Source organism: Dromiciops gliroides, chromosome 5, assembly GCF_019393635.1.
Source record: "Dromiciops gliroides isolate mDroGli1 chromosome 5, mDroGli1.pri, whole genome shotgun sequence".
NCBI classification, from domain to species: Eukaryota; Metazoa; Chordata; class Mammalia; order Microbiotheria; family Microbiotheriidae; genus Dromiciops; species Dromiciops gliroides.
Window position 1 is genome coordinate 1495215 of NC_057865.1, and position 142722 is coordinate 1637936.

The 142722-nt window shown below is 49.7% G+C and overlaps 1 protein-coding gene across 1 annotated transcript; it reads left to right on the forward strand.

Moving 5' to 3' along the window:
* The first annotated feature begins 14232 nt into the window (after window positions 1–14232).
* On the forward strand, window positions 14233–60694 carry SDHAF3 (succinate dehydrogenase complex assembly factor 3). The gene is made up of 2 exons (XM_043967338.1): window positions 14233–14486; window positions 60136–60694. Exons 1-2 carry the CDS (start codon window positions 14313–14315, stop codon window positions 60322–60324), a joined length of 363 nt encoding a protein of 120 aa, XP_043823273.1. The 5' UTR covers window positions 14233–14312; the 3' UTR covers window positions 60325–60694.
* The last annotated feature ends 82028 nt before the right edge of the window (window positions 60695–142722 follow it).

Consider the following 142722-nt stretch of genomic DNA (forward strand, 5'->3'; position numbering starts at 1 on the left):
GTATTTTTAGAAAATGGATCTGGTTTAATTCAGGGAGGTAGCAAGCTCCTGGCTCCCCAGTCAACTTCCATCCTTCTAAAATCTGGGTAAATAGGAAGAAGTGAAAGGTGGTTATGTACTCTCCCCCCCCCGAATAATTGAATATTTCTCTAAGGACCCACCTAGACTGAGAGCCCTACCTCTTGGGCAGCTTCTCCCATGGTGGGCAGACCACCCAAGTGAAGCAGCCACACAAGCTGGTTTCGATCTTGGAGCCAGAGAGCAAGCGCTGTCCCCCTGATCCTGTGCCTGCCCCAGCCTCCCTTTCCCAAGGCTGCCCTCCAGCTTCTCCTCCCTGCCTGCCTGGCTGGGTGATTGTAACAGGACATGAAGCAGATGCAGCCATGGGGGCCAGGCCCCACCAGGCCGCTCACAAGCTTTTGCCAAGCATCTGCTTCACACACCCTTGTCCTGTCCCAATAACCTCAGATCTCCCTGAGGAAGTCAAGGAGAAGCCTGAGGCTTGATGCAATGAAGAGGAAACCCACCATCATGACCTGGGGCTGTTTTCAGGGGGCAGAGATTCCAGGAATAGGGACAGGCTGGTTCTGCTGCCCTCTGCCTTCCTCTGGAGCCTGGTGTGTCATGTTCTGGGTGCCTTGGTTTAAGAAGGAGGCACCCCCCGAGAAAGGAGTGAGGGGCCGGGGTGCTGAACAGGGCATACATTCTTAACATAGCCTCTGTATTCTGTTACTTTGGCTCTCCTTCCTTGTTATGAAAATCATGTTTTACCATATTTGTGTAGCAGTAGTGTTAAAAGACAAGAAGAAAATAATTGTCCATAAAGGGCCATGGGAACACCTTCCAAGTGGAACCGAGGGAAGTTCTGAGGGAAACACAGAGAAGTCGAGTAACTTGGACAGTGACCTGCTGGCTGTATGTTTCCTATATCTACATGTATAGACACACCTATGGATGGATGGATGGAGGATGGAGGATGGAGGGATGGAGGATGGAGGGATGGAGGGATGGAGGGATGGAGGGATGGAGGGAGGGATGGATGGAGGGAGGGAGGATGGAGGGATGGAGGGATGGAGGATGGAGGGAGGGATGGATGGATGGAGGGATGGAGGGAGGGATGGATGGATGGATGGAGGGATGGAGGGAGGGATGGAGGGATGGAGGGATGGAGGGAGGGATGGATGGAGGATGGATGGATGGATAGATGGATGGATGGAGGATGGAGGGATGGATGGAGGGAGGGATGGATGGATGGAGGGATGGAGGGATGGATGGATGGAGGGATGGATGGATGGAGGGATGGATGGAGGATGGAGGGATGGAGGGATGGAGGGATGGAGGATAGAGGGATGGAGGGATGGAGGGAGGGATGGATAGATGGATGGATGGAGGATGGAGGGATGGAGGGAGGGAGGGATGGATGGATGGATAGATGGATGGATGGAGGATGGAGGGATGGAGGGATGGATGGAGAGACGGATGGATGTGGGCACAGGAATGTGAACATCATGTTGTGGGTGACAGACATTTGCAGTTTAACATCAAACCCCCCTTTCCTCTTCAACTTTGTCTAGCAAATGTTCTCTTTCTTAGTCAGTATTGGGCAGCTGGAGGTTATCTGGGGGAGTGCAATCAGCATGGAGAAGGCACTAGAGTCCCCCTCCTGTTGTAACAGAGAGTGTTTAGAGCTGCCCCCATGTGTGGCCAGCTCTGCCATTGGACTCTCTGGAGAAACTGAGGCCCCGGCCACGTGGGCACAACTGTGTGTGACTCAGCACAGAAGGACTTGGGGCATGAAGACGTTCCCTCCCTAACCATAGTCTCAGGAGAGCTAAAATCTCCCTTGGCTCAGCTGCGAATGTTTGCACCCTTTGGCCTCTGGATGGGCGGCACAGAAATGACTGGTGCCTCCACCCCCCACAAGCATCATGTGGGCTATTCCACAGTCACCAAGGTCAGAGACCGGGAAGGTCCTCACCTCCACACTCAGACCCTGACCCGCCCTTCATCACAAGCTCCCAGAACTAATCCCTTTGGGCTTCCGTCTCTTTGAAGTCTGTCCTTCCTAAGAAGGGGTTGATGGGTGGGCGCAGGCCCTAACAGCTTCTTTTTTTTTTTTTTTTTTAGTGAGGCAATTGGGGTCAAGTGACTTGCCCAGGGTCACACAGCTAGTAAGTGTTAAGTGTCTGAGGCTGGATTTGAACCCAGGTACTCCTGACTCCAGGGCTGGTGCTTTATCCACTGCGCCACCTAGCTGCCCCCCCTAACAGCTTCTTAATGGCTTCTTCTGTGAAAGTACTAGCTGCCCGTGGCATTTTCCATTCTTTTGAGTCTTCCGCACTAGGCTCCATTGGGAAGACAGCTCCTTGGGTGCCACCTCCAGTATGGAGTGGCGTACCTCCAGCATGGTGGGTGCCAACTTGCTTTTCCCAGCTCCACTTTCTTGGGCTTGAACTAACTAATGCCCTTAGACCACCATAGAAATGTGAGCTGAGCTGAAGAGGAGGGAGCGCTGTTCCCACTTCCTCGGCGGGGAAGTCACCAGTTTTCTGTCTGGCTGGAGAGCGCAGGAGGTGTGTTCACCACAGCCGACTCTGCCCTGCACACAACACTTAGACCACGAAGAATCCCCACTCAACTCCACTGAGATTTACACAAGTGGGAGGATCTAATTAGGACGGTTTCCTAGGGAACTGAAGGACTATTAAAAAGGGTGACTTTTGAGATCTATATTTAACGGTGGAGCTTTCACAAACTTTGATCTTGCTCTGTTACATTGCTTTGGGTGAGTCTGCTTGGGGACAACTACTTCTTTGGGAGTGAACTGAACCTTTGCCACAGGCAAGTCTAGGGACTACTTGGCCGTGGTGCATCCTTGGGGCATCCCCCACTAGGCTGGGCCAGCAGCTGCTGATCTTGCTTTGGTTGTTCCAGGGCTCTGTCTGCGGACCCCCACTATGTGTGATGTTCAGATGAGGAACTGGGTTTGCTCATGACAGCTGAATCCACCATCACCAACAAAACCTGAGCTTCATCGGGTAGCCGCTACAGGAAGGAGGATCAGCCGATATTATCGCCTTGGTATCTGTGATGATTCTCGGAGTTAATCGCTTAAGGAAGAGCTTCTGCCTTTGGGTTCATGAGCCTTGTTTTCTGGCTGGAAATAGAGAATATCAAGTTTGAAGGCATTGTGTTTAAAACAGACGGGGAAGCAGTGGGATCAAAGGGCCCGCATGTGCCTGAACAAGGCAGGCAGCCCCCCGGGCCTCAGGTTTCTCATCTGGGCGGCTTTGGGGGTCCTCTCCTGCTCTCAGGGTTTGGTCTGATGAAGCACATCACTTTCTCAGGAACACTGATCTCAGATCCACACCCAGACAGAGAGCCCTTGTTAATGTGGGCGTGAGCACATGCACGCAGGCATCCTCCATCACGCGGGAAGTGTCTCTGCGTCTAATATTTGAGTCCAAAACAAAAGCAAACCCAAGATGAACATCAAGGGACAACGAACAAAAACCTGAGTGTCTGGGACCCTTAGGCTCTTTGGGTCACACCATCAGCCTGGGCTGCAGCCCTGGCGTGGTACCTGTGATCACAATGACAAGGTAGCAGCTGACAAGGACCCTTTGCTGGCCTCTGAAGAGTCGGTGCAGTGAGGGGAGGGAGCCCCAACACTGACATTTCCTGGAGGACGAGGGATGGAGTCACACTCTTGGACTAAGCCAGAGAAAAGGTGGCGTGACTGAGCCGGAGAATTGAAGACCTAGGTGAGCAGAGATGGCAGGAGCCAAAGATCCCAAGAGTCCCTTTGAGAGAGCAGGGGCTTTTCTGGACCTGAGCTCTGGAGCTGCTCCCTCATGCCTTCTGGACAGAAGAGGAGCAGCAGAAGGGCCTGAAGCACCATGTGGATAGAAGTAGGTGGCAGGTATGGTGGTGTCCGCAGTGTGGCCGTGGAGGTTACGTGTCTCCACGCAGGGCTGCCTAGGTGTGGCTGACCCAGAGGCAAGAGCAAGCAATCCTTCTCCCAGGGACACTGATTCTTGCCAGGAAGGACAGCAGGAAGGTCAGCCCAGAGGTAGCCACTCCACTGTTCTTAGAGAGAAGGTATATGGGCCAGAATTACATCCAGCTACTCCCTTAAAGACTGTTCATCGAGGGGAAATAAGTCTCAGGTTCAAACCATTTTCTTGATTTCTATCCATTAATGGGAAATAGCCAAGGTGTGATCCCCTTCCCATAAGTACTGGCTTTGTAATGAACACACATAGCAAACAAACTCATTTATCTAGGTTGATATAGCAAAAGAGAAATGAGAAAAACCCTATGTATGTATGTATGCATAGGTACACACACACACACACACACACACACATATTAGTGGTGCATGGACCTGGAGCCAGGAAGACCTGAGTTCAAATCTGGATCAGCCATGCACTTGCTGTATGACCCACGGCAAGTCACATCATTCCATTTGCCTCAGTTTCCTCATCTACAACATGGGCTGGAGAAGAAAATGGCAAAGGATTCCAGTATCTCTCCCAAGAAAACCCCAGACAGGGCTATGAAGAGTTGGACGTAGGACTAGACAACAAAAATAAGCAGGAGAATATCTACCAGACAGCACACGGAGTAAAGGAGTCTCCCATTGGGAGCCTGAGACAGTCTCCGATCTCACCAGGGGAGGCATCCCTCAATGTCTCCAGTGTGGCCGGCTGGGCCTAGCAACAGGATAGGAGTCTCAGCTCTTCTACACATTAGCTTCTTCTTGGAGTCTTTCTCTCCCTCCGGGAACCTGAAGAGAATCTGGAACTAGGCATCGAAGCTGGAAAGCCACCAGACAGACTCTCTCCTCCCTCACTCTCACACCTGTAGCCCTCACACAGCACTGAGCCGGAGCCATCCATCTCCACTGATGAGGACAGTCTTGTGCAAATGGACAGGGAGCTGCCAACCACCTCCATGCCCTCGCCAACCCTTGCAGCGGCCACCAGTGCATTGAGAAGAGATGTGGACACTCTAAGGAGTCCAAGCTCATCCCTTCCCTTCCAGGGGATGCCTCCACCCCACACAATGGCACTTGTGATTAGAGGGAACAGTGAACCTAAGTAGGGGGTGAGACTTGGGGGATAAGGGCTTGATCTTAGCAAACCTTTGTTGGGGGTCTGCTGGGTGTATGTAGGAAGCACCTTCAAGCTTAGCATGAGCTACTCACAATGTTCCTTCACTCTGATTCGCAGTGTATGCTGACATCATCGGGGGTGCCCCAATGGGTCTGGAGGGACCCAGTGGAAAGGAAGAAGGGTTCTGACTGTGTATGGGCCCCAGGGAGGGCAGAGTCTAATGGGGCGGGGGCAAAAGGAGAGCTTGACTATATCGCTAGCCCAGTAGCTGAGGCAGCTCTTGTTCACAGGGAGGTGCAGGTGCAGTCTGACGTTCCCTGGAGCCAAAGTGCGAGGCTCCAAAGGGAAATGCTGGGTAGGGGTTCAGGTTGAGGAGGGACTTGTGGACACCCCCCCCCACCATGAAATATAAACTGCATGAGTCTAGAGCTTGATTGCATGGCTCACTCAGAAGGTTGTCCTCTCTGCTGCTTTGTGCTGACTTTAACGAAAACATATTTGTGGCCTGCGAAAGGGTGCGGGGAGGGAGCTTCTGGTTCGGAGATGGAGGGAGAAGAGAGCTTCATGGCTCAGCTTGCGGCTCCTCTTTGTCAAGGGCCCATCAGAGGGCTGGCGGTGAAGTTTTCTGAGAAGTTCCTATTCTTGACATAGCATCTCAATCTCCTTAGTAGGTGATGTCCTTTTCTTGGTGAAAGGCTCATGGGATTCACCCCCTAACGCTCTCAACACCGGTGTGTGTGTGTGTGTGTGTGAGAGAGAGAGAGAGAGACAGAGAGACAGAGAGACAGAGAGAGACAGAGAGACAGAGAGACAGAGAGACAGAGAGACAGAGAGAGACAGAGAGAGAGAGAGATAGAGAGACAGAGAGAGAGAGAGAGAGAGAGGGGCTGGGCTGGGATGCATTCTTCCTCTTCCTCTTCCTCCTCCTCTTCCTCCACTTCCTCCGGCCTGCTGCTCTAGTGCCAAGCTCTGAGCCCAGAGACAGACACCCTGGGACAAACAAGTCCACTTGGGTTCTCTTCACCCCCACCCCCACCCCAGGCATTGCTCTAGAGCTGAGGCTGCCACACAGAGTAGCAAGGAAACTTTAAAAACTTAATTAAGGGATAAAAGCAAACACAATAACACGACAGCGGCCGCAGGGAAACCACAGGGCCCGCGTTTATGTGATCCTTCCATAAGACACATCTCATTAAATCTGGAGACAGGACAACAAGCTTTCTTCTCAGTTCATTTCAATACATCTTTATGTGGTGTTTAAATTCCCTTTGGGTTCATGTAAAGGCATAAAAGCCATTTTGATTAGGCAGCTCCAGGCTGAGCTGAATCCTTGTGACCTGAAGCACTTAGGGTGGAGCTTTTAAAAGTTCCATAAGAAGCCCCTTCCCCTGATCTGGGCCACCCTGTAAATGAACAACAAAAGGATGGTGGATTTTAACCACTGTATTTCCCCCTGCCCCCATTAACACCAAATGGTTCATGGGAATTTTTTTTTCTTCATTCGCTTCTCAGTCTACAATGCCCTTTTTTGTGTTCACTGAATCAGACCCCAAAGTCGTCATTAATAGCGCAAGGTTGAGTTTCAGGTCTCAGGAGAATCCCGGGGATCCAAGCTTGGCCTTTCATGCCCATACCAAGGACTTGGGGAAAGGCATGGACAGCACACTTATCAAGTTTGCTGGGAGCTGGGAGGACACCTTTTTGATTGTCCAGCTTTCAGCTTGTGTTGGCTGGGCTGGGCCCCTTGCCCTCCACCCTTGTCTGCTGGACTCCTGCTCCTGACAGCCTGGCTCTGGTTCATGAGCTCCCACCCTCTCTCACCTAAAAACAGGGCAGCATAGCAAGATTTCCCATTTGATACAACCCCGTCCGCTCTCCAACTCCAGCTCCTCTGCCGTCTTTGCCTATCAGACAACAGGCTTCTTAAGGGTGAGATCGGTCTCCCTTTTGTATCTGTATCCCCATTGCTTGTCACCTTGATTTATACACAGTAAGTGCTTAATAAATACTCTTTCTCCATGTACTCTCTGATAGACCAAAATGTTGGACTGATCCAAACATCAAATTTAATAGTGATGAAAGCGAAATGCTTTAAATATTCAGCAGTCGGCTTCATTGGCCCACGATCAGGGGTGAGGAGGGGTTCAGGATGTGACCAGAAAGCAGTCACTGAAAAAGAACTGGGGAGCTTAGGCTCTCCCAGCTCAATATGAAACAGCAGGGTGACATTAGAGCCAAGAAATAAAATAGAATCTTAGTGAGTCCAGGAGTAGGGAGGTGATGGACCTCCCCTCCAACTCTGCCCAGGTCAGAACACAGCTGCAGGGTTGAGTTTAATCCCAGGGACTCCAGCAGGGTGAAGAGCCCCAAGATCTTGCTCTAGTAACAATAGCAATAACTATTTATGTGGCTCTTTAAGGTATGTGAAGTGCTTTACAAATGTCATCTCATCTGGTCCTCACAAACATGAAAGGTAGATGCTATTATTATTCCCACTTTTACAGATGAATAAACTGGGGCACAGAGTGGTTAAATGCCTGGGGGTGGGGGTATCATACAGCTAGTAAGTATCTGAGGATGGGTTTGAACTCAGGTCTTCCTGATTCTGGGCCCGGTGCTCTGTGTACTGTGGCACCCCCAGAGGCCTGACATGGAATTAAGTCTTCCTGACTCGATGCTGAATGCACTGAGCCCAGTAACTTCCTAGGGAAGTTTAGCTTGGCAAAGAAAGATTTGGGGAAGATATGATGTCTGACTCCAAGTGTTTGAACGGCTGTCACATGGAAGAGGCATGAAATTTGTTCTGCCTGGGCCCACAGGCCAAAATGGCAGACAGATGTGAACTCAATGAAAGAATTTTCCCAACAATTAGAGCCATCCCCAAGGGAAATGTTCTAATCCCCCCTTAGCTGGGTGTAATCGGCAAGCTTGGTGAGCCACTGACAAACACTTCAAACAGCTTATGGTCAAACCCAGAGATATCTGAGGCTCGACTCCTTCTGGAGTCATTAAGTGAGTTCTCTTCAAGTTTGCTCATTCAGCCAGCACCAAACCCTTCAACTGGACTGTCCTCTCATCCACATTGGTTTGTCTTTTCCACAAGAATAGTGGGAGATCCTTTCTCCAGTGGTTCGCCCAAATCCAGGTGACATGATGAGAGCAGTTAGTATTGGAGGGACTGTGGGGAGAGAGGCAAACTACATTATTGGTGGAGCTGTGAAGCACTGCATCATTCTGCATTTCAGTTTGGAGTTGTCCAAGAAAAGCGATTAACTTTCCAAGCCTTTGGACCTGCAGCCCCACCACCGCCTTATATGTAACACAATATTCATAGTATAGTGTTTTGTGATAGAGAAAAATAAGCAAAGTGGATGCTCGTGGATTGGACCAGAAGCAGTGGGGGTTGGCAAAGACAGGGCTGTAATATTCTTGTATGGTGTAAGGGTAGCGTCTGTTTTAGCTCTCATAACATAACTGGATGAGAACATGTCAATCAATCAAACAGCCAATCAAAAGACCCTTAGACTAAATGTAAAATCCGAAAGCCATTGCATGAAGTGCAATGATGACAGTCACAGATGTGTCATCAGGCTTCCAGGGATTATTGATAAATTATCAAGCTAGGTAAGAAAAGATCATCAAACTAGAACAGCTCAAACTAAAATCAGTGACTCCATGAGAGCAAACATTGAAAGATTAAAACGTATCTATCTAGCATTTTTTTTGGTGAGGCTATTGGGGTTAAGTGACTTGCCCAGGGTCACACAGATAGTATCAAGTATCTGAGGTTGGATTTGAACTCAGGTCCTCCTGACTCCAGGGCCAATGCTCTATCCCCTGCGCCATCTAGCTGCCCCTTATCCAGCATTTCTATGGTGCTGTAAGGTTTGCAAAGAGTCTTAGAAATGTTTCATTTGGTCCACACAATACCCTGGGAAGTAGGTGCTGTTATTATCCCTGTTCTACAGATGAGAAAACAGGTAGGCAGGGGTGAAGCACCTCACTTGGCATCACATAGCAAGTATCTGCGATTGGGTTTTGAACTGGTCTTCCAGACTCCAGATCTCCTCTTCTATCCATCGTGTTCCCTAGCTGCTTCAAATGTCAGATGTTTACTATGGAAAATAATTGACGTGGAAAACATGGAGAGAATTTGAGAATCTCTAGAGTCCCTGGAGCCATGAGAGAAAAGCCTGTGTCTTATATTGTGGAGAAGGTGCAGTCCTGCCTTCCTCTCCCAGAGTCCCCCCATTGATGAAGTGACCCTTCCTCCTTCCATGGCTGTCATCATCGTGCATGGTGCTATCACGAGAGGCTTCCCACGCCTCGCACTCACTTCTCCTTGGCTATGCCCTTGAGCAGCTCTGCTCTGAAGCCTCGCTCTCCTGATTAGTGACCCCCTTATCTCCTTTCTAACTTCCCTGTAGGTGTTGTCTTTCCCTACGAGGAGTTGATGGAGTAGAGAGGGCCATGAGCAGATCTGTGTTTTAGGAACCATCTCTTTAGTGTCTGCATGGCAGAAGCAGCAGACCCCCAGCAGCTGTTGCCACAGTGGAGGTGTGAGGAGAAAGGGGCAATGGACCAGCGTTGGCCCCACATTGGGTATGGAGGCAGAAGGACCCTTGAGCGTGAGCCTGAGGACCTATAGTGACAGGGAAGTTGGAGAGGGAAATCCATTTTGGACATGTTGAGTTGAAGGTGTCTGCTGGACACCCAGTTCAGATGGTCCCAGAGGCAGCTAGGGAGGTGAGAGCAAAGAGGCTGGGGTAGACAGTCAGCAGGTGCGTGGGAGGTACTGAGATCTGAAGGGAAGAAGAGTAGAGGGCCCAGGATATCCTGGTCAGTACGCAAGAAGGGGCCTTAGAGAGACTCCTCCCTCCCACCCACCAGGGCTCTTCCTAGGAGCCCAAGGGAATGTGTAGCCGTTGCTCCTTCGAGTGGGGTTGGAGCTCCCCAGCAGGGCTACCCAGGTATAATAAAGCCCAGCCCCACCACCTCCCTCCTGGCGGGCTCCCACCTCCTTCTGCACTTGGCTTTTGTTCACAAGATCAGAATCAACACAGTTCAGCTCCTTGAGGGGGCTCCACTTGCCAGTGACTACACAGGGGCCTCCCAGTTCTTAACTATGGCCTCTCGACTGTGACTCTCTGCCCCTCGGCCTCCACGATCACTCATTGAGGACCCTTTTGGATTGCTTGCTTGGCTGTCTATTACCTAGGAGCCAGCCAGCCTGCTTAGCAGCCTGGTCTTAGGAGAGCAGATGTGGCTGCCCTTGGGCTCTGTAAGCATGGTAGATAGACCATGCCTGAGCAGGTGCTCCCTGGTCCACTGCCCTGCTTCAGAAAAACCCCGAGGGCTGAGGTTCTCCATGGGTCAGCATCATCTCCAAAGCACTGCCCATGAGCCACCACTGAGGGGTAAGACCCCATTAGTTCAAAACAAAGGCACTGAATGAGACTGATGAGCAACAAGCCCCTTCCCGTGTCCATTCCCACCTTAAACGTGGAGCAGAGCAGCTAGATGGTGCAGTAGCTCTAGATAGGGCGCTGGCCCTGGAGTCAAGAGGACCTGAATTCAGGGGCAGCTAGGTGGTGCAGTAGATAAAGCACCAGCCCTGGATTCAGGAGGACCTGAGTTCAAATCTGGCCTCAGACACTTGACACTTACTAGTTGTGTGACCCTGGGCAAGTCACTTAACCCTCATTTCCCCACAAAAATATTAAAAAATAAATTTAAAAAAAAAGAGGACCTGAGTTTAAATCTCACATCAGGCACTTACTAGCTGTGAGACCCTGGGCAAGTCACTTCACCCCAATTGCCTTAAAACATCCAGTCGTCCTGATGATATCTTGCCACTGGACCCAGATGGCTCTGGAGGAGAGAGTGAGGCTGGTGACCTCCAAGTCACTGCAAGTCATGACATCTCCCTGGTGTCATGGTCCTTTTTGAGAATGAAGGCTGGACGACAACAAACGAGGGGCTCTCACCAACGTCCTGGGGAATCTTTGTTCTGGAGGGCTTTTCTCACTAAGCAGAGATGCTTCAGATGAGAATCAGAAGAAACTGTCTCTGGCAGTCTGCCCCGAGCATTGAGTCAAGGTGGGTTCTGAGTTAGCAGACAGTGTAGAAAGAGGGGGCAGGTCTTCTCCTTGCTCAAGGCTACCCTCTGCTGGCACTGCCTGGTGCTTCCTCAGGCTGAATACACAAGGCCTTTTTTATTAATTCGTTGGGAAAATATATTTCTCTATTTTCTTATAAGAACTTCAGCTCACAAAATAATATTTATAATACGTGTTCTCCAACTCAAAGGGGAAACCAGCAAAAAGCAAAATGGAACAAGAAATTAATTTCCAATTTACAAGAATATTAACAGATGATGCATGGTTAGAAAGAATTTCCTGAAATAAAATAGCCACAGTACATGCTAAACCTCGTCAGAATTTTCCTTAATGTGGTCTGACGGAATAGCAAGTAAAGCCCATTACAACAATGCCGGGTTTCCTAAGCCAATGTTTTCCCTCTATTAAAGCAAACAAAAGCAGTCCAAGGCTCCCTTCCCCTCATCCCAGAGATCAGGGGAGCAGTGCTGACTTGCGTTGGACACCGGGCTTTCCTCACTTTCTCTAGGTTGAGAAGGTGCCTGAAAGAAAGGTTAGCCCAGAGGACAGTGGCCGGTCCTTTTGTCCTTGTCACCCCAACCAGGCCACCACAGCCTTCTCACCCTAGAAGAGCACTCTGGGCTCAGACCAGTCAGAAAAGCCCCCGGAGCCTCGGGGGCAGTCAGTCATTCCACTCCTGGCTCTCCGCTCTATCTCCCTGTGCCCCGGGCTAGGAGGATTCCGCCCCCCCCCCCCCCCCCCCCCCCCCCCCCCCGCCTGCCTTTCAGTTTCCTTGTCTCCCTGCATTGGACTGCAAGCTCCCCGAGCTACATGGTGAGCCTTAGCTATTAGTATTGTTGTGAGATTGTCAGTGAGCTTGCTGGCCTGTGAATGGGCTGGGCCCCAAATCCTGATTTCAGCCTGGCCTTTCTCAACCTCTTGTGGAATCTAACAATCAAAGGTGAAGTGCTTAGTTTATTCTAACCCCAGCTGGCTCAGGGATGTCCAGAAAGCCTCCCTGCTCTGTCCTCCTCCCCTCACCCCTCCCGGAGTGCTCTCCTCACCCCGTCTGGTCTCACCCTCACTTATTCTCTGTGCACTTATTATGATGCCCATTTTTCAGATGAGGAAACAGGGGCTAAAATTTTAGTAACACTACTAAGCTAGAGTCAAGAAGCTAGGTGGCACACACAGTCGGTAGAGTGCCTGGTTTGGAATCAGGAAGTCCTGAGTTCAAATCCAGTCTTGGGCATTTGTTAGCTGCGTGCCCCAGGTCACTTAAAAAGCTGCCTGCCTCAGTATCTGCATCTGGAAAATTGGAACAATAGCACCTATTTTCTCAAGGCCCACACTGGCAACTATATAAATGACAGCTGTTATTATTAAGTGCCCACCCCCATGCCAGACCCTGGGCTAAGCATTAGCTCCTGCTCTCGAGGTGCCCACAGCCTGCTGGCAGAGACCACGGTGGAAACAATCAGTGGGAGCCGGGATTCCAGAGGGCTGCTTTGGCCAGCCCACCAATAGGCTCATACGCTGACGCTGGGATTGGGGAGCCTGGCTATGGTCTTAGCTTCCCCACTTCCCAGTGTCCGCTGGGCAGGGAGGCAGAGGAGAGAGCGACCCTCACACTGTCCAAGGAGAATGAGGGCTGAGAAAAGGCCATCAGCAGCCTATGGAGGCCCAACGGAAGACAAAGCCGTCTGGGCTGGTGCTGAGGGCAGCTTCACCTTTTCAGGGCCCGGATGGTTTTTGGTTTGTCGCTAACTTTTTGGGCTTGAGCAGCGGGCCCAGCAGGCGCAATGGATGACCAGAGAAGACCACTCCCCCATGAGGGATGCAGCCCAATACTTTCATTCTTGTGAAAGGGCTTACCGTCCCACCCAGGGCCAGTCCACGCAGTGCCGAGAGAGGAAGCCGCCACCCATTCATTGGACCCGAACTTGCCTAGGTGGTTGGGGGATAAAGGTGCTTCTTATTCCTCCACTTGCCCCTCCCCCAGGGTCTTTGGTCACTCTGGAAAGAACAGTTTCTATTGAATGAGCCACAAGGCCAGTGAGAGGACAGCTACTGTAGCCGGCCCCCAGCGTGACGGGATGGAGGTGGGCATGTTTGGGGGTAGCAGGGCAGCAGCGAGGAGAGGGTCAGCCTGGCCAAGGAGACACAAGAAAGTGGGGGGGGGCAGAGTGGAGGAGGAGAGGCCGGGAGGGAGCCTTTCGGAGAGTTAGGTGGCAGGTTCTCTGGGGATCGCGAGCCTCAGTGACGGGCCCAGTGCAGAGGCGCTCGCTATAATGTAACAACGCAGGGAATCAGTTGCATGGCTTTCTCCTTCTTCATCGAGAAGCCTGAACAAGTGTGGAGGGGGTGCTCCTCGTTCTCCCTCCAGACACCCCTAAAGGGGGTGGGGCCTCCTGAGCCCCCCTCTCCCACTTGACCACTCCTGGGCAGTTCCACCGGGATGTGCTGGACACAGCTCAATCCCACCGCCCCCACCTGGGGGGTGCACCCCGAGGAAGAATCCCTCCTCCTCGGCCTGTTTCCCTCTCTATATGATGACGGGGTGCACCCCACTCCAACTAGGCTCTTTCCATGTGCTGGGTCGAGAATAAAGGAGGGCTGCCCGGAGGAGGCGGGCTGGGAAACGCAATGCTGGCTTCCCGTAGGGGCTGGATGGGGTGCCCCAGTTTCCCGGGGTGTCACGGGGACGCTAAGCCCTGGGGCGTCTGGAAACAGAGCCCAGGTTTCCTGCACGTGCCTCCCTGACGCTGACCAAGCCTGCTTCAACTCCACCGCCAAAGTGCGAGCCTGTCTCTGCGCAAGCGCACTGCAAGCGACGGGCGACCCGACGCAGGAGGACAGTGCGCAGGCGCGCTGGGAGCCAGCTCCATAGGCCCCTCCCCCGGGGTGGGGGGGGGGGGAAACGCAGGAGGACAGTGCGCCGGCGCATTGGAAACTGCCCCGGAAGAAAGGCCATTGAGAGTCAGGGGGTGGAGCTTCCAAAGGCGAAGGCGGAAGCGGGCTTCGAACTAGGAGGTTCCCGAGGGAGGCGTAGCCAAGCGGAGCCGCGCGCAGGCGCAGTGGAGCCGGCGGCACCATCATGCCGGGGTCACACGTGTCCCGCGTTCGGCTCCTGTACCGGCGGCTCCTGGCGCTGCACCGCGCGCTGCCGCCCGACCTGCGCGCCCTCGGCGATCAGTACGTGAAGGACGAGTTCCGGCGGCACAAAGGCGTCGGCCGCGAGGAGGCGCTGCGCTTCCTGCGCGAGTGGGAGGCAAGTTAGTGCGCGTGCGTGCGCTCTGTGGGCCCTGGACCCCTCCCCCCTCCCCCCAGATGGAAGGCTTTGGTCCGCCAACGTCCAACGTCGATTAAGCGCCTGCTGGGTGCTAGCGCCATCATCAGCCAACCGATAACACCAGCCAGCATTTATGGAGCGCCTACTGTGTGCTAAGCGTTGTGCCAAGCTCTTTGTAACTATCATCGTCGTGGCATTTATAGAGCGCCTACTGTGTGCTAGGCATTGTGCCAAACACTTAGCAATGATCTCACCAGAACTGCAACTAGCATTTCTGTGGCACCTACTACGTGCCACGGGCTCTGCAGTTATCTCCCTCATCATCATTATAGTAATAGTAGTAATAGTTTAATATTTATATTGCACCTACTGTGTGCCAGGCACTTTATCTCATTTGATCCCCCTGGGCAGTGGGTGCTGCTGTCCCCGGTTCGCAGGTGAGGACACTGCAGTACACAGATGTTCCGAGACTTGCCTGGGTTCCAGCAGCTAGCAAATGGCTCAGGCTGATTAATCCCCCAGTGTGTACCAGGTTAGTCAGTCAGCTGGCACTGATTAAGTGCCCACTGTGTGCCAGGCCCTGGGGCTACAAAAAGAGGCAAGAGACAGAGCCTGCCCTCAAGGAGATCACAGTCTAACGGGAGAGATGGCATGCAAACAAACCTAGTATAAGAAGAAAGCTGTATTCGGGATAACTAGGAGGGAGGAGCAGGAAGACACTAGACTCAGGAGGGGCTGGGGAAGGCTTCCCGGAGGCGGTGGGATTTCAGCTAGAACTCCAAAGGAAGCCAGGAAGGTCCGGGGTTGAAAATGAGGAGAAAGACCCTTCCAGGCTTGGGGGGTGGGGAACAGCCGGGAGGCTGGGGGCACTGGATCAAAGAGTACATGGCGGGACTAAGGTATGAGAAGGCTGGGAGGGGGCAGGATTTGTATTTGATATTGGAGGTGATAGGGAGCCAGCCGCTGGGGGTTATCGGGTGGGGCGTTTATGGCTGGACCTGGGCATTAGGAGAATTACTTGGGCCAATGAGTGAAGGACAGACTGGAGCCCAGGCAGACCCCCCAGCCCCGATTGCAGTGGTCCAAGTTTGAGGGGATGAGGTCTGCAGCAGGGTGGAGGCAGTGTGTGTGTGTGTGGGGGGGCGGGAAATGGACAGCACCGTATGGGATGTGGGGCTGAGAGACAGTAAGAAGCCCAGGATGACTCCCAGTGAGGGACTGGCAGAGGGGGGGTGCTAGGGTGGGCACGGCACTTCAGATCACCTTAGTCTGCAGTTTAGTTCGGGGATACTTGCTCCTTTAGTCTGCAACACAGAAGAGCTGCTTAAACGAAAAATGATACAGTCTCTTCGAGGACGCCACTGGTGGCCTAGGAGTCAGGAAGGCATATGTTCAAATTCAGCCTCACACACTGACTAGCCATGTGACCCTGGGCAAGTCACTCTACCTCTGCCCACCTCAGTTTCCTCGACTGTAAGATGGGGGGGGGCATAATGAGGATCAGATGAGAGGTGAAGCATTGGTTTGGAGAAAGGAAGACCTGGGTTCCAATCCTCCTCTGACATAGCTCAGTCACCCTGGTTAAGACCTTCAGCCACTGTTGCCATCAGCCTGTGGTGATTCTCTCTCTTGGTGTGAGCAGCTCCTATACCAGGACCCACCATGGGACCCACGTCGAAGATGGCTTCACATTTTAATGGATTAGGAGCTGCTTAGCATCTGACTCCTGTCAGCTTCATGCGTTGCTCGGTTTTTATTTGAGCTGATGCTTGGGACTTTGGAGGGATGCTTGGCCTCTCTTTGCAGTAGGTGACTTGGTGTGTGTATGTGTAGGGGGGCATTCTTTTCTATTAGGCGGTTAGCATTTCCAGGTTTCCTCTTGTATGTTGATGTAGTACCAGGTTTAATTAATGGGTCTTGTTTAGCTTCATATTAATCCATTCCCATAATGCTGTGGTCCTCAGCTAATGGAAAAAGTGACCTAAGGGGAATGTAAAACAAGTGTGTCTTTGTTACAGGGTTTCAGAAAAATAACGTCCAGTATATTTGATCTCTTTAAGGGAAACTTGAAAGCCATTGTTTTTATCATGGGAGTATTAATTTTTAAAAAATTTCCTGTGATGGTCTATGAGCTTTATTTCTCAGAGTATCTAATGGCATTTTATAAGTTCATATTTTCATTAAAATGGGACATTATGTGCATATGACTAGATGAAATACACACATTACAAGTGGTTAGACACGCCCAGGCTTGGGGGGAATCTCCCTCAATTTGAACCTTGCAGCAGACATCTAAAAGAAGTCAATCAAGCACCATTGGGAAGAATGTCTGCCTCCCCCCCCCATTTGTGCTTTGCTTAAGGTCATCCAATAACTCGCCCCCCCTCATGCATTTCAGGGAGGAAAGCCTTTTATGGAATCATGTTCCTTAACTGGATTAAATGCTGTTTCCTCTTAGATAGGTTTTGACATTTCCAGGTAAGTGGTTATGTGTCTACTGTAAAATACCATTTGCACATTATCAAGGATGCCCTTTATTTTTTTCATGGAGATCATTTTCATAAAGATTTTGTAGAATTGTCAGACTGGATCAGGGCATTCTCTTGGTTGTATTTTGGGTAATAATAAGCTTTCTGGTTTTTTGTAGCGGAGGGTTTGCTGTCCTTCTTTCCTTTTCAACATCCTGAGAACTGCTCCCTTTGCAGCGTCAGAAACGTGCCGCCTCGTGGGTGGGATCAATCTCTCTTTCTCTCCTTTGTTCTTGGCGGACCGTGGAGCCCTTGGAGAAAATCTGGTCCAAACCATGCCTCATACGGATGAGGAACCTAAATCTCAGAGGCCAGACTTGTCACCAGTCAAGTGACAGGCAGCGGTGTACGGCAGATGGGAGACTGAATCCCTGTCCACATTTAGAATTCTTTCTCTGGCATCTTTTCTCCAAATCCTACCATTTGGGGTGAGGCAGAATGAGGCAAATCTCTGGCTGATTCCTTAACATCCTTCCTAAACATGGTGCCCAGGCCTGAGCATCAGGCTCCCAGGGTCATCTGGCCTGTACAGAGGACAATGGCACTGTTGTCCTGGCACACCGGCCCTCTCCCTGTAAAGCCATAGGCCTGCTGGTGCACCCCTGAGGGCCATGATGCTGGTGGGGGAGCCCAAGAGTTGGGTGTTGTGAGATTTAAAATTGGATATTAGATCATAAATCTCCCCTACTTAACCTTTCCCTTAATTTATCTCCCAAACTAGTAAATGGAAGCAGGTTTTGGTTTTCTAGATAGACCTTTTTATTTATAGTTATGATAGTCACAAGGTGATGTTGGTTAGAAGGATAGGAAAGTAGAAACACAATACAAATCGTCTTAAGTCTAAGCTTAGTCTATATTCCTTATAACAACTCACCAAACCGACAAGGCCACCAACCGACAAGGCCACCAACCGACAAGGCCACCTTTGGAGAGAGAGAGTCCGTGCCGCGCCGTCAGGAGTCCCGCCAAGCAGGCAAAAAGGCCTCTCTCCTTTTTTCCACCCCGGAAGTCAAAAAAAAACCCCGGCAGGCAGTCTGACATGCGCAGCAGGCGCACTGTACCTGGCAGGCAGTCTGACATGCGCAGCAGGCGGACTGTACCCGGCAGGCAGTCTGACATGCGCAGCAGGCGGACTGTTCATCTCCTCCCCAAAAGGGTGGTCCTTGAAAAACTGGCGTCTTTCAGTTATCCTAACCGACTGTTAAAAACTTTCATATTTTACCACATTTCCCCCCTTTGCTTCCTCAAGAAACGGAATGTTTCCTTGATGGAACAGTAAAAAGAATATAATAACTTTTGCTGACTAATAATATGCGAACAACAATACAGAAAAGGAAGAGAGGAAAGTTTTGTCCAGAGGGGCGATTTTTTTTTTTCCTCATGAACCGACGCTTTGACATTAGTCTTGCAAAGGGAGAGCCTCTGCAGAGAGTACATGTTACAGATAGTATATAACAGAAAGGAGATAGTAAAAGCTAATAAAGCAAAACAGTTCATATAAAGTCTCTGAGTTCTCTTGTCTTCTTGAAGTGGTAAGATGTCATCAGGAGGAAACTGGATTCTGGTCTGGAAAACTGGATTCTGGACTCTGGTCTGGAAAGCTGGATTATCTTCTTTAACTGTTTGAATTGCTGTATTTTTAAAACCTTAGCATAGCATTGTCAATGATCAAATTAATAAATTCCATTACATTCCCTCCTTTATATGGTTAGACTTGTAATAGAGGGTTGAGGTAGTTATGCAATGTGTAACACTTTTTACCACCATGTGTCTGGATCAAAGCCAAATTTAGTATGTGTTCATGACACCTGAAAATGTTATGGAAAGGTTATCATACCATATCTCATGGTTCTGAGACAGCCAGTGATTGTGCTAGGCCACAGGTGAATTCAACTGAGTGAGATAAAAAGATAAATAAGTTCAGTTAAATTAGGTTAAATTAGGAGGGAGAGAGGATGAATACTGGACTGTGCCTAGTAATTGTGCTCTACATAGTCACCATCATAAGCAAACCATGGACTTACGTATACCTGTCTCTCCTTTTGTTGCACATATATTCTCTCCAGGGCCTGCGTCAGAGTTCACAGCAAGTTAGTCTCTGAAATGATAAGTTTCCATATTTCTGAAATCTCATTAATTTCACCAAAGACAATATGATGGTAAAAATGTGTGCTATGCTGCATAACTGAGAATATATTAGTGATATATACAATAATTCCAAACCATACCCAGAGTATAATGACATATAAATAATAAACGAATGTAAATAGCTGATTATATTAGACATTGTTACATAATCTTCTTTTAGACATTATTACATAATCTTCTTTTAGCAAGTAGACCACATCATCTTATACATGAATTCTCTGGTATAACAGTAGCAGATACTTAAAGTGGTGATTAATTCATCAAAAAGAAATAAGACTTCAATTAGCAAGATTCAATATTCAATGTTTTCAGTGAGGTATCAAGCAATTTCTGGTACTTTTTAGTTAAACAGAACAACATACAAGAGAAAGGAGAAAAATAAATAAATAAAACAAAACTCATTAGAACTCATGGTTCTCTCAAAAAGAAAGAGTAAATAAAAAAAAAAGAAGAATTCTGGTAGCTTCTGAGGCCCGATAGCCTCACCCACAGCATATACTTAAAATGTCTTTGAATAATCACTTAGTTTACAAAATTTAGTTTTAAAGAAAAGCAAAAGAAACAAAAGTAAAAAAAAAAACCAAAGCAAAACCAAAAATAAAAAATAAAAAGCAAAAGATTCGCTAAGCACCCTTTTGTGCTCTTAAAGAACTTAAAGGTGCAGTCAATTCCAGGTCTTTTCAGTGCCTTTCAAAAGTCAAAACAAAAACAAAAAAACCCAAAAATTAATAAAAAAAAAAAATAGTTGAGGTAGGCCAGAAAACTAGGCCATGTACTTCAGTGCTTTTGCCTGTAGAAGGAAATGCTTGTTAAATTATAAGGTATTTAAGCTGCTAGAGTTTGGGGTATGCCACATTGTTTTAACTGGTTCCCCAATTCTCTGCATGCCAAAGTGGCAGGGGTTTCTGAATTGTCATTGATCTTTCTAATGCTGTCATAATGTTCTTTATGGTAGAAAATGTGGAGTTCTGTAGCATCAGTTTTGTCTGTGCCACTGATTTTCAATAAAGGCTGATTTAATTGATGAACCACAACATTCAGCTGATGCTGCTTAGCAAATGCTACAATTGTATCATTTCCTCCCCACTTTCCAAATTTCTTTAATTCATCAACATATTCTTCAAAAGGGGAGTCATTTACTATAAAAGACTCAAACTCTTGTCTATGGTTAATCATATAAGAAGCAGCTTCTTGTCTGTGTCTGAGATGATTTCTACAGTGACCTTCTAGCTGGTCTGCTAAAGCCCTAAAAAGGCAATTTCCGTCTCCTGATACTTTACGAAGACTGAGTCCCAAAGCATTTAACTGATCAGTGGGATTCTTAAATGGAAACTTCCTGTTTCCTCTGAACTTTCTTTGCTCTTTAACAGTTGCTATCGTTAGGGTTTTTACCTCTTTAGCGTCTACCTCAGGTCTATCTGAAATCTCTTCACCTATGAATGGTGCAGGCTTTATATGAGAGCAATGAATCCATGAGTCTTTTTCACCAATTTTAATGGCGGTAGGAGTTGTCAATAATACCTGAAAAGGTCCTTCCCAGGCAGGTTGAGTTCCACTGGTTCTCTGAAAATTCTTTACATATATTTTATCTCCTGGGTTGAAGTTATGCAATGAAAAGTCTAATGGTCCTGCCTGGACCACAGCTCCTGCCTCATGGAGTTCACGTAGCCTGGTCTGTAATTCCTGTATATAGGAAGCAACAGAAGTATCACCTCCCACCAGTGATGTATAAACTGGGGAAAAAGTTTTAGCTTGGATAGGAGGGTGACCAAAAAGCATTTCATAAGGAGATATATGAAGTTCTCCTCTTGGTCTACTTCGTAGATAGAATAATGCCAATGGTAGAACATCAGGCCATTTCAAATGGGTTTCAGTACATAATTTGCCAATCATACTCTTAAGCTCTTTATTCATACGTTCGACTTGGCCTGAACTTTGTGGATGGTAGGGCGTGTGGAATTTTGGAGTCACTCCCAAGAAAGAGTAGATTTGGGATAAAATCGAATCAGTGAAATGTGTGCCTTTGTCAGAATCGATGCGGGCTGGTGGGCCAAAACGAGGTACTATCTCTTTAAGAAGAATTTTGGCAACAAAGGCAGCTGTGGCTCGGGGGCTGGGAAAGGCCTCCACCCACCGAGTGAGCTGATCAACTATAACAAGGCAAAATTTATAATGTCCTGCTTTTGGCATAGTAATATAATCAATTTGTAAGTGCTCAAAAGGTGTATATGCTAGAGGACGCCCTCCATAAGCTTTGGCCTTAAAAGCATACTGATTATAAGACTGACATGTGGAGCAGCCCGAGCAGATTCGAGATGCTGTATTAGTCACACCTGGTGCTATCCAGGTTCTCTTAATAGAGTCTACAATGCCTTGTGTACCAAAATGGCCTTTTCTGTGAACAGAGAGGCATACCTGGTGGTAGAATTTCCGGGGAAGAAATGGCTTACCTTCCGGAGACACCCAGATGCCATTGATCTGTTTCGCCTTAAATTTCTTTTTCCACTTTTCTACTTCAGAATCGTCATAGGTTAGGTTGGAAGGAATATCCTCAGAAGGTGAAAGGTTAAATACATGTTCAGGAGCTTCTAATGCAGCAAGCTTGGCTGCAGAATCGGCTCGTGCATTTCCCTTTGAAACAGGGTCACTATTCCCTGTGTGGGCAGGGCAATGTACAACGGCTAGGGAAGAAGGCAGTTTTAGGGCATCTAAGAGGTCCTTGATAAGGTCCCCATTGGCAATAGCCTTGCCCGAGGATGTTAGAAAGCCTCGTTGACGCCAAATCATACCAATAAAGTGGCATATGCCAAAGCCATATTTCGAGTCAGTAAAAATGGTGGCACTCTTATCTTTAGCTATATTACAGGCCTGTGTAAGAGCCACAAGTTCAGCAGCCTGTGCACTAAAATGGGAAGGCAGAGAAGCTGCCCAGAGGGTGTCATAATCAGAAACTACAGCAGCTCCAGTAAAACGGGTTCCCTCTCTCATAAATGAGGAACCATCTGTATAGAGGACAAGATCAGGATTTTCTAAAGGTGTATCAAAAAGATCATCACGGGGTTTTTCAGCCATATCAACTAAAGAAGCACAGTCATGCAACGGTTCCCCCGAGAATGGTAAATTAGGGAGTAGTGTTGCTGGATTAAGAACTGTGCAGCGTTTTAAAGTGATATTCTCATTACCTAACAGGGTTATTTCATACTTAGCCAGCCTTTGATCTGAAAAGGCTTGTGTCCTGTGACGTAGTAAGAGAGCCTCCACTTCGTGAGGGCATTGCACAGTTAGAGGGTTACCTAGGACCAAATCAGAGGCTTTTTCTACCAAAACTGCTGTGGCCGCCACTGCTCTAAGGCAAGGTGGCACTCCAGCCGCTACAGGGTCCAGCTGAATTGAATAGTAGGCTATAGGACGCTGGTTAGGCCCCAGTGACTGAGTCAGGACTCCAGAAGCCACCCCCCTTTGTTCATGCACAAAGAGAGTGAAAGGCTTACTATAATCTGGCAGTCCTAGGGCAGGTGCTGATAACAAGGCCCGTTTTAATTCTTTTATGGCTGAGAGATGCTGGGGATCCAACTGTAAAATGTCTGGAACAGAACTTTTTGTAAGAGCTATGAGGGGTTTAGTAATTTCACCAAAAGAGGGTATCCATTGTCTACAGTACCCAGCTGCTCCCAGAATGGCTCTCAACTGCCTCTTAGTAGTGGGGGCAGAGAGTTGTTGAATGGCCTGGACTCGCTTAGAAGAGACAGAGCGAGTTCCAGCAGCCAAAATAAATCCTAAATATTCTACCTGGGGCAAACACCATTGTACCTTTGTCTTAGAAACCTTGTGTCCTCTCTTGTGCAGCTCCAGCAGTAAGTGACGGCTATCTTCCTGACAAATTTCAGCATTAGGAGAGGCCAAAAGTAAGTCATCAACATATTGTACTAGTGTGGAGGCTTTAAAGGTAATAGAGGCCAGATCCTGCTGTAAAATTTGGGAAAATAATGTGGGACTGTCTACAAATCCCTGTGGGAGTCTAGTCCAGGTCCACTGTCTATTTTTCCAGGTAAAAGCAAATAAATATTGGAAGTCCTCATGTACTGGTATGGAGAAAAAGGCAGAGCAAAGGTCTACCACTGTGAAACATGTAGATTCATAGGGAATTGAGGAAATTATCATAGCCGGATTTGCGACTATAGAATGTCTAGGAATAACATAATTATTAATTGCTCTAAGATCTTGCACAAAGCGATAAACAGGTTTACCATCTGGCCCAGGCTTGGGTTTTTTAACTGGCAAAATGGGAGTATTGCATGGAGAGTGATGACATGGAATAATAATACCCTGGCTTTTCAAAGCCTCAATTATAGGGGTGATCCCTTCTATTGCTTCCCTAGACAATGGATACTGTGGAATGGAGGGGGGTGGTCCCCCCTTAACTTTAAAGGTAACAGGCATGGCAGACTTAAGGAGCCCCACCTCATTAGGGGATGAGGCCCATAAAGACTCAGGAATGTCAGAGGGGATTTTGGATACCTCCCCTGCTGTTCCTTGAGCTTCTGTAAGTAAAATTGGTAATAAATGAACAGTATCCTCTGGCAATTGTAAGGAGACAGCCCCATCTGGAGCACAAGATATGGTTGCTCTAAGCTTGCAAAGGAGATCACGACCTAATAAATTTACAGGGGCATCAGGCATGAGTAAAAATGAATGTTCTACTGTTAAGGGCCCCATAGATACCATGCGAGGATTCAATTTTGCCACTCTCTGGCTCTTTCCTGAGACTCCCACTACATTCAAATATCCTACAGGTCTACACCCAGCATCTGGTTTGCTTACTAATACTGATTTAGAGGCTCCTGTGTCTAGCAGACAATCATAATAAGTCTCCCCCACTTTTAAGGTGACATGTGGTTCATTACTCTGGGGAGGTGAATGGACTGGCACAAGTGCATTCAAAAAATCCGGATCTGGGAATATATGGCTTTCATTATCTATGTTCCATTCCTCCCCAAGACACCATCATTCCTGTGTCCTCTTCTGAGGGGGGTCTTGGTTACCATTATTCTGGTACTGCCTTTCTGTATTCCTCCAAAAAGATCTATTTCTATTTTGATTTCGCCTGTAATTAGAATTAGAATTTCTTCTCCAAGTCCTACATTCTCTCAATTCATGCCCCTCCTTACGACAGTAACAACACACCTTAGTGTCCTTGCTCCGGTATCCACATGGCTGACTAGTAATCGCTGGTGCCAGAATGCTCTGTTTAGGGTGATCTGGATCTTCCTCACGTGAGTCAAAGACATAATTTGCAAGTTCCTTAATTCTATCTACTGAGAGATTTCTCCAGTCTGGACATTGTTTCAGAAAGTATCTGCGTATTTCTGGCAGTGAATTATAAACAAATGTGTTGAGAATGATACAGGAATCTCTTAAATCTACTGGATCCAATCTGGTGTACTGTCTAGCGGCCTCACAAAGTCTATCATAAAATCTGTTTGGTCTTTCATTAGCCTCCTGAGGTAGGCTTAAAAATTTCTGCCAGTTTTCTGGTTTTCTAGAGCAAGATTCCATTCCCTTCAGAAGTGTTTCTCTAGCATCTTTTAATCTTTGGAAATCCCTATCATCATTATAATTCCACTCTGGATCCTTTAGAGGCCATTCCACATCGGCCTTACCTTTCGCAACAAGGGCATTTCCTGCTGAGATAACATCTGTAATCTCAGTTGGGGACAGTAAAGTTTCCAAAAGGCAAGTAACATCAGCCCAACTGGGTTGATATGCATTAAATATAGTCCTTAACTGTGAAATTACAGTGTTAGGATTTTTCTCAAAACTAGGGATGATTGATTTCCATGCGCTCAAGTCACTTGGTCTAAAGGGGCTATATTTTCTGACTTGAATTGGCACTCCCTTCTTACTATGTTCTATAGCTTCCTGCAGAGGGAGTAGTTTCTGCTGATCTGATTCTGAACTTGGATCATCTCTAGTAGAAACAGCCATTTTGAGGTCTCTCTCCATATGTGAGAATTTCATTTCGAGGTCTCTCTCCATATGTGAGAATTTCCCCCATATCATAACAATGATAATAACAAAAACAATGATAATAACAAAAACAAAAAAAAACCAAAAAAAAAATAAAATCCTTAGTCGTATGAACTATGGATGTTGTATTAAAAGGTATTTCAATTGCAGGCATAAAATTTCTACTTATATTAAACGTATTTTCCCAAAGATTCTCACGTATACTATTATACAAAAAACTTTTTGCTGCCTGAATGAGGAAAAAACCAATAATGTTATGAAGGACCATTGAGTAAACTATTCCTCTAAGTCGGGATGTTATGCTGTCCCAATACATTCCGATGAGAAAAATCAAAGGGATAGTAGAATATTCGAGCATCTTGCCCTTTAAACTGGGCTGGCTTTTCTGTTTAAAGCAAGACTCTTAGAGGCTTAAAGTCTTTAAGGGAGATTAGACAAAGGGAAAGTCCGTGGGGGGGGGGGGGTAATTTGGAAAATCCACCGAATTGGCCGGCTTATGGCCAAACTAGGGAGGGTGGGAGGGTCCTTAAGGTCCCTTCGTGGTCGCCAAAACTGTGAGATTTAAAATTGGATATTAGATCATAAATCTCCCCTACTTAACCTTTCCCTTAATTTATCTCCCAAACTAGTAAATGGAAGCAGGTTTTGGTTTTCTAGATAGACCTTTTTATTTATAGTTATGATAGTCACAAGGTGATGTTGGTTAGAAGGATAGGAAAGTAGAAACACAATACAAATCGTCTTAAGTCTAAGCTTAGTCTATATTCCTTATAACAACTCACCAAACCGACAAGGCCACCAACCGACAAGGCCACCAACCGACAAGGCCACCTTTGGAGAGAGAGAGTCCGTGCCGCGCCGTCAGGAGTCCCGCCAAGCAGGCAAAAAGGCCTCTCTCCTTTTTTCCACCCCGGAAGTCAAAAAAAAACCCCGGCAGGCAGTCTGACATGCGCAGCAGGCGCACTGTACCTGGCAGGCAGTCTGACATGCGCAGCAGGCGGACTGTACCCGGCAGGCAGTCTGACATGCGCAGCAGGCGGACTGTTCATCTCCTCCCCAAAAGGGTGGTCCTTGAAAAACTGGCGTCTTTCAGTTATCCTAACCGACTGTTAAAAACTTTCATATTTTACCACAGTGTCTACACGAAACCTAGTACCAATAGGTAGAGCTCTGGGAGTTGTTGTTTGTCCTTCATTTTTGAAGAGAACCAGTCACCTTCTGGGCGATGGTGTGACTTGCTCATGAATTGGATCGAGGTCAGGCCGAGTTGTGCGAGTCACTGGCCTCACTCCCCTTCAGAGTCAGCAGAGGTCAGGGTGATGGTCAGTGGCCTGGATGCAGAGGATGACTGCGACTCCTGAGGTGGGGCCAGTCAGTCTGGGTCGCAGCTGCCGATCAGGAGACCCAGGTCCCCCTGGGCCTGTGCTTCAGCAGTGGCAAGGCAGCTAGCAAGGACTTCCTTCTCTTCGTGCATTGTATTTTTTTTTACATTAACTTTTACTTTATTCAATTAACAAGAATCTGAATTCTTTTGCTAGCACCCACTGCCCCCTACATGCATGTGTGCACACACACACGAGTACACACATTCATGCACACACACGTACATGCACATACACATGCGCACACACACGTACCCCTCTTTTTCTTTCTCCCCTTCCCCATCATTCTTTTCCTTCCTTTTTCCTTCTCCAGTAGACCCTTTTCCCCATGGCCTCTTTTCTTTGTTTTTGTTTTTTTGTTTTTTGCAAGGCAATGAGGGTTAAGTGACTTCCCCAGGGTCACACAGCTAGTAAGTGTCAAATGTCTGAGGCTGGATTTGAACTCAGGTCCTCCTGAATCCAAGGCCAGTGCTTTATCCACGGTGCCACCTAGCTGCCCGTGGCCTCTTTTCTTTTTTTAGTGAGGCAATTGGGGTTAAGTAACTTGCCCAGGGTCACACAGCTAGTAAGTGTTAAGTGTCTGAGGCCAGATTTGAACTCAGGTCCTCCTGACTCCAGGGCCGGTGCTCTACCCACTGTGCCACCTAGCTGCCCCTGGCCTCTTTTCTTTTGAGGTCATTGAACCATAACAAAACTCCTGTTACGACCCTGACTGACAGCACTTTGCTCTGAGGGGGCTTGTATCATTCTCCCCTTTACAATTAGAGGCCATATACTTCATCCATTTAAAATCTCTTTTGACTTCTGGCATGTACTTACTTTTGTCACCCATTTTCTGGTCCTTTCTTCCGGAATGCTTGGATGTCTTCTCATTATTTGTCGTCCATTTTTTCCTTCTAGGGTCATACTAAGATTTTCTAGTAAGGTGTCCCTAGGTAGAAGCCTATTCCTTTGGCCTCTTTCTCTTCCTTGAGTCAATGCCTCCTGAATTGTGTGTGATCCTGACTGGGTCCTCTTTTCGTCTGATCCAGAGCTTTGGACATTCCTGGATCTGGGAGTCTGTGGCCACCAGAGTTTCCATTGGAGAGTTTCTTTCAGGAGGGGATTGGTGGATTCTTTCTATTTTCACTTGGCCTTCTGACCTAAGAGGCCTGGTAAGTTTTCCCCCGGACTTCCTTCAAACATGACATCCAGATTCTTTTGTGGGGGGTCCACCGATTCTGAAATCCCCTCTTCTTCATCTGTTTTCCAGGTTGTTTGTTTTGTACACAAGCTTTTCCCCTTAGTTTTCTAAGACCTTGTCTTAGTATTTCTTGTCATCTCATAAAGTCACTGATTTCTGTTTAGTTTATTCTAATTTCCAGGGAGTCTCTTCCTTGGGTTAAGTTTTGAACCTCTTGTTCCCAGATATTAATTTTCTCTGCCCCCTTTCTCCCTCGTTCTCATTCTTTTCCAATTCTTTATTCTTTCACCCTCGTTTTCTTTTAAATGTAATTTGTTTTTATTTTTTGCGGGGCAATGAGGGTTAAGTGACTTCCCCAGGGTCACACAGCTAGTAAGTATCAAATGTCTGAGGCTGGATTTGAACTTAGGTCCTCCTGAATCCAGGACCAGTACTCTATCTACTGCGCCACCTAGCTGCCCCCTCAAATGTAATTGAATAATTTATTTTCAAACTCTTGCTTCCCTTCTAATTGACCTTTTTAGCAAGCTGTGTTTTTCTTTGAGGAGCTGCTTGGAGGTGTTTTGGGATATTCTCCTCTCCTGGGCTTTTGAGTTTCCTCATATCTCATTATCTATTTCTGTTTGATCATTCCACCAGCAGTCTTCTCTGTGCACCCCAGTGTAACTGGCTTAGCTGGGAGTTTTGGGGGTTTCTGCAATCCCTCCCCTCTGGGAGAACCCACAGTTAGCCTCAGTTCTCTCCAGGTATCCTGATGCTGCCTGCTGGTCTCGCTCAGAGCTCTGGGCTCCCAAGCTGCTGAACTTGGCTGGAGGCTGAGTCCAGGGACCCTGAACCATTGACCTGGGGAAGATGGGAATGTCAGTTCTGATCCATGAAGCTGCTGGCCTAGTGCAGCGCTCCAGGCTCTGGGCCCTCACTCCTAGAGGGAGGACCCCCCTCCCTCCCCAGCTGCTGGACTGGGCGGAAGGTGGAAGCTGCTAGCAGCTCTGAGTGGGGGGGTCACCTCTGGGAGGGCTGGGGTCCCCGGGATGCTTGATGAACTCAGTGCTCACTCGCCTGTGACCCTGGCTAGGAAAGCTGACCACTGGTATTCCTCCTTTGGGTCCCTGATCACGACCTGGGGGGCTGGTGAATTGTTGGAGTGGCCGTCTTGGCTGCTTATGTCTGGCGCTCCGTCCTCTTTTCTTGTGACTTCACTGTCCCTACCCCTCGTCTCACTCCCCCCTCACTGCGCTTTCCAGCCTCTCTGACGATTTTAAGTAGTCAGTGGCCCTCTGTGGTAGGTTGTCTACACTGGTCTGAGAGTTTTTCCAGCTCTCTTTGATGTCATCCTTGGAGGTGTGAAGAGACCTAAGTATCTGGAGTAGCCCATGATGTGGGGGGATGGAGTCCGGCCTCCACCATGGGGGCGTCAGGGCAAATGACTTCCTTCCCTCAGCCTCTAGTTTAAAAAATGGGAGGAGTGGCGCTCATGCAGGGTTGTTGGAGGAATCAGACCCATTCCTGTGCATGACATACTTGACAGAGCAAAATCATCAGCTCTCATTAATTGGGAGGGGTATTTATTAGCGGTCTTAGAGTGATGATGTCTTAGCCAATTAGTACCAGTCAGCTTGCCCCTGGGGCCTTTCTGGGGACATCGTTATTCCGGGCTGGGCCTTAGTTCTTCATTCTATAAAATGGGAATCAATTTAATTCCTGCTTGAGAGCACTGGGCTGGATTAGACAGGGTCCTTCTTGGTTTTGTTGTTTGTGCTTCTGTGAGGGGTGGATTAGAACCAGTCAGGTTTGAGGGTCCTGTGTTAGTAGGCAGTGTTCAATACAAAGTGTTCCGTGTGGCCTCGGAAGGCAGGCAGAGACCCTCAGTCAGAGCTGTGACTCTCGTCTCCAATGGCCAGGTGCTTGGCCCCATTCATCAGCTCCCGTTGGTTTAACCAACACTCCAGCCTCTTCCAGCATCAGCCCAGCTTTACCCATTGCCTGCTGGCCACCTCAGAGTGGAAGTCCCAGAGATACCTCAAACTCACCATCCTGATCGCCACCCCCTTTGACGAATTGCCGTTCCATTCAGAGACACCACCGTCCTTCTGGCATTGTCCTCAATGCCTCAGTTTTCCTTACTTCCCATATCCAATCAGTCATCAAGTCTTGCCCTTTGGACTTCCATAGCATGCCTCATGGTTGGCCACTTCTCTCCACTCCCACGGCTGTTCCTTGAGCTCAGGCCCATGTTGCCTCCCGCCCAGATCATGCTGGCCGCTTCCTCCTTGGGCGGCCTCCTCATTGGTCTCTCCTAGTCCTGCAGTTCATTCTGACTCACCTTTTCTCTCTTCTCCACACTCAGGGACTCGGGACCTTTGCTTTGGTCATCTCCCATGCCAGGAGTGTCTCCCTTCCTTCCCTCCACATCACTGAATCTTTCTCTTCCTGTAAGATACAGGCCAAGTGCCATCTAATAAGTTGTTCACTCTACATGGATGCTATAGATACTATACGGAAACATGCATGGGTACGTATAGAATATATGCAAACGAGTACATACAAAGTGCATGCGTACCTATGTGGATGTGCACTTCTGTAAGCCTCTCACAAGTGGGGCTTGCAGCCTTCTTTGTGCTGCTACAATTGAATTGAATTGGTACCAGTTTAACTCCAAAATAAAACTAGCATGATTTGTGGCTTGGTCTTTTCCTGTTTGTGGTTGTTGTCGATGCCTAGAAAGACTGTGCTGTTCATGAGAAGGTGGTCTAAATGTTGAGTTCTCATTTTATGGGAACATGCACTTTTGGGGCTTGAACGTGTACTTGATCTGGCAGCGTGTTAGGGTATGTGGATTCTGGGCAAGCATGGGGGTGTGCCTGAATTTTAGAAGGCACTAACGATATCTCGGGCCACACAACAGGTGGACAAGAGGGCCGTTGACCTCACTTGGATGTGGGATCCAGGATTTCACCAGACTGGCGCCGTGTCTGCTGACAGATCTCCACCCCTCCAGAGTGCTTTGGACATTTCCAATGAGAACCTTGCCTTTGGGGATCCCTTTCTCTTTCGTAATCAGTCAGTGAGCATTTATTAAGCGGTTGCTGTGTGCCAGGGGCCACCCTGGCCTGACGTCTGCTCATCTCTCAGAAGGGATCCAGACTCTGTGGACATCTCTGCCCACCATTCGCTGGGATGTTACGTCAGCAGGGCTGAGAGCAGTCTGGGCACACGCAACGTGAATGCTTCGTACGCCAGAGCTGGGGAGGACCACCAAGGTTGTTTTGTTTTATGCTCCCGTTTTAGGATGTTATGGGTGGGGGGGGCCCAGTAGCCTCCAGCTCCCTCTGCTCTTGGAGCAGACAGAGCCTGCCCCTGGTAGCAGACAGGACTAGGCTGAGCACCTTTGCCGAGGAGGCTTCTCTAGCGGCAGTTTCTGAAGTGGCCACATGGGGGCAGAAGAGCCTCACATCTCGAAAGACTGCCAAAGTTTGGCCCTTTTTACATTTGAATCCTATCAGTGTGTCTTAAACATGGCGGCCTTCAGTCTTCACTTGTTCCTTTTCTATGAAATACTCAAGGACATTTAGCTTATTTTGAATTTTAAAATGGCTTCTTATTTGTGATTGAAGAAAAGAGAGCGAAAGGGTGTGAGGTGGAGAAAAGGGGAGAGGGAGAGGAAGGGGGAAGGAAAGGGGAGGGGGAAAGGGGAGGGGAGAGGAGAAGAAAGAAGAGAAGAGAGAGATGGGGGAAAGGGAGGGGGAGAGAGAGGAGAGAGAGAAATGCGAGACAGAAAGAAATGAAAGAGACAGAGAAATAGAGAGACAGAAATGAGAGAAATAGATCTCTAAGAGAGAGAGGGAAAGGGAGGAAGAGAGAGAGGAGAGAAATGAGAGACAGAAAGAAATGAGAGAAAGAGACAGAGAAATAGAGAGACAGAAATGAGAGAAATAGGTCTCTAAGAGAGAGAGGGAAAGGGAGGAAGAGAGAGAGGAGAGAAATGAGAGACAGAAAGAAATGAGAGAAAGAGACAGAGAAATAGAGAGACAGAAATGAGAGAAATAGGTCTCTAAGAGAGAGAGAGGAAAGGGGAGGAAGAGAGAGAGAGAGGAGAGAAATGAGAGACAGAGAAATAGAAATTAGAGAAATGGAGATAAAAGACAAAGGAGAGAAGAGGAGAAGGAACAGGAGGGAGGGAGGGAGAGAATACAGACAGCCTTCTCCTTGGGCTGTGGCTGGCTGGGGCAGCTGGTAGGAATAATCTCCCATGTCAGCATCATGAGGGGCTGTGAATGGACTTGAGCTTGACCCCAGGGTAGTGTGCTAGGGCATGTGAAGGGACTTAGCAGGGTCACTCAGGTTGCTTACTTGGCAGAGGCAGGAGGAGCCAAGCTCGGGCCCTCTGTCTTAGCATAATGTCGTAGAAAAGTGCTTGACTCAGGCGGGGAGCAGCTGGGCAGGAGCTCCCCGCCTTCCCCGGGGAGACATTCTCAATGGAATGGGTCGCACCGAATGGGGTGCGTCAGTTGTGACTGCCAAAAGATGTCAGTGTTGTCCTGAGCTTCATTAAGAAAGGAGGCCAGCGTTCCACCTCTGGCCTTTGCATCGGTCAGGGCACGGCAGGACTATCGAGTTCAGTTCTGGGCAGCACAGGTGGGGAAGCCATAAAGTGGAGGGTGTCCGGAGGGGGACTGCTCCAAAAGGCTTTGTTTGCTTTCCAACAGGCAGTGGTTGAAAGAACTAGGGATATTCAGCTTGGAAAAGAGAAGATGGCAGGTGCGAGAGATGAGAGCTGCCTCCAAGCATTTGGAGGAAGGCAAATGTTCCTAATGAGTAGAATTGTCCAAAGGGGATCCGGGCCTTACCAGTCCATTTCCACGTAGTTCCTCACCACATATTAAGAGCTGACAGGGATTTTAGAGGTTGTCCCATCCAAACCACCAATTGTGTGGCTTTTAAAGAAAATGTAGGCCCTGGGAGATGGAGACTAACCCCACATCCCAGGCGGGGAATGGGTCAGAGTCAGGGTTTGAAGAGAGATCCGGGGGTCCAGAGCCAAGGCACTTTGCATTGCATCAAAAGGCACAGGTTGGACCATATCCCTGCCAAAATGGACACCTGTTTGGTGTAAAACCCTTCACAGTTTGACATCCATCTGGGGGCTCACCTCAAGGCAAATTACCTTCTTTTGCACATCTTTCTGATAAAGAGCCTCCATCAGTCCAAGGGAGCTTGTGTTGTTTCTTTGGTTGCTTTTTAAACAAAGAAATGAAACAGATGCAGGTCCAGTTTGATGCATTTCACAAGGACCAATGAGGCACTTTCACCTGTTTTCCATTCAACACCCCATGCTGGAAGGGACGCTTTGTTAGAGTCGCTATTCATTAACTTGAGTCAGGTCAAACATCCCTGGCTCACAGATTTGGGGTGACCAGGTTGCTCTTGGTTTCCAGCTTGAAACGAGTCTCAAGTTATTCTTGCCACAAACATCACCTGAGCATCACATCCATCAGGCACATACTGGGCCAGGCTAGGCCTTGTGCTGGTGCCACATGCAAGAAGTGAACCCCTCCCCCCCAAGGAGTTTTCCCTGATAGAAGGAGAGTTTGGGGCCCAATTAGTATTCCTAAGAAATGAGGCTATGACAAGAGGTAAGGCAAGTGATAATGAGGTGGCCCATCTGGGAAGATGGGGGAGGAGGGTGAAGAGTTAGTACCACCAGGACTTTGCAGCTGATGGGATGTGGTGGCAGAAGGAGAAGGAGCATGGGAGATGACGCTAAGGTTGTGAGCCTGGGCAGCCACAGGCAGTCGGTAACTGGACAAAAGCTCAGGGGAGAGTCTGGCCGCATGTAAAAACCCCAGAGAAGGTCATGAAGAGTAGGGCATGGACATGGAGGAGCTGAACAACAACGACATTTACATAAAGATGTGGCAACTGAGGTTACTAAGAGAGAGAGTATAGAGAGAAGAGTGAAATCAGGTCAACTCATGTTTTCTGAAGAGCTCCCTGTGTGTGAGGGAAGGATTCTACCCTCCAGCTCGTATTTTCATGGGGTGGGGACAGCACGCAGGCACCTATATAAGCCGCAGTGCAAGCAGGAGGTCATCTCAGAGAGCTTGGAGTGAGAGGACCCAGGAAAGGTCTACAGCCCTCGGTAGGATTTAGCCGAGTCTGGGAGGGTGTAGACATGGGCAAAGACAGTGCAGATGTCCAGAGGTCCCACGCCTTGGAGGAATAGCGAGACCCCCACATTGCGGGATCAGAGCGTGTGTGGAAAGGGGGGAGCACAGGCAGGCGCTGGCCTGGGAGTGAAGGCCGTAAAAGCCATACGGTGCTTTCCATTTGATCCCTGAGGCCCCAGGGAGCCACTGGGGTTTGTTCAGATCTGCACTTTAGGGGAAGCTCTTTATTGGCTGCATGGAGGGTGGCCTGCCAAGAGGGACACTGGGGGCAGGCCGAGCCCACGGCAACTCTGGCCATGGTGTGGCTGGGAGGGGATTAGGGTCTACCCCAGGGTGGGGCCAGCCTCAGGGGAGAGAAGGGGGCATAATCTAGATGAAATTTAGAGGCTTTGGCCATAGCTTGGATTTGGGGGGCCAGGGTCAGAGGCAGGTCCTTGACAGCAGTAGGGAAGGTTGGAAGAGGGGAGGATTTTGGGGAAAGGATAATGAAATCAATTTTGGACATGTTGAGTTAAAGATAACTATGTTTCTACTCTGCTTGGATTACAAAGAAATCAAGGAAAAGGGGAAAGGACTTGTTTGTACCAAAGTATTTATAGCTGCTCTCTTTGTAGTGGCAAAGAATTGGAAACTGAGGGGATGCCCATCTATTGGGGAATGGCTGAACAAGTTGTGGTGTGTGGTGGTGATGGAATACTATTGTGCTGTAAGAAATGCTGAGCAAGCCGATTTCAGAAAAACCTGGAAAGACTTAAGTGGCCTGATGCTGAGTGAAGGGAGCAGACCCAGGAGAACATTGAACACAGTAACAGAGACATTGTGTGATGATCCACTGGGATAGACTTGATTCTGCTCAGCAGTGCAGTGACCCAAGACAGTTCCAAAGGACTCATGATGGGAAATGCTCTCAACATCCAGAAAAAAGACTGTGGGGTCTGAATGCAGATTGAAGCATACTTTTTTTTTAAACTGTCTTTATTTTCCTGGTTATTTATCTTTGTTTTCTTTTGCAGCATAGTTAATGTGTGTAAGGGGATAAAATTCTAGCTATGATGTCTAAAATCTAATGAGTGGTTGCCTTAAATTAGAAAACATATAGCACCCATCTTTGGGCATTAAGTATTTATTAAAGTATATTAGGGGTTAGTAAAGAGAAACATGTGGATAAAGTATCCCTATTCTGCCTGTCCCTCCCACCTCTGCCACCAAGCCAAGGTCCCCCAAACGCTCCTCCCAGAACCTCTTGTGAAACGGGAAATAGGGCCGTCCACACATACACATCTCCAAGCTGATTGGCTGGTAACCTTGATTGACACAACTAACAGGTAGTAACTTCAGATGCTAGAGTCACATGCTTTCCAAGTCACATGCTTTCCCCTCATGGCGGAGCTTCCCTGCAATATCTTTCTCAACAGCTTGGTAGCCCTCTACATCTCATGTGTGGAAATATGTTCTACACAGCTTGTATAATCAATAGCAAACTGCTTGCCTTCTCAAGGACAAGGGTGGGGAAGGAGTGAAAGAATTTGAAAGTCAGAAATTAAAAAATGTTTACATGTAATTGGGAAATATTTGACTAAATAAATAAAATATATTAGAAAAATAATTTTGAAAAGAGAGCTTGATGTGAGATGCCCAGTAGGCACTGGGAATGTGAGACTGAAGATCAGGAGAGATTAGGGCTGTCTCAGGAGCAGGCTCTGCTCTGAGCACTCGAGAAGGGTTAGGGTTAGCAGAATTGGAGAAAACCAGGCTCCTTTGAATGCGGAGCACACAGCCTTGTCCAGCCAGGGGGAGTTGGAGGTGTAGACAGGGAGTGCCGTCTGGTCCGCCAGCTTAGCAAATGCCTGGCACTTATATTCCCCACACCAACATGAGTCCTCCCTCGATATCAGCCCTGTTGCCCCATCCCCAGAGGGCAGATGTCGAGGTGCTTGGACAAGACGGGATTCATGGGATGAGAAGCAAGCTCTCTTCTTCTGTGCAGTGTCCAGACATTAGGCCCCCCCTTTGGCTGGAGCTGACCTTAGCTACAGGACTCAGCATGGCAGAGGCCCTGAGGTGGGGGTGGGGTGGGGCGAGGTGTGAGTTCCTGGACTAGACTGAATGCACTTTTGGTCTTTAACTTTATCCCAAGGTGGCAGTGATGGGACACTCCCCCCCCCCCCCAAGTATCCATTCTCCATTCTCCCAGTACTGATCAAACATTGTTTTGTGCTGGAGTTCTTTGTATAAACCCCTCCCACTACCCTCCTCCCCTCCTTCCCTTCCCCCAGGCTCCCTGAGGACTGGAATCTTTTTCTCTTAAAATATTGTTTTCTCTAATGGTTTGGTGCAATACAATCATGCTTTGCACACAGTAGGTATTTAACAAATGTATATATCAATCAGGTTATTTGGGTGAAATGGACAAAAGATTTAAAATTAAAAAGCACTTGAGCAAATAAGGGCACTGTTTAGATGTATTTCGGGACTCCTGACAGTGCTGTGCCCAGGGCACATAGTAGGTGCTAGGTTATGCCCTTTTCAAGGGGAGACCTCATCTAGGCCCCCCTCCCCCACCATTTCCCCTGAAATACCCTTGGTCTGTCCTACGTGGAGAATGGGCTTATTTGGAGCTTTGGGTAAAGGAAGATGAAGTCACTTTCCTTTTCCCTTGGACTCAGGATGATGGTTGTCATGGCGTCATCTAGACCACTGCCATCGTGAGGAACTAATAAGAAATGTCCAGGCCTCCGCAGATGGGCGCTGCTGCCCATCACACTCATCACCGTGCTGAGGCATTTTCATAACGGTTTCTCGTCCCATGGTACAAAAGTACCCCTGTAGGGACCGTTCTCAGTGATTTCCGGCTGGACGGGGCAAAGTGAGAGCCCAGTTGGAATTGTTACAGAGAGGTGAGGGGAAGGTCAGGGTGGCAGAAGATCTGCCTCAGGCACAATAGCCTGATCAGCAAATCCTGGAGGATTCTCATAAACTGAGCAGGAAATATGCAGCAGCAGCAGAGATGATGGAGCTGGGCCCCAACCCTTCTGTCAGAGGACAGGGCGAAATTCCAGAAAGCTTGAGTCCTCCAGGCTGGCATCCCAGGCAGAATGCCGGGCGGGCCAAGATCCTCTTAGGACCCAGTTCCTAAGGCTTCCTGTGGCTTAGGTGAGGGGCTGTTTGGTAATGAGCTCACCCACTTCCAACACTGAAGCATTAGAATAATAATTCTTGCTAATCTTATTCTGTGGCAGACAGACAGCCACTGAAATTAGTTTTAGCACAAAGGAATCGTGACAGTGAGCAGATTTTAAGTCCCATCCTATTGACTTTCTTTACATATTTATTTTCTGAAAGCGGCTTAACGTTGGGAGAGGCTCTACAGCTGACCTGTTCCACCTGTTTGGTGTTTATTGCCCCAGTTTAGAGGCAAGATGAAAAGAGCCCTTGGACGAGGCAGGGGACCTGTGTCACAAAAGCTGGGGCTGTCATCCGCACTGCCCCTGCACTTCAGCGCTCACCCCTTGAGACCCTCAGTTTCCTCATTCGTAAAATGAGCTGTCTTGATTCAGTGGCCTCCAAACCAAAGCCCCTTCCAGCTCTGAGATGATGTGACTCAGCACAGATCACAAGAGGCTTATCCGTTCATTGTCTGTCATGGGGGCTCCATGATTACAGAATGAAACTCGGAATTATGGTAAGAGAAAATCTTCTGTTTGGCATTCAAGCCCTTCTTAACCTCCTCTCCAGCCCCTCCCCCAGCCTCTCTTGTGTTCTCAGACTTTAGCCCCTTCCCCAATCCCACCCCCAGGATGCTGCTGTCTGCTGACACCCTTGCTGGCCCCCACACAAGGCCCATGTCTTCTCCAGCTGACCCCGGTGCTGGGGTTCTCTTGTTCCCATCTCTGCGGCCCAGCTTCTCTCAAGTCCCAGCTAAGCCCACCTTCCACAAGAAGGCTTTTGAGTCCCCCCGGGGTTCCAGTGCCTTCCCTCTACTGATTCCCTCCACTTTATCCTTCTCAGGCCTGTGGGTCTGCCCCAGTGAGAGCACTTGGCAGCACTTCTGGCACACAGTAAGCGCTTAATCCGTGTTGATTGACTGACTGGCTGCTGCCCGCTTGTGCCCTGATGAGAATGCATCATGCCGGAAGTCATTTCAAGGGGAGACCCAGAGGGTGTCTGAAGCATTCTCTCCTCTAGCGTCTGCAGACCAGCAGACTAAGGACGGTTCATTTCTCTAGAAGAAGAGACTCTGATGGTGCTGTTTCTTGAGGGCTGTCACGTGCAGGACTGGATGTGGTTTGTGTGGCCTCCAAGAGCACAGCTGGGGACCCACGTGTGGAGCCTGATTGGTCATTAGGAGGCCCTCCCAAGGACTCGCTCTGCCAGGGGCACTGCCTCTGAAAGGGGCAAGGTAGAGCAGCTAGATTGGCGCTTGCTCTTCTCTTTGTCGATGATGTCAGACCCGGGGAAGAGTTGGTTATGTGGCATGGGAGCTTGCCAAACTGTGGGCTTCTCCGACGGCACAGCTCCAGGTGAGCCCTGGAGTGCCTCTAACCTTCACTCCATTTCCTTTCATTGAGTCTACACACCTTCAGGCCACTCATGGGTATTTTCCTCTTCATATCCCTGGACAGTCTTTGAAATAAAATGAGTACTTTTGTGAGGGGCAGGCAGCATGACATTTAATATTTTTCTTTTAAATAGTATTTTATTTTTTCCAATTACATGTGAAGACAATTTTAATGTTCATTTTACAATGACATTTTGAGTTCCAGATTTTCTCCCCCCCTCTTCCTTAAGATGGTAAGCAATTTGATGTTGCATCTATGTGCAATCATGTAAAACATATTTCCATATTAGTCAGGTTGTAAGAGAAGACACAGAACAAAAGAAAACACACACACACACACACACACACACAAATGAAGACAGTTGGCTTCGCTCTGCATTCAGACTCCATCAGTTCTTTCCCTGGATGTGAGGAGCACTTTTCAGTATGAGTCCTTTGGAATTGTCTTGGATCGTTGTATTACTGAGAAGAGCTAAGGCAGTCGTAGTTGTATATCAGCTAGCAAATATCTTTTTAAAATAACAAATGGGCTGCGGCAACTTATTTCGATATGTATAGTAACAATATGCCATATAGGACAAAAAGTAAACAGACCAAGCCAAACCTGTCACCCTCATAGACTTTCCATGTTACTATGCACATGAACTTGGAAAAGGCCTATCGAGTTCTGATGAGGAAACATACCATGCCTTGGTATCTGATAACCACAGGGATGAACTCTTTTAATCATTCTCACATGTGCCATCTTCATTTTTATTACTTCTTTAGATGGTTTATGGGATTCTTGTTTTCTGGCAATTCAGGGATTAAAGTCTCATTCATATTTGTAATTTTTACTCAGTTTTGTAGTCTGTTGATCACAACATGGTGCCAGTGAGGCCAAAATCATGGATTCTCTTTCTGGATGAGCTAGGACTGTGTCCCTGGGTTTCCCTCTTCACTCTAGACAGCTAACTTGGAAAGTGCAATATCACCCTATTTTTGTCCTTTCTACAGTCCCAGGCTCAATTTAAGTCCATCAAGGGCCCTTGTTGTAGCTATTGGGCTTGTAGACATGAGACCTCTATTGCTCTATAATGACTTAAATAGCTCAATGCCTCTCCTTCCACCACTCAGAATAGGGAAGGGGATAGTAAACAAACAAACTTGGAATAGTCGTTTTAGGCCCCCAGGCCCCCTGTGGTTCCTAGACTGACTCCTTTATAGCTGCTTCCACTCACATCTCTCCTGGAGCATTCATTGCTAACCATATATGTTGTAGCTCATTGGACAGGAGGCTGAGCCCTGTGGTAAAATAATGGGATTTAGCAGATACTCAAAGGCCCACCTGGGAGATTAACCTAAACTGATTGAATTAGGTGAGACTGATTGACTGATATTAGCCTACTTCAGGTTAACTAGATTGTAATCACACCTGGCTAGCCCTTAAGAAGGTATTGTTCTGGGGCAGCGAGGTGGCTCAGTGGATAGAGCACCAGCCCTGGAGTCAGGAGTATCTGAGTTCAAATCCGGCCTCAGACACTTAACACTTACTAGCTGTGTGACCCTGGGCAAGTCACTTAATCCCAATTGCCTCACTAAAAAAAAAAAAAAGAAGAAGAAGGTATTGTTCTCAGAAGCTAGACTTTGAACTTAACTCAAGACCACATTCAAGTCCAGTGACCAATGGATTTGGATCATGCTAAGCAATCCAGCTCGAAGCAGTGTGTAAGGACCTCCCATGCTCTGGACCTATAAAAAGCTTCCACACTCAGTTTGGGGGGAGTTTGTGATTGAAGCAGGCTCATGGCAGAGGACTTGAGGAAGAACCAGACCAGGCTGGAGCTCTAGGCTAGGTAGGCCTTTTCTTAACTTTCTGAACTCCTTGTGAATACCTAGTATGCTTTAATAAATGCTTAATGCCCAAAGACGGGTGCTAAAGCTTCTCATTTAAGGTGACCACACATTAGATTTTAAAAAGAGCCCCAAGGAGGTCACTGACTTGGCAAGCCAAACAATTGAGCTCCGTCTAGTCAGAAGACAAACATCGAACAGGGGGATCTACAGAATCTTTCACTGGGGCTCAAAAAGCCAACAGTCCTACTGGAAGGGAGAGGATGGCTGTTTAGACAGTGATTGTTCTGAAAGAGCACTGCCAGGTAATTAGCATGAGTCAGCATGATGCAGCAACCCAGGAAGCTCACGAGATCTTGGACGGCCGTGAGGGAAGTCACTTCCAGAAGTAGGAGGATCCTGAGAACAGCACTGCTTTCTGCCCCTGGTTAGGCCTTGTCCAGTGACCTGTATCCAGGGGAGGGTACACTTGAGGATGGGCAATGAGAATCTAGGGAGTTACCAGAGGAAGGCAGTCTGTGTGGAGTGGGCCACATGATGACCAGCGAACAGAATTGGGCATACTTAGCCCGGAGAAGAGAGGAGCCAGGGGCTCTCCAGAGCTGTATTTCAGGATCTGAAGGATGGTCATGGGGAAAGGGGTTCAGCTGGCTCTGCTTGGCCCCACAGGGCGGGGCCGGGTACAAGGAGGCACATTTCGGTTTGCTGCCTGAGAGAAAACCAGAAGTAGAGAAGCTTCCTAACTACCAGCAGTCTCCAGTCATTTAGGGGTAAGGGTAGGGTTTGGCTTTGGGCAGAGGCTGGACAACCATCCTCCGATGCTGTGGTTCTCATCTTGCACATGATGGAGACCAAGACTCTTCTCCCTTGTCCCTGTCCCTTCCCTCTTAGGCACCTGGCCTTGATCTGGGCTTGAGAGTGGCGTGGAGTCTCTGCAGTCAAAGGGCGTTTCTTGGCCCCATTTGGTTGGGCTCCTCTGTAGCGCTTGGTGCCATGGATGCTTCTATCCACCGCCTTCTGGGGTGTCTGTGGCACTAAAGTGTCTTGGTTCTTTCGCCCGTCTGAGCCGCTTTCTCAGTCTCTTTTGTGCTCCTACCCACTAAGGGGAGATGTTTGCTCCCAGGCCTGCTTCTCTTTCTGTCTGTTCTCACGCCTGGTGAGTTCTCTGTCCCCATGGCTTCAGTCGTCATGCCTATGCAGCCTATTCCTAGACCTGCGTTTCCTGTCCAGTCCCCTCTGCTGACCTCCCATGACCGGACCATGCCATGTTTCCAAAACAAAACATTTGATTTCCCCCAAGCCCATCTCCTTCCCAAGAATGCTTTCTTTCCAAGGCTCCAGCATCTTGCAGATGCTCAGATTCAAAACCTTGGCATCATCTTCGACCTTTCACTTTATCTCATCCTGTATGTTCTATCAGTTACTAAATCTTGGCTTCTTCCATCTTCCCCCACCCCAACTTCTCTCATGTCCACTCCCCCCTCCATCGACATAGCCTGTGAGCTCCCTCATTGTCCTACCTCTCTGCACCCTCTCCCTTCTCCAGTTCATCTTCCATAGAGCTGACAACTTAAACACAGGGCGTGCTGTGGCTCCCATACTCAAGTCTCAAGTGACTCCCTGTTGCTTTTAGAAGGACAAAATTTTAAAACTACTCTAAGTCATCATTAAAGTCCTTGACAAACCTGGCACCTAGATACCTGACCACTCTTATCTCATATTAGTCTTACTGGCCTGGTAGCTGTCGTCTTCATCCTCCATTTCTGGGCCTCATCTTGAGGGCATGGAGTCCCTAGGTGCCACCCCTTCTGTGTCCTGCTTCCTGACCTCTTCCCCCAGAGATGGCTTTTTAATGTGTCTTCAGGGAGGGGTCCTTCCATACAACACTGATATTGATCCAAGTTTGAGGTGATTATGTCCAGCGCTAGGGTGCTGGGCAAAGGCATGGAGAAGAAAGGGCAAGCCTTCTGGAGAGACAGTTGGCCTGAACACGTAAGTGATCATCCCCTCTTCATACCTGGCCTGGAACATAACTGTCATCTCCTTGCCTCCAGTCTTCCCTGTCTCCCGCTCAGCTCCGCTGCCAAAATCACCCTCTTACAGCACGTGTCGGTCTTTCCCCACCTTGAAGTGCCTCCAGGACAAAAACCAGATTCTTTGATGGCCACATCAAGGCCTCTGTCATTGAACTCCAGCCTCTCCATGTTCTTGGCAACCCCGCCTAGGGATTCTTCTCAGGACTCAGCCCTGAGCTGCTTTCAGTCTTGCTCCCCACTCTGCCCTTAGAACTGTGGGAAAATCATTCCTGATGAAGTCATCCATCAGGGTAGGCACACGTCTCTTTCTGGGTTCTCCTTCCCCTCCACCCAAAAGGTCAGCTCTCCTTGAGAGAAATCTCAAATAGGTCCTTTGATCTAGATTGGCTGAAGGAGCTGGGATTAGACCACACCTAGATGAATGAACTTTGCCCTGACCTGTTTCCAGTGAGGGGATCGCATTCCTTTTTCTGATGTCATCCTTGGACTTCATTATGACATAGCCCACCTTCAAGTCATGTCATCCAATTAGATTTGTTTAATATATAATGATCTGCCGCTATCAAAAAAGGATAAAAGTCCTGGGAAAACATCTTGCAGTGTCTTTTGGGGACTTTTCTCCTGCTTGTGCTAACTGGCATGCTGAAGCTCTCTCTCTCTCTGCCTTCTCTACTACACCTTGCACCATGAGAAGATAGACTTGTGGTCAACCCCTTCCTGGTATAATTTTTTTTTTTAGTGAGGCAATTGGGGTTAAGTGACTTGCCTAGGGTCACATAGTTAGTAAGTGTAAAGTGTCTGAGGCTGGATTTGAACTCAGGTCCTCCTGACTCCAGGGCCGGTGCTCTATCCACTGCGCCACCTAGCTGCCCCCTGGTATAATATTGATAAATTAATGTGAGCTTATCCAAAACTTGTGTTTGTAGTCATTATTTTCCACGTCACAGAACCCTTGCTTCCTTTGAGCCTGAGCATAGATCTTGGTCTCCTGCTGGAAGCCTTTCCTTATCTCCCTTTTCTCCCTCCTCAGATCACGGTCTATTTATTATGATAGTGGGTCTCAAATCCAGGGCAGTAGGCCAGCTCATCAGCCATCTAAACCCAGACTCTCTACTCTGATTGTTGTCTACAATAGAGTCTCCTGTAGAATGTCTTTGCCCTTTGTTTCTTTGTGTTCCACACTCTCTTCTCTTTTCGGGTGGTAGCTGCCTAGTTTCACATTATCCTACCTGGTCCCTCCCCACTAGAATCTTTCTGTCTGTCTGTCTGCTTGCAGTATTTTTTCTTTGACCTGAAAGGTCTAGATTTTGGTGATGACTGAGCTGGGGGTTCTCATTTCAGAGTTTCTTGTAGGAGGATAATGTCAGATTCTTTCTGCTTTTGACTTTGCCCTTTTGTTCTGATAGCTATGAGCAATGTTCTTTCATGGTTTCTTGGAATACAATAGGTAGGTTATTTGGGGCTCATAACTTTCAGGTATTCCACTGATTCTTAAATTCTCTGTACTTGGGGACAGCGAGATGGCGCAGTGGATAGAGCACCGGCCCTGGATTCAGGAGGACCTGAGTTAAAACCCGGCCTCAGACACTTGATACTTACTGGCTGTGTGACCCTAGGCAAGTCATTTAACCCTCTCCATCCCCCCCAAAAATTCTCTGTTCTTGATCAGTTTCCGGCTCAGTTCTTTCTGATAAGAGATACCTCATGTTTTCTTTTTTTGTTTTTTTTTGGTTTTTTTGGTGAGGCAGTTGAGGTTAAGTGACTTGCCCAAAATCATACAGCTAGCAAGTGTCAAGTGTCTGAGGCCAGATTTGAACTCAGGTCCTCCTGAATCCAGGGCCAGTGCTCTATCCACTGCGCCACCTAGCTGCCTCATGTTTTCTTCTTTTTAATCTCTATTTTGACTTTGTTTTAATATTCCTTGTTTTCTCATCAAATCATTGACTTCTGTTTAGCCATCCTATTTTTCAGCATCTTTCTTGGAAAAGGCTTTAATTCTCTTTCTACTAATTCTCTTCCTCCTTCTTCTGAAGCTTACATTTCTTTTCTACTTCTTTCCTCTGGGGTTCTTACTTCATTAAACTCTTAAGAAAAAAAAAACAAAACTCTTGTTTTGTTTCTTTGAGGAATTTCATTTGATCTTGATGCCAAACCAGGCCTTACTTTCAGGATTGGCTTGTGGGTGTGTGGGTGTGTGGGTGTGTGGGAGTCATTTTCCTCTTCTGGATTTATATCTCAGGCGTCCCTTATACTATATCACCTCCTCATCCTGGGCTTCATTGTTTGTTTGTGTGTGTGTCCTTCAGGGATCCCTGGGACAGCTTGGAGCAGGCATTGGGACTAATCGGTGCCTTCCTACACTGTCCTGACTCCAGATCCCAATTTGGGACCAGACAACATCACTGCAGACCTGCCTTGGATTGAGGTCCAATGCACAGCTTGTTGGCCTCTCCCTTGGCATCTCATTGTAAGGTTCTGTAGGTTCAGAACGACAGAGGAACTAAGCCCTAGCTCTAGACCCTGATCCTGAGCACCAGGGGCCTAGTCCTGGTGCAAGCCCTGGGAACTTTATCTCTAAGCCGACTTTGGTATCAGCGAAGCCATGCCCACTGCCAGCCTAGCCCTGGTCTGACTCTGGGGCCCAAGTAGCTCCTCTGTGGGGTACAGGTACTGCCCTGGTCACTTATCTGTGGGATGAGTTTGTGAACTTGGGCTAGAAAAGTGACCTCCTTTGGTTTCATTTTACCCATCATTCCTCAGCCTGGCACTCTTTAATTTTTGTTGGAATCATTTTACATTTACTGGACTGGACTGCCCCCCAGATGAATGAATAAGGTGTGTTCTGTCAGTGGAGTGGGCCATTCTGTTGATGGGGCCCTAAGAAAAGAGAGAGATGTAGAGCCCTAGGAAGAGATTCCTAAGTGAGCACACACACCTGCCCACCATGGAGATGCTAGCACAGGGATGGGATCGAACAAAAGCACTTGGAAATAAAAGGGTAGTAACAGGGCCACCCTTGGAGAGCCGTTGGGATTACCTGCATTTTACAGTCAAGAAAACTGAGGTTGAGACGGGTGACGGGAGATGCCAGGGCTCCACTGCCCCTCGTGCCTGAGGGTGCACTGGGAGTTCACGTCTAAGTTCAATGCTCTGCCCCCCCCCCATGCCTGCAAAGGAGGCTGAGATGCCGCCGGGCTTTTGGCGGTTCTTTTGTCAGAGTTAATTTACAGGGTTCCTTTGTAAATTGATTGTAATTAATTTGTAGTCTGGTTTTATAGATTATCTCGGAGGGTTTTATTCATGTTTATTAAGATTAGAACAAAAAATGTATTAAAAAAGTAGAGGCTTAGGAGAGAACTGTGGAGAAGGGGGTAAGCATGTTTAAGGAGCTAGAGAAACAGCAACAAAGATATTGAGACAGAAAAGAGGAGGGAGGGAGAGGGAGAGAGAGAGGAGGGATAAAGAGGGGGGAGGGAAGGAGAGGGAGAGAGAGAGGAGGGATAAAGAGGGGGGAGGGAGAGGGGGAGGAGGGATAAAGAGGGGGGCAGGGAGGGAGAGAGAGGAGGGATAAAGAGGGGGGAGGGAGAGGGGGAGGAGGGATAAAGAGGGGGGCAGGGAGGGAGAGGGAGAGAGAGAGGAGAGATAAAGAGGGGGGAGGGCGAGGGGGAGGAGGGATAAAGAGGTAGGAGGGAGAGGCAGAGAGGACACTTAAAGAATTTAAAGTGGGAAGAGTTTTATTTTTGTTTTTATTTGCATTTGGTGGGGACTGGATCAGCAGAGGCAGGAAGTGCCTTTTCTGACCCTTCCTCTGGAGTCAGTTGCTCCCCGGTGACTGCTTTGAGATGCTGCTGGCCTTTCATCGGGTCAGACCCCAGCTCCCTCCTTGCTTGATCTGTCACTGACTCCCAGCCTTGGTCCCTGTCCTTGGACACTTCCCAGTCTCCTGAGAAGGCAGCTGGCCAGACGGCTTGGGGCACTCCCCTGCATTCCCTCTCCCTGTCCCTACTGCCTTGTAGCTGTCATCTGCGCACCAGCATCTTTTAGTCTCCATACAGCTGCTCCTCCAGGATGTAGGCGTGCAGCCTTCACACTGACAGGCTGCTTTGGGTCCCCCAGCCCCAAGTCCGGCTCATCCCTCACTGTTCTGTGAAATGGAAGAGGTTTACCAGAATTTCTAATGGAATCTGCCCATTGTCATAATTACCTGGAAATGTCCAACAAAATCCATTAAATTTTGAAGGACTATTTTATAAACTCAACCACATCGTTATCTCCTGGGACTCTCAAAATAGAATGACTGAAAATAATTTTTTCTCTAGTGACCAGTAAATTTTTCTTCTTAAAAAAAAAATAGTCCATAATTAGCCTGGAAAAGGAAGACTTGGAGAGATGAAAGTTTTAATTGCTCCCCAAGTGTATTTTGCCAAAGTAATAACAATTTTTTAATTGGAGAAGAGAGCTAACTTGCCAGAAACTAGTAGTTCTTTGAAAGAAAAAACCCATAGATGTGTTTTCACTACTTAATTTGTCCATTGCTCAAATCAGCCTTTTATTCTGAAATTTCTGTTTGTGCTTCTTACTTGAGATTTCAAGGATGTTCTATTTTGATTCAGACTTTTTCTGATTTTATAAATTCTGAATACTTTAAATTGTTGCAGATGCGTCCTGTAAATGTTACGGTTAATGCATGATTATATGACAGCCATTTTCCACATCTCTGCATGCAGATTCATGAGTTCTGTGTCCTACCCAAAGAGTGCTAGCCTGCTCATCCTGACCTGGGCGGAGCGTCTGGGCTGGGATCTGCTCACGGCTCTATCACTTTGGACAGGTTTTCCAAGTTTCTCTAAAACCATCCCTGCCCTCGTTTTTTATAACACAGTCGTGTTCCATCACGTACACACATCAGAACTTGCTCAGCTCTTCCCCATTGAATGGACACCCCCACGGTTATTAGAAAACTATGTTAAATGACATTGGTCAATAAATAGTTATTAAGTTCATTATTAGTTATTTGGAAAGAGAAAGGCTTCTGTTCCAGACGAGTTCAACAAGGAGATGAAATACTGGGCCTTCTATAGAAGAGATCTTGGAGTGTTCTGCCTAGGGACGACAGTGGAGTCCATGGGAGGGAATGAGCCCTCAAACCTAGGCTTCCTTCTCCCTTATCTCAGCCTCTTAAGAAGGTTCAGTTCTGGTGTCTTCTGGGAAGCCTTCTCCACCCTTGGTTTGCTAATGCTTTCTCTTTTCCCCTCCTCAGAGATCTTGTACTTCCTTCTCTGTGTCCATAGGACATCCCATAAGACACAGATTCCGGGAGCACTTTTACCTCTTGGTCTGATTGATAGATACCATGGAGCCTAGGGCTCCCAAGGCCTTGAATGTGTGGTGCGTAGATGGGAGACCCTGGCGGATCCAGAGCCAGCCTGCAGGGAGCTGCTGTACAGACCAGAGCAGGGTCAGTTCATGGGGAAGCAGTGCACCATGGGTGTGATGAGGTAAGGGAAGAGGCAGACACCCAGGCCAGGCAGCCAAGAAATGGGACATACAGTGGGACCGACGGCCTTGAAAGGTGGATCTAAACTGTACTAAAACCTGTCTGGCCTCTCAGGTGAGTTTGTGCTTGAAGAAGGAGTCCTAAGCGTTGCAGAAAGGTCTCTTTCTGCAGAGGGATGTGTGCTGCGAAAAGGAGCACAACGAAATATCTCTAATGGGAAGGTTTAAAAATATCGGTCGTCTTTTGTGACTTCGGAAAACTTTTGTTTCAAATGCAGAAAAGAACTGAGGTGCATTAACCAGATTAATGCATCTTCCTCTGTCTAGTGGGGTGGGGGTGGGGGGACAGGCAGTGACATTTAACAGGAGCTGCTGATTTCTTTTTGTTGTATGCCTTTGTTCCTTTCAGCTGGTGCACATTTGGCTGCATCAGCCAGAGTTTATGCGGCTTTGTTCTGATGATAATAAGATTCAGTTTGTTAATTAAAACCCTAGTGTGTCACCTGCTTGTTCCTGGCCCCAGCACCTTCCTTAGACCTCTTTTGATATTTCTGAATTTAGCCAATAGAAGCTACCCAAAGTTCGGGGGAGGCAAACAGCTTGCTGCTTGTGGTCAGTGGCCCAAGGGGAGGGATGTCAGGGGGCCTATTCTGAGAAATCCTTCACTGCAGTCAGCAGATAACTCAACCCTTTTCTCTGCCAGGTTGGCACGGTCCTAGAGTCCGAAGGCATAGAGATAGCTGTGGCGGGGAGGAAGCCTATGGAGGAAGAGCAAAGCCCTCACCTCTGAGACTCGGTCAGGGGAGAGGCCCCAAACCAAATGCACTGACACATTTGAGAAGCAGCTTTCAACTGCACAGGTTGGGGAAGAGTCATGTAGAAGGGGACAGCTGAGACCTCAGCCAAGGCTAGTCCCAGAGATGGTGTGGGCAGGAGAGAGAGAGAGAGGGAGAGAGGGAGAGAGAGAGAGAGAGAGAGAGAGAGAGAGAGAGAGAGAGAGAGAGAGAGAGAGAAGACAAAGACAGAGAGAGGAGAGAGGAGAGAGAGGAGACAGACAGAGAGAAGACAGAGACAGAGAGGAGAGAGAAGACAGAGAGACAGAGACAGAGAGGCAGAGAGAGAAGACACAGAGAGGAGAGAGACAGAGACAGAAAAGAGAGAGAGAAGACAAAGACAGAGAGGAAAGAGAAGAGAGAGGAGACAGACAGACAGAGAGAAGACAGAGAGGAGAGAGAAGACAGAGAGGCAGAGACAGAGACAGAGACAGAGACAGAGAAAAGAGAGAAGACAGAGACAGAGAGGAGAGAGAAGAGAGAGACAGAGACAGACAGACCGAGAGAAGACAGAGACAGAGAGGAGAGAGAGACAGAGACAGAGAAAAGAGAGAGAGAAGACAAAGACAGAGGAGAGAGAGGAGACAGACAGAGAGGAGAGAGAAAACAGAGACAGAGAGGCAGAGAGAGAAGACACAGAGAAGAGAGAGGAGACAGACAGAGAGAAGACAGAGAGGAGAGAGAAGACAGGCAGAGAGAGAGAGAGAGACAGAGAAAAGAGAGAGAAGACAAAGACAGAGAGGAGAGAGAAGAGAGAGGAGACAGACAGACAGAGAGAAGACAGAGACAGAGAGGAGAGAGAAGACAGAGAGGCAGAGACAGAGACAGAGAAAAGACAGAAGACAGAGACAGAGAAGAGAGAGGAGACAGACAGACAGACAGACAGACAGACAGACAGACAGAAGACTGAGAGGAGACAGACACAGAGAGATGATCGGAGAGAGGGGCCCCGAGGATGACCCTGGATGAGACGCCCCTCCCCCCTTCCATATGGCTAATGGGCCTTTCCCTTGTAAGCTCTGAGGCTGGGCAACCAGGCTTGTGACCTCCGAGTGGCCTTTCCTTGTGACCAGTCTCCAGGCACAGCCGTGTCCCTGATGCTGGTCACCTGGACAGCTCTCTGGCCTCCTGGGGGAATCTCGCTGCTTTCGGGGGCTTCCCCTTGGGCCACTCTGATCACAGCCGCCAACATCCTCTCCAGAGGGCTCGGTCACGGTTGCCATTAGTCTTATTGTTTTGTTGTTCGCATCTGTCTGCTTTGAGGGAAGGAGTTCAGGGACAGTCTCCTCTCCTGTTACTGTTCTTTCCTGTTCAGCCAACTGCAGATCTGATGGGGAAACGGTGGCTTTTTATAGTTCAGTGAGAACATTGGTGTGAGGCAGGGGATGCTGGGCAGGTGAGGGATGGTCAGCAGAAGGGGGTGGTCAGACAGGATGGGCAGGCAAGGGGCAGTCAGTGGGGGAGGGAGGGTCTGCAGGTGGTGGATAGTCAGCTGGTGGGGGCCGGTCAGCAGGCAGAGCTGGTCATGGGGTAGAGGAAGTCAGCAGGCTGCTTCTTCTGCTCCCTAGGCTTTGGTCTTGGAGGGCATGTGGTCCCAGGGAGGGTGGAGGTGGGTCAGTGTAAGGCCGGATGCTCTAGGGTGATGGTTGAGCCTGTCATAACACCGAGCTTTTTGATTTTAAAGGGTATCTTAGATCCGGGTGTTGTTTGGATTCCTTTTTGCTGCCAAGACAAAGTGCTGACATCCAGACCTAGAATTTAAGGCCCCTTTCCTGCCGTCCAGGCTGCTGCTTCTCCCGGTTCTCTCCACCATGGCCGAGCACCGCCCACCCCCCCCTTCTCATTCATTCACTCCTAGAGGAATCCTTCCCTTCCTGGCCCAGACGGGAAGCCCTCTCCCTCCCTTGCTTGCTCCCATATTGAAATGTTCCCATGGCTCCATGTCAGAGCTCCCTGTTCTCCCTGCCCTGTTATTATCTCTGTTCACCTTTATGCCCAGTACAGCCTCACACAAAGGACATGCTTCATACATATTCATTGAATTCAATTAGGATTCTCTGAGCTTGGATTTAGAGTTGAAAAGGACCTTCGCAGCCATTAAGTCTGGGACCCTGCTAAAGGGAAGCTGAGACAGGTGAAGGGACTTGGCCAGGGTCAAACCCAAGACCATTGTGCCCTGATGTTCATACATGGGGAAAGGAAGGGAAGCTTTCACATCCCTTTCATCAGATTATAGATCATAGAGCTGGCCACTCCCACATCATGCAGATCAATCCATCAGCAAGTATTTATTAAATGTTTCCTCTGTGGCAGGCACTGTGCTGGCTGGTGAGTGTACAGAGACAAAGGAAAATCTGATCCTTGCTCTCAAGAAGCTTACATTCTGCTGGGAGACAAAACACGGGTGGGGGGTAGAGAGAGGGAGGGAGGGAGGGAGAGAGAGAGACAGACACATGAGAGGAGAGGAGAGAGGGGGAAGGGGGAGAGAGAAAGCAAGAGGCAAAGAGGAGGAGGAGAGAGGGGAAGGAGAGGGAGAGTGGAAGAAAGGAAGAAAGGAAGAAAGGAGAGAGAAAATAGATACAAGTTGGTTTGAAGGGAAAGGGCGCTAACCACTGGCTAGGCCCTTGAGCACATGGAGGCGAGGGCTGTAGACCAAAGTTAAACTGGGGGTTGTGAGGTAACTGAGTGTGGGCGCTGTGAAGGACCGGGCCACAGCAAGAGCTCCTGTATAGCTGTTTTATGTCCCCACATGCCTGAGGCCACATAAACATGTCTGCTGAAAAGGGACTGTGAGTGCAAAAAGCTCAGTAGGCCTCCCCGCTGTAGAAGATGCTGGGACAGTTGGTTGCCTGTATACATTTGGCAGCCATCTCATGGAGATGATAATTAAACCCGTGGGATTGGAAGAGATCTCCGAGGGAGACAGAACTGAGGGAGCTGAGGGAGCAGGCCCCAGGAGACTAAAGCCTTGGGGGACAGGCCGCTCCTGGGAAGGAGAAGGAGCCTGAGGATTCTCCAAAGCAGACTGAGAAGGAGCAGTCAGACGGCTTGGCAGAGACCCGGGAGACAGCAAGAGAGAGGCCGAGCTGGCCAGTGGTGCCACAAGCTGCAGGGAGATCCGGGGAGGCGAGGATCGAGCCATGAAAGGTTGGCACTGAGTGAAAGGGAAGGGGTGAGGTCGAAAGAGGGAGAGAGCTGTTGCGAGATGGTCAGTCAGATCTGCACACAAGACTCTTCCCCAAACAGTCAGGGGGTGCGGCCCCTGGAAACCATAGCCAGCCCCGAGGAAGTAAAAATGGTGAGATTTCATCCTGTGAGCGCTCGCTAGCACACCTCCGGGGGCTCCTGGCACAGAAGAGCCCCTCAGCAGCAGGCTGCCCATTTAGCACGTCACCTCCCCAACTGCTCACTCGGTTTCCCCGACTCGGTGTTGACCCAACAGCCCTCAGAGCATGTGCTAGTTTTCCGAGTGTTCTCTGCTCCCCTGCTGATTGAAGGATGCAGACAGTTTAGCAGAAGGCGCCGCTAATCCCAGTCTTAGAAAAATCCTCACAGGCCATGCAGTCAGAGCCACACTTAAACACGGCCCTGAAAGGGTGGAACACCAGCCGCTGTTTCTGGGGAGCCCATCCTAGTTCTGACCAATTCCAGTTATTAGGACGTTCTTCCTTGGATGAGCCAAGATCAGCCTCTGCATATATTTCCCACGGCCCGGACTAGCATCCGGAGTCATGTGAGCTCTCAGCCCTTCAGCTTATTGAAGACTGTGGATCCGGCTTGTGAAGTCGGCTCCTTTCCTATTTCCTGTTGTACTTCTTGTCCAGCATGGGTTGGTGTGAGGACCCCAAATGGCCTCTGGCCCACTCCCCACCCTGGTTACCTTCATCTCTAGGCTCCCTACCTGAAATGTGGTACTGAGCTGGGCAGTAGCTAGATGGCACAATAGAGTGCCCGGCCTGGAGTCAGGAAGATGCTTTGAGTTACAACGATCGGAATGACGCCACCTGCTGGAGACTTACCGTAGAAAAGCTCCGCCATGAGGTGAAGGCCTCTGAGGGCAAGCCATGTGGTCAAGGTCCTTAGCGTCAGGAAGTGAAGTTTGCTGGTGGGTACTGTCTATCAAGGCTACCAGCCATTCAACTTGAGGAGCCTCCTATTTCTGGGAGGGGGACATGAAGTAGGAAGTGGACGCTGGCGGAGGGGTGCTGTCTCTTTTGGTTCCTAACCTTGCCATGGTGGGTCAGATGATAGGGTCTCTTAGAAATAGTTAGATTTTTACCTTTCTCTCTGATCCTAATGCTCTGTAATAAATACTTAAACATTTAAATACTCTTGCTAAAGCTTTTAATTTATTGGCGACCACTCAGATATTTTAGACAGTATAGCTAGAATTTTAACCCCCATTACAGAGTTCAAATCTAGCCTCGGACACTCACTAACTGGGTGACCCTGGGCAAGTCACATCACCCTGTTTACCTCAGTTTCCTCTTCTGTAATATGAACTAGAGAAGGAAATGGCAGAGCACTCCAGTACCTCTACTGGTGGGGTCACAGAGAGTTGGACACAAGCAAAATGACTGAGCAATTGAAAAAGCCCCAGATCCTTCCCTTGATCCTGCCAATCTTTGCCAAGACTGCCAATGAGGCGCAGGCACCCAGTCACCATTTCCCTGGCATGTGTGAATTTACCCCGTGATGATCCATCATCCCCAGCTCTCTGCTGAGAGCATGCCTCCCCTCATTGAAAAAACCCCCGTGGCTCCGTCTGTGGCCGCAACCTCCTTGGCCCTCCAGCGGTGCAGAGTGTGCTCCTATCTCTCCTTCCTCTTTGGCCATTCTTTTTTGTCACCTTTGGCCGGTTTGTTCTCTGAGGTGCCTCGTTCTCCCTCCTCATGTCACTTTCATGGCTTTGACCAACTCTGGACTTCCAGGTCTTCTCTCCCCTCCTAGCTCTGTTCTCGACTTTCCAACAGCCTGATGGTCCCCTGGCTGGTGACTGATGAGACTGATAAGAGGCAGCATCACAGAAGGCTTGGAGGTTGGTGAATGCTCAGCAGATGTCATCCCCTTTGATTCTCCCAACAACCTGGGAGGCAGGTGCCATTATGATCCATGCTTTACAGTTGAGGAAACCGAGTCACACAGGTTCAATGACTTGCCCAGGGTCACACACCTGGTAAATGTCTAAGACAATATTGAACTCCAATGCCTACACTTTCTTCATTGTGCCCCCAGGCCATTTGTGTATTTCATGGATATCTCAAATCTAGTATATCCAGAATTGAATGGAGGTGAATCGGGGATTATAGGGAGGTTTATGATGTGTGGCTACCTCTGTCATGGATCAAACTGTGTTCTCCTGGGAGAGAACTCCATATAGCCACAGAACGACATAGTCCATGTGAAAATGGATCAGGAGCTATCACCCAAATAAATATTCATTAAGACAACAGTTAAGTATGTCCTATGTGTAGGGATGCCAGAGACAGCAGGGGCCTCTTGAGATGGACCCATGGGAGAAAATGGGGTTTTCGCCAGCATTTTGGGGAATTACAGTCTTCCTTGGTCAATCTTAAGCAACAGTAAGGTAATTCAGCGTTTTCTCCCCATAGTAGATGTAGAATTCTTAAGCTTCTAGAAGTTTGGGGTCATGTTCCTTATCGCCGGCTGACCTCTCCACCCCTGACTCTCTGGGTGTGTGTGTGACCCAGCAGGAGCCAGAGTTTAGTTCAGGGCAGGTGTGCTTGAGAATGGGGAGCATCCCTTCCCTGGGGACACTGGCCTGGGACCCCAGCCTCTTTCTCTCTCTTGGCCTCACTTGCTTCACTGTTTGCTGCTGGAACATCCGGAGCAGGGCCCGGGGCCTGAGCCTGGCCTGCTGACCCTGGCAGGGGTCCTGGGCACCAAGGCTTGGGAAGGCTGGAGGTCTAGAAGAACGTAGGGCACTGTGAAAAGAAGAGACATCTCAGAGCTGTTGGAAGCAAAACCTGACATCCGAGGGTCCTGGTGCCAGAAAAGGGCCTTATTTCATGAAGGGCCAACTTGTGAATACCGCGCTCGGAGTAAAGGAGGTGTGTAATTTTAAATTCTAAATGCGGCTTCTAATCGGTCCCCCCAGTTTTGGGGGGAAACTGACTAAAATCACTGATAAACAAGTTTAGGTTTTTTAAGGGTTTATTGAAAGATAGTAAAAAGAAAAAGATTGAGAACAGATTTCTTATAGCCTGAAATCCTCGCCTTCCTAAACTCCCCTGTGAAGTTCTCTGCCACCATGCTGATGTCTGGCAGCCAAAGAGATGGGGCTCTCTCGCCAGCATCGGCTTCCTCCTTCCTGTTCCCCTCCCAGAAATGGGAGGTTCTTCAAGCTGATTGGCTAGTGTCTTTCAAATTCATTGGTTCATTGGACCCGAAGCAAAGTCATTAGCTTCTGAGAACAATTACTTTCTCAAGTACCCTTAAGTACCAGCCAGATGTGCTTACAATCTAGTAAACCAGCAATCTAGTCAGCAGTCAGTCACTTTATCCAATTCAGTGTTTAAACCAGTCTCCAGGTGGGCCCCTGAGTATCTGCTAAACTCATCTATCACATTCCTTTATCTTGACACAGAAGCCCCGATGTATGTGCTGGTTGTCAGGGTCTCAAAGGCTCGGGCTTGCTGGAATCTGCCTGCCCTGGGCCGATGACCCTGGGGCCCACTCTGGCCACCGAGGGCCTCATCCAGCCAGACCAGTGAAGTGGAAAGTAGTCCTAGCTGGCATTCCTGTCGCACCTGTTATACCTGAGGGACTAAAATTTCCTCTGATGGTGTTGGCTACAGCTTGGTCTTGGCACTAACTACCACCTGCTGCCCTCCCCCAGCTAGGAAGGCACTAAGCAGGCGGATGGGCCACTCTCTTTGCTGAAGAAGACACGGCTTTGTAAAGGGACGGATCTAGATGTATGTTTTTAATATCTCTGAGTTACTGCTGACTGCTTCAGTTAATATTTGGAGATACCGGTGTTTGCTGGATTAATTATCCCTGAATGTTTCTCTTTGGGCAGCTTTCCCTTGATCAAAACAAAATTAAACTTAATTAAATCCTGGGAAGTTGTCATTTGTATCCAAACCCCTGGTTCTGAAGTCGCCGCCTGGTGAATCTGGCAAACAGATGAATTGCTTTTGGGGTCAGAGAACATCATGGGGTCCTCAAATTTTAGAGAGTGCTGTGGTGGGGGCAGGGCAGGGATGGGGAGGTGGGGGTGGGCCAGCCCCTCATAGGGCAGTAGAGGAAACTAAGGTCCTGAATCCCCACCCTTTTTTTCTCAGAAAACACCATAGGCAAGCCTCAAAAATTGCACCCTTCTCCCCTTCCCTTCCCTAGATGTTCCCCCAAATCTGCTTTGCTTCTGCTATGGAGGGTCCACCAATGATTTTGCCCTGGGAAGATGTCCACCTTGCCCAGCCTTAGGCCCAGATTTAGCTAAAATCAGGGACCACACTAAGAGTTGCGCATGTGTGAGTATAGAGGAATGGGGGGTGCTTTTCAAGCAGGGAGAGAGACCGTATGAGCCAAAGAATCCAGGCACATCCTGTGGGGGAAGATAACAAAGAATCTAAGTCTCCCAGAGTTCTTGAGTGCAAATTGCCAAAGGGTCATCGTGGAAACTGAGGTTAGAGACCAAGGGAGATTGGGGTCCTGAATGCCAGGCCAGGGAGTTTGGTGACTGGGGCCCGAAGCAGAGGAGAGCCGAGGGTTTGAGGGAACTTGAGTGAGCACCACATTCTGAGCCCCTTAGGAGGGACACTTTGGCCATTGTCTCTACAGGAAGCCCTCCCCAGCGCCCCTCCATTCTAGGGCCTTTGCCCTGGGAATCATTTCCTCCGTATTGTTTGCCTGTTAAACTGTGCGCTCTCTGAGGGCACACTCTCTGCCCAGCACATAGCGCAGGGCCTGGCCCACATCGGCTGTCTGAGAACTGTTTATTGACGCATAGTTCAGCGGAGGGGCAGGTGTAGGCAGCAGCGCTGGCATAGGAAGCGCCCACCTGGAGGGGCGGGACTGGGAGAGTGTGACGTCCTCAATGCCAGAAGGGGAGTGTGGGGGATGAGGGAGGCGTGTCCCAGGAGAAGGCAGACGGGGCTGGGGCTCTGGCCCCTGGACTCCAGGCCCTGACACTTGCTGCCTTGTGCTTGGAGGAGAAGCCCTGGGGTGGGGGGCGCTGGAAGGGATGGTTGTTCGCTTCAGCAGAATTGTACGAAGGCCTTCCTGAAGGCCTTCCTTCCTGTTAGACGCTCAAGGCCCCAAGGCAGAGTCCAAGTTAGAAAAACAAGTGAAGGCAGAACCTTGATGAGCAAGTCACCTAGGAAAGTCTGCTCTCTCTGGTCATTAAACAGCCTCCAGGCCTGTGGGAAAACCTGCCTTCCGAGAGGCCACTTTCTCCTGGTCCACCCACAGAGTCTCACCCGAAGAGGAAATAAAATTGGTTCTCGAGGAAGCCACGCTGGCTCGTTTTTTTAGCGGTTTACTGGCCCTTCTCTAATAATATTCTAGGAGTGGTCTATTTAAAAGGAAAGACCCCACCTGTCCAGATCAGTCATCCATAGTCGGCGTTCTCCATTCTCTTCCCTTTTTGGAAAACTGGGAGAGCACTGGCCTTTCTTCAGGCAGAGCCTCATTCCCAACTACACATGGGCATCAGGGGCAGCGAGACGCTCTCACGTTTCTCCTTGTTTCTTTGCCTGTTGGTCATTTTTGTTTTGCCCCATCCCTTCCAAAGGTCTTTCTCCTTGGCAGAGAAAACAAGCAAAATCAGAATCCAGCATCCCTTCTTTCACCCCCTTGTCAATTGTCCTCATCTTGTACACCCCAGAGCCACTGCCCAGTCCCTTGCTGTCATCTGGCTTGCCCAGTATGGATTCAGAAGCAAAAACAAAGTCTTTGGGAACCTCTAAGTTGCCAGCTTTGCACTCCTGACACCTGCCTCACAGTGCCTCACTTCATTCTCCAATAGCAGCTCATTTCCGGGATCCTTTTAAAATCCACCCTTGAGTCATCAGTGAGCATAACTGGGTTGTGCCCTCCCTTTGGTAGTTTGAAGGAGGGTCCAAGGAGGATTTTCTGCCAGCTTGTCACTGTCACTCTGACTGCGTGACGCTTCCCCTTAATATATTGCCCCCCACCCCTAGAAGGAAGCCTGGTTTGGACAACGCCATCGTGGCTGACACTGCCTCTTGCAGTTGTGCTGGGTATGCCTTAAAGTGTTAGGTCCCAGGGGCAGCTAGGTGGCGCAGTGGATAGAGCACCGGCCCTGGAGTCAGGAGGACCTGAGTTCAAATCTGGCCTCAGACACTTAACACTTACTAGCTGTGTGACCCTGGACAAGTCACTTAACCCCAATTGCCTCACTAAAAAAAAAAAGTGTTAGGTCCCAAAGCCTGTGTTGTTTATCCTTTGCTTTTGAAGCCAGTAAGGTGGTCTCGATTTGCACGTGACTTGGATTGGAGTGAGGCAGAGTCAGCCTCACTCCGTCCTCCAGAGTCATCAAAGGCCAGTGGCAGGACAAGAGTCAGGACCACTGTCCGTGGCCCCAGGATGCAGGGGACGAACTCGCCTCTTCCATGTCTGACCAAGCTCTGTGCGCTCTACAGAACGCCGCTTCTGCCGCCCGTCCCGCCAGGGTTGGAGGCCTCTTGGTCACCCTCGACCTGGTTTAGCCCGTCTGTTGATAAGGTCTGATCATACAGACTAGTTTCTTGGAGCCACAGGTGTGAGCACGTGGGGTATATGGGGACGATGGCCGAGGAGCCATTTTCAGGGCTGCTCGTCCACCCTTGGTGTCCTTCTGTCACCCAAGACAATGGGGCAGGCAAAGACCGGGCAGGGTTTGGTTGGGGAGAGGAGGGATGGAGGCGAGAGTGTGTGTGTGTGTGTGTGTGCGTGTGTGTGTGTGTGTGTGTGTGTGTATGTGTGCAGGCTGGTGCACAGCCAGCGTGACTGTTGTTGGAGAGTGACCACCCCCCCTCCCCACCCCTCTGCCCAACCATGCAGCACCAGATGGAGCAGCCTGGGGCCAAACGAGAGGCAGACCCTACTCGTTCTCAGGTTTCCCTAACAGACGCAGGCGGGCGGGAAATCTGAAGCGCTCCTTTTTTCAAGTTCCCTCCGCAACTTCTGTTTCATTAACTGTAATGCCAGACAGAGAAAGCCTGGCCCATCATAACTGGGTCTGATCTCTGTGCTTCATTATGGTGTGGGGGACACCAAAGACAAGGGGGCTGTGATGGCAAGGAAGAGAGATGAAAGTGCCGGGTCCTCTGTCTGAATCTAGAATCTTACAGATTTTTAGTATTTTTATAAGCTCCTCAAGTGAAGTAACATGAACCCAGACCTCATGATGGGCCACCCTCAGACTGGCATTAGGGTGAATTGGCTGGTGGTGCTGTGGATAAAGGTCAGGAAGACCCAAGTTCAAATCCAGCCTCAGACAACAATAACAATAATAATGACTAACATTTATTTAGAGCCAGGCACTGAGCAAAGTACTTTACATCTGTTCTCTCAGTTGTTCCTCAGAACAACCCTAGGAGCTAGATGCTGTTGTCATCCCCACTTGACAGTTGAGGAAACTGAGGTTGGCTGAGGTGACACAGCTAGTAAGTGTTTGTAGCTATGTCACCCCGGGCAAGTCACTCTCTCTTTCTGCCTCAGTTTCCTTACCTGTAAAGTTGGGATAATGATAACACCTACCTATCAGGGTGATGGTGAAGATCCAAGGAATCAATATATGCAAAGTGCTCTGCAAGGCCTAAAGCATGTAGAGATACCAGCTAATTGTGAGGCAGCGAGGTGGCCTGAAGTCAAATCTGGCTTCAGAAACTTAGTAACTGTGAGACCCTAGGCAAGTCACTTCACCTCTGTCTGCCTCAGTTTCCTCATCTGTGAAATGGGGATCGGAGCAGCATCTGTCTCCCGAGACAGTCAGACGGCAGTTGTCATGTGCTTAATGAATGGTCCCTTCCTGTGCTCTCCTCCTTTAGGCCACTTAGGTCCCCTCCTGAGCTACTTAGCTGATGCCTCGCCCAGGCCCAGGCATGAAGCAGACCCTTCCTAAATCGCTGCTTCTTGGCAGATTAGTTGAGGCCCCAGGTTTCTTATCCGTAAACCAAGGGATGCGTTCAGACTCACTGTTGGTTGGAGAAATGCACGACAGCTTGCTCTAATTTTCCCCAAGCAGAATTCCCAGTAGAATGGTGAGAGTTGTTGGCCCATGGCTTGAGATCCCCCTAATCAATCCCTGACTGAAGAAGCCGGTGTGTCGTGTGTACCCCCAGGCCCCAGGACCACAGATAGGTTCAGCACAGGGACCAGCCACAGAGTCACTGCCCTCAGCATCAGGTCTGTGAAGTGGACTGAACCTCGTTGGCAATGCCTGCTAACCCTACGTTCTCTCTCCTAGCGGTATGCAGAGATGTTACAGCAACAGACGAGCGCAGCAGAAAAGATGGCGCTGGGAGCCCGCCTCACAAAAGAACAGCTGGACGACTTTAGCGAGGAGCAGATCGGTCAGCTGCAGGAGCTGATGCAGGAGACCACCAAGCCCAACCAGCAGTTTAGCATCAAGGACCCCTCCACTCCCCAGCCCTAGCCCACCCCTCCCACTGCTGTGAGGAAAGCGGCTTTTATTTGTGACCCAGCTGTGCACAAAGGAGTGATGTGACAGAATCTGTGCAAATCGGAGGTGAGCCGTGTGCTGGGACTCTTCTGAAATGCGCTGGTGGGGGCCAGCCAGAGGCACCCTCCCATGGAATGGGGGCTCTCAGGGGCTGCAGTTGGTTGTCTGGGGAAATGTTACCCTGAAAACATCAATCTCTGTACCCTAGACCTCCCCCCGCTCCACAGCAGCCTCCCATGGCTCGTCTGAAGCCCTTAGCAGACGGGGTTGTCGGAGGTGGTGCATTTGATAATACACATTCAGAGTTGCCGTGACCCCCCAAATACAATGTGATCTATCATCACGTAACCAGTGTGAGATATCATTCTTCATCTCTCCTGTGTCTCTTCTCTCTGAGTCCTTGTTTGCGTGTAGTTGAAGGGAGCAGAGGCTTAAAGGACCAGAGTTAACCTGTTACTAATTCTCTGCCGAGAACACAAAAGGTTCCAAAAGAGGTGCCAAAGAGACGGTGCCAGCAGAGATGGCGAAGTGTTGTGCTCACACACAGACGTCTCCCTTACACGGGCTCTGGGGAGAGCAAACTGTGGTGACTCTTCCTTCATGATGGCTCTTCACTAAGGCTCCACACTTGTGTGGAGAGGGCGTCTTCACAGCAATGCTTTGTAAGCCCAAACAGGCGCTCGAGTTGTGAGGCGCCACTGTAGCCTCAGACCCCATGGGGTGCCGTTGCCGCCCGCAGTCTCCTCATGCTCACTCCCCTCCATGTTTTTTTGATGCCAACCTTTCCTGGTGCATTCTCCTCCCATCTCTTTGGCTGTTCCTTCCCAGGCTCTGTCAGTTCTTTATTTCTCGCTCTCTGGGGGTATCTCTGAGGCTTTGCCTGGGCTCTTTTCTCTTCTGCCTTGTTACTCTCTCCGTTGGGGCTATCATCTGCTCCCCATCTGGCCCTGGCCTTTCTCCTGAGCTGCAGCCCCATGTCAAGCCACATCCCCAGCTCTCCCTTGGGTGGCATTTTGAGCTCGCACATCTCTGTGTCCCCTCACAATAAAGTATGACTTCAGATAAGAAAAAGGCCCAAAAAGATGGGTCATTGGGCTAAGCTCATTACCTCGTGCACCCTTGGGTGCAAGGCCTCCCTTGGGCTGGCCCCTGCTAGTTGAGGTCTGACGCTGGCATGCAGCCAGCGATCCTGCAGACCCCGGGGTCTGACTTGGCCATCATGGAGGGAGGACACACAACATAGATAGTCTGTGAGGAGTGAGGGTGGCCCTGCTGACTGTCCAGATCAGAGGCTCCAGATGGGGCCTTCTGTGCATTCTGAGCCAGGTTCTGAGCCAGTCTGTCTCAAAGTGTCTCAGCACCTCTTAGAGGAGGAAGAACAACAACAAACCTTAGCCTCACCTCCTGGGGCAAGGCTGCATGCACATTATAGGGCCTGGGCAATTTGGAATGGATCTGGGTCTGTGCCCAGCCCCGGGAAGCAAGGCTAGATTCCCATCAATGGAGAATCCTCTTAATTACAGCCATTCAGTGGTTAAGCAAGAGCACTAATGACTTGGCGAAAGGTGGCCAGACACAGCTTAGACAGGAGCATCTGCCTTCTGCTGAAGGACTTGAAGAGAGTCGGCCGTGAATATAACCTGAGTGAGCTGGCAACGCTTAGTCAGTTTAATCGAGAGGGGACTAGGTGAGTCCTGGGCGCCTCCACTGGTGATACCTCCTCCCTCAAGGCCGGATGGCACACGGACGATGCCCACCTGCCTTGGCAAGGCAGTGTCCTCACTGGAGAGTGCCGTGTACCCACGAGACCAAAGATTCCTTCTGGAAAGTAGAACGTCACCTCATCATGACAATGCTTCCCTGTTAAAAGCTTTTCCTCCTCCGTAACTTGCTGCTTCCTGATAGCCACTCCGCCAAACTCTTAAGAATACCAGCGTGTCCTCGAGGTTATTTTGGGATAGGGATGAAAAGCTGCCCTGGGCAGGCAGTTTACCCAGAAATACAGTTGCCAGCCAAGGTCGATGGATGCACACAGAGCGGCCCCAGGCCAATCCTTAGTTCAGAAATTCTCTCTGCCAGCTGAGTCACGAACTTGACCAGTCAGCCCCTGTAGTGCTTTCAAGGCCACAGGAAGAGCTAGGCTTTGAAGGACTGCACGGTGCACAGCCCAGCCACAAGCCCCCTTGCCCACAGACTGTCTCTGTGGTAACCTAAAGAAAAGCATCCCAGACACGAGGTGACACCGTTGAATTCCAGACCCCTTCTCCATAGCTAAGCGTGTCTCCTGGCTGACTCTGCCAGGCCAGTATTCTGGTGGGGGTTTGGGAGCCTCCAGTGCCCCTCATTGGGGGGCAGCCTCAGAGAGGGTGCAGGTCCTCTGGACTCAGCACTGGCCATTGCACCAGGGATCAGATTTATCCCTCAGGATGTTCAATAATTCTTCAATTTTCTTTTGTGCTTTCAAAAAAAAAAATCCTTTGCTTTCATCCGCATCACTTTCCAGTCTTTTCCCACTCCTCCATGCTGCAGGAAACAATTGATTTTTCACTGGTTTCCTGTTTCTAAAGCTGAAAATTCCATCCTCATCTCATCCTGCTCGGTCTCCATTCACTGTGTACCTGCCATCCCCTCAGTGCCATCCCTTTGGTGCCCTCCCCTCCCTGCCATCCCCTAGGTGCCCTCCCTTCTGTGCCCTCCCTTCAGCGCCATTATCTCAATGCCATCCCCTTGGTGCCCTCCCCTCACTGCCATCCCTTCTGTTCCATTCTCTCAATGCCATCCCCTTGGTGCCATTCTCTAACTGACCTCCCCTTGGTGCCATCCCCTCAGTGCCATCCCCTTGGTGCCATCCCCTCAGTGCCCTCCCCTCGGTGCCCTCCCCTCCCTGCCATCCCCTAGGTGCCCTCCCCTCACTGCCATCCCTTCTGTTCCATTCTCTCAATGCCATCCCCTCGGTGCCATTCCCTAACTGACCTCCCCTTGGTGCCATCCCCTCAGTGCCATCCCCTCGGTGCCATCCCTTCTGTTCCATTCTCTCAATGCCATCCCCTCAGTGCCATTCCCTAACTGACCTCCCCTCGGTGCCCTCCCCTCAGTGGGCTTTTATCCAGTGTCACCTCTTTAGAAGGCTCTGGCTGTGCCCGTGCTGCTGCCCCTGCCACTTCTCCAGGACGCTGCCTTTGGTTGTCACAGTGTCTCCCCCAGCAGACAAGGACTGTCTTTGCCTTTCTTGTCATCCTCGGTGCCGGCACCAAGTCTGACAAACATTAGACACTTAATTAATGCTCATTGGTTTAGCCAGGTTCCCCTACTCTAAAAGTGGTGTCTTAAATTTACTGAATGGCCGCTGGGGACGTCAGAGTGTGCAGAGCACTGGGCTCGCAGTCCGAAAGACCCAAGTTCAAATTCTGCCTCAGGCACTCACTAGCTGTGGGACGTTGGACCAACCCGTGCCAGTTTCCTCATCTGTCAAATGGGGATCAAGGTGGGTGTGAGGATCCGGTGTGGTGACATTCATCAAGTGCTGTGGTTTTTTTTTTTTTGGTGGGGCGATGGGGGTTAAGTGACTTGCCCAGGGTCACACAGCTAGTAAGTGTCAAGTATCTGAGGCCAGATTTGAACTCAGGTCCTCCTGACTCCAGGGCCGGTGCTTTATCCACTGCGCCACCTAGCTGCCCCTCATCAAGTGCTTTTACAAATGCGCGCTATCGTTATTATTCGGGTGTCAGAAACTGAGATGCTGGACAGAGCTGGGACCCTGGCCTTGTAGACGCTTCGGTCTTTTTTCCCCATCTGACCTAGATTTGGATTGTGTCCACCCCCCAATCGAAGAGGCTGAGGCAGAGCTCTGAGTCCATGGCACTTTACCAGAGGGTCCATGGACCCCCCAGTGAAGTGGGATCTTCCTCAGGATCCAAGATGCCCCTTTGTGCAGGGCCTTGTTTTCCTGATGTTTGATGCCAGATCTATTACCCGGATAATCTTCCATGGCTTCAGCGTACAGGATTCTGTTGGTTGACATATGGCATGCAAGCTAAAATAAGCACAAACGGTGTGTCGGCAGCGTCACGGGTTGGGCGAAGCAGGGGGCATCTCCACTGACTGTAGTCACAAGATGGTCACTTGCTCATGTCGGACAAGAGAGAGTGGTCCGGAGGTTCAGAAATGTTGGGGGACTCTCCACGTCATCGAGTCCCCTCCGCCACACTGGGCTTGGTCACCATGACAAGGAAAACAAGGGTGGGGGCCTCTGGTCAGCTTCCTGTGATGAAGCAAGTGACCTTCCAAGCTGCAGCTCTCAGCTCTGGGGCCCAGTATACATAGCCTATAATCACCACACCTGGCACATATGGAGCTGATTAATGCTGATGGCTAGAGATGGGATCCACATGAGCGACTTCTCACGGGATGATCAATAGAAAATGCAGTAGCCCTCAGACAAGGGGCTGTATGGTTAAGGATAATGTTCAGATTCGCTCCAACAAAATGACACTCCAACACCAGGTGAAGAAAGTTAAATGTAATGAGTATTATAGTACAGGAAAAGAGATATTAGTTTTGCAACAGCAATAAAGTAAGCAGCCTAACAATGTAACTATTAAAGCAAAAGCCACTATGTAGAGATTTAAAGGGAAAATACATCACCCAATCAGGGAAGCATCAACTCTTGGGTGCACTGGCTGGGGTCCCGGTACAGCCTCCCAGGGTCCCGATTGGGAACATCCTGAGCAGAGCGTCCTCTCCACGGGTGAGGCTGCAAAGAGGTGGGGGCTTCCTTTGACTTATATAGTACCTTAAACAAAAGTGGCTTGAAGCCACCAATAGCAGCTTGTATGATGAGCTAATTTTATGATTGACACCAAGTGAGTTCGCACAGGATCACTGCCAGAGAAATTGGAATAAACTTTTAGTTTCTCAGGACATACTCCTGAGAGGGAGCCAACCCCCCAGGACTACTCCTGGAATTGTTTATAGTCCCCAGGAATGGCTAGTTCCTGGGAACCTTGGGCAGTTAATCAGAGAGATATGCCTAGAAGGGACCTGGCCAGGATCCCAGCAGCGTATCCTCCTTCATGTTCCCACTCTCGGTCAAAACAGGGGCAATTTCCCATGTGAAGCTATAGCTAGAGTCCACAGAAAACATCTGGGAGTTCATAGAGGAGGCAAACACAGGTTTGTGAGCTACGCCTATACCTGGATAATCTTCTAATATTCATTTACCTTTCAGGGGCTCCCCTATGCCCCCTCTCTTCCTGCAGGGGTCCAGGAGGACTTGCTTGGGGGCACCCCAGCTGGCTGCTGGGAGTGGCCTTTCTTGGAAGAGAAAGCACGTGTAAATACCAGGGTGCTGCATCTTTGCCCCCTTGATTGGGCCATTGGGCTGGGCCCTCCCTGCCCCCTTGAGGAGTCTTCCTTCCAGATTCAGCTCAAGGTCACCTTCCACCAGAAGTCTTTGCCCTTTGTTGATTCGGTGCTACTCTTCCCGATGGAGGGGAAGCTCCCCCAGGGCCAGCACTGCTTCCCTTGGGTCCCTGTATCCCCAGTGACTAAAGCGGTGTCTGGCCTATGAGAGTCACTTCCTGTTTGTTGGTGGCCAGGAAAAGCGCAGGCTCCCCCTGCTGCCCCACAGAATGGGTCCCCAGAGATCCCTTAGAGGTTACCATGGGCTCAGTCACAACACAAATCGGTGCCTGTGGCCATCTAGCACTTCATTTGTCCCTGCTCACAATACCCTACAATTGTTGATGAACAGTTACCATCGCCCCCATTTTACAAATGAGGAAACCGCCTCAGAGGGTCAGGGTCACCTAGACAGTGATCAAGCTAGGACTTGAGCCTAGGTCCTCTGGCGACATCTCCCCTCCCCTGCCCTACCCATGCTGAGTGTATGGCTGTGGGTGTCGGGGTATGGTGGGCAGATACAAAAGGTCGAGAACTTGTACCCTTTCTAGTAAGACTGGAAAAGAACCCACAGCAGAGCAGAGTCAAGTGCCTAGTGTGGGGCCGAGACGACATCTGCAGCATGGCAAGAAGTGGTTGTCGCCTGTATGATGGCTTTGGTGGGTGAATGGAGAAGAGGGCATTCGAAGAGGCAGACAGGGTGGGCAAAGGCACAGAGGGGAGATAAGAAAGGGTTTGCGTCTGTTTCTATCAATGGGGACCCCCAAGCTGCGTCCCCACAAAGAGCCCAAGGATGTAGTGACCACAGAGAACCACAGACACAGCCAATCTCAAGGGGCTGGCGTGTTTCCTGCTTTGGGATCAGCATTGAGAGTTGTAAAATGTGGGGACCAGTGTTAGCTAAGAGGCTCACCACAATATTGGGGCAAGGTAAGAGACCGGCAGCCTCCCTCAAAACAGAGCAGGATTTATTTAACAAGAACGAACTTTAAAAAAAAACAACCCACAAACAGGATCAGTAGGATCAAGGGAAAGGAAATAAAATGGGGAAAAGGGAAATGGTACCACCTGAATAACACCACCGCCCAGGAATTAGCTGAGAATACACAGCAGCGCTCCTGTCGCCTTCCAGCTTCCAGCCAGAATGCCGGAAAAGCTCCCTTCTTCCCAGCACACGCCACACAGCCCCAGCCAATGGGATGGCCGCTCTGACAGACACATGACTACCCTCACTAGGCTTCCAGTCATTATAATTTTGCCAGGCCCATGTAGGCGTGAGTGAGTGGTGATGACGTGAAGTGCCAGCGCCATGGCAACAGCTACAACCAGTGGGTGGAGCACCGTGCAGTTTGGGGAGCCCCAGACCAGAGCGCCCCAGGTTTTCTTTTTTTTTTTTTAAAGTCTAGCCAAAAGATGGGATCATAAAAACCTGAAATAACAATTAATTCTTTACATTAAGACGGGTCAAAGTCAGGAAACGGGGTGATGGGATATGTGTGACTAGGAAGAACACCCCTCATTGCTCTGTGTTTGCACTGAAAATGAGCGTGCTGGGCTGGGTCCCCAGCTTGCAGCATTTCATCTTCAGAGGCCACCGCCTTCTAAACTCCAGCTCCTGGTTTATGAACAACCAAGAAGCCTCCAGGCAGAAGGGGAAGACTGGGTTCCATCCCCGGGAGAGAGGTGGCTCATCTTGTCCCAAATGAATTGTCTTCAGGGAAATGGTTATTCCGTGATCACCGCTGACAAGTGTTCATCAAATTAATGAAAACGTAATGAAGCAAGTTCCCTTCAGCCGAGATGTGAAGGGGCCTGATTCTTCTCCTCACTGTGCAGAGCACGATTATTGTTATTCAGAGAAGAGCAAAGAAGAAGAGTTTATTGCCTTTCAATTAAGCTTAAATTATGCCTCCCATGTACAGGCTCATTTGCGGTGGTTGGTGCAGGAAGTGACCGTAAGTCATCACCAAGAGTGCCGGCTTCTCAGAGCTTCGCTGGTTTTCCTCCTCACAGCAGCACTGCCCCTCAGTCACAGCAGGAGGCACGAGGAAGCAGAAACAGGACTGTTCCTTTATGTCTTGACGTTAAGAAGCTACAAGAATTAGGGGGTGGGGCGGCTAGGTGGCGCAGTGGATAAAGCACCGGCCCTGGATTCCGGAGTACCTGAGTTCGGGTCCAGCCTCAGACACTTGACACTTACTAGCTGTGTGACCCTGGGCAAGTCACTTAACCCCCATTGCCCCACAAAAAAAAAAAAAAAAGAAGAATTAGGGGGTGGCTAGGTGGCGCAGTGGATAAAGCACCGGCCCTGGATTCAGGAGTACCTGAGTTCAAATCCGGCCTCAGACACTTGACACTTACTAGCCGTGTGACCCTGGGCAAGTCACTTAACCCCCATTGCCCCGCAAAAAAAAAGAAGCTACAAGTTGTTCTCGGGGAACTGTAGTTAACAATACTCTAAGCCTTTCTAGAGCCCTTTACAAATATATTATCTCATTGGATCCCCACAACAACCCTGGGGGCTAGGGACTATTACTGAGGCAGGCAGGAGTGAAGTGACTTGTTCAGGGTCACACAGCTAGCAAGCGTCTGTCTGACTCCAGGTCTAGCACTCTCTCCCCTGCAGCATGTAGCTGTGTGGTTCTAGGATGCCCCAAAACGCACCTCTCGCCTTCTCCTAGGACGCACTCTCTAAGAGGCACCTGCTGGCCAAGCTGGGCAGGTGTCCTGGGGAGCCTGGGTTTAAAAGAGTAGCTTCTCTCTCCCCTTAAAAATGCTCTGAACAAAATGAATTCCCTAAACTCAGCACTCTTGGAAGTATCTGGAGCCAAAGGCCCCCTTGGGAATGTTAGCACAGCATCGTCCGGCCGATCCCTGCCCCTCCTCCAGCTCCCCTGTTCTGTTCCTCTTGATTCTTGAGTTTGTCCTTCAAAGTCTCTCCTGAATTCCGATTTTTCTTTTGGATGACATTCGACAGGAAGGCTAAACTCCTCCATCCCATTAAAGCTCCCATTTTCTCCTCAGCTTTGCAGTCAATTATTCCTCGCTGTAAGTCCAGCTCCTTTACCTTTTGGCCCTCTGTATTCCAAGATTTCCATCCTCTCACTGTAGGAGCTGCCAGATTTGGTGTGGTCTGATAGCAATTCCTTGGTACTCATGCAGCATCTTTTTGGGTGATTGTGCTATGCTTTCCTTGACACAAGAGGTCAGATATCCCCGGGACTTGACTGTTGCGGGGCAGCGTAGACCCGGTTTCTCTTTACTTTGCCCTCTGGGCAGGTTTTGTTTGTGATTTCTTGATGGTTTCCAGACCTTTTTAGAAGCCATGGTTTTCAGGGAGGACAATGTTTGATTCGTTTGCAGGTCATTTGTTTCCGAAGTCTGATATCTTACATCTTCGTTTTTCTCAGCCTTTCATTTTTTTCCTTGGGTTTTTTTGTTTGTTTGTTTGTTTTGTTTTGTTTTGTTTTTAGTGAGGCAATTGGGATTAAGTGACTTGCCCAGGGTCACACAGCTAGTAAGTGTTAAGTGTCTGAGGTCGGATTTGAACTCAGGTCCTCCTGAATCCAGGGCCGGTGCTCTATCCACTGCGCCATCTAGCTGCCCCTCAGCCTTTCATTTTTATGCCAATATTTTTCTCTGTCTTGCGCAGCTGCTGATTTTGATTTGGTCTCATTTTCAGGGAGTCCATTTCTTGGATAAGGTTTGCCACTTTCTCTTCTGAACTATATTTTATCCTTCAAATTCTTTTCCCCAGAGACATTTTCCTTCCATTTTAAGAACCTTTTTTCTTCATTTCTTTCAGGTATTTTGGAGTCCTTGTGGAAAGCCTATTTTTTTCCCTTTGTGTCTCTGTTTTGAAGACTTAGGTTTGTACTGATTTTTTATGTTAACAGGTGTTTTCTTTGATTTGCTCATCTGCCTTGCTTTAGCTCCTGAATCCAGCCTTTGTTTCAGGACCAGGCTCCCCTTCCTTTGGGTGAGGGTGCTTGGCCTTGCCTCATCTTGCCCTGGGTCCCCCTGTGTGATTGTGTTGACCTGCACCTCCCTGGGATCAAAGTTCTCTCCCTTCCAGACCCTTTCTTGAAACTCCTGGGTGCCGAAGACCAAAGCTGAGGGTCACCTAAAAGTCATCCCCAGGCTGTAGTGTGCTACTGGCAAAGATCTGGGTCAGAGAGGTGACCCAAAGGCTCTATGTTAGGGATGGTTGGCCATCTCTGGTGACAGCTTGGGATAATTGCAGGACACCTGCCAGCATTGAGAACAAAGAAGGAAGAAGCAGAGACACCTGGGGCTCTGGATTGGCCGCCATCTTTGATTCTGGCTGGTGTTTTCACTCCCTCCTAGGTTTTCAGGGTTGGTCTTGCCCCAGTCTCTTGCTCTTATGTCCAACCTCCCAGGGTTAGCTCCCCCAGCCCCGAAGAGCTGACGTTCACAGCACTGGAGCTTCCCAAAGGCTTGTGGATGGACCAGAACGTCTTAGACCCAGATCACCTAAAAGGGTGGCCTAGGCTAAGAGCAGAAGGAAGCTGAGCTGGGCTGTCCACCTGTGCTGTGACCACGGCAAGCTCATGGTGGAGGGGAATAGAAACAGCATTTATGCAGCACCTGCTGTATGCTGGGCACTGCGCTAAGTGCTTGACACTGGTCTTCATCCCTGGGAGGGGGCGCTATCATCTTCCCCTTTTTATAGATGAGGAAGCTGAGATTCACAGAGGTGAAGGCACTTGCCAAAGGTCCCAGACCTAGCAAGTGTCTGGGGATGGATTTGAACTCAGATCTTCCTGACTCTGTACACGCTGGCACCCACTAGCTGCCTTCTCACCTCCTCTGGGTGCCAGTGGTGGTGCCAGCTGGGAGTGTGGCCTCCTCATCTCTGGGCAAGCTCTTCAGACAAGAGGGACCTGCACTGGCAGTGTGTGAGGAGCAGGTGCTGCCACGGCTGGCACTGCCCAACTCTGTGCCCCTTCACTGGACCCCAGCCCTGCTGCTGCTCATCTCACCCCAGAAGCCTCTCCTCCTGCCTCCAGGAAGGGGTGAGGGACAGCTTGTCTCCTCTTTCTGTCCAGCCCCTCCTACACCCAGGGGGAAAACAGAGTGGTGGAGATCAGGTGAGACCAGGCACTCACCCCAGCCAGTCAACTCCAAGGACTCAGTGCTGTGAGTAACCATCTCTTCTTCCTCAGGCCACTTCATGCCCCCAGCTCCAGCCCTGCCCAACACAGGCAGATTCTGAGCTTTAAAACTCAATGAGAATATGAACAGGAGGATAACTGAATAAATATTTGCAGCTCATCCAGCTGTCTTCCTCACTTCACCCTCATTTGGAGCTCCTTTCAGGCTCAGCTTTGACACTTTTACAGCCCCCTACTCAGCTTCCTCAGTGACTAACAAGTCATGGTGGCGGGTTATAGTGCAGCTCCTAGGGAGGCACGTATTGGGACATCTGGGTCTGACTTTGGCAGTGGGACTCTCAGGAGATGCTGAGTCCTGGGGAAGGATGAGTCATGAGGATAGAAGCTGGGGAGACAGACCCTAGAGGCTGGGGCAAGTGAATGGGCCACTGCCTGTGACAGAGCCGGTGGGGGGGGCATCAAGGCAGTGACCTGAGTTCCTGCAGGTGCGGGGACTGCAAGATGGGGCGGAAGGAGAGAAGCGGGCATCCTGAGCCCTGGTTTTGGAGTTTGGGGTGGAATAAGAGGGTTTGGGGTCAACATTTCGGGTCACTTACACAGGCGAATGAGAGCTAATGTTGAGCCCTTTTGCTTATCACCTGCTTTGTTTTTTCTAATGACACTTGGAAGTTTGAACAACGAGGAAAGCCATCGTGAAAGAAGGTAGAGGAAAGGAGTTGTCCTAGTGGGATGGGGTCTGATGGGGTAATTGACATGGCACAAAAGTAGAAACACTAGACCCACAAAACAAATGATACCGACCACAGAGAGACAGCAAAAGGAGAGAAGCGACCATCTCTCTGGGAGCCAGAACTTGGCGGCTCCCCCCAGAATGCCGCCTGGCACTGTTTGTTGTGCCCAAAAGGCGGGGATGAATAGCTGGTGATTACAAATAAAAATAAATAATAGCGTTATCTCACACCTAGTACATGCTGGGCACCGCTAAGCACTTTTACGAATATCTGCTCAGATCCTCATAACAACCCTGGGAGGCAGGTGCTAGTATAACTTCCATTTTTCAGATGAGGAAACTGAGGCAAGCAGAGTTGACGTCACCAGCCTCAGAAAGAGCTAGGTTTTTAGCCTCCCCCCACCACTAGAGGTCATCACACAAAGGCTTAGAGATTCGGCTGGGGGGTGGGGGGGCACCTGGACAGAGGAGGCTGTGTCTGAACAGTGGAAGTGAATGGAGGGGAGAGAGCAAAGAAGCTTGGGGGGCTAGGACAGACTTGAGGGTGGCCCACCTGTCCTGAGAAGCACAGCCTTGGGGGGTCTTTGGGTGTCTCCAGTGATGACCATGACCATCGGATTAACTGCTGGGGTGTGTGTGGGGGGGGTGAGCTTTCCTGCCAATCTCGTCAGGGGCTTGTCCTTCTCTTCTCCATCAAGGAGGACGTCCTTGGGATTTCCCAAGGGTTCCCAGGACCTGGACTTGTGCCAGGAGCCCTCCACAATGTGTGGACTGGATTCTTTCCATCTCCCAGTCTCAACACTGACCCATTGGTGACTTCTCCTCAAGGCCCAGACGTTGTCCTAACCCAGGAATGATTGGAGTTGAAGCAGACCCTATTTGCGGATCTGTTAAGGGTTCTTCCCCCTCAGCTGGGGTGTAGCTCTGAGGGCCTCATGGGGTGACCCTCCCTGGGACCCCCCTTCTGGCCTGCGCAGAGCCATCTGGGCCGGTGCTGGCTGGCTGGGCCTCACCACTGTCCGGGAGGGGGAGACCAGGGGGAGCATAAGCTTCCGTGCTGCACCCAGAAGCCTCAGCCTGCCAATTATGCTGAATGTGCCCCCAGTGTCTCCTGGGTGATCCGGAGCTGCTGGGGCTGGTGTTTTGTCTCTGAGCCTCTGGAAGTTAGCGCTGAATAATTTAGTGCCTTGGAATGTTTTCTGAGAACTCACACTCTGGGTTGCTCATTAGCAATCCTAAGCAGAGACATTTTTGAGGCACTTCTGTCTGTTATTTTCATAAAATCATGATCACCAGACATTGGTTCCCCCAGGACCAAGGGTTTCATGCCACATTTTAACAGTGCAGGCATTTGCAAGGAAATGTCAGCAGTGTTTGTATGCAGAATTGATGAGAAGCAGGTTATCTCAGAGAACAAAACTTCCCTCTCCTCTCCCTGCCCCCCATACTCCTGGTCTCCTCCCCCTCAAGTACCAGGGGCTGAGGCGAGGGGTGGGGAGCAGTCAGAACCACCCAGAATGTCCTGGTCACAGTGTTTAGTGTTAAAGGGGACTTTGAGGGTTCTTAAAAATAGACTAGGGGGAAAAGACCCCTAGAAAACAGGCTTGGGAAGTTAAGGGACTTGTTCAAGGTCACACAGCTTATAAATGATAGAATCAGGATCTGCACCCAGGGCTCAGGACTCCAGGTCCCCTGTGCCACATCACCCGTTATGGGAGAGGGGGTCAGAGGGCTCTTTCATCTGTCTGAGGTCAAAGAAAGGAGTCCCCTTTTCTGATCCCAACTGCCCCGTCTCCCCAGACTTCTGAACAATGGCTGAATTATAAAAGGGGAGGAGCCCTGACCCCCACCCGTAACACCCACGGACCCTGAGGGGGATACAGGAGGCGGCTGGGGCCTGGCACTCATCACAGCCTCCACCTTGCCCACAACTTTCCTTCAGCCTCCTACAGAGACAGCCCAAGAGCCTAAACCCAATAGTCTTGGGAATGGCATTTCCCCAGCCCTGCCCAGTCCTGATTCTAGCCGGAGCTCTGCAGCCCTTCACAGATAGGCAGGCAAGCCAGGAGCCTGGGGTGCAGCAGCAGCCCTCAGACCTGGGGTCCTGCTTCTAGCCCAGGATCTTCAGCATCCCCCTGGGAAGCCTCCTGTGGAGAGACAGCCTGGGCCACTGATGGGTGTGCCTTGTCCCAAGTGCCCCTTCACAGAGATACTGGATTCTTGGGTGGGGGAGGACTCATCTCTTGCCATCTCGACACTGCCCTGTCCACAGCCTGGCATGATGTCACTGACTCCTCCAGTCAAGATCCTTTCTGGTGAGCAGGCACTTGAGTGGATGAACCTACAAACCTCCTGGGCAGAACAATGCAATTAGCCAATCAACTAAGACTTTATTGTCCATTTTTAACCTTGACACTAACTCACAGCAAGTGTCGGCAGGACTGAGCCAGAAAGAAGATGCTGGCAGAGGGGCCGGTGAGGGATGGAAGTGGGAACCAGAAGGAGGAAGTGGCTGGAAATGGGGGGGGGGCAGCTTCCTCCTCCAAGGGCGTGTCTGGACCCTGGCTCTTCACTGGCTCCACAGCTTCCCATCCCAAAGGAAACTCCCCTGACCCTCCTGATTAGCCACAGTTTCAGGAGGGGCCCCAGCTAGGCTTCAGCCTCTTCTCCATCTGCCTTGGTCCCAACAGTTTTCCAGCTTTGATGTGTGTTTTCAGTTGTAAGCTCTTTGAGGGCAGGGACTGTGAAGATGAAGCAAGAAGATCCTGAACTCTTCGAAGGGGAAGCTTACTCACTGTTCTCGAAGCCTCTCTCCGTGTCTCTGTCTCTCCCTATGTTCCTCTCTCCCTCTGTCTCCTCTGTATCTCCGGCTCTCTCCCCCTCCCCCTCTTCCTCACCCCTTCTCCTGCCTCTCCTCCTCCCCCCTTCCCCCCTCAAGGTACATGCCCCAGCTAAGTGACCCACAAGAAGGCACTCACAGAGGAGACAAGCCCTCGCTGAAGGCTGGCTGATTTATCAATGACTGAAGGGACGAGGGGCCAAACTAGACATTTTGCTCTTACACCTGGGTCCTGGGTCCTGGGGCTAGGCTCAGTGACCACCACACTGGCCCCTGGGACCATGTTGATGACCAAGCCGTCCGGAGCATCTTGGAGCTGCAGTTTGGTCATCTACAGAAAGTCACTGGCAAGTGCCTGGAGATCAGTCTGTGGGTCATCGCTGAGGAGAGGGGGCTGGGCCGCCAGTGCTAGTCATGGTGTGTGTGTGTGTGTGTGTGTGTGTGTGTGTGTGTGTGTGTGTGTGTACGCACACACAGGGGCTGCAGGCTGCATTCTTACTTTGTGAAGCTGCAGTGACTAAGTGGTCCCTGGGGATTTCTGTTTGTTTTCTTTCTGAAGGGGACAGGCAGCAGACACCCCCGGAGGCTTCTCGGGTCTCAGGGAAAAAGTTGAAAATTGGGTGTTTGGGGAATAAAGGAAGCAAAATATGGCAGCCATTTCTTAGGGGACCATGAGAGGGCTAGTGAGCACCCCATTGGGTAATAGGGAAAAGGGGATGTTTTCCATGCATGGAGGGTCAGAGAAGCTTTTGGGTTGGGCAGCTGTGTGAGAAAGGACCCTCCTCCCCCCCTCAGAAGAAATCTTGCTGCTCCAGACAATGCTCTGCCTGGAGGACAGAGCTCCTTTCACTTTTTAGAATTCTCAGGGTTTAATTTAGTCGTTGCTCTTCCTCAGCCCTAGAGGGAAAAGCTTTGGGGACATTCCTCCTCAGCCTGGCTGGGAGGGGGACCCTCCAGTGGTACCCCAGCAAAAAATGATTCTGCAAGGAGGGAAGCCCAAGAGAGACTGCGTTAATTAGACAGCCAGCCTTGGTGGGGAGGGGAGGGAGAGGGGAAAGAAGCTCCTGTCCCAGGTAAGAAATATGAAGGAAGCAAATTGCAAGTCCACTGTGTGCTTCCTAGGGGAGCTGTTGATTGGCTGCAGAAATGAGGATGAAGGGAGAAGTCTCTGGACTGTCCCAAGAGGGAGCTGAGGTCAAGGGGTCCTGAGAGGAGCCTTCTCCCCACTGAAGGTTAGAATAGTGAGGTTCTTCTGTCAGGGCTGCCCCAGGGCCCCCTCCCCTGCCCCATAATACATGTCTATTCGTTGGATAATTCAGTTGCATTTCTGTAGTTATAGAGTGCCTTCTATGCGCCAGGCAGGTGCTAAGCACTTTATAAATGCTATCTCATTTAACCCTCACAACCACCCTAGGAGGTAGGTGCTGTTAGCCCCATTTTACAGTTGAGGAAACTGAGGCAGGTGACGGTGAAGTGAGTTGCCCAGGGTCACACAGCTAGGAAGCGTCCGAGGCTGGATTTGGACTGAGATCTTGCTGACCCAAGGGCCTGCACATTTCATTCATTCTTCAAACTTTGTCTCGGCTGCAGCCCCATTGCCACCTGAAAGAGAACCGGACCGTGCTTCTTTTCTGGAGGAAAAGTCAAATCTAAAAATCATCCTGCCCCAGCCAGGCTTCCCCTTCCCAACTTTGCTGCTTATCACTCAGGTAGAAAACCGGGAGTCCCTTTCTGCCTTGGTCATCAGGCTCCCTCCCCAGCATCCCAGTGTGGCCCCTTCTCTGCACTGACACAGTCACAGTCTTTCTCATCTCATTGGACCTGCTGCAGTGGCCTGGGTCTCCTGGCCTCCAGACCCTTCCCACTCCCTCCATGCCATCCTCCCCACAAAGCTCAGGTCTGGCCATGAGGCCTCCTTGCTCAGTAAACCCCAGTGCCACCCCCACCTCCCACAATTTGGTAATCAAAGCTCTTCATACTCTGGCTTCTTCCTTCCCATCCACAATGTCCCCTCTCCTGTTGGGGCCTCTGATTGCCAGGCCTGGATGAGCCTCCTCCTTCACCCTCACTTCTAGCCTCAAAGCCAAAATCCTCTTCTGCAGGCTGCCTTTCCTGCACCCCACCCCAGCTGCTCCCACCTTCCCCTCTATTTACCCTGAGCAGACCTAGTAAAGTGAACTGTTTCTCCATTAGATTAAAAACTCCCTCAGGGAAGGAACACTTGCTTTTTCTTGGAATCATCAGCATTTAGCTTGGGACTGGACCCTCATTCCATTGTTCATTTACAAAATGGCTACAGGGTCAGAGACACATGTTAAGTTTGCTCTCCAACCATTCTGCAGAGTGATTTGGAACTCTGCCCAAAGGGCTCTGGGGCTGTGCATGCCTTTTGATCCAGCAATACCAGTACTAGGTCTGTATCCCAAAGAGATGAAAGGAAGAGGGAAAGGACCAATTCGTACAAAGATATGGATAGCAGCTCTTTTCTGGTGGCAAAGAATTAGAAATTGAGGGGATGCCCATCAATTAGGGAATGACTGAACAAGTTGTGGTCTATGATTGTGATGGAATACTATTGTGGTCTAATGACAAGCAGGATGCTCCCAGAAAAATCTGAAAAGACTTAAATGAGCTGATGTGCAGAGTGAAATGAGCAGAACCAGAAGAACATTATATATAGTAATAGCAACATTGTGCAATGATGAGCTGTGAATGACTTAGCTCTTCTCAGCAATACAATGAACCAAGACAATTCTGAAGGACTTATGATAAAAGGTGCCATCCATCTCCAGAGAAAGAATAGTGGCCCCTGAATTGAGCAGATTGAAGATACTTTTTCTTTACTTTCTTTTTTTTCTTGTTTTTTTTTCGCCTGTGTTTTCGTTCACAAACATGATTTAAGTGGAAATGTGTTTTGCACTACTACAAATACATAACCTATGTCAAATTGCTGACCTTAATGAGGGGGAGAAGGGAGGGAGGGAGAGAATTTGGAACTCAAAATTTGAAAAAAAAGAATGTTACAATTGTTTTTACAAGTAATTGGGAAAAAATAAAATATTAGATAAAAAAGACTCAGTTTGGCAACTGTGTGGAGGATGAATTAGAAAGGGGTGCCTGGAAGAAGAGAGGCCACCAAGTGGCTGTTACAGTGGGCAGGGCAAGAGCCTGGGGCTGTGTGGGTGTTGGAAAGAGCATGGATGGGAGATGTGGTGTGAAGATAGCATCAATGAGACCATAAAACTCAGTGGATCTGAGCAGGGGCAGGGTCAGGGTGGCAATGAGGAAGAGTAAGAAGTAGGGTATGGTGCCAAAGTGGGGAGCTTGGGAGGAGGGGGGCTCCCAGCAGTGATGGGGAAGCCGAGAAGATGTCTGGCACATGTTGAGTCATGGTGCCCACAGCAATCCAATCAGAGATGTTGGGCAGTCAGCTAGTGATACTGGACTGGGGTTCAGAAGAAAGATGGAGGTTGATTTAGCGGATTTGGGGACGGGGTGAGGAGTAGCTGTGCAGATCTGTGGAGTACCTGCCCAAAAAGCATCACTGAACCATGAGAGCTAATGAGCTTACTTAGGAGGAATGCTGCACCCCAGGAATGATGCAAAAGAACAGAAACTGGGGCCCTCTCTGAAGCAGAATGCAGCTCTGGGGGAGAGAAACCAGGATCTCCTTGGCCTGGCAGTGAGTGCTGAAGGGTTGTCAGCAGAAGGCCAAGTTTCTCAGAAATTTGAAATAGGGGAGTTGTGAGCCAGGGAGTTCTCAGGGAAGGGAGGGCCATGGTTATGTGGAGAGGGAGGCAGAAGAAGGGAGCAACGTGCTTCATTGGTTGTGCCCGTCTGTTAGCTTCCCGGCATCATCTTTCAATGACACCCCCACAGCCTGGAGGCAGCCCTGGACTCAAAGGAGTCTGGGTTCTGGCAGCTCTACGGAGCTGCAAGACTTCCAGGAAGTTCCTGGAGATGGCAAGCAGATCCTCGATCCAAGGGCGGGCCTCCTGGAGCTCAGAGAGGCTCGGGGGCAGAGCTCAACCTGCCTTGGTGTGGGTTTCTTGGACCCAGACCAAGCCTGGAGGGGTTCTTATTAGTGTTGGACAGTGAGGACGCATATAACCAAGGAGGAGGCCCTGGTTGGGTTGGTGTGTGATGTAGGAAGCATCAGTCCTTCGCTTCTCTTTCTTTCTTCCCATCACCCACACCTTGCCCTTTTGCACACACTCTCTCTTCTTATTGTTCAGTGGAAGCCATAATTTCTATGTTCAGCCCAAGCCAATGTGTGTATGTGTATGTGTGTGGGAGGGGGCAGTAATCCCAGTGGGGGTGCTTAGCTTTCCTCAGTACAGTGCTCCCTCAGTTGCACCCACAACTCTCCCTAAGTTCGATCTTCTTTCCCCCTGCCTGGGACACCTTTCTTTACCCGTGATGCCCAGCATTTTTACTAATGACGAGATGGTAGAAGAGCAGGATGGTGGTGAAGTCGGCTCCCTCCATTTGCAGGTACAGCAGGAGAAATGATTTGGGGGGATAGCAAGAGCATCCTGTGCCTGCCCTAGGCTGTGTCTGGCTAGTGCCCTGCCCTTGGAAAGCTGCCTTGGGCTCCAAGTGGTTGGTTTCATGGAAGTGTTAGTGTTTCTGCTCCCTTGGGATCTCATTATTCTAAGTGGCCAAGCAGTTGACTTCAGGTTAACAAAGTCCTGCACCTCTTTGTGGAGTGGTAAATGGGAGGGGAGCCTCAGCCAGGGAGAGGCTGGCAGATGCATTAGCTCACCTCAAGCCTTGCCCTCAGCTCTTGGCCAGCTGGACAGTCAATGGCACAGACTGGCCTGCTGCAGAGTGTAACTAGATCCCCCCGAGGAGGGGAGAGGAGACAAGGCAAGGCTAACTCAGGCCACACTGGGCCAGGGGAGCCTCCCCAGTTCCTGCCATGAGGGCTTTCTCACAGCATCCAGGACACCTCCCATCACTCCCAGGAGAGCCACCCCCTAGCACTGGCAGTGGCCCAGCCCTGCTGGTCTCAGACTGGCAGCCAGCCCGTAGCAGTAGCTGAAGGAGTTCAGGAAATATAAATCTGAACCCTCTGAAGTCCAAAGCCCATGCTGACCCGAAGGCCAGCATCCTGGCTGGTACCTAGAGAGAATGAGAAGGCAGCAGAAGAAAAGGCTGCTTCCCTCCAGCCCTGGCATGTCTGAAGGGCAAAGCAGCTGGAGACAGCAGTGGGGGTAGAGTCACACTTCTGCTCTCAGCACTTGCTAGCTACATGGCCCCAGCCAGGCCCTGAATTCCTCAGTGCCTTCCCGTTCCCATCTGCAGACTGGGGACAACAACATGCACAAGCTCTGTGCTGCCCAGAGCTGCTGGGATGAACAAGCCTCACACTGCAGGCCTCCAAGGGCCAAGCACCAAGAGCTGCCCCAGCGACTCCACAAGGTTCTTGGAGAGCATAGTTTTCTCAGAGCCACAAAACCATTGGATGAACCTAAGCTGGGGCAGCTGTAGATGCCCCCAGGACAGGGAAGAGGGCAAGGGGTCCGGGAACCAGCTGTGGCCGTGGGGAGGAGCAGGAGTTGATCCAAACCTGCCCACGTGCCTTTGAGGTGAAGGGAAAGAAGATGGCGCTGTTCCCCATTGCCCCTGGGGTTCTGGCCATTTCCCTGCATCTGTAGCCTCAGCTTCCCTTCTCTCCAGACACTTCTACCTGTTCTCTTTTGCGTCAGGCACCAGAGAGACCAATGATTTATTAGCTTTTCAAAAGAAACAAGCTTATCTTTTGCTCAGCAAAAGCTAATGGAAAAGATCCTCCATATTAGGTGGACCTTTGGAAGTTCAATATTTGGAAATTATTAGACCCTTTTAGAAAGGCAACTGATAGCTTGGGCTCGTTTCCATGGTGATAACACTTTGAAACCATAAATCCAGCCCAGCAACTGTGATCCTGCTGGGTTCCTCTTTGAAGGGCCAAGGAGAAAAGAAGCTTGCATGAAGCTGTTCAACCACAAAGGTAATGGACTAACTGGCTTTTCTCATTAACTTCTCCTGACCCCACCAAGATAAAACACTGGAGATCCTCAGTCTTAGAACCACAGGTGCCCAGAGTTCCTTGCAGCTAGAGGGATTTAACTTTCCACTGTAAAGAGAAGGTCCCTTCATAGCCTTTCTGGGAGGCGGTGGCCACCCAGCAAATTCTCCAGTTTCAGAGACATGCCATCTTCTGTCTCTTAGTCTCTGTTTCTGTCTGTTTAACTCCTAAGTGTGGCACTCTCTCTGGGATACTTCCCTTTACGTGAAAGCAAGGGTTAGTCCCCAGAGGGAGGCTCCTGCCTCAGGTTCTAGAGGTAACGCCTTGGGTGGCTGTTCACAGCCCCCCACTAGTGTGCTTCCCATTAACAGTCATACCAATAGGCATACTTGGCTCTTAGTAAAAGCACTTACTGGGGCAGCTGGGTAGTGCAGTGGATAGAGCACCAGCCCTGGAGTCAGGAGGACCTGAGTTCAAATCCGGCCTCAGACACTTGACACTTACTAGCTGTGTGACCCTGGGCAAGTTACTTAACCCCAATTGCCTCACCAAAAACAAAAGCATTTACTAAAGTGTCACAGTTAGAATAGTTGCTATAAAACATGTGTACTATAAACCTGGAATGGATTGTCCTTCCAAAATATACTGTGTTTATGAGGCAAATGGGCACAAAGAAAGTACAATGGTAGTGAGACACACTTATAAGATACATGTGTGATAAAGACAATTCATAACTCTTGATGTTAATAAAGTCTCTTGGAGAAGGTATGAATTCCTAATTCAAATTTATAAGACTGAGCTATTTCCCAAATGATCAAAGGATAGGAATAGGTCATTTTTTCCTCATCTTATTTTTTCAATTTTTAAACATTTTTATTTAAATTTTTGAGTTCTAAATTCTATACCTCTTTCTCCTGCCCTCTCCCTGAGATGGTAAACAATCTGATGTAGTTTATACATGTGCAATTACATAAAACATTTCTGTATTAGTCATTTTGTACAAGAAGACTCAAATAAAAGACAAAATGAAAGAAAGTTGCTTCATTCTGTATTCAAACATTAGCAGTTCTTTTTCTGGAGGAGGGAATGGTTAATTTTCAAAGGAAAAATCCAAGCTATCAATAACTAAATGAAAAAAATGCTCCAAATCATGAATAATTAGAGAAATGCAAATTAAACAACTCTGAGATTCTATCTCATACCCATCAGACTGCAAAGATGACCAAAAGAGAAGAAGCAGAAATGTTGGAGGGGCAGCTGGAAAGCAGGCACATGAATGCACTGCTGGGCCAGCCATTCTAGGGAGTAAATGGGAACAATGCCCTAAATTGCGCATACCCTTTGACCCAGCTATGCTACTTCCTGGGCCCATGGCTTGGCAAGATCAAAGAAAGGGAACAAGGACCCACATGCACAAATGCTTGTGTCATATGCTCCATAGGAGCCCCAAACTGGAAAGTAAGATTGGGCACATCTCTTCAGGATGACTAAATGATTTGTAGTAAATGGATATAATGGAATACTATGGTGTCACAAGAAATTATGAAATGGATGATTTCAGAGGAAACTGAGAAGACCTCTTTGGTCTGGTGTAGAGTGAAATGAGCAGACCTGGGAAAACAATTTATACAATGATAACATTAAAGAGAAAACCAGCTTTGAAAATGAATCACGCTGCCCACTTAATACTAGGAAGGTGATGAGCTTAAAAATCCAGGATAAGACACACCTTTTAACATGGTCAGTATGAGAATTTGCTTGACAAACTATAGACATTTATTGGGGGGGGGGTAATTGTTTGATTGGAGAGTTCAATAGAAGGGAAGGAGAATACATTTTTAATTTTATTTTATTCTTCAGTGGTTTTTTGGCAGGGCAATGAGGGTTAAGTGACTTGCCCAAGGTCACACAGATGGTTAAGTGTCAAGTATCTGAGGCCAGATTTGAACTCAGGTCCTCCTGAATCCAGGGCTGGTGCTTTATCCACTGAACCACCTAGCTGCCCCCCCCTTTTTTTGGTGAGGCAGTTGGGGTTAAGTGACTTGCTCAGGGTCACACAGCTAGTAAGTGTCAAGCTTCTGAGGCCGGATTTGAACTCAGGGCCTCCTGACTCCAGGGCCAGTGCTCTATCTACTGCACCACCTAGCTGCCCCAGGAGAATACATTTTTTTTTTAGTGAGGCAATTGGGGTTAAGCGACTTGCCCAGGGTCACACAGCTAGTAAGTGTTAAGTGTCTGAGGCCGGATTTGAACTCAGGTACTCCTGACTCCAGGGCCGGTGCTCTATCCACTGCGCCACCTAGCTGCCCCAAGAATACATTTTTGTAAAAGATGCATGTAATTTTTGAGGGGTGTGAATTCCTTTCCCTATCCCCAGACTTAGGGCAGAAGGGACTTCATGCCCAAGGTCACATAGGGAATAAGTATCAGAGTCAGGATTTGAACCCAAGTCCTTGGATTCCAGAGCTCTTTGCACATCCCAAACTTCAGTTCACAATGATTTATCAATGAGAAAATACATGGAGGACAATTTAGTGATTAACACTTGGACTTGGCTTTTGCAATCAAGAGCAGAGAGACAGAAGCTGAAGAGGAAGACAGAGGCAGAGAGAGGGAAATGGTGTGCATGAGCGTGTACACACATGCATGCATGCACGCACACAGACACGCACACTTCCCCAGAGGGATGGCAGCAAGGGAGCAGGGAGGAGCTCCTCCACTAACCCGAGAACTGAAGGGATGCAAGCCAGCTAAAGCAGCAATGGAACCAGAAACACCTGGAATCAGGAACTCCTGGGCCAGGCCTCTGAAATCCGGCAAGTTGGAGCCGGAGCAGCACCATGGACAGAGGCACACTGAGGCGCCACCTGCTGGACCTCTCCTTTTATGTGGCCCTGAACAGAAATGGCTTTGTTGTAGGAAAGCCCCTTCCTTCCCAGGGTCTTTACAGGACCCCCAGAATGTGGGCTCCCAAGAGCACAGCTTCCTTCACTTTCTAGCAGCTCCGATTTTTTGCTTATGAGGGGTGGGAGTGGATCCTTCCCCTATGGTTGTACTATGAGACTCAGAGATTACACAGATCTCTGGAGAGATGGGGAATAGGCTACTACTCTCTCTAGTGACACCAAGTTCTTCTCAAATTGGGAGTAGTGTGAGTGCATAGGAGTGAAGGGAAGGTGGGGGAGATTTCATCTAGAATCAGCCTAGAAGCTCTAGATACTGTCTTGGTCACTTGGAGACTAAAACTCACCAGAGAAGAGAATTGTTTTGGGTGCTTGTGGACTTTGTAGTACTTTGTGGGATTTGGGGGAGGTAAATAAAGCCTGCACTACATTTAATATGATTTTATCCTGAATCTTTGAATTGGGATCTGAGAGGATCTAGTCATGAACTAAATTCTCATGTTCTCCAGGAAAACCCTGGGTGCGGGCATGAACCAGAGTGTGATGATGAAGAAGCCCCCGGGATTAAAGCTGAGCTGTGTAAGCCCCAAACTTCAGTCTTAGCCAAACATTCCACATTGGTCATTTCCCCTTTCCTTCTCCTTCTTGGTCAGGAAAACGTGAGCCACTGGTATCTTGAATAAGAGCATCTGCCAGGATCTGTGGGCAAGAGTATATAGGACAATTTTTTTAAAAATGAGTATTGGAGCTTAACTGATTCAAACTCTTAAAAAGGGAAAGGAAAACTAGGTACATTTGCACTTCAAAGTTCCAGTTTTAAAAGTGCTCTCTCACAAGCCATAAAGGTACACAATTTCCTACTCAGTGACTAGCACCAAAGGACAAATCAAAGGAAGGATACCATGGGTCAAAGAAATGATGGAGAGAGAGGGCAAATGAAGCAGCGTTAAAGCACTTCCCAAAGCTGTCAAGCCCTGGTACAGACACACATATTCTCTTTGGTAGTCCCAAGGGCAGCAAGGGGTCGAGGACACTCGAGAGACTCTGCTCTGAGCTATAACTTTTCTACCAGGCACAAAAAATGAGGTGTAGGGGCAGTTAGGTGGCACAGTGGATAGAGTACTGGCCCTGGTGTCAGGAGCACCTGAGTTCAAATCCAGCCTCAGACACAACATTACTATCTGTGTGACCCTTGGCAAGTCACTTAACCCCCATTTGCCTCAACAAAATAAAAAAAAAGAAAATAAAAAAATGAGGTGTGACTGTCCAGTAGGTATGAATCATTGACTAACTTAGTGATGCTCACATTGCCTTTTCTTTTTTTTTCTTGTTTTTTGAAGGACAATGAGGGTTAAGTGACCTGCCCAGGGTCACACAGCTAGTAAGTGTCAAGTGTCTGAGGCTGAACTTGAACCCAGGACACATTGCCTTTTCTATGTAGTGGGACTGAAAAGTGTTTCTCTTGGAGGAAAATGTGTAAAGTGGAAGTGCCCCTCCCCCATTCCCCAACATTAAGTATCATGGGAAGACACTCAGCACTTTAGGACTTCCTTCCAGTGCTCTGATCCTGGGGTTGTAAGATGCTTCAGAGGGGGTTGAAGAGAAACTTCTGAAAGCTTGCTGGGTGGATATGGGGTCCCCAAAGGAATCTATAGCTGAAAGCAGGTGCTCCTGATGGCTAAGCAAGAGTTTACATAGCTATGGTAAGGAGACATCTGGAGTGGAGTATTTTGTGTGGGGGGTGGGAAAGGGTGGGGCAAGGGCATTGCAATGAAGTAGGGAAAAACAGTTTTCTCCTGAAACCCCAATCAATGGCTATGAGTTGTGCAAGATGGCAGAGCTCTGTGGAATAGCCAAAGAGGACCCACACCACCTGGTGGTGGCTTGCAGGCACAGCAGCTTCAGTAGAAGACAGATCCTGGGGAGATCACTCAGAGACAGAGGCAACAGCTGACACAGGGCTAATGATTGGAAATGCCTGATATGCCCAGGCCTCTGGGGAGAATTGCTCCAGGGCAGGTTTCTTTTCTGGGCCCATAACACCAGTTCTGTTTGTTTTCCTAGATCTGAAAATAAAGTTGTCCACACTTTGAGCCTTGTGAACCTGAGTGCTTGTAAGGAGAGTTGGGGGACCACAACCTGGGTGTGGGAGTGTCAGATGCTAAAATTTCTAGATTTTCAGAGATGTGGATAATCCCTCAAAGGTTCATGTCATGAAGGAACCTATGATAAAAGTGTTATACTTATTGACTTTTGTCCTGGGTTCAAGAAGAATCAAGTGTTCTGTAAAAAATCCAGGGGGACTTTATCCAATGACATTGGATTCATCTTACTTTTACTTGTCAGAACAAATGGAATAATTTATAGTGAAGATTTGCCCAGAAGAAGACATTGGCATCAGCCATTCTATAGAATCCGAGTTAAGAATTGTCCCTCCACTAGTGGGTCCCAGAAATGTGCTCCCCATGTGCATATGAGCCACACGATTCCTATGTATGGTCATTCTTCCCAGAATGTTTTTGTGTGTGTATTTGTGGAAGAATGGGATCAAGGTTAATGGGGGAACATTCTGCTTTTAGTTTTTAGTGCTATGCTATTTTATTAAATGAACTTTCTTTGAACTGCAAGCAAAAGTAAGCATGTCCATGGGGACTTAGGAGCTCCTGACCAACACATTCCCCAGGGCCTAGGGTGGCTTCTGGGAGCTGGGCTCACAGGCATTGTTTTTTTGGGGGGATGCCCTTATCCTGCAGGGATCCTTCAGGGAGAAAAGGGGGCAGGGATTCAGGCTGTGATTGGACAGCTTTAAATAACCAGTTAATGTTGCATGTCAAGGAGCCATTGGATTACCTTTGTTTATTGCTATGGTGATTAAGTAGTGGGATGGAATTAAAACAATGGGATGCTAGATAATGTTAGTTTATAGCACCCTGGTGCCCAGCAATGCATGCAAAGCCACACATAGATAGGGCTGCTCGATAAAGGAGTGCACTGGCATCTGAAGTACCTAGCATGGTGCCTGGCATGTAGTAGGTATTGAATAAACACCTGACAATTGATTGCTTGATGTTATACATATTGCTGGGAGATGTGGATAGAATGTGATGTTAGGAGTGAAGCAGATCCAGGTTTGAATCCCATGCTGACAACTGCTACTTGTTTAGACATAGCCAAGAAATGCACCGAGCCTTGGTTTCCTTCCTTCCTTCCTTCCTTCCTTCCTTCCTTCCTTCCTTCCTTCCTTCCTTCCTTCCTTCCTTCCTTCCTTCCTTCCTTCCTTCCTTCCTTCCTTCCTTCCTTCTCCTCCTCCTCTTTCCTTCTCTTCTTCTTCCTCTTGTTCTTTCTCTTCTCCTTCCCCTTCCCTTTTCCCTTCCCCTTCCTCTTCCTCCTCCTCCTCTTCCTCCTCCTCTGCCACTTCCTCCTCCTCCTCCTCCTCCTCCTCCTCCTCCTCCTCCTCCTCCTTCTTCTTCTTCTTCTTCTTCTTCTTCTTCTTCTTCTTCTTCTTCTTCTTCTTCTTCTTCTTCTTCTTCTTCTTCTTCTTCTTCTTCTCTCTCATGATATTACTTGTAGTGCTTACCATGCAGAACTGTTATGAGAATCACATAAAATATTGTATAGAAAGTATTTTTCAAGCTTCATAACTCTTTATAAATGTCCATTGTTATGAATCCTCCATGTTTGGGGGGATTTTTTGTTGCTTTTTTTGTAAACCACCTGAAATGGTTGACTACTGGAAAATTTGCTCAGAGAGGAATTGGAGGGGAGACTTAAAGGCAGGTCCCTAAGCCACCTTGCAAAGAAGAAGGTATAGAAAAGAGGTCCCAGACTTTCTAGCAAGAGGAGGGGATTATCTGAAGATGCTGTGAAGGGGAGGAAGGGAATAAATATTTATCAAGCACCTACTATATACCATAAGGGCTTTAAAATATCATCTTGGTTGATCTTCACAACAGTCCTGGGAGATAGGTGCTATTATTATCCCCATTTTATGGTTGAGGCAACTGAAGAAGGCAGAGGTTAAGTGACTTGCCCAGGGGCCCACAGCTAGTAAGTATCTGAGGCTGGACTTGAACTCAGGTCTTCAGTCAAGGTTCAGCGCTCTGACCATTGCACTAGTTAGCTGATTCATGCTTTTTTTTTTTTTTTTTTTTTTTAGTGAGGCAATTGGGGTTAAGTGACTTGCCCATGGTCACACAGCTAGTTAAGTGTCAAGTGTCTGAGGCCGGATTTGAACTCAGGTACTCCTGACTCCAGGGCCGGTGCTCTATCCACTGCGCCATCTAGCTGCCCCCTTGTTTGTTTTTGGTTTTTTTTGTTGTTTTTTTTTAGTGATTCATGCTTGTGAAAGGTGAGTGGGCATGGATGGAGAAGTGGGCAGCTGGAGACAAGGCGGGGAGTAGATTTCACGAGGACCAATTCTGCAGTTCAAGTCCTGGGAAGGACCTACCAAGGAAATGTTGCAGCAACAGTAGCAGCAACAACAGCCAAGCCACATAGAAAAGCAGAATTGATGAGTGAAAAGTCTCAAGGGACCAACACTTGATCTATGTGGTATGAAATCACACAGCCCTGGCTGGTTGGACCTGGTCAGTTCTGGGGTCTTGGAAGAGGCTGAAGAAGCCACTTGTCAAGATCCTCCCAGCCAAGGAGGCTTGTCCAGAGTGTGAGCAGAAGCAATACTTTCAGGATGAGCTATGTATGGAGAGAGCTGTGAAGCGAGGAGATGCTGCCAGACTGTGCCAAGTGAGTCTGGTCTGGGAGACCAGACAGTGGACATGATTGGACTGGAAAAAGGGAAACCACCAAAAGGATAGAAGATACTACTGGACACATTGAGACTATGGGGTGGGGTAGAGGGGGAGGGATGGAGGAGGGGAGAGAGAGACAGAGACAGAGAGATAGAAAGACAGAGATAGAGAGACCAACAGAAAGACAGAGACAGAGACAGAAAGAGACAGACAGACAGAGAAACAGAGACAAAGATAGAGAAACAGAAAGACAGAGATAGAGACAAAAAGAGAGACAGAGACAGACAAAGACAGAGAAAGGAGAGGGGAAACAGAGACACAGAGAGAGGGGAGACAGAGAGACAAAGAGAGAGGGGAGACAGAGAGAGAGAGACAGAGAGACAGAGAGACAGAGAGAGAGGGGAGACAGAGACACAGAGAGACAGAGAGAGGGAGAAAGAGAGAGTCAAGCTCCTCAGAAATATTCTGAGAATAGCCCCCTAGTGGTCAATATTGTTCTCCCCTGGAAAAACTAAGACTCGGGATCAGAGAGCACAGCAGCTTCCTGTTCAGTGCCCAAGCGTCCAGTGAGGGGCCAAGAGAAAAAGTTGTCTTCTCTTATAATCATGGTCCCGATGAGCCGCACCAGGGTGAACCTGTGGTGTTTGGGCCAAGCTGGCTCATGCTGCAGCAAACAGAGAGCAGCCAATGAGCCCCACGAAAGGTATCATGCTCCTCAGGAATTCCCCCTCCACATGGGTAGTGTGATCACGAGGACTCCTATGTATGCCTCATTGTGGTGCCTTTGCAGGCCCCTTTCTCATTGTACCTCTCTATATTTGTGAGCATGGGAGATCAAAGTTCTGTCTTCTTCATGACTATGTTATTTCATCAAATGCCTTTGCTTTGAATTGGGTGTCCTCTGAATGACAGGTAAAAACAATCATGTTGGTGGGGGCTCATGAGCCCTAGGCCAGAAAGGTTCTTATTAACACAGTCTCCGGGGCCTGGGGGCTTCACAGGCACTGGTAACCATCAGAGAGGAGGTGTTTTTGAACAGCCACCCTCTCCTATTCCCCTTCCTTTTGTCAGTGGACCATACACAGTGACACACAGGGGTCCTTTTAGAGGGGAAACAGCACTTTTATTTCCTTCTGTCCTACCAGGCTAATCAGTGACCCAGCTTTTCCTCATTTTAGAAATTAGGTGAAGCACCTTGCCAAGGGTCACAAAGGCAGGAAAAGGGAGAGTTGGGACTTGAACTCAGCTCCTTCCACTCCTGAGCAGCACAGCAGTAACTAACCTGGGGTGAACAGGCTTATCCCAAGTTGTGGAGATGGGGGGGAAATCAAGCTTTCCTGGATTGGGGGTAGGATGGGGAGGGGGTAAGAACTCATCACAGCAAACCTCAGGCCTCATTGTCCTTCACAGCATGGGGCCACTCCAGGCTCCCTAACCTCTCACTGTCCTTCATCTGCCTTCCCCCTTGGGCCTGACCACTCATCCTGGGCTGACCTCCCCACCCCCACTCATCTCTCTTTTCCTCAGCCAGGGCCCTACTTTAGGCAGGTCAGGACAGTTAGAACAACTCTGTGATTCTCCTTCACATCAAACAGGGGAGATGGATGAAAACATTCACTGTTTTTCCTGGTGGGGACTGCAGGTGTGTGAAAACTACTCAACCTCTTTGCCCACCGAGGGCACCACAGCTCTGAATTCTCCCTGCTCCGAAGCCAGTAAAGTTGTCTCAGCTAGTCCTGACCAACGTCGAGGGCTCCCAGGCTCCCCATCTGTGTTCTCGCTGCTCACTACAAAATCCTGGCTTCCACCACACACCTGCTCCCTCTTTTTCCTCCCTTGCTGTCCCATCTCTTCCCTCCTCTCTCTGCTTCCTCCTTGCCTCTCCTCTCTCCTCCTCTTCATCTCCTCTCCTCTTCTCTCCTGTCCTACCCTCTCCGTCCTTCCTAGTCCTGTTCTGTGCCAATCCAATCATCTGGGCATGTGAGCAGTTGCAGAGGACAGCACTCCTTCATGTGGTCCATAATGACTTCCATCATGTAATTGTGAGAAAATAATGGGATTTGGTAGATACTCAAAGGCTCACCTGGAGATTACTCTAAACTGATTGAATTAAGTGAGAGTGATTGACTTTGCTGATTAGCCTACTTCAACTTAATTAGATTGTAACTACACCTGGCTGGCCCTTAAGAAGGTATTGTTCCCAGAAGCTAAGGACTTTGAACTCAACTCCAGACCACCTTCAAGTCCAGTGAACCAACAGATTTGGATGCCCTAACCAATCAGCTTGAAGCAGAGTGTAAGGACCACCTTTGCTCCAGACCTATAAAAAGCTTCCACACTCAGTTTGTAGGAGAGCTCATGGTTGAAGCAGGCTCATGGCGGAGCAGTTGAGGAAGAACCCGACCAGGCTAGAACTCTAGGCTAGATAGGCCTTTTCTTAACTCCATGTGTTATTTTTTTCTTTAATACCTAGTATGCTTTAATAAATGCTTAGTACCCAAAGACTGGTGCTAAAGCATCTAATTTAAAGCAACCACTCATTAGATTTTAGATATCATAGCTGGAATTTTAGGCCCTTATAGAATCAAATTTATTCTATTTAAGTGTTCAGGAAAGTCAGGTCTGGAAAAATATCCCTCCCATTCATCTCTACCAGATTTCTTTCCCAGTCTACACATGATGAATTAAGCTGGTGCATGGTGGGAGAGCTCAAGGACCTAGAGATGATGCTCCATCCTAGCTTCCCCTAACATTCCTTGGGAAAGCAGAACAAGGGCCTGGCCAGCCTAGGCTTCAGTGTTCTTGCTTCTTATGTGAAAGTGACCATGAATGTATTCATCTTAGAACCTTAAACAAAGGCTCTCACCAAATGTGAGACTGGCACTCCACTCCCTGTGGTTTGGGGTGGTGCCCTCCCCCTAGAAGAGAGAATTTGATGGAGAGTAGCCATTAACAACCACCTGGGAGGGAGTCTCAGTGCCCCGCCAAGCCCCCCCCCTAGCTTCACCACAGCCACACCAATTTGTTTGGGGGGGGGCTTACAACCTGGATGGGGGGGGAGCTAGCTCACCCAAAGAATTGGAGGCTTGTCACGAATCTTGTAAAATAAAAAGAGAATTTATTAGGAGAGAGGCAAGTATGACCAGGGGACAGATCCCCTTAGTGACTCCCCCTGGAGGAAGAGCAGAAAGGGAAGGAATGACAAGGTGAGGAGCTGGATGACTAAGGGGGGTCAGTAGGGTATGCAGCATCCATCCATATCCTGCATACTGTCTAGCAGACCTCAGTAGTGCTTATCTGACTACTGGGCTCGTGTCCTGCCTGAGGTGGGAGACAGAGCTGCTTTTCCCTCGCTCTTGGGGGGTTGGGGTCTTTAGGGTTCTTGGGCACCTGCTGCACTCCCCTAACAAGCTGAGGAGGAGAGGGGTGACCTCCACTTACAGAAGGCACTGGAGGTGTTAGCTCAGGTAGGCACAGCTGGTCAGTGCCCTAGCCAAGCCAGGCTCCTAGTCCCCCACCATTGGCTGCTCCCTACATTTAGGCTCTGCTCTTCCCTCCCAGAACATGGTGGCCACACTCCACAAGGATGGGGTCAAGACAGACTGTGATGGATGAAGAAATCAGGAAGAGGTGGCAGGAAAGCTGAATGGTTACTCATGGTTACTGATGCAAAATTACTCATCGTTACTGCTCAAGTGTTACTCACGATGACTACAGAAGGCCGTAGTAAAGAGACATTACTCCTCACTAAAGGAAGGCTACTTGGGGGAACTGATGCATGACCCAACCCATTCCAGGGGCACCCCAGGGTATCCCCCAAACTCCAGGGCTTCTCTCAGCTCTCACAGGTTCAGACCTCACCCCTCACCCCTTGGCTCTGGCCCTCGCTCTTGGTGCTGTTTGTAAGGTGCTCCCAGCAAGCTCCCCTCCCACTGGTCACACTGCTTCCCACCTTTCCCCTGCCTGCAGGACAAGGCTTAGATCAGAATGGCAGATGGGGAATCAGGGAGGGTTAATATTAATGGCCCTATCCTGGGTATTCTGGATCAAGACCCAGCAGCAACAGCAGCCCTGCCCCAAGGCTCTCCCCTAGGGTCAGCTCTGCCTCACATCCAATTCACCTGCAAGTCAAGACATGGTCCACTTCAAGAATGAAGGATGGGGGGCAGCTAGGTGGCTCAGTGGATAGAGCACCAGCCCTGGAGTCAGGAGGACCTGAGTTCAAATTTGACCTCAGACACTTAACACTTACTAGCTGTGTGACCCTGGGCAAGTCACTTAACCCCAATTGCCTCACTAAAAAAAAAAATGAAGGATGAACAACAGCAACAACTTTTGGTCACCCATATTTTGTGAGATATTTGGGGGCTTGGAGGCTGGATTGTTTTAACATAACTTTTTTTTTCAAAAAGCTGGGACAATTTACTTTTGTCATGTGCAGTTTTCATTCTTGATTTCTCGAAATATAGCTCTGAAAAAGTCTTTAAAATGACCCCATTGTGTTCCAAGTGGAGCTACTTGATAAAAGCCAAATCACTCTTGCTTTTGTTGGACAATAATGGGCCCATGGGGCAGCTAGGTGGCGCAGTGGATAAAGCACCAGCCCTGGATTCAGGAGGATCTGAGTTCAAATCTGACCTCAGACATTTGACACTAGCTGTGTGACCCTGGGCAAGTCACTTAACCCCAATTGCCTCACCAAAAAACCAAAAGCAAACAAACAAAAATAATGGGCCCAGCCCAAGCCTCCGTGGCTCATTGTTTAGGGTTTGGGGGATTAGAATGAGTATAAATAGCAATTTTTTTTCCTGTTCTGGCCAGAAACTTTGAGGGCCTTCTCCTCCTAAACCACATTTTTGTGATAGTAAATTGGGCCATCTTTTTGTCTCAGACAAACTGAGACCTGGGAAAGACCTTAATTTCGAAAGACCAAGGATACTCGCTGCCTCCTGGGCCATCACCAGTCATCCTGACTTTTCTCTTGCTACTGTATCCACATGACTCCAGAGGAGAGAGCTAGGCTGGTGACTCGGCACAGCTCTGCCTCTCTTAGAGCCAATTCACACCCAAGTCAAAACATCACCTTCATGTCACTGATCCTCTTCAAGAACAAGGAAGAACAAGAGGGGCTTGTGCTAAGCCTGTGCCCCTTTTAGCGAGCCTGTAAGGAAGGCTGTGCTTGAAGGAGTGGACTGAGGGAGGCCAGAGTCTGCCTTTGGTAGGCTGGCTCTCTGTACCTGGGCCCTCACATCCCCAAGTCTCTCTTCCCCGCTTCTCCCTACATCCCTTTGTTGGTCTATGTTCTGCCTCTGGAGTGGGGAGCAAGGCCTAGCATTGTGTGAGAATAATTATAATGAATTTCTTGGGGGGACCCAGAGCTCAGTTTATCCTTTCTCCCCCCCCCCTCCTCACCACCCTCCAGAAGGTTCATCTCTTGTCTGGGACAAGCCCAAGGGAGCTGAAAATGGAGACTGATCCTTTTGTTTAGCTAGGTGAAGAACCACATTTTATTTTCCCAAATTACATGTAAAATACAAATTTTGACATCAATTTTTTTAAACTCTGTGTTTCAAATTCTCTTCCTCCCTTCCTCCTCCCCCAACAAGAACTCAAGCAATTCAATATAAGCCATACATGAGCAGTCATGTAAAGCATTTCCATGTTAGCCAAGTTGTGAAAGAAAACAAATAACAAAACTTCAGATAAAGGAACTAACAAAAAATATGCTTCAATCTGTATTCAGATGACATCAGTTTTCTCTCTGTAGATGGACTGCATTTTTCAGAAGACCTTCAGAGTTGTCTTGGATCATTGCATTGCTGAAAATAACCAAGTCATTCACAGCAGATCATCTCACAATATTGCTGTTATTTTGTATACAGTACATTTCACTTTGGATCAGCTCATGAAAGTCCCTTCAGGTCTTTCTGATAGCATCCCTCTCATCATTTTTAAATAGTAAATTACATTTATATAGTAGATTATATAGAGATTACCTTACAATAAACCCATGAAGTTGGTTATTGCAACAACAGTAATAGATAACATTTATCTAGTACCTTATACCTAACAAAGAATTTTCTTCACAATAGCCCAGCAAAGTAAGTGCCATATGTTTTGTCATCATCAATCACTACAATCAATCATCCATCCTATTCCCTCCCCAGGATATTTACTCTATTCTCTATCTTATTTAACCCTCTCCCTCCTTAAAAGTGTTTTGCTTCTGACTGCCCCTCCCCCACTTTGCCCTCCCTTCTTTCACCCCTCCCTCCTTATCCCCTTCCTCTCCTACTTTCCTGCAGGGTTAGATTACTCCAACCAATTTAGTGTGTATGTTATGCCCTCCTTGAGCCAACTCTGATGAGAGTGAGGTCTTTGAGCCAATTCTGATGAGTGTAATGCTCATTCACTGCCCCACTCCTCCCCTATCTCTTCCCCCACTCCATAAGCCCTTTCCTGTTTCTTTCAAATGAGATTTCACCCCATTCTACCTCTCCCCTTCCCCCTCTCCCATTTCAATCCTCTCCTCAAGTTTACCCTAAAGATGTCATCATGGGACAACTAGGTGACACAGTAGACAAAGCACCATCCCAGGACGCCAACCATTCTGGAAAGCAATTTGGAACTATGCCCAAAGGGCTATAGAACTGTGCATATTCTTTGATCCAGCAATACCACTGCTAGGTTTATATTGCAAAGACATCCCCCAAAAGAGAAAAAGACCTATTTGTACAAAAATATTTTTAAAAAATTTTTTTTTGGTGAGGCAATTGGGGTTAAGTGACTTTCTCAGGGTCACACAGCTAGTAAGTGTTAAGTGTCTGAGGTCAGATTTGAACTCAGGTCCTCCTGAATTCTGGGCTGGTGCTCTATCCACTGTACCATCTAGCTGCCCCTTGTACAAAAATATTTATAGGAGCTCTTTTTGTGGTGGCTAAAGATTGGAAATCAAAGGAATGCTCATCCATTGGGGAATGGCTAAACAAGCTGTGGTATATGATGGTGATGTGCTATAAGAAATGGCAAGCAGGATGATTTCAGAAAGGCCTGGAAAGACTTGTATGAACTGATGTACAGTGAAGTGAGCAGAACCAAGAGAACATTGTGCACAGTGACAGCAATATTGTCTGATGAAGAACTGTGAATCACTTGACTATTCTCAACAATACAAAAATCCAAGACAATCCCAAAGGACTATTGATAAAACATATGATCCCCCTCCAAAGAAAGAACTGATATTGATGGAACAGACTGAAGCAAGCTATTTTTCACTTTCTTAAATTTTTTTCTTTTAATCAAGTTTTCTTGTACAAAATGACAAACATGATAATCACACATGTATAACCCATATCTGATTGCTTTCCATCTCAGAGAGGAAGGTGGGGAGGGGGTAAGGAGGGGTAAAATTTAGAACCTAAAACTATAAATAAAAATGTTTATTAAATTAAAAAAAATAAATGCTTACTGCCAAAATGGGTACAATAGCAATTAATATATAAATAGCAGTTAATTTATAAAATAGAGTAGCCACAATAAAAAAAAACAATTGGCAGGTCCTAGTGGAAGGAGAGATAGAACCTGAATGGCTCGCCCACCATGATCAGGGAAGACTAGCTGATGGGTCTTTAATTCGTGAGCTAATGTGGACGAGACAGCCTTAGCACAGACAGAAATGAAGAGGTGTTTAACACCAGAGAAACAGCTTCCCAGCCTCTCACTCTTTGCTCCGAGAGGCCCTGCTGCTCCTGAGGGCATGCGCAGGATTTCAATTCTGTCATCAGAAGGCAAGATTGTTCAGGCAGCTCCTCCAGCCAGGGCCTCTCATCCCATTTCCCAGCTGCCATTTGTCCCTGTCATCAAGGCAGCAGAGGCCAAGGGGATGGGATGTGCCCAAGCTACCCTCTTTCCTCAGCCCCCCTCATGAGCCAGTTGGCTTTCTGACCAGCAGCTACAGAAATGATGGTGTTTTACTTGCCCACTCTCAGTCCTCCTGTTCTTATCCTCTTGGCATTGGCCCCACCCTCCTCCCAGATACTCTCTCTCCTATGGTCCCTGTGATGCTGCTCTTTCAGAAATCCTTGACAGACCCAAATGGAGGGCATCCCAAGGTTCTTCCCTGGCCCCTCTTCTTTCTATATACTCTTCCCTTGCTGGCCCAGTTATCAATGATAATTTCTATGCAGCTCCATATAGCCAGGCCTACTCTCCTGAATTTGGGTCTTCTGTGACCAAACCTCTGCCAGACATCTCCACTTGAGTGGTACTGACTTCTGCCCGCCCCATGCTTCCCCCTCCAGTACTCTACCAGTACTGAGGTTCACCATGTTGGTGCCATCATCCTTGGCTCCTTCACTCCACAATCTGAGTGCTCAGAAAGGCTTGACAAGTTCTCCAAGCTGGCCAAACTGCATCTGAGCAGAACACAAGAATGGGGGAGGGAAGCTGTCAACCTTTGTGAGAAAGAGAGCATGTCCAGTGAGTGGGACATGTGGGCAAGCTCAACCAGAGCTGTCTCTGGGCAGGAGAAGAGGACACTTGGGCCTTCTCTCTTGGGCTAAATGCCATTTGGAAAGAGACACAAGGACCTCAACAGGAAGAACGAATCTAGCAATTCATCAGAGACAGACACCAGAGGCATGGACTGAGATGGCCTGGGGGGGGGGGGGGCTCTGGGGCAAGACGTTGCTCACTGGCAAATCTTGTGATTGTCTTGGTTTTCTTGCATGAGCCTGGAGACTTGTGAAGTTACACTCTTGTAAGGGGAGTGAGGGGCTACCCTTCAAAGAGGAAAGGTGTTTTTTTGGTTTGTTTGTCTGTCTGTTTGTTTGTTTTGTGGGGCAGTTGGGGTTAAGTGACTTGCCCAGGGTCACACAGCTAGGAAGTGTCAAGTGTCTGAGGCCAGAATTGAACTCAGGTCCTCCTGAATCCAGAGCTGGTACTTTATCCATTGTGCCATCTAGCTGCCCCTCAAAGAGGAAAGGGTACAAGTCTTACTGTCTCCATTTTAGAGATGGAAAGGCTCAGCCTTCCCCTTGGCTGTGGAGCCAGGATGTACCAGGGGCAGGATGGGAGCCCCAGGTCCCTGACTCTGGTGGCTGCTCTAACCACTACCCCATCCTCTCCAGCACCAGGCTCAGCTTTCCTCAGTTCATTTGCATCTACATTCCGGGCAAGCCCCCTTGAGCAGAGCCACCCTGGAGAATTCTCCCAGGAACCTGCCCACCTGGTCCAACCCCAAGCTCTGAGGATGAGAACCTTCTAGATGTGGTTCGAGGAGAATGAAGGCACCCAGCTCTTTGAGATGGAAATCTCCACAGTTAAATATTCCTTCATTTTTCTTCCTTTTATTTCGCAGGATGACTGAAAGTGGTTTTTGTCTCTTGAATTATAAATTCTGAACTTCACAGCTGACTGGCCTCCAGAGCAGGCTCTACCCCAGCCCTCCTTACAAGGCCATTTAGAAACCAGAGTGCGGAGGTGGTTTTGTTGTTAAGGGAGGTGAAGGCTCTGGGAGTACACATCATCTTCTGCTCTCTGTACACATCTACATACACACAGATCTGCACGCACACCTCTGCAACACATATCTGCGCACACACATGCATCACGGTGAATTTTTGTGGTTCCATTTTTAACAGAGGTTGGTGGGAGTGGGGTGGGTCATCAGAGTTTTGTGGATGAAAATACGGGGGTTTTCTTAGTGGCAGAAGTGGTGGGGAACTGAAACCCCTTCCACAGCCAGGAGGTCTGGTCTCTCGTGAAATCAGCTGCTAATAGGAGAGACCAGGCACTGCCTCAGAGGCCACCTGCTCCCCTGCTCCGGCCAGAGTCTAATCACTGTCTTTAAAAATTACTTCATCTCAATGAAATGTGCCTCCTTCTGTTCCCACTCCTTATTCTTCTCTGCCAACGCATCTTTGGAGAGTGACAGATTTCAAGGTGTTCCTTGCCCACATTGTGGAAGACTCCCTCCTCCCTGAACCTGGCTGCAGAGGGGACACTCTCCTGAGAGCAGACGCTCCCATCCCCCCTCACTTGTGGCTCCCCCCCACCCCATCCCTGCCAAGGAACTTAGAGAGTTTCCTTGGGGTCAGAGAAGATGTAAAATAAACTCAACCTCTGGAAATGATCCAGGTGTCTGTACCGGGCTGGGTCCCCTCAATGCTTACCCCAGTGCATGCAGCCAGTACTGGTCAGAGGTGGGACCTGAGACTGGGCTGTCTCTCTTCCCCTCCTCTCCTCCTTAACAGATGCCTTCTGGGAAGCTCAGGACACCAGCATTCCTGGGGGCTGTGCCCCAGCACTGGTGTTCACATGTCCACGAGGATCAGCCCGAACCTTCAGGGTCACCCCTGCTGACTGTTTTCTTCTGCCTAGCTTACATAGAGGTTCCTGGTTTTCAGAGCCATCGTGGGCCGGGGGATCTGAAACACGTTGGATTGTCATTGGCTGAGCCTGTGGCCACTACAGAAGAAGCGGAGTAACAAGCCACATTTGTAAGTGAGCTTGACTTACACTGTGGTGTGACCCGCTGGTCCCTCTATAAATCCTGGCTCCTGCCTCAAAATGCAGGTGGACTAATGACCTGCCTTATGCAAAGGAGAGGTGTGCTCCCCTGGGCTGCTGACAGTCCCGGTGACGTCCAGCCTCAGTGCCCATTGGGCATAGAAAAAGCAGCCATCCGGTGCTCATAGGCTCATCCTCAGCCTCTGTGGGCCTCTCTATTTGAGGTCTTATCTCCCCTTTCCTCTTCTCATTCTCTACTGAGGAATTTTCAGGGTCTTATTTAGAGGGAGGACAAGGTGCTGTCTTTGGTCTCCACCTATATGTAGGTCTCTGGACTTTACAGTTGGTGGAGGGGGCTGAGGAGGGACCTAACTAGCCTCTGGCTGACCTTGAAGACTTCTCATAATCGTTCACCCTACTCAGTCCCTTCTTGCAGCATCACACTAAGGGGGAGGCCAAGGTGTCTTCTGCCTACAGACACGACTCTACTGGCCTGCTGACATAGGCAGCTCCATCTTTACCCAAGTGTGCCTGTCCTAGAACCTCTTCCACAGTTCCCAACTGACCCAATGGTCACTCCCTTGGGCCATGGTTTGCTCGACCAGTGCACATATTGACCTTCAACTTGTGTGTGAACAGAGTTGGGGCCACCATTTTGGTCCTTTCTCATCCCTGCTTTTTGGCGAGGGAGATGATGGAAGGCCGGGAGAGAGGAGGCTACTTCATTCAGTGCTGTCATCAAGGCCTTGGCAACTCCCTGTGTCAGCTCAAAGCACTGAGTTTTCTATGTGTGGGATCTGCCATCGTTGTATCTACCGCTGACTTCTCGGGGTTTCCAGGCAATAACCCCGGGAAGCTTCAATGAAAGGAAACATGAACACTGTCAGTCTCTGTGCTTATTAATACTTAAGCCAGCTGAGGTCCCGGGCAAGAAGCCTCCTAAGAGAGGGAGAGAACAATGACTCGGAACAAGGTCAGTATTCACTGGGGCAGACAGCCAGCTCTCTCCATCACTGACAAGAGCCCCCAGAGATGAAGGGGCTGGAGCAGCTGCCAGAAGGTCCCTCAGGAGGGGAATCTGAACAGGGCATCTTGTTTGATCAACTCTCTCCATCCAAGGAGTCAGAGCGGACCCCAGACGTCACAGGAGCCAGGTAGGCAGTGGCCAAGGGAAGGCTGGAAGAGCAGGTTTGCTGTGAGGTGTGATTAGTAATACTAATATTCTTAGTGATACTAATAAGCACCAAGGACAGCTCCTTATGGAGCCGTTAAGGTGAGTCTCAGGACTCTCATCTGTAACATGGGGAACACACGAGCACCCACCTCCCAGAACTGTGAAGCCCCAGGGAGTAAGTAAATGGGCAAAACCCCGGCCCCCCAGGCTGGCATTTGTTTTTCTGAAGGTTCTAGAGCCCATGAGAAAGGCCTCAGAGGAGATGAAAGCCAGGCCACTGTTTTCCTGTGTTCTGGCTCTTGGACTTTGGACACCAACTCGAGGTGATGATGCCCACAGCCAGAGCCAGCAGAACCTCTGTGTTCCAATGTAAGTGGTTTGGGGTCCTTCCCACCCCTGCTGACTGAAATCCCCACTACAGCGGAACTAGAAGCTTCAGAGATCCTGTGGGCCAACCACCCTCCTCATCTTACATCCCGGGACACTAAGGATCAGACAGTTCTGCACAATGGGTAGGGCATGGCCCTCTGGCCAGACTAGAGCTCTTCCTCGGCTCCACCTCTGCTTCCTGACTTGTAGAAGTCTCTGGAGTCTCTGGAGCCTGAGCAGATGGGGACACATCTCTGAGCAGAAGTCAAACACATTCGGTGAGCACTTGGCCCTTGTGCAGCCTGCAGGGAGCTTTGGGGATGCAGCATCCCCACTGTGCTCCAGGGAGCCGGGCATTTAAAGTCAGGGTCCTCGGTGGGTGAGTCGGCCACAATGCCCTCCAGAGCACATATCTGGAAACGCTCACTGCCACACAGCTGATCTTGTGGTGGCTTTGCTGGCTCACTTCCCTGCAGAAGCACATGAATGCACCTGGACCCCCTTGCAGCCAGACTCACTCTGCTGTAGCATGAGAACTTCCTTTGGTTTTCTCATTGGGAAGCATTGCCCAGGTTGACCATGGGAGTCTTCTACTGGCCGTGCACTCCTGGGCCTTTGTAACTCCCCAGGAAGGACCAGAACTCAGGGGAGACTGCGGCCATGACTACGAGACTAGTCCGATGTGAAATGAGCTCAGCTCATCAGAAGGGGTCAGTGGTCTCACAGGAGTGTTTGCATCTCGAACTTCTGCTTGGAACTTACCTGCAGGGGTAATGACGAGGTCCATTTCTCCCTTCCCCGCCATCGGCAGCCAAGGGGTCCCAGAAAAAGAAGGGATGCTGCCCCACCGAGCAACTACCCCTTCTATGACCCCCGGGCCAGGATAAGCAGTCAGCCAGGATCCTGCAGATGAGTGGTGGGCGCCAGGGCCATCTCCCTTGGTGACCCAGCCCTTGTTTCTGTTCCCTTCTAGGAGAGATGATGCCCACAACCACCTTCCATCTTTGACCCTGAAGGATCCATTGCTTAGCTCTCTGTGCCCCTCAAAGATGCTTCTCTCTTTCACCTTCCTTCATGGCCAAGCTTGTGAAAGCAACGCCTTTGGTGGCCACCGTTTCCTCTCCTGTTGCCCCTTAACAACGCATGCCCAGGCTCGCCAAACACCTGTCTCAGGTTGCTGTAAGGATCTAACGAGGTGGGAAGGCACTCTGCTAACCTTAATGGGCTGCATGAGCTGAGACCTTCTCAGCAACTGAGCAGGAAAGACCTAGCATCTCCAAGGTCCCTGATGTGTGAATAGATTGCCAAGCAGTTATCACACTCGGGGCACTGCTTGTTTCCTGATGGAAGGTGAGGGGCACGAGCTGTCTGGCGTTCCTTCTGCTCACGGGCACATGTGTGCTGGGCAGGAGCCAGGTGTGAAGACCACCAGTGCATGGAAGTGCATGCAGGAGGGGTTTCCATTCTGGTGGGTGGTGTGTAGGTGCCACCTAAAATGTGAAGGAGGAGAGTGAGGCCAGAGCAGAGGGGAGAGGTCATGGGATCATCGAGGGAGCCAGAAGAGATCCTAGAGGCCAGTGATTGTGGAGAAAGCAAGGACAAATTCAGCTACCCCAGCCAGGAAAATGATAGAAAATAAGGAAAGGGAAGGGGAGGGAAGGGAAGGGGAGGGAAGGGGAGGGGAGGGGAGGGAAGGGGAGGGAAGGGAAGGGGAGGGGAGGGGAGGGAAGGGGAGGGAAGGGGAGGGGAGGGGAGGGGAAGGGAAGAAGCATTCATTCAAGTGCCCATCGCCTGCCAGGGCCTTACAAAGAGGATTTCACCACTGCCCTGAGAGGAGCAGGTGTTCTGTTATCCCCATTCTGCAGCTGAGAAAACTGAGGCAAAGAGATGAATGTGCCCTGCCTGGGGTCACTCAGCCCAGTACTCTATCCCCTAGGTCCCAGAGCCAGGACAGAGTCAGGGGACCTGGATCCAAATCTGTTTGTGATCCTGGGTTAGTCATTTGCTTTCTCTGAGCCCCAATTCCCTCATCTTTAGGATGGAGATGATAACACTCGCCCTATCTCCTAGGCAGAGCTTTTTGAGGAAAGCGTATTGAAAACCCTAAAATGCTAAGGAGATGTGAGTTGTTCCCAAAGGAATGGATGACAGAGGAGATTCAGCTCTTGTCTCTGTTTTCAGCCACCTGGCATGGTGCTGGGCCCACAGCACCAGCATAGTGAATGCTTGTTTTTCATCAGAGCCCCAGGCCCTGAGTCCGGAGGGAGCTGCCCTAGAATCACTTACCCTTTCAGCTTCCTCATCTGTGAGCAGGGTCAGCTGTGGCCCCTTATCACCTATGGATCCTCCAGAAATGTTCACCCAAATTCCATTCTCATCCTGCATACACCCACTCAAACAAGGACTCATGAGCCCTCACCAATGTCATGCCTGTTACTTATCAACCAGAGATTGGTTCAAAGCAAATGCGTTCAACAAAATAACATGGAAAAGCAGTGATATGGTGTGCCCACCTCCAGCCCCATGAACCTGAGGCACACTTTCTCACTAACAGACATAGAAAAAGTAGGATTAGTGGACATGTCCAAGACACACATGTGGAGGAATACACATGCAGGGAACTTGTGTAGTTTGAGTGCACACATGAAGGGACAGTTCTCACGGAGGGGGAGGGGAGGGAATAGTTCTCACCTCTTGAGGGGCAGTTCTCGCCTATGGGAGGTTCCCACCTCTGAGGGACAGTTCTCACCTCTGAGACAGAGGCAACAATGTCTTCTGGTGATGCCTTAAAGCTGCCTCCCACTGGGTTGGTGGGTCTACTGTTAGACATTGGTGCCACCCAAATCTACCTGAAACAATGGCCACAGCCAGGGTTTCTGGACAGCATGGTAAGGTTTGCAAGGGCCTTCACATGTATTAGATCATTTCATCATCAAAATCATCTTTCGAGGCTTTTACTAAGGTAATAGCACCCCCACCTTATAGGTGAGAAAACTGTCTCACAGTCACACAGTTAGGGTCATCGGCAGGATTTGAACCCAGGGTCCAGTGATCTGCTCATTAGGCCAAGCTACCTCCCAAATAGGAACCTCACAGGGATGTCCAGATCAAGTGAGATAATGCACGTTAACTGATTTTACACATCTTGAAATACTAGTTCATTGTCAACTAGTAATGCTATTAGTAGAGCATGGGTCTGAAGGTAATGGCTCGATCTCTCCCCTTCCCTCCCTTTCCCCTCTCTCCCCCTTCCCTTCCCATTTTTCCTTCCTCTTTCCCACCCCCTCCTTCTCTCCCTCCTCCTTTCCCTCCATTTCCTCCTCTCCTCTCCCCATGCCTTCCCCTTTCCCCTCCCCTCTGTCCCCTATTCCTCTCTTTATCTCCCTCTCCCTTTTCTACCCTTTTTCTTCCCTCCCCCTCCTTTTTATCCCCCTTCCTCTCTCCCTCCTCCTTTCCCCCCTCTCCTCCTCCCCTTCCCCTCTCCCCTTGCCTTCTCCATTTCCCTTCCTCTCCCTTTCCCTCTCCCTCTCCCCCCCCCCTTCTCCCTGCCTCCTCACCTGGTCCAGCGCCCTATACACCCCAGTCCTAGTCACTGTCCATCATTGTCTCCTCCACTTTGGTAGATGAGGAGGGGACCCTGGGTTCCCCTTTCTGCCATTTTATTTTCATTCAAACAGCACTTCTTGAGATCTGCTTGGTACCAAACACTGTGCTAAGCCCTGGGCGCATGAAGACAAAGTGGAAGCAGCCCCTTTGCTCAGGAAGCTGACCTGGCACTGCAGGAAGCAACACGGACCCAGTGAATAGAAAGAAATAGAAGAAAGAACCAATAGTCAGGGGAGTTAGTAAGGCTTCTCGTAGAAGTCAGACCTTGAGCTGAACCAGGGACAGGATTATTCAGCCCACTGCTCTTGGAAGAGGCAGTGCCCATGAGGCAGGCATTCACCCAAACACACCCCCTGCCCTTCTTGCACACCCGTCCTGTGGGCATCATGGAAAAGCCGAAGATTGACAGAGGAGCCAGAATTGGGCTCAAGGCCACCCTAGCTTCCGTTCCACCATGGGTGGCTGAGCCCAGATGTTACACTGCCCAGGGCTACAAGGACTCCTTGGTTTCCTTGGTTTCCCTGTCTGTAAAATAAAGGGTTGGGTGGATGATGAGCTTGGAGGGGCTCTCTACTGCCCTAGCCCCACCCAGCTTCCAAACGAGGGTGGGGTGAGTCACCAGGAGCCTGCGGTGCAGCTACTCCCCCGGAACTCCACAGTGAAATGTATTTTCAGTGGCTTTCTGCCTGTCAAAAAATGACTTCTAAAATGTGCATTATCATTTTTTCTGATTAACCAAGAGCAGAGAGGGAACTGCGGCTGCCTGTGGAGCCAGGACCTGGGGACCAGCTTCTTCCTGGACTAGGCACCTCCCTGGGCACATCTCGGGATCTCAGCCCCTCAGGCCTGGAAGGATCCCTAGAGACCCCCTTGCCTTGGATAATGTCCCTGTAACAAAGCAGAGGTGGAGCTGTCCAGCTTGGGACAAAGATATTTGGGAAGGGAGCCACACTTTGGGACAGCTGCTCTCTCTCTCTCTCTCTCTCTCTCTCTCTCTCTCTCTCTCTCTCTCTCTCTCTCTCTCTCTCTCTCTCTCTCTCTCTCCCAGAAAGTTTTCCTTCCTAACTTTGCCCTGTAGCTCCCAACCTTCTCTCCTGGTTCAGCCCTCCAGGGCCAAGCAGAACCAGCCTGGCATAAAGGTGAAGCTTTTCTGCATCAGAGGGGTCCTCCTCCAGACCCTCCAGCTTGGCCCTTCCTCAAACTGGATGCACCCAAACTGAACTGAACCCAATAGGACTCATCATAGATTGATTTAGATGGAATAAGGCAGCTAGGGGAACCACAGTGCACAGAAACATGAGCTGTGAGACCCTGGGCAAGTCACTTCCTTCCTCCTCAGTTTCCTCAGCTGTCAAATGGAGATCCTAAGAGCATTGGGCCTGTTGTGAGGGTGATGGTGGAGGCAATATTTGTAGAGCTTTTGGCTAACCTGAAAGCACTGGACAAACATTGGCTGTTCTCTTTATAATCCCACCACATCAGACCAAGGCAGAGCACAGGGGGATCTCACTTCCTGTGCCCTTCATATACAGCCCAATGACACATTTGTTTTCTTGGCTGCTACCTCACACCACTGACCCCTATGAAGCTTGTGGTTCATTCAAACCCCCACATCCTTTTCATATGAACTGCCATCCAACCACACCTCTGCCATCTTATATGGGGTAGGGGTAGGTTGTCAGGTTTTCAAACTTACTTACATCTTAAATTTTGTCTGGAATCAAGAGTTCATTAGAGAAAGGAACTCCTGGTGAGGGAATGCCCTCTGCCAAAGAGGGTCGACCATTTTCCTGTTACTTGAAGAGTTTCTGGGATATAAGTGACTTGAACAGGGTGATACAGTCAAAGGTGCAACTTGAACCCAGGTCTCCGTGGTGCTAAAGTAAGTTTTCCATCCATTTTTGCCATTCTGTCTGTCCCTCTTTTTCTCTCTTTTTTTGGTCTAGACTTGGGATTTCATCAGCGTATAGGAGATTTACAGTGAAGAAATCACCCTTAACTTCTTTGCAGCTTATATTCTGTTCCCCATACAGGACATTTCACTTCCCAGCTCCAGGCCTCTCCTTGTCTGGGAGGCCTTCCTTTTGCTTCCCTCCAAGCATGTCTCAGCTCCTTCCTACCCAGAGCTTTCCCCCTCCTGCTCTTAAGAAGGTTCAGTCATCTCCCAAGAGTCTTCCCCTCTTTTAGATAGTCTGAGAACCAGTCCCCTAACTGGACCATGAAGACCCTGTCCTCTCAACCCTCAGTTCCTGATGATTTCTTCTCCTTCTGATTCTTCACTTCAGAACAAATGTAATTTCGTTTGTTTATCTCTTGCGTCATTTCTTCAAGGAACTCTGGGAGTGGTGGCAACCCAGCCAGTATTTTTTCTCTGCAGCTCTGTCTGCTTGGAATTGCTGTTGAGTTATTTTCTTCTTTGAATTTAAGATTTCATCATTTCTTCACTGCTGGGCATAAGAATAACAGCTGCTCCAGCAGGTTGTTGTGAGGAATGAATGAGATGATGTATTTCAATGGATAGGATGACATATGTATATGATCTATATTCACGTGTGTGTTTTTATAGAAATGTTGGCTGCTGGCACATGTTGTTGTTGTTGACTCTACATCTTCTGTTTCTCCTGTCTCCAGTCTTTGGTCCTGCCTTGAGCCTTCGTGCTGGCTCTGGGATCCACCTTACTTCTCCACTCTTGGATGGGCCCTCCTTGTTCCTGCCCTTATTGGCTTCCCTTTACTGGGTGTCTGCATTCGGGGCTTATGATCCCTATCCCTTGATTTATTTAGGGTCAGAGTGCTTTGGTTTTCAAGGTCACCTGGAGCATCAGAGGTCAGAGTACACTGGACTTTGGGGTTCTGTGGGGCCTTGCAGCCAGAGCTTCTGCCTCCCGGCTGTCCCCATGACTGCTCTGTGCCCTGAGAACTTCTTTGTCAAAGCCTTGTGGGTTCCCACTTCCTGGGAGCAGAATCCTGCAGGTTTGGGGTGCCCTGGTCTATGGCTTCTCCAGGTGCTGGCAGACTTCTGGCTTATTTGTGCTCCCCCCAGTCTGGGAGAAGTCCTCTAGGCTCTGGGCTGTCTTTCTGTGCCTCCACAACCTTTTTGTCAACACACTTTTGGTGTCTTCTATTCCCCTTTGCATTGGAGTCATCAGAGTGTATGTTGAATTAATTTGGAGGGGCTTACTGAACTCTCCCTAAAGTCTCTTTGCCTCCTAATTCTCTGAAATTGATGTTGCCAACAAGGTGCAGATATCTTCATGGTGGTCTTTTTTTTCATGGTGGTCTTTTTTTTCATGGTGGTCTTTTTTGCAAATACTTACCATAAGCACAGGACAAGATTACCGATCTCCCAGGAAATTAAGTTTCTTGTTGTCTTTGGATGTATGGTCAAAGCAACTCAACCAACACCTTGCTTTGCCTCTTCAGGGAGAGCCCATGAGGCATCCTCTCCTTTAGCTGTGACTTTCTTCTGCCTTGTGGCTTCCTAGGAACAGAGAATACCAAGATTCCTGGGATTCAGCAGTGTGATGTTACTCCATAGAATTGGAGGATGAATTACTACATGGGTGTTGATGGGCAATATAAAAACCGAAGTCTTTATCACCCTCATTCTCATTTTTTACCTTTGACACGATTGGAGCAGAAGTGGAAGGGCTACCAGAAGGGGGGACCATTTTGTCTTTGTCTCAATGATATTCTCAAGGAGAAAGAGCTTGAGTGGGCACACAATGCCAGTAAGCATTGATGTGGGCCCCTGTAAAGACCATCCTGTATTAAAGTGTATGTGGTGCTCTCCTTATAGTGACCTATGAGGTAGGCAGTACTTCCGTTATCATCTCTTTTTATAGATGGGAAAGCTGAGATCAAGAAAGGTTATGTGTCTTAATAATAATAATTGCAAACCTTAAAGTGCTATCTACATGCACGTCATTGTCACAATTATAACAAGCCTTTAGATAGAGCTTTAAACTTTGAAAAGCACTTTCTAAATAACTCATTTAATCCTCATCAAACCCTGGGAGTTAAGAGCTCTTTTCATCCACATTTCACAGATGAGGAAACCGAGGCATCAGAGTGAGGTTAAGTGACTTGCCCAGGGTCATATAGCTAGTAAGTGTCTGAGGGTGGACTTGAAGCTGGGTCTTCCTGATTCTAGTTCTGGGCTCTGTACACTGCACCCCATACCTTGCTCAGGGCCACACAGCTGGTGAGTGTCCAAGGTGATATTTGAGCCCAGTTGTCTTGTCTCTGGGTCAAGCCTGCTCACCATTATACCACCCTACCTCTCATGTTACAGGAATGTGTGGCTCTCCCCTTGCTCATGAAGGGAGCACTGCCCAGCACTGTCCTGACACCCACATGAGGGGCCACAGCTCTGGGAGCTGTTCACCTGGCATGGGTGTTATCAGGAGCAGCCTGTAGGCACATGTAGACAACCCCCAACTGATGCTGTCCATGATATTACAGGACACCCCGGGGGTGCTAACATTGCCCACTGCCCTTTGCTCTGCTGAGGCATCCCCAGTTAATGCCAGAGAATGCACTGCTCATTCCTGACATTCCGGTACCTTTACATGATTCCCTGATGGAGCTGCTCCCAGCTGTGCCAACTTGGTGATACAGAGAAGGCTGACATGCTGGCAGAGGAGCGCTGCAGCCTCGGAGCTGCTGATTGAAGAGCAAAGATAGCAGGGCGGGGGCGGGGGCTGCTCAGCCACTTTCTTTGTCATCTGTCACACGAGGAGACATTTCTGAGCTGGGAGGCAAAGTTTTAGCTGTGCTGTTCTGTGCTGTTCTGTGCTGAGGGCTCTGTGTGAACTGTTTGAACCCCAGTGCAAGGATGGGCTGAGGCTTGATCTAGTTTGTGGTGAGAAAACACATTACATCCCTCCATGTTATAAACAAGCACATTATATCACTGTGACATGAAATATGTGTCCAATGATATTAGTTGGGCATGTCTGTTTGGGCAGTCTATGAATGACTCTGGAATTGCATGGACAGATCCCTGGAACCTCTTCCTTCCCTTCCCTTCCCTTCCCTTCCCTTCCCTTCCCTTCCCTTCCCTTCCCTTCCCTTCCCTTCCCTTTTCCCCTGAATCCAGGGCCAGTGTTTTATCCACCACACCACATAGCTACCCCAATCAACCCCTTTCTTTTTTTTTAAATTCAATTTAATTTTTATTTTTAATTATAAAAATATTTTATTATTTCCAGTTACATGTAGAGATAGTTTTCAACATTTGTTTTTATAAGATTTCTAGTTTCAAATTTTTCTCCCTCTCTTCCCCCCTCCCCAAGACAGCAAGTAATCTGATATAGGTTATATATGCACAATCACATTAAATGTATTTCTGCATTAGTCATGTTATAAGAGAAGAATCAGAGCAAAAAGGAAAAACCTCAAAAAAGAAAAACAACAGCACCAAAACCAAAAGAAATAGTATGGTTCAATCTGCATCCAGATTCCACAGTTCTTTTTTTTCTGGATGTCGAGAGCCTTTCCCATCCTGAGTCCTTTGGAACTGTCTTAGACCATTGTATTGCTGAGAAGAATCAAGTCTATCACAGCTGACCCACATATAATGTTGATGATACTGATCCACTCCTTTCTAGGAGCAGTGTTGATTCCTGCCCTGAGGAGAGCAAGGGAAGGGCTATGAAGTTGTGTGCTCTTATTGAGAGCCTCTGAGAGGGCTACAGGGCCCCCACCCCCAATATTGCTGGTCTGGTTCAAACCAAAGCTGTATCTCTGGTGGCTAGCCCTTAGCTTTAGGGGAAGGGGTGCCCCAAGTTTTCACCCACTGACTTGGCCCCTTCCCACCAAAAGACACAAAAGACCATCACAAATAGTGGACATCTGGTAAACCCATGGAAACCCAAGCAAACACAAATCAGAGAAGTTACATGGATGAGGACATGCCAGGAAATACAAGGGTGAATGAGATCCCATCTGGGACCAAGAAGAGATCTGAGCTCAAGCCAAGAGAGAGCCCTCAATAGGGACGTCTCCTAAGTTTCTATGGAGGAAAGCTGGAAAGTAGAGACAAACGGAGCATCCTGCTTCCCCTCAATGTCTTTAGCTCCCAGAAGATGGGACAAAGCCGGATTTGTACTCAGGAAGATCTGCTTTGCATGTTGCACTGTGGGGCCCTGGATAAAGCACCCATACTTTGGTTGGATGCCTCTGGTGCTCCCTTAAAGAGCCCCAGGCAACTCTTGAAGTGTTGGAGGGGGTGTTATTCTGCAATGATTGTTTCTGTGATAAAATAATGGAATGTGGCAGATGCCCAGGGTTCCCACCTGATTGATTTAGTATTGTTTGAATTGGGTGAGAATGAGAAACTAAGTACCTACTTGGGAATGATTGGAGGCCACACCTGGCCAGCCCTGAATGACATATAGTACTGATGTCAGCAGGGGGACCACTCTCAGCCAACCAACTTGAAGGACCTCCCTTTTGGAGGCAGGAGAGAAAAAGTAGAAAAGGGAATGCTCACTCGGAGAAGCATTCTCTTTACTTTTGGTGAGCTTCGAGAGTGGACCAGAGAGGGATTGCACAGCTGACTCCCATTGAAATGATGGACCTCAGGTGGTGAGTGGAATTGAGGCCAGCTCTTTGAACTAACTGAGAAGGAAGCAAGTTTGGGGGTTGAGTCAGTCTTTGATAAAGCCAGGGAGCTTGTTCGTTTTCTCTTCCCTTATTCCCTTGTCCCTGGCTTTATTAATTTCACCTTTGTTATAAATTTTGTTCCCATTAATAAAACCTGGTTTGATTGTAGAAAAGAGGCTGTTGAGTTAGCTAGGTGGCACAGTGGATAGAGCACCAGCCCTGGATTCAGGAGGACCTAAGTTCAAATCTGGCCTCAGACACTTAACACTTACTAGCTGTGTGACCCTGGGCAAGTTACTTAACCCCAATTGCCTGGGAAAGAAAGAAAGAAAGAAAGAAAGAAAGAAAGAAAGGAAGGAAGGAAGGAAGGAAGGAAGGAAGGAAGGAAGGAAGGAAGGAAGGAAGGAAGGAAGGAAGGAAGGAAGGAAAGAAAGAAAGAAAGAAAGAAAGAAAGAAAGAAAGAAAGAAAGAAAGAAAGAAAGAAAGAAAGAAAGAAAGAAAGAAAGGGTCACCGCCTGGATCCGCTGGAGTTCACCATGACCTCGTGGTCACCGAGACTTCTGGACTCAAGTTGTGGCAGCCATGGGCCACAGACGCCAGGGGGACATGAGGGGGCTTGCCCCCTCCGGCTGCTCTTTCTGTATTCTGTGAAGGGTTTGATTGTTGGTGTTTTCTAGACATCTGCTAACCTGCCTTATTTGGTTTGAGTTAAACATTGCCCCAATTTACCAGCACCTATCTTAATGTTGTATATTCTAGAAATACACGACTCATTCTTTTTTTTTCTTTTTTTTTTTTTGGTGGGACAATGAGGGTTAAGTGACTTGCCCAGGGTCACACAGCTAGTAAGTGTCAAGTGTCTGAGGCCGGATTTGAACTCAGGAACTCCTGAATCCAGGGCCGGTGCTTTATCCACTGCGCCACCTAGCCGCTCCCACAACTCATTCTTTTTTTTTCGTTTGTTTGTTTTTGTTTTGTTTTGCGGGGCAATGGGGGTTAAGTGACTTGCCCAGGGTCACACAGCTAGTTAAGTGTCAAGTGTCTGAGGCCGGATTTGAACTCAGGTACTCCTGAATCCAGGGCCGGTGCTTTATCCACTGTGCTATCTAGCCGCCCCCCCCCCACACACACACACACAACTCATTCTTAACGGGAAAATTGTGTGTGTGAAAGAAGCAGAGATTGAGCCAGAGAGCTTGAGGCAGAGACAGACAGACAGACAGACACAGACAGACAGATAGAGGTCTACTAGGTCCCACCTTTCAGGATATGTTAGAGATCTTTTCGCATGAGCAAGAAAACAGCGTATCTGCACTGAGCGAGGGCTGCCATGGGGTCCAGTGGGGCGGGTTCGGGACTCAGAGCTAGGGATGCCTGGGCCTTTAGGAGCAGGGGCATGAGGAGTGGGCTGTAAGGTGATGTTCCTTCCCATCCCAAGAAGCAGCTAGTGGCACCACCTGGAATCTGGAAGACCAGGGTTCAAATCCAGTTTCAGACACTTGCTAGCCGTGTGACCCTGGGCAAGTCACTTCATCTCTGTTTCTTCAACCACAAACAAAAGAGGCTCTAAGGGCATCTCCCTCTCAAGGTTATTGGAGGATCCCATGAAGACACTTTTGTCAAGCACTTGGCACAGCCCCTGGAACATGGTAGGGGCTTAATCGAGGCTCGTTTCCTCTTTTCCTCACCATCTCTCCCCTGTCTCTGCCATTGCCTGGGGTGCCCAAGGCTTTCAGGCTGGAGGGAGTCCGGCCAGGGTAGTCAGCATAGCTCTTCACTGCCTTAGTGTGAGGAAGCCCAGGGTCCAACGGGCCGGCAGGGCCTTGGGACAGGGAAGAAAGTGAAGTGAAGCAGGTGGACCCCTTGTCCTGGGCCATCTTTAGTTTAGCCAGTGATTTCTGAAAACCTCCCAGAGCAGCCTCTATCTTCCCTTCTTCAGAAGAGGAGAAAAAGCAAGGGATAGAGGGTGGTGATCATTGACTTGAGGTTGTTTTCATTTCAAATAGTGGGGGCTTAGCTGATGACCAAAGAGGAGAGTCCTGGAGGCTGCCCAGGCAGTAAATTCAGCTGAGAGATGATGACCCCTCCCATTTTCACCAAAATGGTGGATGTAAGCCAGAGCCCCCACTTCTTTTGTAAACCAACTCAGTACGACCCTCATGGCCAGTGTTCATCATTCCCCAAGGCCCTGCATCCCCCAACTGGCCATGCCCATCGCCAATGCTATGAGACAGAAGCATCCTGGCCACTGCCCAGGGGAGCAGCCCAGTGGGCAGAGGGGCAGAGGGGTTTGTATACCTTTTGAGGCTGGTATGTGCTTCAGGGATTCTGGGAATATGGGATTCTAGGAGAAGATATCCCAGGAAGACAGACTCTGGGTTATACAAGATGAAAGGCTGAAATGAAAGAGTCTGCCCCATGGCCTCCCTTTAGGGCTCAGCCCCCATCCTTGATCCACTACTCACTTCCTCCAGGCCCCCCCCACTCCAGTCTCCAGTGGGACAACACTGTGCTCCACTCTTCCTCACGGGGAAATTGTGGAAAGATAAGTCACACATAAAGCTCACTCATCATAAAATGAAGTCATGCCACGGGGTAGCCACTAAGGCCTTTGTTATCTCCAGGAGAAGCCACCCCAGTCCCCTCAGAGTTTGGCACTGGCTGTTCCCCCAAGTCCTTGGATGGGCCTCCCTCACTGAGGCTTCCATGAGCCTTCATAGCCCTGGGAGTTTGGCTCCAATGTGAAGATAAACCCAGCCTTCTGACTGAGCTGATGAGGAATGGCGGCTGTTGTGGGGTGTAGGATCGAGTCCTAAGGGGACCACAAGATGGAGAGAAGTTGTAAATGTGTCCTGGCATTGAGACAGTTGGCCAAGCCTTGTGGTGTGCCTCCAGGCTCAGTGCCAGCCCCTGGGGGGTACAGAGCTATAAATAAAAGTGTTCCTGCCCTCAAGGAGGTCACATGTAGGGAGAAACAGTATGTACATGTCTAAGTTTAGACAAGCAAATACAAGGGGAGTGGGGGAGGGGCAACCCCCAGAACACTGGGGGACCTGGAAAAACCTCATGGGAGGTCGTGTTTGAGTTGAGCTTGGAAGCAATCGAGAAGGAAGAACGTTGGAGGCACACACAGAGCCTGTAATAGGTGCAGGCAGACCAGGGTCTTAGAGGGTCTTGGCTGAGTTTGACGAGCAGAGAGTATGAGAAGGGAGGAGTGGCTGTAAAGACTGGAGTCAGGTTGTGAAGGGCATTATTACCAAGGAGAAGAGATTGGGTCAGATCCCAGAAGAGCCACTGGAGGGGGCAGCTAGGTGACACAGTGGAAAAAGCACCAGTCCTGGATTCAGGAAGACCTGATTTCAAATCCAGCCTCAGACACTTGACACTAGCTGTGTGACCCTGGGCAAGTCACTTAACCCCTGTTGCCCCATGAAAAAATAAGAGCCACTGGAGGGAGAAGGTCAGGCTTGGGCTTCAGATGTCACTTCAGAGATGGGTGAGGATTCAGGATGAAACCCAGGCAGTGGCTACGTGCCCAGCGACAAGGGGGTAAATGAGAGAGACATTGGGGAGGTAGACTCTCTAAGTTAGATTGCAAAGGACTGAGAAGACGATGGCTGGCATGAGGGCCTGGGAGCAGGCAGCCTTTTCTAGGAGCTTGCTTGTGAAATCAAGATGGGATGACATCTTGGACAAAGTCAAAGGAAAGGTGTTTGTTTTTTAAGGATGGGAGTGAACTGGGCATATTTCTACACAGCAGGCGTGGCCCCAACAGATAAGAAAAGACTGAAGATGAGAGAAAGAGAAGGACTGAGGGACCGAGCTCTGGACAAGGTCAGTGGGATGGGACAGAGCGCATCTGGTCAGAAGAGCCACAACTTCTTCAGAGACAAGGGCCAAGAAGGAGTGAATGCGATAGAAAGTGGAAAGAAATGGAAGTGGAGAAGTGGAGGAAAGGGAATGAGTGATGCGGGGACTATTTTCTTTTTCAGGGATCTTTGCTCAAAGGGAAGTAGAAGGAAGGGGTGACACCAGACGTCTGAGCAGAGATGAGGTTGAGCCCAACTGCTGTGGAGAACACGATCCAGCGATGGTCAGGGAAGTCTTGAGGGCCAGGAGATAATCTTCAAGTACTTCAATGGATCTGTGATCTCACCGATATAAGGACAGGAATTCCTGCAACTCACAGACCCAGCCGTGGCTGCCCATGCATTGGGACTCCTGCCTATGACCTCCCAGGCGTTTGCCGTGGCAGGGCTGCCTGACGTACAAAATGCCTTCCTCCCTTTCCCTGACACTGGGGAGGTTCCAAAAGACTCCTCAGACCATCCACATGTCATCTAATGTTCTGTCCATGTCTCCCTGTCACAGGATCCCTGCACGGACCCTTGTTCCCCTTGGAAGCTCCTCATGGGCTGTAGGTTGCAGCTGCTCTCCATTGCTCTCAGGCTCAAACTCATCTTTCGGTCTTTAGAGACGGTACCATGTGGAATTTCACTAGCGGGCAACAAGAGTAGTAAAATGCTTGTATTACAGGGAGAGGTCTTTGCTTTCTTGGGAAGGATGGGATTAGCAAAGAAGTTTGGCAGTACAGCCATTATTTCCTTCCTTTTCAACTCTGGGAGCAGCTAGACAGATAGAGCATTGCCCCTGAAGCTGGGAGGATCTGAGTTCAAATCGCACCTCAGACACTTAGTAGCTGTGTGACCCTGGGCAAGTCACTTAACCCCAATTGTCTTAAACATCTGAGGCCACCTCCTGTCATCCTGATCTATATCTTGCTACAGGACCCAGATGGCTCTGGAGGAGAGAGTGAGGCTGGCAACTTAGCACAGCCCTCCCTCCCTCCCTTAAATCCACTTCACTACAAGTCGTGACTTTACCCTGATGTCTTTGAGAACAAAGGACAAACAAGAACAACAGCATTCCATCTCTGGACCCAGCTCATCGCCGTCTGTCCTGTCTGCCCCAGATTTACTGATGGGCGAGCTTTATAGGGCGTCCACCCAAATGCATGTTGAAATTTAAGCAGCAGACGTTCTTCACCTGCTTGTCTTTCTTGTGTGGGTGGCCAGGCCAAACATCTTTGATTGATTAGAAATCTCTTCTGGGAGGCTCTGTAGAGCCAGAGCTTTATACAATGGATGCTTGTGTCAGGTTTGATCCAAAGGGTATGACGGCATTTGTGAAAGGAGAATCTGGCAGGCTTTATAGTCCCTAAGGAGCCCCCCGATCCTGTACCCCGTTCTGGTTCTCTTCCACTTCAGTGGCAAATACTTTGGGGGATCAGACTTCTCTGTGTTTGATGCTTTTTGGGGTCTGTTATCAGAGGGTCTTCAAACAGGGTTATTTCTGTTGTGACATTTTCTAGGGAATCTTGAATGGTCTTGATACATGGGCAGACGACACCTTATTGTAAAAGAGCATATTGTTAAAGCATCACTTCGTTCTACTGAATGAAATGCTTTTTAGGAATTAAAGAACAATTAATACAGTGGAATCTTATATAATCTCTATCTTTCAGTTAATTGTGAACTGGTAAAGAGGCGAATGTTGGTTGTGAAGGACTGCTTATTGTTCTCTATGGAGAATTTCATTTAAAAAGCCTTCTTTTCCATAAAGGTGGTCCTCATAAAGATTTAAGAGGATGGGTGAGTAGTTGTTGATGTTTCCTTGGCTGTCATTTTCCCCTGATTACATATAACATTTAATTCATAATGCATTATAAAGCCTCCATTAGTTACAAAATTAATATTCACAAATTATGATGTTTCACACTTTTACATAGGAAATAAATGAGAGTTTACAAAGAAGTGGAAAAGTACTGTTCAGAACATCACAGGCATGTTTCAAACTGGCCATGATAGCTTAATGTTTCTGAGGCTGCTGGTACTATATTTATCGTGCTTTTGGAGGGCAGGGGAGAGGTTACCAACACTTTGATTCTGCCCTTCTACTTCAATGCCAAACTCTACAATCCTTAAAAGTGTGATCTGTTGATCAGGTTCCAGGTCCATATGATGTTAAAGAACAATAAAAGTGTGCATACATTGGTTGTCATTTTAAGGTGTGAATCTGGTCTGAGAAGTTCTACCACCCTTGGTATTCTCCTCTCCATCAGATGCCTTAACCACTGGTCAATCACTGTTGTCCCAATTGTGAGTTGCATCCAGCTTGACCCTCCTCTGCACAGTCTCAGTCTAGTCCTGCTCCTTTCTCCATGTCTGTTCTCCTCAGTGCCATTTTCAGCTCCTCTGTAAGCTTGTCCAGGACTGGGACGTCCAAGCCTGAGAGTAGTTGTTCCACTGTCCCTGATAGAGAAAACAATTTGTTGGAATCATGTTTGGGAGACTTTCCTGATTTGTAGCCCTCATTCTGTTGTCATCTTTGAATGTCCTTGGGATGACTGCTCAGTTGGCTTTCTCGGCAAGCTTCCTTTAAATTGGTTTTACCCTCCCTTGTTTCTTTCTCCTTCATGACATAACACCACTCAGAACTGTTCATTGTCTGTCTCTATAATATCTTAAAAATAACATGGCTAACCCATTGTTGCCTTTGGTAAGCATCTCTATGTTTAGCCAGCAGGACAGACATTTGCTAACGAAGGTGTTTCTAGGATCTTCAATCCCCTTGTTTTGTCTATTAATTTACATCAGTTAAACTTCTGGATAAAAAAAAATATTACAGTTGGGGTCAATGTCATCTCTATTGTCAGTTCCATGTTTTAAAATTTTCAATGGCTCACATAAATAGTTCAGGGTTGAGTTCTTGGAATTGTCAGCAACATCTTTTTCTCATGATTATGATGTCCCACCAATCTTCAGTGAATTAAGTCAACCCAGTTTCACAGCTTTCTCAAAGTGCTCATGTGAGTAAGAGCTAAGAAGATGCATAATGGGGCTAACCTTGGGGTGGACTTTGACAAGGTAAAGCTGACCAAAGGACAAGGAAGTAAGGGAGCTCAGGCTAATGAAGAGTCTTTCTTCTGTCTCCCTACATTTCTCTTTGTCTCTGTTTCTCTCTTCTTCATCTCTCCCTTTTTCTCTTCCTCTCTTTCTCTGTCTCTTTCCCTTTTCTGTCTCTCTTCTTTATTTTTCTCTGTCTTTTTCTCTCTGTCTATCCCCCTCCCACAGTAGTTGTTGAATCATTTTTTCAGTTATGTCTGACTCTTTGTGTTCTCATTTGGCATTTTCTTGGCAGAGATACTGGAGTGATTTGCCATTTCCTTCTCCAGTTCATTTTTCCAAATGAGGAACCGATGCAGAGGGTAAAGTGAATTGCCCAGGGTGACATAGCCAGTGTCTGAGGCCAAATTTGAACTCACTAAGAGGAGTCTTTCTGACTCCTGGCTCAGTGTTCTATCCACTGTGCCATCTCGCTGCCCCAGAGTAGAGCAGCTGATGCATTTTTGACTTGCCTCAAGGATCATTTAATCCTGTAAACAATGGAGGAAGCCACAAGGAGCAGTATTCTTCTGAATATTATTCTCATGTGGAGGGAGGAGAGAAAATCTTGGCATAACTGGAACACAATGAAGTCTCTGGGGAAGCACCTTCTAATGGTTCTGGATGGGTGGGAAACTTTCAAGGATGGGATTCTGAAGACCCAGAGAGAAATAAAAAGAAGAAAAAGGGTGTCTATGGAGGCTGGGGTGGCTGCACGGGGAGCCCACTGACCAATTTTGATAAGAAAAAGGAAAAGGGGAGCAATCCAAGAAGGACACTGTCCTTGACCTCTGACACACTGAAGCCGGGAGGAGAGCTGAAAGGGAACAGGGGCAATGTCCTGATTTTCAAGAAAGGGAGGAGGATGGGATCTTGGTACCAGAAGCTCATAAAATCCAGTTCAGGATATGGTAAAATTCTAGCATGAATCATTAGAGGGGTGGTTGGTGGACATCTAGAAAGGGCAGTGATGATGAGAAAGAGCCAGTCTGGCTCACCAAGGGGCAAGTGCTGCCAGACTAACCCCATTTCTTTTTGTGATAGTATTACTCGACTGGCTGATCAAAGGAGTGGTATAGGGACTGTTTGCCTAGATTTTAGCAAAGCCTTTGTCAAGGTATCTCCTGCCACCATCACGGAAATGGTGGAGATATATGGACCAGACAATCGGACAGCGAGACAGCTTCGGGCATGGCTTTACGCTGGACTCAGGGAGTTGGGATTCGATGGCTTGAGGTCACGTAAGGGCAACTCCAGTGAAAACGAAAGTGTTGGGTTTTGTGCACTCAACGAATTGATCAAGGTGGCTCCTTGAGGCACAAATGGCATCACCATCGTGACCTTGCAGGGACCCAGCACTGGAAGGGAGGCTGGCCCAAAGGTGACAGAGTCACTCTGGATATTGAGGACATGGCCTCCTCTGGCGGCGTTGTGGGGTCAGACAGAGGAATTAGGGGCAGTGGAGGGGGTGTCGGCTCTAAGAAACAGGAACAGACCCTGCCTGGCAGAATTCCAATAGGCATCTGAAGGCGCAGCCATGGCCAGAGCAGGAAGATTCTGGCCACAAATAATGTCTGAGTGCATGAGTGAACAGGCTTCATGGGAAAGTACTTCGCCCCCACCATGAGGACAGAACAAGGCTAGGGCATGACACAGACTTATTGGAGTCCCCATCTCTTCCTTTAAGACTCCAAATGTCTGTCAATTCTTTCATCTCTTGTTTTTCTGCCTTTGTGGGGCACAGGCTGAAGGAGGACACTGCCTCCCTTGTGGGTTCCAGACTCCCAAGAGCTGACCCCTAAATGTAGCAGGTCTTTCAGCTGGCATCAGCAAGACCTGAGTTCTTCAGGAAGAGAGGAAGAAAACCGAGGCAGCCTCATCAGCCTCAGGATGGAGGGAGGACCACCTTCATATAGAGGAGCAGGCTCCAGGAAGGGCTGGATAATTACCACCCACGATTCCCCGAAGGAGCTGTGACTCACAAACCCAAGTGACAGCTGGGTGACAGCTCTGGGAGGGGGAAGACTGATGGAGAGTCACAGGAGGCGAGGGCTCACTAGAGAAGATGGAGAAGGAGAATTTGGAAGAAAGAACCACAAATCACCAAAAGCAATTTGTTCAGAACAAGACCAAGCTGGGTCCTGGGGTGGCAAGTGGAAGAAGCACACTCCAATTGTTAGCACTGCCTTTACCTCTCACCATCCTACGTAGTGGGGTGGGTCAGGCAGCTCTGCCTAGGCCAGAGCTCTCTGCCAGCAGTGGCATATCCAATCCTAAGCTCCAAGCACTAAATCCTGAGATGAGCCATAGGAGTCCCCTCCAGCCCAACCCTCACCTCTCCCCTGTGCCTGTGACCTCTCTGGGGCAGGAGGATGCTGGCAGAGAGCACTGGCTCCCCTGGACCCTTCCCTCCAGCCTGGATGGATTTCCATTTGGAAATGCTCGGGAACAATGTCAAAGCTGTTGGATTTTAACAGGAGTTCTGAATGTGTGTAGATGTCTCTTCGTGTCACCTTCATTTCCAAAGATACTCCTATAGCCTCCCCTTCTGAGTGAGCTATTCTTTGTAACAAAGATAGAAAAAGAAAGATGATGGTGGAAGCACTTTAGCAAAACTAAGCAACATTTCAGCTGAGCCTGGTGGCTTATGCAGCGCCCTGTCCCCATAGCTCCTCACTTGTACAAAGGAAGGAGGGAGGTGCTCATTATAGCTGCATAGTAATCAGTGTAATCCCCAGAGGTGTCTTTTATCAGACATTTGGGGCTCAGGGGTAGAGTCCCAGGAGGGAAGGCAGGGTCTTGTTAATGTGTGGCCTTTTATAGCCATGGTTACAGAGATGGGCAGATGTCTCTCCCTAAGGAAACATTGAGCAGCCCCGAGATTTGGGAGGAGCTGCTGCCATGGGGTATGCAGAGGGCAGACACATCATGACTGCAGACATCCCCCCAATTGCTGGTTCAGCCCCCACTGCAGAGCCCACTGGGCCTCACACAAAGCCTGCCCAGGCTCCAAGGCAGCCTGCATCCCCCTGATGAAGCCAGACTATTCTGCTGTCACTGCCCCCTTCAAAGCGTCAGGCTTGATTGACTTCCCAGCCCCTAGAGAAGTACAATTAAGGGTTGGGCCACTCAGTAAGTGTAGGCAGGGCCATGGGGAATACTTAGCTGGTGTCAGAGTAAGTGAGAAATCAATCCATCAACTGTCGAGCATTGACTGAACTTGGGGAGGCACCACCCCAGCCCGGCTGTAAGAACTCCCAGCCTCTTTTGTCAGCAGAATCCCCATACCCCAGCTCACCACCTCTTTGGAGGCCTCTGAGAGCCACTGAGACCCTCTGACTCACCTCTGGCACACCGACAGAGCTCTCCTTGCTCTCCACCTTTGCTCAGGTCATTGGCCCTGCTGGGACTTCTTCCCATCCTTTCCATGTCCCAGGTGGGCATCCTGGAATCCTCCTGGATTCTTGCCTTGGATTGGACAGTGACCCCATTTATCTGGTCAGTCACCAGATCTCATCATCTCTACCTTAGAAGCATAACTCACCATTGTCTCTTTCAGCCTTCATGGTCACCTTGCAACAGGCTCCCACCCGGCCTCCCTGCCTTGAGTCTCCATCACTTTAATCCACCTTCCACGATTCTGTCACATGGCAGGTAGGGCACTGAGCCTGGAATCAGGAAGATCTGAGTTCAAATCTGGCTTCAGACTCTTAGTAGCTGTGTGACCCTGGGTGAGTCACTTAGCCTTGTTTCCCTCAGTTCCTCATCTGTCCAAATGAACAGAAGGACGTGGCAATGCACTCCAGTATCTCTGCCAAGAAAACCCCAAATAGTGTTATGAAGAACTGGCCACAATTGAACAAGTGACAACTATCCAGGTGATGCCGATTCCCCTTTCCTCCCTTGTAGCTGACTCCTTAGCATCTCTTTGTGGTTGTTCTGGGTACCTTACGATGTCCTTGAGCCTAGCATGAGTGGGTGCTTAATGAGAATTGAACCCTTTCACAGGTGAGGAATCAGGCTCAGATACTGAGTGCTTTGCTCAAGCAGCATAACTCAATCAGCCAGTGCACGTTGGCTGAGCCTCTACGAGGTGCCAGGCACCGTGCCAGGCTCAGGGAATACAAAAAGAGGCAAAAGATAATCCCTCCTCTCCAGGAGCCTACAGTCTAATCAGGGAGGCAAGAGGCAAATGCCAATGTGCCAACGAGCTCTGGGCAGGAGGAAGAGGCAGTGCTTGACAGAGGGCTTGGGAGAGGTGCCTGTGGAAGGCAGGAGACAGCAGAGGCAGGAGAACCTTCCGGGCATGGAGGAGGGCCAGAGAGAGCGCTCAGAGGGAAGACACAGGGCCTGGGAGGCCTGTGTCCCTGCAAGGAAGAGTACGGGACCGGAAGTAGGCACAAGAAGACGATAAAGGCTGCCCTGTTGTTCTCACTTCCCGGCAGCCTCCACGCCCCCTTTAGTGAGAGAACCCAGTGAGCAAAGCAGGAGGAGGGGGAGGGGGAGGGGAAGAGGAAAGGGGGGAGGAGGCATCTTGGAGAAAACCTTGATTCCTTCTGAGAGCAGATAAGGGAATGAGGCTGAGGGCTAGGGAGGGGCTTGGAGTTGGGGGACACTGGTTGGAGCTGGACATTCCCTGCTCCCCATTTAGTTCCTGCCGCTCATTTGCAGGTCTGTATGAGCTATCTTCATACCCTGGGGTATGTATGGAATGGCCCGGTGGTTGGGGGATGGGGGGCAGCATCAGGTGTGTCCGGCCGTGGCACCAGCATGAGTCTCCTCTACATGCCAGGGAGCCGGCTTTCTCTGAAAAGCCCCCAGGCCACTGTGTCCAACTCTTCTCATTAGGAAGTTTTCCCCATCAGGCTCAGGTCTGCTCCGTGCTCTGCCTTCATCTTAGAAGTTGGAGCTAGCAAAAGGAGGAGGGGAGTGGGGGGAGGGACACGAAGAGGGCTCTCGCCAGCCTGTGCCACAGGCTCACGTCGCCTCCAGGCCCTCAATTACTCTCCGATGGATTGTTTGGAAAATGAATGCAGCCCCATGCGCACCTCCTGGAATCCGATCGATGGTCTTCTCAATTTGATCTGTGAGAACAACTGAACAACAAGTTCTCCACTCTGCCCTGGCTCCCAGCCCAGCGTTCCCGGAGCAGAGAATTCTCCTAATGAGACACGAGCCGGCTATTGATGGGCTACCTCCATCCATTTGACATCATTTGGGCTCCGGTACAGTCAAGAAGAGAAAACAAACCAGGACAGAGGTGGGCACGGCTTCTCCTTTGTCTGAGGGAGGCGGGACACTGGAAAACACCCCCAGTGTCACGAATAACAGCTAACAAGAGGCCTCGCTGGAAGGCTCCTTGGGTACAGAGAGGCCTCTTTCCTGGGTCACAGAATCTCAAGCAGCAAAACCGCGCCCGCTCCCAGGCCTCCCTGTCCAATGGGGTCTCCAGGGTCTCCTTCGATCCTTTGGATCCAAGCCTCCCAAGCTCCTCGCTTGGTGCATTTCTGTCCTTTCCTCAGATGGGGTGAGGGGCCCAGCTCAGAGACCCCTGGGCTCCCTACAGACTTCCTACATCATTCTGCACGTAGTGAGAGGACCAGAAATGAAATGATGCTTGGCCAACCTCAGTGTGCATTGCCTAGCCTCTGGCCCCCAGCATGACCTTTACAAGGAACACTGAGGACATTTGCTCCAAGAACGGCGTCCTTGACCTTCCAGCATCCTTGGCGGAGCCAGGATCATACAGGAGGAGTCAGATTGCCCAAACTTTGGCTAGGCCTAAGCTCCTCCATGAAACTAGGGCCACGTTTTTGTTTTCAACATTCTTCAGATAATCAGTCAGTCAAACAGGGTGTTAGTTGGCATGACACCCACTCTATCTCCCTGGGCTGGCTCCATCATCCCCACCCACAGATCTGAGGTTCTTAGGAACGTCTGTGCTTCCATAGCTCAATCTCTTTTGAGATTCTTTTTCTGTGGGAGAAGATAAATTCCTCCCAGCACTGTGACTCCTGAGCCCACACCAGTGTTCTTCCTAGTGACGATCAGCTAATGACAACCGCAGCACTGTTAGCTCTCAGATAGGAACCACTGACCTGACCCAAGGCAAATGCAAGAATGATCGATACATGACAGTCTGCCCATGAAGCTGGGCTACCTTCCACCCCCAGCTCACGCAGTGTCTGTGGTGGAAAGCACACACGTACAGAGACTATCTGGGAGGCCCCTTGAGTCAGGGAGACCCGTGTTCTTGGGGCCATTCACAATCCTCTCGAAGCTCTCAACACTGGCCTGCTAGGCAAACCTGCTTCTCTTCTGCTTTCAAAGTGACAAAGCAGATAACCTCTTCTAGCTCACGATCACCCTTAACAGGGTTATGAGGAAGTGTCGCAGAGAAGTGACAAGGAGTTTCCTTAGCCAAACAGCTGCAAAACTTAAAATGCCCCTGGGGCAATTCCAACATGCCCAGCTACCTCTTTGCTCAGCTGGGTTATGCTCTGTCCATTCATTTCTCAACTTCTTACAGTAAAGCAGGTCTCATAGCAAAGTAAACCCAGCCATCTCCTCGTTGAAAAGAATTGTGTGTGGTCCAAAGCCTCTTCTTGCAGCAAAGCAGCTGCAAAGCCAATCTTTCCCCCTGAAGGGGTGTAGTATATCACCACCCCCTGTGATAGTCGATAGAATACCAGACCCAGAGTCAGGAAAACTCAACTTTGTGAGCTCAAATCTAGCCTCATACACTGGCTGTGTGAACCTGGGCAAGTCACCTAACCCATTTGCCTCAGTTTCTTTATCCATAAAATGAGCTGGAGAAGGAAATGGCAACTACTTTGCCAGGAAAACTCCAAATGGAATCACAAAGCATCAGAAATGACTGAACAACACCCCAAAATTCACTTAAGGGCAATAGCTCAAACTATGACAGATTTCACCTTCCTTCCTTCCTTCCTTCCTTCCTTCCTTCCTTCCTTCCTTCCTTCCTTCCTTCCTTCCTTCCTTCCTTCCTTCCTTCCTTCCTTCCTTCCTTCCTTCCTTCCTTCCTTCCCTCCCTCTTTCAATGAGCCTCCAATAAGCTTTTTCTTCAGTCACTTTACAAGACAATGCCTTCCTTCCCTTCCCCCACCCCCAAGTCAGGAGGCTCCCATCAGAGGAGCCTGTCAGCTGACTTTTTCATTCACTCTCCTGGTTTTTAACTAATGTCTCTGATGTCTTAAACTGCCTTTGTTGGTCTGTGACTCATATTTCCCTTATGATATAAAGCTCTCAAAGCCTACCTTTCTGTCACTAGTGAACCTAACAGTCCTATTTTAAACTTCCCATAGTCTCCAAACAGTTATTTGATTTCTAATCTTCTCAGTTAAAACCTTTAGAACTCTGACAACAGTCACAGGCAGAGTATGAGGAACCCCCAAGCCCTGAAGCCTCATCATTTCTCTGCATACAAAGGTCTTCCCTTCCAGCCTGTGGATCAGAGGGACAATTCTCTATAGGGTCTTCCTAATGGTCGGAAAACTGCCTTTTTCACGCATGGATTTTATCAGCTTTGGGGATAGAGAAGAAACAATACACACGTCCAAGGGACAATATCTCATATCCTTCACAAGCTGGTGTCACCATTTTCCTGACATAAAGTTTTTCCTACTCCCTTCTGAAATCAAACTTCCCAGATGTAAAAAGGGCAATAGCTTGTCTAAGTATTCATTAAGTATCTGCCACGTGTTAGACACTAGAAATATGAAGACAAAAGCAAAGCTGTCCCTGCTGGTTAATAGTATACCTTCCATCTGGGGACAGTTGGTCATACACAAGAACTCCCCTGGGGGTCTGGGGTCTTCCCTGTAAGGCACGGTGTCCTTATAGACATTTTATAGATGTTACAAAAGGAGCCCACTTCATTGCACATAGGCTCCAATCACTTGGTTGTGATCATGTTGCGTGTTCCATCCATTGGGGTTTTGCGTGATGATGCAGAATGAATTGTACAAAGCTTCAGGCCCATGCAGACAAGACCGGCCAGACAGCCTGGGCCAAGCAGGCCTCTTTTAGATTCACAGCTGCTTCTTCCCCAGACAGGGGAGGGGAGCTCAGGCAATCCAGGAAGCTCAGTCACTAGGCACTTCTCCTGGGAAATCTGCAGCCTGCCCTAAATCAGACATTTTTCTTCTCTGTTCCTGCTCCCCTGGACAGAGAGGTGGCCCCCACTGCCAAGGCATCATCCATCCATCAGCAAAGCCTAGGCACTGACTTCAGAATGAGGAAACTTCTGTGCTGCTGCAAAGAGCCAGCAAGTTGGCCAGAAGAACCTGCTTCCAGGGGCAGAGAGGTAGCCAGCTGGCTCTGGAGCAGAAGCTGGCTCCCAGGCCTGGCCCAGCTTTCTTTCTCATGCCCCTGCCCCGCCTCCAGGCACTGGGACAGCCTCCCTCCTCATTCAGGAGGAGCTGGGTTGTGAGCCCTTTGGGGATGGATGTCCCTCTCCATCCAGGAAGATGGATGTCCCTCTCCATCCAGGAAGAGGGACCAAAAAAAAAACCCAAACAACAACAACAAAAATAAAACAAGGGGCAGCTGGGTGGTGCAGTGGATAGAGCACTGGCCCTGGATTCAGGAGGACCTGAGTTCAAATACAGCCTCAGACACTTAACACTTACTAGCTGTGTGACCCTGGGCAAGTCACTTAACCCCAATTGCCCTGCAAAAAACAAAAAACAAAAAAAACCCCAAAACCAACAACACCACCAAGAAGAGGGACTGGTGGGCCTCTGATGAGCCACTTTCAGGACCATGCTCACTGAGATGAGGGCCCCCCAAGAGGCCTGGGGCACTCTTCCACTGGATTTCAGCCCAACCTTCCCTGTGGTCACCCAGGTCTTTCCGATGGGTCAGAGGTTACCTGGCCTGGGGAGGGAGACCCAGGCTTCTGTTCTCTTCTGTTGGGATCCTTGGCCCACTCTCCGTAATCACACAGATCATCAACACATGCCCATTACCTGGCATGAGCGAGTTTGATCAGGATATGAATAAAAGCCAAGGTCGCATCCCGCCATGACTCATGCTACACTCGCTCCCTCCCGGGCCTGTTCTGCTGCTGGTCCTGGGTAAAGTCCTGGGAAGGTATTCCAGGAACTGCTATGGGTGAGGCAACACGGAGGTTGCTTGTTTGTGTGGTGTGGCTGAGGCCTCTTAAGCTCTTTCCTCTCTTGCCTTCCCTGAGGTCCCCTAGACCCCTCCCCATCCCTGCTGTGATGAGGATGGAGAGGTGCAGCTGCTTCCCTGGCCATCTCGATGCTGGGCCGGGTCGGATGCAGGGCCCTGTGCTTCTAGGCCTCAGGAGGGGGCGGGCAGATCCCCTCTTTGATGGGGGGGGGTCTCCATCAGGGAATCACGGTCATCTGCCCAGAGCCAAGAAGTCTGCAGACGAAGCTCAGTCTTCCAGAAGGCCACTCCTCATAAGGAACGTAGGGAGGCCGGAAGGGTCCATCATCCCCTTGGCTTCCCTGGCACTGGGGGGCTCTTTAGGATGGGTGGCCGCTGAAAAGCCAATAGCAACATGGCCCAGAACCCAAAAACAGTGTCTGCAGCAAAAGCCAGGGAACAAACATCAACGAAACACCTGCTTTGTGGCAGGCACTGTACTTGCTAAGCGCTTCACAGATATCCTCCCAACAGCCCTGGGTGGCAGCTGCTGTTACTGTGTCGTTTTATGGTGGAGGAAACAGAGGCAGACAGAATTTAAGCGACTTGCCCAGGGCCACACAGCTAGCAAGGGTCTGAGGCTGGATTCAATGCTATAGCCATTGGGTCTCCTCGATGTCCCTGGGAGGGGAAAAAAGATAAGGATGTGAAGGGTTGGGGACTGAGGAGTAAGGAGTGTGCAGTGAGCCCTTGACCATGGCTGCCTGTGGGTGTAAGGGAAGCTGGCACTCACTGGGCTCTGGCGTCTCAGTTCTCCCACCTGTGAAGTGAGGGTATTAGAGCAGCTGCCTCTGCTGCCCCTCCCGCTCTAGCTTTATGTCCCCAGTTAAGAGGCTGTTGAAGATGGTCTTCTTTTTAAAGTAATAAACATTTTTATGTAGTTTGGGGTTCCAATTTTTCCCCTCCTTCACTCCATCCCCTCCCCCCTCCCTGAGGCTGTAGCAATCACATATAGGTTATACATGTGCAATTATGTAAAACACTTCCATATTAGTCGTTTTGTACGAGAAAACCTGAATAGAGGGAAAAAATGAAAGTGAAAAATAGCTTGCATCAGTCTGTGTTGCCTCAATATCAGTTCTTTCTTTGGAGGTGGGTAGTCTGCTTCATCAAGAGTCCTGGGAGATTGTCTTGGATCATTGTATTGCTGAGAATGGTTAAGTCTTCATCAAGCAGCGTTGCTGGCTCTGTGTACAGTTCTCCTGGTTCTGCTCACTTCACTAGACATCAGTTCACACATGTCTTTCCAGGCCTTTCTGAAATCACCCTGTAGCACAATAATATTCCATCACCATCACATACCACAGCTTGTTTAGCCCTTCCCCATTCTCTTTTGGGGCCGTCTCTGGGACATAAGCCTAGCAGCCGTGTTGCTGGATCAAAGGGTCTGAACAGTTCTGTAGCCCTATGGGCTTAGCTCCAAATTCCTCTCCAGAGTGGTTGGATCAGTTCACAACTCCACCCGCAGTGGATTGGCATCCCAGCTTTCCCACATCCCCTCCAACATCCAATATCTTCCAGGTTTTGTTATATTTGCCTCTCTGGTCGGTGTGAGGTGATACCTCAGGGTTGTTTTAATTTGCATTTCTCTGATCAATAATGAAAAGATAATCTTCTGAGGGCTCTGTGCTGGGGCTTTCGTCTTGCTTCTCCCCAGGTCAGGGCCTGGGGTCTCAGTGGGCCACAAGTTCGATCGGCCCACGAGGCTCGGGTCAGAGCAGAGTTCAGGACGTCCTGTGCTCAGCTCTGGGAGCCACATTGTAGGAAGGACCTCGGCGCTGCTCCAGAGGAAGGTGGACCTGCCGCCCGGGACAAGAAGGACTGACAGAGAAACCCAGGGATGCTCAGGCCTGGGAGGAGCAGAGTCGGGGGACTCTTGTCACTCGCCTTCCTCCGGAAGTTCTCCCGGCACCCTTCGAATCTCCACCGTCTTACCTTTAGCCTGATTCTTCCCGGAGGGTACCAAGGCGCCCAGTCTGGCAGCCCAGAGTGCGGAGCCAATCACGGCCCGACGAAGAGCAGTCCCCGTAAAACCGGGAGATGGACCCCGAAAGCCCTCGGGGCTTTGTGGGGAGCTTTGAGCCTAAAGCTGTCCCCGCGGAGGACGCAGCTCCCTCCACGCCACGGCTCCCGGGTCGCAACACAAGGTCTCCATGGGGTTAGCCAGTCCGGAATCACATGGATTCCCCTCGAGCCTCGAGGTGGCCTGAGACCCGAACCCCTTCCGCCTCCTTTTCTGCAGAGATGGGGCCAGGCAGTGATTTAGGAATCGCTAAACAGGCGTGGCTGGGCAGTCAGCAGAATCACCTGGGCTCAGCTTCATCCCTCATGCTGAGGGAGGCTCCGGGAGGGGAAACTGAGTCAAGCAGAGGCTGTAATTTGCTCAGGGTCACATGGCTATTAAGAGTCTGAGGCTGGGTTTGAATTCGGGTCTTCCTCAGTCCAGCGCTGTACCCACGAACCCAAGCCGGAAATATGCCCCACCCTCCTCTTCTCCCTGATACCAGGCTCCATCTTCCCAAAGCTTCTGGAATCCTCTGGAGAGCTTGGGGGCACGTCTGCGGGGTTCGCCTTCTGTAGGAGGGACTCTGGCCAGAGGCCCCGGGGCCGAGAGCATGTGCAGGAAAGGTGCTGTTCTTCCGCCTCCCCACCCCGTGCCCTGTCACTGGGGCGTGGCCTCCGGTCTCCAGAGGGAAGACGGTCCAGCCACTGGGCCCTTCTGTGGCCACTCCGAAGCTCCACGGCTTGGTGCTGCCTGCTCGGGGGCTGGGCAAGGTCCGGATGCCGGCAGCCGGGAGTTCAGCCAGCTTCGAGCACATCTACACTGCTTCAGACAGTGTAGACTCCTCCAGTGACTGGTTGGAGACAAGGAGAGCCCTCCCCCATTCGGCTACAGGCTACCTGGCCTGACTGATTTCACATGGCTCAACCTCGAGAGGCCCCAATGCCAGCATTCACATCAGAATGTAAATGACTTCCTTACTTGCTATTCCTTGTCTGTCATGTTCTGTCTCCTGCCTCCCTGCCTTTGCCCAAACGATGCCCCCTGCCTAGAGTGTGCTCCCTTCCGCTTGCAATCCCACCAGGACAGTCATGTCCTTCTGCCCATGGATGACACCCCCCCCCAATAAGCTTGGCAAGAGTTGGCCTGAAGAAGCTCTGGTCTGCTTAGTGGACATAAGCTCCGTGTGGCATCCAGGGAAGTGTGTGATCCGGCCTCACGTTCATGCTGGGATGCTTCATGGTTTTCTGGTGGAGGCCCAGCCACTTTATTGCCCAGATGCCTTTTGGGACAGCTGGTCAAACAGAGGCTGCAGTCTGGGGCCAGGGGACCAAGTCAGAACAGAAGGGCTCTGGCTTCATTAGCATCAGGCTGGGAGCCCCACCCCCAGGATGCTGAGCAGACTCAGTAACCTCCTGCCCGATTCCTCCACAGACCTTTTGGCAAGAGTAGGTGTAGGAGTCTGAGGACCAACCTTCTGGGGTCACAGAATCCCAGGCACAAGGGCCATGTGCAGCTCAGTCCCTTGAAGAGCCAGTGCCTGATATGGATTCATAAAAGAAAATGAGCAGGGTGGATGAGACTATTCCTCTCCCTCTTCAGAGACACAGGATCTGACAACTCTGGTATCAAAGGCAGCCTCTTTGCTCCCTCTCCTACCTGAGCACCCAGACCACCTAGGAAATAAAAGCGCAGAATGTTTGTCAGGGCTCTACAAGATGGGAAGCTGCCAGCGATTGGCTGTGACTCAGAAAAAAGCGAGGCGCTACCTTGTTTAGTTACTCCCACCTCATCCTGTGTAGGACCAGGGCCTCTGAGACTTGAGATGAACTGTCCAGTACCACACAGCTGCTGGGGCGCAAGGTCACATTCCAGTCCATGTCTTTCCAACTCCGCATCATGGCTAGGTTTGAGCAGTCAGATAATGCCCAGTTTACAGATGAAGACACTGAAGTTCAGGGAAGACATAGCTAGTAAAGGATGATGATGGGGTTCAAACCCAGGTCTTTCCTGACTTGGGATGCTGGCTGTTCTATATTATGTCTCTCACTGGGCATGGCTGGAAGCATTTTCCCAAGGCAGGATTCTGTGGAAACAACCTCAGAGGACATCTAACTCCGGGTGACAAGAGCCCAGGGTGATGAGGTCATGCTTGAGCTCCAGCAAGGGCAGAACAAACGCAGTGACCCCCGTGTTGGAGTGCCGCAGAAGTGGGACAAGGCTTCTGCTTTGGGGGGGATGGCTTCTTGGACCTGTGTGCCGCTCATCGGCTCCTCCTACTCAGCTAGCAGGGCCCCAGGTCTGGATTACCCCCTGAAGCTGGCAGGCCAGTGAAAGAGGCACTGGCTGACCCACTGGCTCTCCTGAGCACCTCTGAATGATTCCCTGAAGGGACGGGCAAACCTTCCTGCTCTGGAACAGGCAAGCTTACATCTGATAGCGGCTCTTCAGGATAGATGTGCAGACGGCACAGGGAGGGCTGGCTCTGTTGGGCTCTGAGTCCTGGTGTGAAAATCCATCTGCCGATGCAGACTTTCCTGGTGACTTGTCCAGGGTCACACCACCGGAGTATGTGACAGGGGCAGGATTCTGAAGCCAAACATCGGAATCACCTATTTGGCTGCAAGTTGGCGCTGCTCTCGATTGATACAGCTCTTTCCTTTTCTTGGTCAGAGAGGATGTGCTCCAGCAGTCAGGGAGCTGGACCTGGGGCCAGGAAAACAGGTTCAAATCCTGCCTCTGAAAACCTTTGCATTGTAAGCACCAACGACTTCTCCAAGCTTTTGGAGCCTTAGTTTACTCATCTGTAAACTGGGAATAACATTACCCACGTCTCAGGCCTGTTGTGAGGCTCACATGAGATCATGTCTAAAGAGTGATTCACAAGGGGGCAGCTAGGTGGCACAGTGGATAGAGCACTGGCCCTGGATTGAGGAGGACCTGAGTTCAAATATGACCTCAGACACTTAACTAGTACTAGCTGTGTGACCCTGGGCAAGTCACTTAACCCCAATTGCCTCACACACACACAAAAAAAGTGATTCACAAACATTTAAGGGTTCTAGAAATGCCTGCTATTATTCCAAACCAGTAAAGTGGTGATTCTCCCCATTCCTGGAGATAATAATTAACTCTCACATCTGAGAAAACAGGAAGATCCTTTCTCAAATCTCCAGCCACTTCAAAGCCACATCGGCTGCTTTCTTCAGGGGCAAATAAAGGGGAAGGGTTGGGGGGCGGCGCTCCACACATGTAACATGGGGTGGCGTCAGGTGACTCCCAGGGAGACAATGACAGACGTCTTAGCCTCTTCTGCCCCCCAACCCTTCTCTAAAGGAGGCTTTAATTCCCCCCTGGAGTGGACGGGAAGAGGCCACTGCTCTGTTCTGCTCTGCCCAGAGGGAATTCTGTCTCTCTGCACGCTTCAATACTCTTGGTCTCAGGGATGTGATTTTCAGTCTAAACTTCTGATGCCAGCTCATTAATCAGGAAAGGGGGAGCCCAAACTTTACATCTAAGGCTTGCTTGCCTCCCTTCCCACTGAATGCCACAACCAGCACACATGGAGCAAGTAGCAGGGAAAGTCGTTGAGGAAGTGTATACAGGAGAATGGCGGTGAAGGCGCTCTTCCGTTGAGAGTGAGACAGCTCAGCCCCCCCCCAACCCCCACAGCGAATCTCCTCAGTTTTCAAGCACGACTTGTCTGGGGCCCATTTGGTGAACAGGCGGTGGCTCCCTCGGGGGCAGGAGCCTGGATTCACCTCTAATTAGGGAGTGTGAAGTAAGTGCTTCCTCACCTGGGGCACTGATTTTTGCGGCTCTGACCCTCAGTGATTTCAGTCAACACTTGCTTTCTTTTCTACACTTGCTGCTTCATTCTTTCTTCCCACCCAGAGCAAAATTTTTAATTCCTTTCATTTAAATTGAATTTCATATGTGGCCCGACTTTCCTTGATAGGGATCTCCAGATGGAGTAAACTCACTGAAAGCCCAGTATTTCTGATAAGATGTCACTGTGTGCGAGACAGCAAAGGAGGAAAACAAATCCTGGATCATGATTCATGTGCTCAGATCCATGCAAATGGAGCATCTGTTATTGCCAGCCGTTAGTGGCAGGCGAGCCTTGTTTGCAGAGAAAATGGGCCCAAAGAGTGAAGATTGATTGGCCCACTTATGAAGGTAGGTTGGTTATTTATGAACGTGCAGCTGCGGAATTGGCTTATCCATCTTCCCTAACCCTAAATTGCCCGATGCACTTGCTCCAGGCGTGTCGAAGAGCACTCGGGGACATCAGGCATCACTGAGGACTCAGCTGTTGGACAGAAGGAAATCAAACATTCTCCTTGCAGTGAAGAATCGGGAAGGCGTTGGACACAGCCGAGATGAGGCACAAGAGGCCATGGGATGTGCCTGAGGTCACAGAACTGGCTAATCGGGGAACTCGGCCCGTGCCATCTTAGCTCTAGAACCAAACAGGCCCTCCAGGTGAAGTCCAGGCCCCTCACTGGACAGATGAAGAAGTTGAGACCCGACTAGGAGAGTGTTTTGCCCAAGTTGGCAGGTAGCAAGAATAGGATTTGAATGAAGGCTCCCTGACCGCCCTTTCCACTGCCCAGTCACTGCCGCACGGAGGCATTGGGCTCCCTGCTGGGCGCTCTCGATCCACCAGAGAAGGTGCAGGAGAAGGCAGCCAGGATGGCAAGGGGTGGCAGGCCAAAGAACATGATGTCTTCACGTGCATGGAGGACAGAGTAGAGCTTTTCTGCTGGTCTCCAGAGAGCAGAACAAGGGTCGTGGGGGAAGCTGTAAGAGGCAAAGTCCAAGGGGCAGCTAGGTGGCACAGTAGATGGAGCACTGGCCCTGGATTCAAGAGGACCTCAGTTCAAATCCGGCCTCAGACACTTAACACTTACTAGCTGTGTGACTCTGGGCAAGTCACTTAACCCCAATTTCCTCACCAAAATAATAATAATAAAATAAAATTTTTAAAAGCGGCAAAGTCCAGTTTGACATCGGGGGAATTCCCTCGTGATGAAATCTGCCCAATGTGGAAGGGCTGAATCATTGTCCTCAGAAGTCTTGGAGCAGAGGCTGGAGGGGCCCGGCCGGCCATGTGCTGAGGGTAACAGTCCTGGTGAAGACCCCCAACCCTTAAGATCTCCCCTAGAGTCCTGGGGCTATGTGGAGAAAGGAGCGAGCACAGGGGCTGGCCCCAGGCTGCACCCCCTCCCAGTTGTCCTCTGCTCACCCCAAGCAGCCTTGTCAGCTACGACCTCTAAGCCTGGGAGGTTCTGAGTCTGTGGGCTCCATTTCCATTTTCAAGGGGGCATTTCTAGGGATTGGGGGGGTCATCTGCAGGGATCCAGTTAGGCAGGTGTGATGATCTTCATTGTACACAATCCTTGACTGGTCACAGTGAGAGGGGAGGGAGGAAGAAACATGGAGGAAGGAGGGAGGAAGGAGGAGGGAGGAAGGGGAAGGGGGAGTAGCTCCTCATGCCTGAATCTGACTCACTTCCCTTGGACTGCCAGGATCTGGGCCCCATCTTGCAGGTGAATGATTGCCTCTCCTCAGGTAAGGGGGCGATGTCTGACATGGGAACACTCAGGAGAACAAGAGAGACTTACCGGCACAATTAGTAATCAGTGATCACCTCTCAGGGTGGGTGGTGATTGACAAGGTGTGGGTGGAGGCCCAGAAGGTGCCCTTTGGGGCTGGTGACGACAGCTTGGGCCTTGCCTGCCGCTCAGGGGGCCCTGGCTCTCTGTTCACCAGATGCCCCTCCCCGCCCGGCTCGACGGGTACCAGAGCAGCACACAAGTGTCTGTGCCTCGCATGCGGGGTCAATTCTCATTCCGGACCCAGGCCAGGCACGATCCTCAGGCAGCTCTAGAAGGAGACGCTGCAGGATCCCAGGAAGCCCGAACCCCCCTGACCTCATCCTGAGGGGTCACTCACGGCCATGGAGTGAGGAGGAGACAGTAGGAGGGGGCACAGGAAAGGGAGGTTGGAGTTTGGGCTGACTCTCCATCACGCTTGAGCTCTGCACTCACAGTGGGTGGTCCCGCAGGGCCCAGAGCACCAGGCCTGGTGGGGAGAACTGGGCTCCGGTCTGGCCCCATACGCTGCCTGTCTGTCTTTTGTTGCATTTATATTCATTTCGTTAAACAGTTCTCCATTACGCTTGATCTGGTTCACAGTGCATATCGGACTCTTCTGATCTACAGTGTGTCTCGGCCAAGCCAGTCACCTGCAGAGTTCTTTTCTTTCCTTTTTATTTATGGATTGAGATGAGCATTTCTGGACCCCAGGATAATAATAAAAAATGGCTGCACTTGAAACTGCCAGTCTGTCTGCTCTGTAGGGCTCACCACTCCTTCCACATATGTGTCATCGGGTAGATTGTTTCTTTTTTCCCTTTTTCCGCCCCTCTCCCCAACTCTGCCTAGTGGCATGACCCTGGGAGACTCATTTCACCAATGTTTGCCTCAGTTTCCCCAATGGTAAAGTGGGGATGACGACAGCACTTACCCTGTGGGTTACTGGGAGGATCCAATGAGAAGGGCTCTGGTAGCCTCCGTCTACATGTTTCCGCCCTCCCTGCCCCAGCTCAAAGCAGGCTAGCCTGTCATCACTCATCAGAGAAGAAAGAAGTCAGAAGTCTTGCTTGGCTCAGCCCCTCAGTGCAAACGCCTCCAGTACTTTGTGCCCCCGAGCTGGAGATGGGCCCCCATGGAAGCCAAGGGAGAAGCGGTCACTTGGCTTGTGGTCCCCTCTGAGTGACCGGGGCCAGCCACACCACCTGCCCCTTCACAGGGCCGTGCTCTAGTCACAGGCGATCCAGCAAGGTGGGCATCCTGTGGGATCTCTGTCTGTCTGTGGCCTTGGGGTCTCCTCGACAGGTCAGATCCTCCTCACATTTGTCTCTGTGGCCCCAGAGCCTACCACTGGGCCTGCCACATGACAGGGAGGGGCTGGACGGAAGCTTCCACTGAGACTCAGAGGGGATGAGGCTGCCCACTGAGATGCTGCCCTTTGCTCTCGCCCAGGCCTGCCATGCTGGACACAGAAGCTGGGAGGGGCTGGGTGGACCCCGGGAGATGGGCACAGTCTGGCCAGCAGAGGCAGTCCCCCACTTGCACCCCCTGAAGGTGCTTGGCTTCAGCTCTCTTCAGGTCACAGGACTCATCATAAATCCCAGGAAACTGCTTGGGGTCCTGGTCAGTGAAAACTCTGCCTTAGGGGGAGAAGCCAAATCAGCATCCTGTGGAGAGGGGGGTGAGCATGGTGGGGGGGTCAGCTGGGAGAGCCAGGTTCAGCAGGAACAGAGAAGAGGCCCCCAGGGCCATGTTCTGGGCCAGAGGACCAGCTCTCCCTCCTGCTGTGGGCTGGACATGGGTGGGCCTCTCCCCAAGCCAGCCACATCATCAGCCCTCCACTCTGCAGTCTCTCCGGGTTTATTTGGCTCTCCCCACTCTTGGAATATTTGCTGCAGCTCCATTTCCTTAATTTCCCAGCTGTCAGATCCAGTTTCAAGTCCTCAGCGGGAGTGATGCTGCAAGATGCTGGCAGCCTCAGTTTTCCGACTGCAGATGTTCAAACGGCTTTGAGCCTCTGGTGCCAAGTGAGTCACCAGCTGTGTGTCCCAGGAAGATGCTGAACCCAGGTGGCTGTGGTGGCCCCAGGCCCACTTGGCACAGATGGCCAGATGCAAAGTCATGCACAGAGCCGTGGGGACAGTGCCGAGCTCAGAACATAACAGATAGCTGTCACGGAAGGACCGGGGAGTGAACTCCCCATGGCTGGAGGTACTTAAGAGGGTGGCAGCCCACTGAGAGGCAGAAGGCAGGGAGATGCCCCTGAGGTCTCCACTCCTTTGAGAGCCTCACCCACTCTGACCAATGGAGGCCTGGCTTCTTATCTCTCCATGGCTGCTGCAGACAATGGGGCAGAGCCTGGCTGGCAAGCCAGACACTAACTGCTCTGGTGACTCCCCTCCCTCATCAGTTTCCCCTGCCATCTTTTTGGAGGTGCCCCCCTCCTCCCTCTCCATGGTGCCTTTCTGGTGGGGGGGAAGAGGGATACTGGTCAACCCAAAGATCTCAGGGATGTGGAGCCAAACCCAGCCCAGGGGCTCTTGGGAAGCTATCCAGGTCTCATTTCATCTTCACCTGAGGAGGGAGTCACCAAAGCCACTGGATGGCTTCAGAAACCCTCCTTATTCTTCCTGGGGCCTGCCCGGGGAGGCTGTGGGCATGCTTGCCAGGCCTCCCGAGTCCAGGCTGAGGCACCAGTGCTGTCTCCCCTCCCTTGGGTCCCCAGGACAGGCCAAGAAGCCTTATGGAGAGGAGAGGCCCCGCCCACAACACCTTTCAAGGGTGCTAGGCCTTCATCAGGCCCATTTTGCCTGGGAGTGATTAGTGGCATCCACATTTCACAATAGGAAGTTCTGATTGAAGACCTGAAATGTTATCTCCTGACGGCTTGGAGGAACCGCTAATCAAGCTGTCTTTCAAAGCCTGAACCTGCCATGAATGTTGTACTTGGGAAACAAATGAACGTGATTACAGATTCCAGACAAAAACCACACTGTAATTACTTTCAATCTCCTCATAAATGTTTTTTCTAATAGCAGAGATTTTCAGAATTGTTAGAAAATATGAGATGATGGGAACAAGAGCACTTTAATCATAGGAATTAGAAGCAGGAGAGACTGGGAGGTCACAGGCGGCAGTGCCCAGAACGGAGGGGCGTGCTCCTCCCTGAGGGCTCCATCCAGGGCTCCTGGACGGAGGCTCCAGGTAGACATGGGCCCCCCTCACTTCCCTCAGGAAATCATCCTGAAGGCTGTTAGTGACAGGTGTTGGGCATCCGGCCGGCCACTCTCCCCACACTTCGATCAGAAGGATGGGCCCCTGAGAGCCGAGCTGAGCCTTCTGTAGCTACCAGGCACACGGACATCCTCCGGTTGCTGGGGTCTGCTAGCCATTCCTTCACACTGCCTTCACTTCCCTCGCCCACCCCACCTCCTGGGCCCAAGAAGGGGCCACATCTCCCGCCACAGGCCTCTCTCTGCCTTGTCCTGTAGAAGGTGGGGTCCCATGGGCATGAGGAGACCCGGGTTTCTGAGGGGGCACCCGAGGAGCTGATGTCCCGGCAGCCTGGCTCAGTCACAGAATTAAGAATGCTGACCCCTCGCACCTGCTCAGCCTTCCCTGGATGTTTGCAGCCATCCCCCCTCACCTTCTCACAGCATCCTCCATTCTGGCCCTCAGACCCCTACCAATGCTGGGAAGCCCCTCCCCAATTACACACAACCCTTTAGGCTCAAGGTTGTTGCCCTTCCCCTCCCCATGAGCAAGCTGGTGGTGCAGTGGGCAGAACACTGGAGTCAGGAAGATGTGAGTTCAAATCCAGACTCAGACACAGAGCTGTGTGTGCTATAGGTGATGTTTGCCTGGATTTTAGTGAGACATCAGATGAAGTGTTTCAGACTCCTCGGGGAAAAGACGGAGAGATGTGAACTAGACGACGGCACGGGTAGGTGCGTTTGGGACTCAAGAGCAGAAATCAATAGCTCAATGTCAGCTGAGAGGGAGATGTCTATTGAGGCCCCAGAACCCTCTTCCTGGCCTCTTTCTCGGTGGCTCAAATAAGCTTATAGAAGAGGCATTTGTCACATTTTTAGATTGCACAAAGCCAGAAGAGATCACAGCAAAAACGTCAGGTAACAGATATTGAAACCAAGGCGATTCCGACAACACAGAGTCTCAGGCTGCGTCTAAGGAGGTGAAAGTTAAGCATGAGGGACCGATAACTCCCAGCATGTGTGTCTCTGAGGTGTCCATGCCATCCCACCCCAAACCGAAATGCGCCTGGTGGGAGATTTATAGGAGAATAGGAACGAGGCTCACGCGGGAAGAGAAGATGAGAATGACATTGCGGTCTGAACCCCAAGCAGGAATGCCACTGTTGAGGTGTGGAGTGGGTGTCCTCCAGAAGGGTCGTTGGGTCAGTCAGTCAAGAAGCATTTGCCAAGTGCCAGGCACACTGTCCCTGCTGTCACAGGACTTAACAGTCTGATGGGGAGGGACAGTACATAAGGATGTCTACGGAGCAGGTGGAAGGCGGTGTATGGGGGGCTTGGGGAGAGGGTTAGGGTTAGGTGCTGGAAAAGGACACCAAGGATGTGGTTGTTGCTGGAGGAGGCGAGAAGGAGGCTGGGAGTGTGTGTTTGTTTGTTTGTTTGACAAACATGCCACATTTGAGAGGTCTGAATACATGGAAATGCCTTCACAATAGTCCCCCTGGGGATCTGAGCACTTATTCCCTGGGTATCTCCATTCCCCCGAAGACCTGTGAGGCAGCAGGCCAAAGAGCAGGTGCTTCTGAATTTTCCCTGATTAGGAATCTTCATTTTTGATGATGAATATGTTGTTTGAGAAGTTCCCAAGGTTGTTTAGAAAGTTTGGGGAGTAAGGTGACACCTGTGTTGGGCAGATGCTGTTGGAGCCAGAGCACAGTGTGGTCATGGAGCGAGGAGGCTGCCAGTCTCCTGGAGCCGTAGTCCATGTCCTTCGGGGTTGTCTGTGTCTGGGGGGAAGCAGCTGCTGCATCATGGGAGGCAGCTCGGATTTCTGGATCTCCCCCTGAGCTGGGTGTCAGGCTGACCTGGATTGAAATCCAGCCTCATTTATCTATGGGGTCCTGGGTAGTGAGTACTGCTCCCAACATTTGTTATCCCTAAAATGGGGACTGTGGCTATGTAGCTGGCCTCAGATAAAGTATGGAAAGCGCTCTGCAAACTTCCAAGAGCCCTAGAAATGTCAGTCATCCTCATCCGTGTAATGGGCGTCTCCCTTGTAGGGTTGGTGTGAGAGTCCACATGGGGGAAGCTTGTATCAAAGAGCTTTGGAGAGCATGAAATGATGGGGAAGGGCATCATTATCATGGAGAGTAGTGATTATGAGCTCTTAATTTTAAATAATTTAGTTACTACTAATCAATAATTATTATAAAAATACAGTCTCTTCTGGGGCTCAGCACACCTAAAAAGTGCCGACACCATGGGCTGCTGCCCTTCCTGGTATCCCCCTTCCCCCCTTTAAACTCACCCATCCAACTTTCATTCCCCAGACTACTAACTCAAGCCTTGGCTGACGCCAGCCTCTCAGGCCCCTCTCCTCTCTGAGCTGAGGGCTGGAGAGGGAGGTCCCAAACGCCTCCCGATGCTTTCCTTTATAGAGGACAGACCTGGACTGTGGGGCTCATTCTACTCTATCTGCTGCCTTCCCCACAGAACAAGATACCCCTGGTCCCATCCTCCCATTCCCCACTTTCCCCACTTCCCTTTGTGTCATCTTTAGATTGTAAGTGCCCTGAGGGTAGGGACTGCCTTTCTTTGTATTAATTGTATCCCCAGCCACCACACAGTAGGCTCTTAAATGTTTGTTGGATTGGATCGGTTATTACTTCTCCTGCCTCTGTCCTCCCGGCTGCAGATTGAGGGTAGTCCTTTAACTGGTGGACGAGGGACAGCCCTCATCCCCACCCAGTCTTCTCCAGGCCTTTGCATCCCCCAAGACAGCTCTCATTCCGCTTCCTCCCCCCCAACCCTTGTCTTCTGCAGGTGCCTGACCAGGTGCCAGCCCCTCAGTCCTCCTCCCTTCACATGTGCTCCGGCTTGCTGGCCAACAACCTTTCCAAGGAGGGGCGTCCAGAACCCAAGTGAGGCCCCAGGGACTTTAGTCAAGCCTTCGGTGACACCCGTGATTCAGAGGAACATTTCCTTCCCCCAAGGCATCCATGCAGTGACTAATGCTTGGGATGCTCCCTTTGCTCTTGAAGTCCCTACTTCCCAAGAAGGCCAGTCAGATTTGGGGAACCTGTACAGTGAACTTCATACACCCTCAGGGGAGAGGCCGTGGCCCACGCCCATGCTTAAGGTGTGAATGCCTCGCAGGCTGAAGTGAGGGCAGACCTGGCCGCAGCCCAGGGAAAGGGGCTGCAAACCCCGGAAATACCCGATCTACCATCCTCATCTTGGCCGCAACATGAGGCAGAATTACGTGGGGGGCAGCCGGCCGAAGGGCGCTCCTGTGGGGCGGGACTGGGAGTTTGGGGCGAGGCGGGGGCTGGATCGGGGGCCTGGTTGGAGTCCTCGGTCCGGCCCTTACTAGCCGCAGGGTGTTAAGCAAGTCACAATTTCTCGGAGCTCCAGTTTACTCCTCTGTAGATTGGAACCGTTAAGCACACCGAAAAGACGAGCAGTGTGAAGGTGGAGTAAGAGAAAGCTGGGCTCGCGTCCTGCTGCTGGCGCTTGGGAGGGGCTGGACCAGCGGCCTCCGAGCCACCCCCACCCCCACCCCCAGCTCTGAGCCTCTCTACTTGTTCTGCCTGCCCGTGGGGACGTTGGGGGCCCACCAAGGAGCGTGATCTCATGTAAGCATGATACCCCGGGGAAGTGACTTGATCCCGGAATGGGAGTGCTGTTGTCCCGGCCAGGGGCTGTGGCTCATTGTCTTTGGCCAGGCTGCTCTCCATGCTGGGCGTGCTTCCCCGGCTTATTCCCACATCTGGGAATCCTTCCGTGCTGAGCTCAGGTACGCCTTCCTGCTGGAGGCTTTTCCTGCCCCTCCCAGGCAGGGCTCCCACACTGAAATCTCCTTTTATTCCCCTTGTATGGGTTTTGGTTTTACTCCTCTGTGGACTCGCTATCTTCCCCAACCAGGATGGAAGACACCCTGAGGGCAGGAGTCCTTTGGGAGTGAGGGTCTCCGTTGCCCCAGCCCCCAGCCCGATATCTGGCCCATGGCCGGTGTTCAAGAAATTTTAAAAAACGTTTTAAAGGGAAAGTGAACCGAGAGTGAAAATAAAATGGCTTCTCAGTTGAGACCATGATCTAGGGGGGTTTCAGAATGAGGGAGGGGGCAGCACTCAGTGCCACTGACACCACGGGAAGCGTGACTGAGAAAACTTCATCAAAACGCTTGTTCTAGACATTCCAGTGTGGGGCCTCGGGAGAAAAGGAGCAATTTACTTGTGCCTGAAATCGGAGCTGCACGGAGTCTTTCCTATGTATAGGCAGCTTCTCAGGGTAGCAATTTAAATCAAACTTTTAAATTATTTTGGTAATATTGAGCTTGTGCCAGATGGTTTTGTTTCTCTGTTGCTCTTGTAGGTTGAAAAGAACCTGATGAAGCGGAGATGACTGACAGGAAGAGGCAGAGGCAGTCAGGATGGGAGGGAGTCCAGAGGACAGAAATGGTGCATCAGAGGGAGGGTTCCATGATGCCCTCTGTAGTAATGCATAGCAACACATGGCCGGGACCCCAGATGTGGCTGAGAAAGCGGGGTCTGTGCCCCACACGGCTGCCGGTCGGTCCTCGATGCTGCCTTGGGCTGTTGCAGACACTGTCCCCCCCCACTATTTCCTGACCTTGCTTTGTGTGGGCCTCCGCTCCCCCCACCCCCCTTGAATCAGGTCTGATTTATAACTATGAAGTCATACCCAGCCTTCCGGGTCTTCCGGACCTTTGTGAGCCCCTGGCTTGGCTTAGGACAGGTCTCCTGTGTGTCTACTCATAGCAGTGCAGAGTACAGACATGGCGTAGAGGCGGGAGAAGGGGTTGTGTCTGGAGCAGAGACAGCCTGGCCCACAGAGGCCGGTCTACCTGGACCACCTTGACCACTGCTCAGGGCTCTTCTTGCCCCTGAAGTTTTCTCAAATTTATGAACTTACTTATTATGAAATTGCAGCCCACGTAAGCTCTGCGGCCATTTCCCAGAGCTCTCTTCTCATGGCTGTGTTGGGTCCTCAGAGTATGGCTGCTCTTTCCCTTCAGGCCTCTGGGGTGGCCTTCCTGATGTTAGCGTGCATGAGCCCCCACCATGCTTCCACTCGTGATGAATAGCTCGTATCACTTAGCCACACTCCATCAGCTTTTAGCAATGGGCCTTTAACTACAGTGGCCCAATGAGAACAATGGTACACACATCCCAGCCAAAGTCTGTTACACAGATGAGTGTGTCGGGAGCCCATGGGCCAAGGGGACAAACCCCTTCAGCCTTAGGTCTGCTGGACTCCTTGGCCAGTCCTGAATCTGGATTTCCTCCCTGTTTCCAGCGTGTTCTTGGTCCTAGATGCAGACACCACCAAATGTTCTGACATTCAGAGTTTCCTTTTGGCTGGGGTG

What these genes read in the sequence shown, in the direction of transcription:
- SDHAF3 (XM_043967338.1), top strand. Translation starts at nt 14,313, where the DNA reads ATGCCGGGGTCACACGTGTCCCGCGTTCGGCTCCTGTACCGGCGGCTC. An exon ending in GCTTCCTGCGCGAGTGGGAG is followed by an intron (nt 14,487 to 60,135) that starts GCAAGTTAGTGC and finishes TCTCTCTCCTAG; the next exon opens with CGGTATGCAGAGATGTTACA.